We start from the raw sequence: 144,179 nt of genomic DNA, 5'->3' as shown, positions 1-144,179 counted from the left end.
GTGACCTCACACGTACATGTGTGGTCTTCTGTGCATTTACACACATACATGGGCTTCCCTGGAGGCTCAGATGGTAAAGAATCCAGCTGCAATGCGGGAGACCTGGGTTCAGTCCTTGGGTTGGGAAGATCCCCTGTAGAAGGGAACAGCTACCCGCTCCAGTATCCTGGCCTGGAGAATGCCATGGTCTGTGTAGTCCATGGGGTCGCAAAGAGACAGGACAGGTCTTAGAACCTGAGCACACAGATGTTCATTCATTCACTCATTCATTTATTTAGCAAACATTATTTCTGAAACCCTACTTCATGCCAACCACAGTACGAAGAGAGTAAATCCATTCTATACGCTTACTTAGATGGCAAGCAAGCAGGGGACTCATTCATCCACAAATAACCTTCACTAGAGCATAACGAGTCAGCTAATGTGCAAGTGAGCCAAGCTTCCTGTCATGGGCCAGCATGCTCCACCCACCTCTCTGAAGGAATGGGATTTGGACCAGGCTTTTAGGAATGCAGTGCCCTTCTGGCACTTGGCAGAAGGTGGAAGCCTGCCACCCTGGGCAGAGTGAGCAAATCAGGAGAGCACAGGCACATGAGGGGAGCGACAGGTCGGGTGAATGGACAGGGTCCTTGGAGTCAAGGTTGCAGAAGGCAGGTTGTGAAGAGCAAAAGCCCTGGATCTTCCCTGAGAACTTCCTGACTTCTCTCTTGAGAATAGTTTAAAATTCTAAGTCTGAAGACTTAGAGACTAGAGAGTCTTCTAGAATGCTGGATTGGAAAACATGAGAAACAATCAGGCTACATTTTGGTGGCGGGGAACCTGGTGGGGCTGCTGCTTCCTCCTTCTCCCCCTCCTCTTCCTCCTCTTTCCCCTACAAAATAGCAAGAATGCATCTTTTTGTAATAATTTTGCAAACAATGGTGCATAGAAGGCTTAGACATGGGGAAATTCGGGTGCCACTCTGCACTAGTTTTCTATTCAAAAACAAAATGCTGTTATCTCATAGATATAAAATGTTAATAAGTTGAGCCTCTGTGCCCACTGGGAACCACTCTTCGGCCAGCTCTGCTGTGGAGAGCTCTGGGGATCACTGAGTAGAATGTCAGGATTCAAGTGACCTCAAAGCCCTATTGTGACCAAGTGTCCCTTGGCGTGAATGGGATGCTCACACTCAGGCCTGTGACCACAGGAAAAGGCCCGGACCCTCCCACCCTAGACAATTGTGGAGGCTTTGCAAACTAGCATGGTCATGGACTTGTGTTCTCTTGAACAGAGGCTATGATCCCATGGGAAAGTAGGAAAATCTAATGTGAAATCTGGGTCTGGCATGGGTTGTGATATCCGAAAAGCCACTCTGAGGGACGATAACTGATGAATTCTGTTGACTCTGGTGAGCTGGTACTCAGGTCTTAGGTGCCAAAACCATGTTAGCATTCCAGTCAGGCTAGACCAATCAGAGTGGCAAAGCTATTTTGTGCATATAGACATAATATGGACCCCCACAATAATTAGACTCTGGGCCTGACATTTTTTATTGTAGTATAGTTACTTAATAAAATTGTGTTAGTTTCTGCTGTACAACAAAGTGAATTGGCCCCCACCGCCAAGTCCATACATCTGTTCTCTATGTCTACATCCCTTGCTGCCCTCCAAATAGATTCATCTGTACCATTCTTCTAGATTTCACTTATATGTGTTAATAGACGACATTTGTTTTTCTCTTTCTGCCTTACTTCACTAGGTATGACAGACTCTGGGTCCATCCATGTCTCTGTAAATGCCAATTCATTCCTTTCTATAGCTGAGTATTGAGTCCGACTTTTAAAGAAGTACTTCCTAGTACATAGTGTTAATTCTAAAGCTTTGTTGCCAACATAAGCACCCAACTCCTCCAGCTTTTAAAAGACCAGGGGAGCAGGCATCCAGAGCTGCAAATTCATAGCCATAAATATCTTTCTGAGGTCGTGTGTGCCCATCCCAGAACCACGTTCATGCATTTCAGAAAGAGATGTAAGAGATCAATAAATTGAATTTTGGCAAACCTAAGCTTCTTATACTTAACCTAATTTCTTCAAAATCTCCCAAATCTGTCTCAACTCTTCTCCGTCTATGATCTATGTCAGATTTCCCATCATTGATCCCTACCCTTTCCCCATCAGTCATCCACAAAAGTTGTTCCTTTCTATTTGTCCTATCTGTTTTTTTTTTTTTTTTAGTTGACCTCTTTTTATCTTACCTAAATCCTTATCTTTCCACCTCTGACTTTTTTTTCATATTAACTAGAACTCTTTCCCTAATAATCTCTAGAAAACACCAATAACTCCTCTTTTTTCACTTTTATTTTAGTAAATATATATCAAGTGCCTGCTTAATGTCAGTATTATGTGCAGTGACAAATATAAAGGCAGGTTGGGGCCCCTGTCATAAAGAGCTTACAATTTAAAGAAGGAATTGGTGCAACAGACAAGTATACCAGTTAAGACATGGTGGAACAACTGCTGAATCAAAGTTGCAATACTATCCTTTGGGAATCCTAAGGAAAATAGGGCTGACAGTGACTAGAAAGATGAGAGAGACCTTAGACCTTAGAGACCTAATGGGAAGAGTCCACTCATTGGAGAAGATGCTGATGCTGGAAAGATTGAGTGCAGAAGGAGAAGCGGGTGACAGAAGATGAGATGGTTAGAGAATCTGAGCAAACTCCAGGAGATGGTGAAGGACAGGGGAGCCTGGCATGCTGCAGTCCATGGAGTGACAGAGTCATTCATGACTTAGCGACTGAACAACAACAACAAAAGCCAGATCTTAGTTTATTAGACATCAGCATATGATGGTTCTTTCTGCCTCTCTTCTTGCACTATGGGCCAGAATTGAGAGCTGGCCACTAGAAGGTCTGTTCAACTCATTGGCTCTAAGACTCAGCTGTTATTGTCATGCAGCAATGACAGGAAAGCCTTGATCTCTAGGGACTAGATTTTCTGGACTGCCAGCTTGTATTCAAGAATGTTTTTTCCAAGAGCATGGCACTAAACTGTTTTAGGAAATGCTGATACAACTGTAGCAATTTTCCCCAATTTGTTCCTGACAAAGAATTCACTTTGAAATTAAGTTGGCTTCTTTTCATTTTTTTAAAAAATGCTGGTAAACACAATTAGCCTCATTAACCTCAGTTTCTGTTTCATAACTGAAAATTAGCCTACAATCACTGGTTTGCTGGAAAGCACAGTTATAATTAGTCTTTAACTGACTGATATGAAAAATCTGCCTCTTGTTTAATTTCTCTGACATCTCAGTGCATATGAAAACATGCCTGAACTCTCCCACACTGACACTGGGGAAAGGAGTAAAAATAAAACAAATATTTAAACCAGGGATCTCAGACTGAAACACAGAAAGCAATATTATTGCACATGGAAGTTGGAGATGAAGAGGCAACTTTGAGGAGGCAATGATAAGAAGGTAGACTCTATTAAGCCTATGCCCAACACTGCTTCTACGGTGGCCAAGACAGTGCTAGTGTGCAGGTGAATCTGTCATTCATAGGCAAAGTCAAAGTATTATTTACAAAAAAGTATTGGGGAAAAATTAATTGCTCCCTTATCACAGGTAAAGTATCATTATCTGAGCCCTTTAAATCCATTTACTGACCAGCTTTTCCATACCCTTTTTGTGGTAAAGAGAAGAAATCACATTTCATGATCAGTCTTGCCACTTGTTGCTTTTCCCACCTAGCACCTGAAGGCTAGACTTCCAGGTCTTATGATCAGACAGCTGGGATGAGGAATCTCATGGGGAAACTCTATGGCCAACATTCCTCCAGTGGCTGGTAACCCAAAGAAAGTGTCCAGTTCAGGAAGAATGAGGATGTTCATTTCCTTTTTCTCAACAGACCATCTGCTGAGATAAAGGGAAGGTCATATGAAATAGCTCAACCAGGTCTTCAGGTCTGGGGAGCCCAACCATGACGACATCCATTTGGTGGAACTCAATCAATCTGGATTTGACGTTGAGATGGCAAATCAAGCACACACACTGATGTGTGCCCTTCTGAATTGTTGGCTGTGGGGATGAAATGACAGAGATGACTAGTTCAGTGCTCAGAAATCCCTGGGGTTTGTGTTGGGGTGGGTGTGAAAGCCAGGTCCTTGGGTTGAAGCATGGCTGGCTCGGATAAAGCTCATGGTGTAGTGGTACCCAGAACAGTGAGCTGGGGATCTATGTGTGACAACCTTCTTTTTCTTTTATTGTGCTCAGTTTCCCCTTGGTGGGATGTGTAGCTTGAAGGTTGTAATCCCTAAGACCCACGTAGCTCTGGCACTCTAGGAGTGTATACTAAGCGAAGCCATAATCTCCAGCCTGAACAAACAACCACTGGACTTCTTAACATGGACATGATTCCTTTCTTTTCCCGTTTACCTCTTCCCCACACTACTTTGTTCTCTCAATCCCCACTAAAGATTCTGAATTCCAAGTTGTCTCTCTATAGACCTAAACAATGTCCCCTGACAAGCACGTGCTCAGAGGTTCTGCTGTGAAATGGAGTTGAGCCGTTCTGTCTCAGGGGCCAGACTGCAAGTGAGAAATCTTATCATTCAAACTGCAGTCCTCCTGTGTCACTCCTTGCATCTCTTATTAAGCCCCATCATACTGAAATAAAAGAGTCAGTAAGTCAGGACATAATCCAGGGCAGTAAACTAGCTTTTTTTAGGCACCTAAGGAATCTGATGCAAATAAGGCAATGAGAGAGGAAATTAATATTATTTTCTCTGTGCTCATTGGAGAAAGTGGCGTGTGACACTTGACTCGGTAGCAATATCTCTGAAACATTTCCCTGATTCTCTTCAGAGCTGTTTATGCAAGAGGCTCCGTCTATGCAATAACCAGGTTGGAAATGATCATGTGGTCAGGCAAGAGAACTGGATTTAATGACTGGGAGTTCCCTGATAGAAGTGTCTGAGTTGAGCATTCTATTTGAAGGATTCCTAAGGAGAGACCATTTAGGAACCCCTGTTTTCCAAAGAATGATACTGAGACTTCTCCTCGTGGAGGCACGTTTTCATTTAGCTGTCCCTACCCTATTCCGTCTTCTCTGGCCTCATAGCCATAGGCTTTATCCATTTCATTTTTCTGTTCAACTCAAACAAGCATCACATACCCTACTGAAAGAGAAAAAAGTTTGAAGCTGGTTATATTGACAAGAAGCTCAAGAATAGGGACGTCTTTCTTCCTCTTTCTTCCTCTGGCATTCATTTCTTGCATGTTTCTTTTGGGTAATTAAACACACAGAGGTCACCTAGCATCCTGGCAATTACAGGAAGTGGGAGGAGGGAACATAAAGTAAAAGCAAACAATCAATGTGAGGAAGTCAACACTGTGTTTTTGTTTTTCTTCCAGAGTGTCTCTAGAAAGGGATTAGCTATTTATTGATCATTCATATGCCACTTACCTCCCCAAAGACTTTTGAGGCAATCCAATGTGAGAGCATCTCAGCAACACCTGCCTGCTCCTAAGCTGGGTTTCTTGGCAAAATAACAAGCCATTACAAAAATGTGACTCGAGTGCTTCTGAGTTTCAGTGAAACAAAAAATGTGTCTCAGCAAAAACATCTGTATTCACTTGTTTCAGCTCCCTGTTGTACCATCCAGTCATGTTATCTTCACTTTAAGACAGTATTTGCTTCCTTGCTCTGCTCAGATGCATGTGTTAAAACAGGTGCAGCTACGACATTTGACTCTTCCCACGTCTTATACCTTCTTTGCCTCAGCCCATTGAGGAATGTAAACTCTATTCCACGGCCCCAGCATGTAAGGAACCTTATGTCAGAATGAAACGTCTTTCAATAGGGCTGCTTGTCTAGAGAACAACCACCCTTCTAGATCCATTCTTGGAGCTGATAATATGATTGAGTCATTTTGAAACTCTGAGACTTTTTCTTTGAGCTATTGCCATTCTGAGAATATATCTCGGACTTTCTTGCTCCATGGTTTTATTCATGCTATTCTTTTGGCGTGAAATCCTCCCTGTTTACACTGCCTGTCACAATTCTCCTCGTTCTTCATGGCTTTGTTAAAGATGACTGCCTCGTGAAGCCTCTGGTATCAGTTATGAATTGGCACAATGTAGCTGAGTAACAAATAACAAAACTGGGGGAGCAGACTGCAGTAAACATTGATTTGTCCTCACAAGTCTATATATAGGTCAGCAGCGTGGTTCTTACGGTCTCAGTTGGGTTCACCTACATATCCGCAGACAGCTCTGTGATGGTGCAAAGTTCTGCTCATCTTGGCTGGACTCTCTTACATGTAAGGGGATTGGCTGGCTGTGAGGTGGCCTAGGATGGTCTTAGCCAGGACGACTGTTCCTTCCTCCTACATGGTCTCTCATACTACAATGTGTTAGCTTGGACATGGTCTCACGGTGGTGATGCAGTTCTGGGAGAAACAGGCAGTGTACAAGACCTCTTGAGGCTTAAACTCAGAACCAGCATGTCATTCCTTCTGCTCTTTTCTATTGGCCAAAGAAAATCACCAGTACAACTCAGTTTCAAGAGCATTAAACTCGATACAAACCCTTATAGTAGGAACTGCAAGATCACATTTTATCAGACATGGATAGGAAGAATGAAGAATTGGGAAATTTTTGCAGTTAGTCGACCACAACTTTTTTGATTGTCTAGTCTGAAGTGGTTTTGCTTGTGATTTAATTTACTGTTTTGATACAACTTTTAAAATAGAATATAACTTGGCACTTGCTTTATTTCCTCTTATGATTATATCTCCTCAAAGACAGAGGCCACGTCTCCTTTTTTCTCTGGATCTCAAGATGCTTAATTCAGTGACTTGTCACGTATGGATGTGAGAGTTGGACTATAAAGAAAGCTGAGCACTGAAGAATTGATGCTTTTGAACTGTGATGTTGGAGAAGACTCTTGAGAGTCCCTTGGACTGCAAGGAGATCCAACCACTCCATCTTAAAGGAAATCAATGCTGAATATTCATTGAAAGGATTGATGCTTAAGCTGAAACCCCCAATACTTTGGCCACCTGATGGGAAGAACTGACTCACTGGAAAAGACCCTGATGCTGGGAAAGACTGAAGGCAGAAGAAGGGATAGTTGGATGGCATCACCAACTTGATAGACATGAGTTTGAGTGAGCTCCGGGAGTTGGTGATGGACAGGGAAGCCTGACATGGTGCTGTTCATGGGGTTGCAAAGAGTTGGACACGACTGAGTGACTGAACTTACCCTTTAAAGCATTATGCAGATTTAGATACAGTGTACAAATAAGGCAAAATAGGAAACATAAATAAGCACACAGAATTTAAAATCTGGGATGACCTCAAAAGTTAATTCCATCATCCTGTCCTGTAGTAGTATGTAAAGTGAAAAGTGAAAGTGAAGTCACTCAGTCGTGTCCGACTCTTTGCGACCCCATGGACTGTAGCCCGCCAGGCTCCTCTGCCCATGGGATTTTCCAGGCAATAGTACTGGAGTGGATTGCCATTTCCTTCTCCAGGGGATCTTCCTGACCCAGGGATTGAACCCTGGTCTCCTGCATTGTAGACAGGCGCTTTACCATCTGAGCCACCAGGGAAGTCCAGGAAGTAGTATGTGAGCTGCTCCAAATGGAAAGCCAGTAAAACAATTGTCTCAAAATGCAGAGAAGTTCCTCCCTCAATGAATGCCCATTGCAAACAATGGCCCATCTGTGTACCCTAACAGCCCAGCAGCTTTAACTTTCCCATTTCTTAGTAGACCAAGTCCTAGCCTTTTTTTTTGTCTTGGCCTCCACAGTCTGCCTTTCTCTTCTCACTATGATTCAGTTATACCTTTCCACTAGTGACGATGACTTCTGCTTAGCCTTCTCAGTAGGGAAGAGAGCCGGAGTGCAGAGAACAGCGCTTTGTGCATCCTAAGCGCTCAGTTTTGCTTGTTGAACACATAGATGTAGATTTCTTCTGCCTGTGTGTCTCCAGCTCCCACCTAATTGAGGGTTTTCTGGCTTCTCTGATGTTTTTCTTCTTTCTTCCGTAAACATTGCTCCCAAGGGACTTCTCTAGCAGTTCAGTGGTTAAGACTTCTTCTTCCAGTGTGGCAGGCGCAGGTTCAACCCCTGATCAGGGATCTAAGATCCCACTGCGTTGCAGCCAAAAACCAAAACATAAAGCAAACAGTGTTGTAACAAATTCAGTAAAGATTTATAAAATGGTCTTTATATAAATAAAAATGATCCACATTAAAAGCAAACAAACAAACAAAAAACATTGCTCCTGAGGGAGTAAGACCACCACAGGCCATCAGCTGAAACTGAGTTCCCATATGCTCAGAATCTTTCACTCAGGTTTTTGGCTAGAGTTTTATTTTAGGAAGACAAAGCCAATCTAGTGGGACAAGAGGGGAGAGGGACGAGTTCTTCTCTGAAGAAAAAGAGAAGATTGATTTTTTATTGATTCATTAGCCTCAAAAGCACTTCACTCTGCAGAACGGAATTCAAGTAATATTTCAGGTTTTCGAAGAAAGTTCTTCCCACATGACTTTCCTTGTCACCATTTACTTGGATTCTGTGTTTGTAGAACTCGGTATTTAAAAAGGTTTTTTATAATCAGTCTATGTCCTTGTCGCTCTCTTGGTTTAGTTAAATTCCTAGCCACATGACTTGAGAAAACAGTCTCTCTTTCCTTTCACTCAAAGAAGAGTTTTAGAGAAGACTTTAATTTAGTTCAGTTGCTGAGTCATATCCAACTCTTTGTGACCCCATGGACTGCAGCACACCAGGCCTCCCTGTCCATCACCAACTCCCAGAGCTTGCTCAAACTTCATGCCCATCGAGTCAGTGATACCATCCAACCATCTCATTCTCTGTCATCCCCTCCTCCTCCTGCCTTCAGTCTTTCCCAGCATCAGGGTCTTTTCCAATGAGTCAGTTCTTCCCATCAGGTGGCCAAAGTATTGGGAGTTTCAGCTTCAGCATCAGTCCTTTCAATGAATATTCAGCACTGATTTCCTTTAGGATGGACTGGTTGGACGTCCTTGCAGTCCAAGGGACTCTCAAGAGTCTTCTCCAACATCACAGTTCAAAAGCATCAATTCTTCGGCATTCAGCTTTCTTTATAGTCCAACTCTCACATCCATATATGACTACTGGAAAAACTGTAGTTTTGACTAGATGGACGTTTGTTGACAAAGTAATGCCTCTGCTTTTTAATGTGCTCTCTAGTTTTGTCATAGCTTTTCTTCCAAGGAGCAAGCGTCTTTTAATTTCATGACTGCAGTCACTATCTGCAGTGATCTTAAATATAAAAAATCTCAAAAATAAAGTCTGTCACTATTTCCATTGTTTCCCCATCTATTTGCCATGAAGTGATGGGACCAGATGCCATGATCTTAGTTTTCTGAATGTTGAGTTTTAAGCCAACTTTTTCACTCTCCTCTTTCACTTTCATTAAGAGCCTCTGTAGTCCTTCTTCCCTTTCTGCAATGGTTAATTTTATATGTCAACTTGACTGGACTATTGGGTGCCCATATATTTAGCTAAAAATTATTTCAAGGTGTGTCAGAAAGTGTTTCCAAATGGGATCAGCACTCAATCTGTAGACCGAGTAAAGCAGATTGTTCTTGTTAGTGTGGACATAACCCAATCCTTTAAGGGCCTGAACAGAGAAAAAAAAGTGAAAGAAGGGAGACTACTCTCTTTCTCTGCCTGACTGCTTGAGCTGAGCACTGCTCTTCTGTCCTTAGACTGGGTCTTACATTTTTGGTGCTCCTGGTTCTCAGAACTTTGGAGTCAGACTGGAATTTCTACCACCTGCTTTCCTATATGTATAGCTTGCAGAAAGCAGACTGTGAGACGGTCTAGCCTCCACAGTTGTGTGAGCCAATTTCTTATAATAAATTTCTTCCTATATAGTCAGTTGGTTCCATTTCTTGGAGAACTCTAATACAGTCCCTTATCATGATATGACTATGGCTTTGTGACTTTAGGACAACCAGATGTCTGGTCCCTTCTGGCTGTTTATTCTCAACTGCCAACATTTCTCCATCAACAGAGGTCAACAGAAGTCATTAAATTGATAACTCTACCTGCCGTCTTACCTTTCAGGATGGCCTACTACTCTCTATGACTTTCAAGATTCTTTCCGTTCTGTAAAATTCAGTCTTTCCTATAAGACAAGGACAGTTTTCAACATCTCCTTTTAAAACAGGAAAAAATTTCTCTCTCTCCAAAATCATTTATTCTCTTTTCCATAGTCAGGGTCTATTTGAATTTTTATATAGTCCTCTTAAGACTAGCTAGAAATGGTTACTAAACCCACTATTTAGGGTGATATATTACTGGCTAGAATCTTTGCAAGGGTTTGTTTCTTTGAAAATAAAATGTAAAAGGCAACCTAAACCTAATTTTTATTAGAATATAATCACTTTACAATGTTGTATTAGTTTCTGCTGTACAGTGAAATGAATCAACTATAAGTAATGGCACCCCACTCCAGTACTCTTGCCTGGCAAATCCCATGGATGGAGAAGCCTGGTAGGCTGCAGTCCATGGGGTCACTAGAGTCGGACACGACTGAGGGACTTCACTTTCACTTTTCACTTTCATGCATTGGAGAAGGAAATGGCAACCCACTCCAGTGTTCTTGCCTGGAGAATCCCAGGGACCGGGAAGCCCGGTGGGCTGCCGTCTATGGCGTAGGACATAGTTGGACACGACTGAAGCGACTTAGCAGCAGCAGCAGCAACATACATATATCCTCTCTCTCTTGGACCTCCCTCCTACCCACTCTTACATCCCAACCATCTGGGTCATCACAAAGAGCTATATACAATTATTTATTCCTAATAATTTCCCAGAGATTTTACCTAATGATACAGACCTCTCTGTTTTTCTTTATTTGCCTTTAAGAGAAACATTTATTCCTTGGATAGTTAACGTAACATTTATTGAGCAACTTCTAGGTGACTGGCAATTGCATTAGGTACTCAGCCTCCAAAGATGAATGCTCTCAGGCTGTGCAAGGGACATCTATATGTCTTCCTGCTGGTCACTTCAGAAGCCTGGGGTCGTTACTAGGAATCCTGGGTCAGCCTTTCCCTCTTCCCTCCTGTTGTCTCTGATTCCATAATGATGTTCTGAGCACTGGATATTCATCTAGTTACTAAGGTATTGAACAGGTTTCTTTCTTGCTATTAGGGTGTGATTTTAAAGGGAAGTCTCCCTTTTTTTTCTCTCTGCCACTTTTGAATACTAGGCTGTGATCGTTCCCAACTTTATACTTCATCACGATCCTCGTAGTATAATCTTTATACCATCAACTATGTATGCTCCCTTACTTTTTTCTGACTGTGCTTTCCTTCCCTCGTTCACTGCTCACCACTCCTGCCTTTCTCATCAGGGTCTGCTGTCTGCTCAGTTGCCTAGGACCCAACCCCTTCCCTGGTGGCTCAGATGGTAAAGCATCTGCCTATAATGCAGAAGATCTGGGTTCAATCCCTGGGTCGGGAAGATTTCCTGGAGAAGGAAATGGCAACCCTCTCCAGTATTCTTGCCAGGAAAATCCCATGGATGGAGGAGTCTGGTAGGCTACAGTCCATGGGGTCACAAAGAGTCGGACACTACTGAGTGACTTCACTTTCACTTTTCTTTCAGTGCCTCTGAGCTTGTTACCTCTGGGCCCTCACTCTCATCCTCCTCTTGCCTGTGCTCCCCAAATTACTCTTCTCTTACTTGACTGTACAAAGCAGAATTTCCAGAAACAGGAAAGCCTCTTTACCCATCCCATCTCATTAACAGTCCCTGTGACCCACTCACTGCAATGTAGCAACGGAGGAACACAAGAGGCTGATTTGGTTGGACAAGACTGAGAAATATTGGCGATGCCTCCCTGATGGCTCAGATGGAAAAGAATCTGCCTGCAATGCAGGAGACCCGAGTTCAATCCCTGGATCAGGAAGATCCCCTGGAGGAGGAAATGGCAACTCAATCCAGTATTCTTGCCTGGGAAATCCCGTGGACAGAGGAGCCTGGCAGGCGACAGTCCGTAGGGTCACAAAGAGTCAAACATGGCTGAGCGACTAACACACATACACCAGCCTCTGCCAGGCACAGTGTCCCCTGTTGGTTCCCTGCTCCCAACTCTCTCTTTACAAGCTTCTGGGAACCTATTGTGCCAGGCAAAGAGATTCGTGAAATATTTTGTTGTAACAGTTCCAATCTTATAGAAAAGTCATAAGAGTAGTAGAGAAACCTCCTATATACTTATGACCCAGAATCGCATTCAAGATTTGCTAAATGTCTCTGCAACATCCCTTATAGAGAAGGTCTACACAGGATCAACCATTAAGACTATTGTCAGTCTCTCAATCATTTCAACCTGGACAAGTTCCTTAGCCTTCTCTAATCTCCATGATCTTGACATTTTTGAAGACTGTAAACAAATCATTTTTAGAAATTCCTCAATTTAGGGTTTCTGATGCTTCCTCTAGACTGTTGTTATTATTTAGTTGCTCAGTCGTATCTGACTCTTTTACGACCCCATGGACTGTGGCCTGCCAGGCTCCTCTGTCCATGGAATTTCCCAGGCAATCTGGGGGAAAACAAAACAAAACAAAACACAACTGGAGTGGATCACCATTTCCTTGTCCAGGGGATCCTCCCAACCCAGGGATTGAAATGTGTCTCCTGCATTGCAGGTGGATTCTTTAGGAACACTGAGCTACCTGGGAAGCCCTTCCTCATGCTTAGGCCCCAGTTATTTATTTTGTGGAAGGAGTATCACAGATATTGGAGTTATGTACGGTATATCCTATCTAGGGTCACATGATGTCTATTTGTCCTGTGACTGGTGTTAATTTTGATCGTATGATTGCAATGATGTCTGCCAGGTTTCTCCATTGTAAAGTAACTTGTTTTTCTTTCTAATTAATAAATGTACTGTGGGTGATATTTTGACAATATTCAATTGTCTTTGAGAATAGATTGGACAATGAGATAGCCATTTTACTTTTGTGAAAAAGTAATTTCTGTTTTGAGCAAAATATAAGTTGAATTGTACAAACATCCCTCAAATCTCAATGACTTTGCACATTGCAAGTTTAGTTCATGTTCATGCGACATGGCCAAAGCTGGTGAAAAAGATGGGGATCTCAGAGATCCAGATTTATGGAGGCTTCATTTTTAAATGTGTCCCCAGGATATTCATAGATTTCCTATTCCCAGGAAGAGACGATGACTAATTGTACCCTGGCTTTTAAAGTTTCTACCAGGAAGTGAAACACATCATTCTTGCTCATATTTCTTTGGCAAAGGAAATCACATGACCATACTTCCCAGGAGGTGAAGACGTGAACTGCTACCATGTTTCTTGAAAGAGGAAAGTATGAAGCAGTCACAGAGGACACCCCCACCACCAATGTCCTTGGATAAGGGGTATCAAAGTCACTGCTCTGACTTTGGCTCTGTCTTTTGCCTGATCTTATGTTGTTTCTATTATCTGCATGGCAGGAAAACCTAGCTCATGTAGTTGTTATCAAAAAATAATAAAAGTCCTTTACAAACATAATACTATAGGAAACACAAGCACATCATTACCTACCATTTCTAATGGTAATGTCTGCAAATGGCAGATAATCTTCCTGGGAGCTTTGTAACTCAGTGGATTCCATTATTTCAGGTGATGATGAAACATTCTTTTTTTTTTATTATTATAAAAGTAAAAGGTGCTTAGTAATAGATGCTCAATATTTTCCTATATTTTTACTTAAACTTTAAATACTTTCATATAATTACAATTTCTTTTAAATATTCTTTTTGAAGCCCATTTACTCTTTCCTAATTAATTACACATTTATCGATTCCTGGGCATTTAGGTGGTTTTCACATACACAGTATTCACGGTTACTTAACTCTGCTGAGGAGAAGGGAATTCTTTGCTTTCCCTATGTGTGTGTGTGTGTGAGTGACCCTGCATCTCTTAAGTCTCCTGCTTTGGCAGGCAGGTTCTTTACCCCTAGCACCACCTGGAAACCTATGTATTCATATTTACTGGAAATACTTCTAAATCCTAGTTCATATTGGCCAAAGCTTAATTTTGAAAGAATAAAGAGCTTCTCTTGCTCTACTTCTATTATTGCTTCTACAGAAAACCATGCACAGCTGCCAATCTCCAGGCTTTTTCTACTCTAATATGCGAATTCTTTGTAGAATGATTGCTATGAAACACCTCCTTCTGCTTACTGCTGTGGTATAGCTTACTGCTATACATTTTCTGATCTTTTTGATGAAAAGAAAGTCATCTGTGAGACTCTTTCTTATGACTTGGAGGTCTTGGTTCCATGACCATTTCCTCAGTCAAATCATCAAGCAGACCATTTGGCCATAGCAGCTGTGGATGGAATGTGTCACTTACCATCTCACTAGGATTTTGCCATTTATTGTTTGATTCTTATTCCAAGTGATCTCACTAGGCAAGATGGGCCCTGGGTCTCTTCATGAATCACTTACTGTCTTGGTTTCTATTCGGCTCCCATTGTTCATAATCTAGATGTCTATCCTCCAGCCTTACGAGGTCCTTCAACCTTCTATTCAGTGTCCTTTTGTATCTTTACGAGGAAGTTGCCTCTTGATCTCCCCAATAATTGGAATATCACAGAGCCTCTGTTTTTATGCTAATTTGTCAGAACGGTGGGTTTCCCATTTTAAGTCTTTATTTTTTAACTCTCATATCACCCATCTCTGCATTTTTGCTAATAGTAGCCACAGTGGGAAGTCAGGTCAGGCTCTGTTTTCAGTCATGGTCACTGACTCTCCAATTTGGGTCACCAAGTGTTCCTTAAAACATGGCATCTTTGCAATGTCCCTGGGATCAAGCTCTTCCCCAAGAGTTTACACCTTGCCATTTGTTTTTACATGTCAATTGCAATGGTGTACTGGAGGAAATCACAAAATAGCTAGTGACAATGGATTGTTAAATATTCAGAAATTTTGTAACCCAGTTGTTAAACCATTGGTAGCTTGAAAGTTGGGCTTCCTTGGTGGCTCTGACAGTAAAAAATCTGCCTGCAATGCAGAAGACCTGGGTTTGATCCCTGGGTATTGAAGATTCTCTGGAGAAGGGATTGGCTGCCCACTTCAGTATCCTTGCCTGGAGAATTCCATGGACAGAGGAGCCTGGTGGGCTACTGCCCATGGGGTCACAAAGAGTCAGACACAACTGAGCCACTAGCGCACACACAGCTTGAAAGTTAGTCCTTGTCGTAGTGTTTATACCATGGAGATTGTCAAATACTATAAACCAGGGCTTCCCTTGCCGAGAAAGCCAGTTTACCAGCACATCACTACATTTGGGTGAATAAAATAAAAATAATGAAAATAAAAATTTTTGTGAACGTAGATAATCAGGAAATGTTTATTCTTGAGAACACTTAGAAAATGTTCTTTTAACAGTTTCAATCAAAAAGTCACCCAAACACATAGAGGTTTTCTGGAGGAAACAAAAATGCTAAATATAAAGGAAAATAGTCAATAACCTAGACTACCAAAATTTTAAATTTCTTATTAAAAACTACTGTTAAGAAAAGGAAAAGATATGCCACAGATTACAGAACATATTCATGATATGGCAAAGAGCTTGTATATAGAATATATAAAAACTTCTACAAATAACTGAATTAAAAAAGACAAACAACTCAACAATGAAATGGGGAAAATATTTGAGTAGATACTTCTCAAAAAAAGATATGCAAATAGCCAATAATCACATGAAGAAAGGCTCAGTATCATTATCAGCAGGGAAATGAATTGCCATTTCACATTTACTAGAATAGCTGAAATCAAAGAATGTGTCTAGAATGTGGAACAACCAGAGCTCTCATACTCTGTTGCTGGAAATGAAAAATGTTGCAGTCATCTTGGAAGACTATTTGGCAGTTCTATATAGTGTTAAACACACATCTACCTTTTGATCTTGCCATTCTACTGCTACCCGAGAGAAATTAAAACATACCCACAGATAAGGCTTACACAAGAACTTTTATAGTAGCTTTATTCACAACAGCCCCCACTGGAAACTACCCAAATGTCCATCAACAGGAGGAGGAATACACAAATTGTGGAACGCTTATATAATGAAGTACAACTCAACAATAAAAATGAACAAATCACTTATGCATGCAGAGACTTGCTCAGCAAAAGAAGCAAACAATGAAAGACTATGTAGAGTATCCTTCTATGTATATGACATTTAAAAACTGATGCAACTAACGTTTGAAATCAGAACAGTAGTTATCTTTCAGGGCATAGAGGTAGTTAGAAGTCACTGGAGAAGGACGGAAGGCAACTTTCTGGAATGATGGAGATAGTCTATGTCTTGATTAGGGAAATGGTTAAAATGCTTATGGGCTTCTCAGGTGGCGCTAGTGGTAAAGAACCACCTGTCAATGCAGGAGACGTTAAGAGATGTCTGGGTCAGGAAGGTCCCCTGGAGGAGGGCATGATGACCTACTCCAGCATTTTTGTCTGCAGAATCACATGGACAGAGGAGCCTGGCTGGTCTATAGTCCATAGTGTTGCACAGAGTCGGACACGAGTGAAACGACTTAGCACACATGTATAGGTATATACATTTATAAAACTCATTATCTGTATGTAAATTCAACACAGGTGTATACATTATAAACCATTATCTGTGTGTAAATTCCACTCAATAGCAATAGATAAAAAGAACAGAAAAAAAAATCATCTCCCAAAATAGTAACTCAAACAAAGCAACCCAAATGAAACAATTTCATCAAGTCTCAGACAGTGAAGAAGCAATATTTTACCTGGTTTAATGATGGAAAATACATATCATCTGATGATACTACACAGAGTGTCAGACCTTAAGACAAAAAGAACAGAGAGCAGAAAGCAATCTAATCTTATACCATTACATATTTAGCATAATGGCACACTAAAGTTTTCTACCAATCATTTTATTTCAGCTTAATGGTACCTCAGGAGTAGTTAATTCCTGGCTTTAAAAAAATAGTAGTTTGGCCTGATTACTCATATTGATAGAAAGAATAAACCTAATAAATCATCACAGCCTCCTACACCCCTCGGCCGGCACTAGGTTGCTGACTGACAGTGGAGCCGCCTAGCTCGGCAGGCCCTGCACCCCCAGGCCTGCTAATTGCTGCAGAGCCAAGGAGATTTGAAGAAAAGATTAGAGGTGAGTTAGGGGGTTGAGGAAGTCTGCCTAAGAATTACAGGGATGGCGGAATTCTCCAGGCCAGAATATTGGAATGGGTAGCCTTTCCCTTCTCCAGGGGATCTTCCCAACCTAGGGATCTCCTGCATTGTAGGCAGATTCTTTACTGTCTGAGCCACCAGGGAAGCCCAGAAAACAGTATAACCCGGGTTAGATGGACAGGGAGGAGAGATACAGCTAAGTCGTGTGCTGCCTGCATGTCCTCTTGGCTGGCTCTGGAACCATTCTTTCCCTTCTTATTTTTCATGTCTGACTTTAATTTCTCTATTTTATGGGCACCGAGATTAGATGAACTAGTGTCTGCCTCTGGCACTCAGGATCTTTCCTCCAGGCCAGCAGGACCCATGTATATGAACCAAGTCCGGGACCAACAGCTCGGGGCCCCTGAGATGCCACCACTCAGCAGCCCATGAGGAGCCCACTCTTTTGCATTAAATATTTTGTAGCTACTCTATGGGGCTTCCCTGGTGGCTCAGTGGTAGAGTCTTCCTGCCAATGCAGGAGACATGGGTTCAATCCCTAGGTCAGGAAGATCCCCTGGAGAAGGAAATGACTACCCACTCCAGTATTCTTGCCTGGAAAATTCCATGGACAGAGGAGCCTGGTGGGCCACAGTCCATGGGGTCACAAAGAGTCAGACACGACTTAGTGACTAAACAACAACAACAATAAGCTACTCTCTCACTTTCACGCCAGCTCTCCTCCCCCATTCTATGTGAGGGGCTTGGTGGAGGAATCAGGATTCTCCTTCGCTGCTGCATTTAGCCTCCTTGACTGCTTCCTGACCACAGCTTTCTGAATCCTGGTTTCCAAAGCAGGTTTGGAAGAAGCTTGGCCAATGTTTTTCATGTAAAGCAAGAAAATGTCATGGAGAAGGAAATGGCAACCCACTCCAGTATTCTTGCCTGGGAAATCCCATGCACAGAGGAGCCTGGGGGGCTCCAGCCCATGGGGTTGCAAAGAGTTGGACGCAAGGTAACGACTAAAGAACAACAAATGATATAAGAAGAGTTTGTCGAATGTTGCTAAGTGGTGGGCTGATATTGGTACTGGGCTTCCTAGGTAGCTCAATGGTAAAGAACCCGCTTGCCAATGCAGGAGATGTGGGTTTGATCCCTGGGTCAGGAAGATTCCCTGGAGGAGGGATTATGGCAACCCATTCCAGTATTCATGGACAGAGGAGCCTGATGGGCTACAGCCCATGGGGTCACAAAAAGTCAGACATGGCTGAGTGACTGAGCACAAGAAAATATTGAAGCTGGCTGCTCTTAGCTCAAGCTTTCACTGCCCTTGTTTACGCTGTGGCACACTGGTCCTCCACAAGGCTTGTGACGCACAGGTAGGGCTGGGACAGGGAATGGGGTCACTGTGGCTGCCTGGCTTGGCCGGCCTGCAGACTTACAGGCTGAGGCCAACCATAAACCAACCTGGATTAGCATTTTCAAACAGGCTTAACAAACAGAATAACTGTTTGTGATAGGAGAGAACAGTACTGATAGGAGCAGACTGCCTCGAGATGTTCTTCCACGCCTCTGTCTCTCATTCCTGAACCCTATTACAACGTTTACAAAAACAAATGCCAGGCATGAGCGTGGGCCTGTGAATTCCCAGGTTGACTAGCCTACTCTCTTTCTTTCTTCCACCGTAAGGAATTAAGAAACTGGAGCTGAAAATGAGAATGTTCACTAACATTTTCTACACCAGTGCACCAGAAGAGACAGCAATGATTCTTCCTCCACTTTTATTTTTCCCTAAATAAATAGTGCCAAGAACTGCAGACCTCCAGCTCAGCTTGGGGCAGCTTTAAAAGCCCACCACCAGATCCCCACCAAGATAAGTGGCCCCCATGCCAAGCTGCCCACTGTCAGATAGGAGAGATGACTGGGGCTGATGAGAGGAAAAGAGGAGAGATGCTTTTACAAAAATAACATAATTTGGCTCCCTGAGAAAAAGGAAAGGCAAAATGCAGGTGGTGTTCCGTCTTCTCTCCCTTGCTTGCATCCCTGAGTGGAAGCATTAATAGGCTTAGTGCTTATTAAGGTGAAATCAAAAAGAGAGAAAGACAGAGGAACTGCATGAACAAAATTACTAGAGATTCAAAGTTTGAGAGTTTCCAGCTGGCTCATTTATTTCGAGACGGAAATTTAGGAAGTACTAGAGCCCCTTTCTGCCTTCATTTAGCTTTAAAAGGAAGAAGAAAAGCAAGAAATACATAGCTAATATATAAAGTGTGATCCAAAATGATGGAAACTATCCCCATCTTTTCACATCAACAAGTATTTATTAAATGTTTATTGTATGCCCAGCACCATGCTTGAAATGGGAACCATTAAAAAGATTTAATCAATGGAATATTACTCAGTCATAAAAAAGAATGAAATAATGCCATTTGAAGCAATTTGGATGGACCTAAAGATTGTCATACTAAGAGAAGAAGGTCAGAAAAGGAAAAATGTTGTATGATCTTGCTTATATGTAAAAATCTAAAAAAAAAATCATACAAATGAGCTTATTTACAAAGCAGAAATAGACTCACAGACATAAAAAACAAACTTATGGTTTCCAAAGGGGCAAGGGGGAGTGAGGGCTATATTAAGAGTCTGGGATTAAATATATAGACCACTATATATAACACAGATCATTAACAAGGACCTCCTGTATAGCCCACGAACTATATTCAATATCTTTTCCTGTAATGGAAAAGAAACTAAACATATATAACTGAATCACTTTGCTGTACATCTAAAGCTAACGTAACATTGTAAATCAACTATATTTCAATAAAAAATAAAAAAAAAGACAACTATAGATTCTGTACTTAACCTCTTTATAACTTAATCTCTGTAAAAATGAACCAGAGCTCCTTGTGAAAGAAGGGGTTCTGCTTTCTGGACTGCTGAGACAGTCTGGGAGGTGTTACAGGGATCAAATGCTAGCAACGGTTAAAATGTACTGTTGTGAGTCATTGCTGGATCTCTGCAATGGAGCAGTGGTGATTGTACGATCAAGTTGACTCACTCTAATTTTGGAGTTGTGTTTTCCCAACATCCTATATCTGAATTGTTTGCACCGCACTGACATCACTTATTTGAAACACTGACCAAATTTTTTTCCCACATTCAACCTTAATTTCTTCATATGTGTTGTTATAGAATCATCTGGTTCTAAGTCACTCGGAGGCTCAGGGAACTTAAAAGCTAAGTCACTCAGAGGCTCAGGGAACTTAAAAGCTAGTTTGTGTTTGTTTCAAGTCCTTCTGGTTCAGGACTCCCTGTCTGTCAGTCAAGGGTATCTGCTTAGTATGGCTATGTGTCGTGTCTCTGAAGATGCCTTGATGGGAAAAAAAAAAAAAAAAAATCCTGGATAGACTCACCAGCATAGTAGTCAGTCTTTTTGTTTTATGTTTAACAAATACAAAGATTTTAGAAATAGTGTGCATTTTAATTCAAGTTCAGAGCAGGCTGATGTTGAAAAATCTCTGGAATTCTTCTCTTTGAGAAGGAATCTGGCTATGTGATACTACAAGCAGCTGTAGGTAGCCATGTTCTCTACGTTGTCTTTTGTGTGTGTGTGTTGGGGTTGGAAGGCTGGAATGCAAATGAAACTAGATGTTTTTGCAGAAATTAAGCAATTACTATTCGCTGATATAATATCAATTCATAAGTGACCCCTTAACAGCATCAAAGCACATCACTCAGAAATTAAAAAAATAACCACCTCACTGAGCAAGAAGATGTATTTATTTTGGTGAAGCATCTGAGAGTTCTGTGATCCTTTCAGCTAAGCCAGACTGCCGAAGACAGGGCCCACGTGCCCGTCAGCCCGAGGAGGGACCCAGAAACCTCCATCCTCTGCAGTTCATGGGTTCTGACAGCAAAGTGAATCACTTCTGGGGAAGACAATGACTTGTTTACTTTTCACTGAATTGAAGATTGAAGATATTTCATAATAGGATCTGGGAAAATTTGCCAGATGTTTCATTCCACTGTGTTCTTCTGGCAGGTCTACAAGATATAATGCTGAGAAAGGCTAATAAATCAAGATAGGTATGAAAAGCTTAGGGACAAAATTCATAAAATCTTGAACTGCAGGAGGCCACCTTTCCTCTAGCTGCTCAAATATGAAATTTCCTTATTTTTTGATGCTTTCAGGTGAGCTAATAAAGACTATAGATCTCACTTTTGCTCATTTCTCCACCCCTTTTCCTCTTTCCCTCCTTCCTTTCTGGTCCAATTTTGCCCATCTAAGAATGTCTAAATCTAGAATAGGAAATGTGTGTTATCTAAACTACTCAAAAAGGGTGATCGCATGAATATTAATATATAAACCACAGCTTGGGATGCAGCTTCACTTGAGGTCTTGTTCACTTGGCCGGAGGAAAGTTACACATGAACAAAGCTTGGGATGCTTCAAAATAACAAATTCATTTTGCCAGGGACAAGCACTGAATGGAAAGTTTTTGGCTTATTTTCCTTTTCTTCCTCCCCAGACTTTTGAGGTGCTAGCGAACTGTGGTATTAAGTAATGGAACATTGGTGCAGACTTTATATTAATGATCTATTACTTTGGACCACTGTCTGTGTTGCAGTGACTGTAATCCCAGTTGTTACAGTTATCTACTGCTGAATAACACCACCCTAAAATGCAGTGGCTTAAAACAATAAACAGAGTATCTCACAATTTCTGCTGGTCAGGAGTTTGGGAGTTGCTTAGCTGGTGGTCTGGCTTGGGATCTCCTGTGAGGCGACAGTCAGGATGTTGAGTGGGGCTGCAAACAGTCAAGGTCTGATTGGAGCTGCTTCCAAGATGGTGCACTCACATGGCTGCTGGCTGGAGGCCTTGGTTCTTTACTCTGTGGAATTTTCCACAGGCTGCCTGAGAGTCCCCATGCCATGGCAGCTGCCCACGACTGCCACCATCACCCTACCCCGCCCTGGAATGAAAGCTTCAAGTGAGAGGGTGAAAGAGAACAAGCATGAGGCCACAGACTCTATAATCTGGACTCCAAAATCACACACCATGTGCTTCACTTTATTTGTTAGAAACAAATAACATAGTCCAGCCCACACTTAAGGGGAATTAGTCCTCATTTCTAAAAGGGTGAAGTAGAAAAGAATTTGTGGTCTTATCTTAAAATCACTTCACTGGTGGAGTTCAGTTCAGTTCAGTCGCTCAGTTGTGTCCGACTCTTTGCAACCCCATGAATTGCAGCATGCCAGGCATCCCTGTTTTTAACCAACTCCCGGAGTTCACACAAACTCATGTCCATCGAGTTGGTGATGCCATCCAACCATCTCATCCTTTGTCATCCCCTTCTCCTCCTGCCCCCAATCCCTCCTAGCATCAGAGTCTTTTCCAATGAGTCAACTCTTTGCATCAGGTGGCCAAAGCATTGGAGTTTCAGCTTCAGCATCAGTCCTTCCAAAGAACACCCAGGACTGATCTCCTTTAGAAAGGACTGGTTGGATCTCCTTGCAGTCCAAGGGACTCTCAAGAGTCTTCTCCAACACCACAGTTCAAAAGCATCAATTCTTCAGTGCTCAGCTTTCTTCACAGTCCAACTTTCACATCCATACATGACCACTGGAAAAACCATAGCAATTTCTAGTTTGTGCAACTAATAGGGAGATGTCAATAAATAGCGTGCATTAAAATGAAGACGAAAAGGATAAAGGAAAGTGTAATTCTATTCCTGTCACTCTTTTTTAAAATTAATTTTTATTGGAGTATAGTTACATTACAGTGTTGTGTTAGTTTCTTGCTATATAGTAAAGTGAATCAGTTATACATATATCCCCTCTTTTCCAGATTTCCTTCCCATTTAGGTCAGCACAGAGTATTGAGCAGAGATCCCTGTGTTATACAGTAGGTTCTCATTAGTTACCTATTTTATACATGTGTGCTCAGTCCCGTCTAACTCATTGTGACCCCGTGGACTGTAGCCCACCAGGCTCCTCTGTCCATGGGATTCTCCAGGCATGAATACTAGAGTCGGTTGCCATTCCCTTTTCCAGGGGATCTTCCCAACCCAGAGATCAAACCCCTGTCTCCTGTATCTCCTGAATTGGCAGGAAGATTCTTTACCACTGAGCCATCAGAGAAGCCTCATTTTAGTGCCAACAAAGTCTAGTCAAAGCTACGGTTTTTCCAGTAGTCATGTATGAATGTGAGTTGGACTATAAAGAAAGCTGACCACTTAAGAATTGATGCTTTTGAACTGTGATATTGGAGAAAATTCTCAAGAGTCCCTTGGACTGCAAGGAGCTCCAACCAGTCCATCCTAAAGGAGATCAGTCTTGGGTGTTCATTGGAAGGACTGATGCTGAAGCTGAAACTCCAATACTTTGGCCACCTGATGGGAAGAACTGACTCATTTGAAAAGACCCTGATGCTGGGAAAGATTGAAGGCAGAAGAAGACAGAGGATGAGATGGTTGGATGGCATCACCGACTCGATGGACATGAGTTTGAGTAAGCTCCGGGAGTTGGTGATGCACAGGGAAGCCTGGTGTGCTGCAGTCCATGGGGTTGCAAAGAGTCGGACACGACTGAGGGACTGAACTGAACTGTGTATATGTCAGTCCCAGTCTCCCAGTTCATCCCACCCCCTCTTCCTCCCTTGGTAACCGTAAGTTTCTTCTCTACATATTCACTCTTTATCCTGCTCTACTCACTTCCATCCTAAGCCCATCCCCATTCCTTAAGCCATTCTGATAATGTTCACGGCTTTAGCGAACTTCTCCCTGACTCCAGCTGTTGGTCTCACAGTTATTGAGATCTTATGACATTCTCAACTTCTTATGTAATAGGACTCAACAAGGCCAAGCCCCAGGTACACTTGAGGCCTTGAGTTGTAAGAGAGCTGAGAATATATGAATTCAGAGGACAAGGTAATGTGATATATAAGGAGGAGAGAAATTCTTGCCATTTGTGATCCTCTTTTACCTTATGTCTCCTAGTGTCCTCCGAGGCATTGCTAAGGCTTCCCAGAGGATTCTCTTTGTCCCTTCCAATGACAAGAGCAGGCAGTCTCCCCTCTGTGGAGCCAGTGTATCTGCTTTCTCACTCATCACTCCCACTGTATCTCTTCTGAGCTCCCTGGGTGCAAGGCTTCCAGGCTCTGCTGAGGAATAATCATGATACTAAATCACTCTTTGCCCATTATTATCCAGACTCTGCCCATGGACATCTTTACATCCCACCAGGAAGTCTGTTCTGATCAGCAATTTGCTGACGTCTTTTCATACTTACAACAGGCAAGAAAAGTGGCTTCAGGGACCAGCCACTCACACAGTGCAGTCAGTCCTAATGGCCTTATCACTCGGCTACCTGCTCCTCCTTCCCACAGGGAACACCAGTTAGTGTGTGTGAGCCAGAGAGTCTGGCTGAACCATCCTATTACTGTTTTATATAAAGCACTTACTGAATTCCTAGAGGGAAGAAGAGTCTCCAAGGGGGACTTGTCTCATTAAACTGCTGCTTGCTTTCCAAGCAGCCAGAGAAGAACTGAAAGGTGGTGAGCAGAGAGGCAAGACCTTCAGGGGGCTCAGTGGTACTAATGCGCTAAGCTGCGGGCACATTTGGCAGCGTAAAGGGGAGCAATCTCAGAAGGCAAAATGAGAAATATGCTCTTCTCCTTTGTCCCCTTTAATGAGGCTGAAGAAGAAACAAAGACGAATTATCGAGTGATAAAAATACACCCAGTATCAAAGTTTCTAGGTTCTTGAACCTAAAAACTCTTTAGGATTTGTTCTTTCCTTTTTTCTGTTCTTTCTCTTTTCAAATAAAGAAAATTCTTCTTCTGTCTCTGCTCTATGGAATTCTCTACTTAGCCCCAGATAGATAAAATGACTTCTGAAATGTACTCTCTTAAAAGCCTAGAGAAGAAAGAACACAAATTTCTTTAAAAGGCTTCTGGCCACGGTGTCTTTCAACTCTGGTTTACAGAAACCATTCACAGGAACCCTCTGGAAAATGGTTCTTTGCTGAGACAGCACCACAGAAAACAAGCCAACTCCCAGGGTGACAGGATGCTGTCCGTAGAGAACTTGGGGACTGCATTTGCAAAGCTTTCCAGAGCAGACGGATGCATCTGGAGGCAATGCACAGTGGGTGTCAGACTGTTAGGTACTTCAGTCTACTGGCAAGGCCAAGTCTGCAGGAAGAGAAGGGAGCCCTCTGCACCGTGGAGAACAGTGGGGTGCAGTGATTTCTGAATATTATCCTGCCTCAGAATAGTGCTGGCAAGCTCCTACATCTTGCCTCCATCGAAGCTGCTCGGCACAGGGAGGGGAGGTCTAATTCTCCTTTCTTCTAATAAGAGTGGTTAAGTGAACATTTATATGAGGCAGTCAGAGGAAAGTGTGTGCGTGCGCCAGTCTCCCCTGTTCATAGGATTCTCCAGGCAAGAATAGTGGAATGGGTTGCCTTGCCCTCCTCCAGGGGGTCTTCCCGACCCAAGGATCGAACCAGTGTCTCTTAAGTCTCCTGGATTGGCAGGTGGGTTCTTTACCACTAACACCACCAGGGAAGCCCATGTGGTAGTACCACCTTCCAATATCTGAGAACTCCTGGATACCTATGACCTCAGAAAGGGCAGGCTGCCCTTGAAACAAAAGGCTTTGCTGACCTTCCTTTCCCAGGATGTAATTTCTTCCTTTGGCAATGTTGTGTAGAACCATAGTAATTAGGGCTGAAAAGCTGTAGTTTTTAGGGCTGAAAGCAAATATTCTAATACTCCCTATTTAAGACATTTGGTAGAACTCTTTTGCCTCACCCACTTTGAAATGAGCTGTGCCCATCTGACCTGCCTAGCTCACTAAAATATGGGTAGAAATAATTGTACTATCTCCTATGAGGCTTTAAGAGTTACTACATAATTCACTACCTCTTCTTTTATCTCCCAAGGTGACTGGCAATGGCCAGATGATGGTGGCTTCCAAAGTGGGGATGACTTGAAGCAGAGCCCCTGCCAACAATTGATGGACACGTGGAGAGAATGAGAAGTAAGGGTTTACTGTAATAAGCTAGTAAGATAATTGCCTGGTTGTTAGTGTAGCACCCTGGACTCCCCCAATCCTTTCTCAGAAGAGGGGAGCTTCTAGCTGCCAATGGAAGGAGTCTATGTTGGTAGTTCATAGAGAACTCTATAGATGAGGGTTTGAAAAATCTCCTTCTCACTTCCAGTCCAGGAAAATACATATTATCCAGGACACAGGAAAAAACTAAGTTTCTATAAAAATTTAGCTGTATGTGATTTTACTGTGGAAGAATAGAAAATTAACCAATTTGTTTCAATGCTTTGTTAAAGTTTATGGTGAAATGAATCTTCCTTTCTTCCTAGGCCGATGTGAAACCTACAGCCCTTATAATTTCTGTATATATGCTACTCCTGGGCTTCCCTGATAGCTCAGTTGGTAAAGAATATGCCTGCAATGAAGGAGACCCCCGTTTGATTCCTGGGTTGCAAAGATCTCCTGGAGAAGGGAAAGGCTACGCACTGCAGTTTTGTGGCCTGGAGAAGCCCGTTGACTATATAGTCCATGGGGTCGCAAAGAGTCAGACACGATTGAATGACTTTCACTTTCACTTCATGCTATTTCCACTTTTTATCTGAATACATTTCATCCCTTGAACAAGATTGAGCTGCAAGATCAGGAGCTAATCATGCTTTACCAGTGATGAAATTTTCCACGTTCTTGTCTAGATCACACTTATTTTCTTAATGAACCCTTCCACCTGTCCTCTGCAGGAGATATTTTGGCAAAGATCGACTTTAGGATCCTTAGGAGTAGACAGAGGATTTCAGACAGTGGCCTGTCACAATTTTATTCTCATCCAGTGAAACAGTAGGAAGTACCGTGTGTGAGGGGAGTCTGTGTAATACGGATCTGTACGCAAGAGCTATGATTATGATGGCTTTAAAAACAGGGAAAACCCTTGGATATACATGAAATTGTCCACCTGGGTTTCGTAGAGCAGAGCTTAAGGCAGAGTTTAAATGCTAAGGCTTCAATACGGGGATACAGGTCCAGCCACAGACAGTGAGGCAAGTGAAGCAGACAAAGCAAGCAAGTCAAAGGCAGGGGCTTCTGAAGCAGCCACAGCTCCACAAGAAAGCACAACTGCTGCCCCCAGGGCTCTGCAGAGGGGCTGCCCTGGTGGCCCAGTGGTTAAGAATCTGCCTGTCAATGCAGAGAACATGGACAGGTTCAATTCCTGGTCTGGGAAGATACCACATGCCATGGAGCAACTAAACCCGGGCGCTGCAACCTCTGAGTCTGTGCTCTATAGAGTCTGCGCTTGTGACAAGAGAAGTCACCACAATGAGGAGTCTGTACAGCACAACGAAGAACCAGAGTAGCTAATAATAAACTTAAAAAAACATTTTTAAGGGCTCTGGAGATGCTGTGAGGAGCCACTGCACCTCAGAACAGTCTGTTGAGGAGAGAACGGGAGCAGCGTTTTCCTGTCAGTTTCTTTCTGCCTCCTGCCTCTTACTGGTCAGGGGTTGTCTTTCTGGGTATCAATCCATCCCTCAGCCCCCAAACGCATACCACCAGTTGGTGTCACTCAGCCCTGCTGGGAGATGGCCAGTTCCCAGCATCGTGCCTCAGAATGTGGAAGACCTTCCAGGAGCCTTCGTAGAACTTACAAGGTCTGTGTATGAGGCCTGGGCTGCTGCCAGTGGTGATAGGAAACAGGATGGCAGCAGCCAGAGCTCTCCAAGGAGCAAAATCCAAGACTCGGCGGGTATGTGGGGCAGAGCCAACTGAGGAGATACATCAACTGAGTCCATCATTGGTACCTCATATTTAACTGAAAGCAGTATGATATGTCTATGCGGAGACCATGATTAGAGTCCTCCAAATTCTATTCAGTTCAGTTAAGTTCAGTTCAGTCGCTCAGTCATATCCGACTCTTTGCGACCCCATGGACTGCAGCACGCCAGGCCTCCCTGTCCGTCACCAACTCCCGGAGTTTACTCAAACTCATGTCGGTTTAGTCAGTGATGCCATCCAACCATTTCATCCTCTGTTGTCCCCTTCTCTCACTTTCAATCTTTCCCAGCATTAGGACCTTTTCCAATAAGTCAGTTCCTCGCATTAGGTGGCGGAAGTATTGGAGTTTCAGCTTCAACATCTATCCTTCCAATGAATATTCAGGACTGATTTCCTTTATGATGGACTGGTGAAATTTGATTATATGCAGGCAATTGAATCCTTGCAATTATAGATAATTGTCAACATGTTTTGGAGGGCTGTGGACCTTCTCAAGAGAAAGCAACTTGGATAAGGTTTAACATTAAGATACTACAAGCTGTGTCAGAACCAGTATACCTCGAATGTCCGGTTGGCTGGAAATCATGAAGCCCATTTGGCCTACTGGAAACTGAGAAGGTGAGACCTGAGTCAGTTCTGCAAGAGTGGTTGGTAAATCCTCAGTGACAAAATTTTCAAAGACAAAGGACCAGAGATGACACTCATCATATTGCAACCAAGTGAGGCTTGCCAACACATAAGCATGCACATTACTAAAATAAACACATACAACCAAGACAATAGGTTACTGGGCACTGAAATTATTTGAATAGTAGTTATGCCTACTTGACACCAGGAATCAACCAAATATCCAAAATGTGGGTATCATATACATCAATGTGTATGACTTCTCAGAGTGCTTTCCAACACGCAAAATTATCTGGAAGTAAAGGTCTGTATGGTTAAGTGTATTTGGAACTGTACGTGCATTGCCTTGCCTTGGAACACTTAAGGAGCAGAAAGGCTCCAAGGTGTCTTACTCTAAAGCAGCCTGCTTAAGCTAGGCTTTCCCATACTTAACTTCATCACAGACCACTCCTTTTTGCATAACAATTATCCACCTTTCAAGGAACTGTGAGCTCCTTTGAGAACACTTGGGCAAACTCTAAGCTCTTAAGAAAGGCAGTGTGATTTGGTAGTAATTCAGGTGACTCAGAGCCTGAGAACTGGACCCTAGGACTGTTTTAGATACTAATGCCCTGTGACAAGAAAATCAGGTCATATAACCACACCCTTCCTTATTTTCCTTGCTCTCCAAATAGAAGATTGTTACAAATAACATGTAGTAACAAGGCAGGATGTTACAAAGTCAGTAAGGACAGATGAAGAAATGAATGTGAAAGCATTATGGAAAATCCAAAGGAAAGAGAAAACCAGTGAACTCCCTACTTTTTTTTTTTTTTTTCCTGGCCATGCCGCATGCCATGGAGGATCTTAGTTCCCTGATCAGGGATTGAACCAGCACCCCTGCAATGGAAGTGCTGAGTCTTAACCACTGGACTTGAGGGAAGTCCCTTGAACTCTCTTAAAGTGAATGCTATGGTCTATGACGGACTCGATAAGAGCCCTCCTTTTTTACAAATGAGTCCTGTGTTGATCCAAGCAGGTTTCGCCTTTTCCAATAGGCTCTCATGTAGTTTTGTTAATACACAGCCAAGAAGAGAAGATGTTGAATGGTTGCCAGAGTGAAATGAGGGAGTCCTGCTGCTAGTTTGTCCCCAAAAAGTAGATGCTTAGACCATGGGCTTCCCAGGCAGCTCAGACAGTAAATAATCTGCCTGCAATGCAGGAGACCTAAGTATGATCCCTGGGTCAGGAAGATCCCCTGAAGAAGAAAATGGCAAGTCACTCCAATATTCTTGCCTAGGAAATCCCATGGACAGAGGAGCCTGGCAGGCTACAGTCCATGGGATTGAAAAGAGTCAGACATGATTGAGCAACTAACACTTTCTTTCACTTTAGACCATGTTATTCAAACCAATTATTTGAAAGCACTGAGTGCTGAATAAATATCACTAAATACATGTGTGGATTCTCTGCTTGGGACCTAGGAAAGAATAACTGAGTTTAAGGTCGACCCCATCCACATATCTCTTCCTGCATGTGTATATCTTCCTGTATGTTCCTTCCAGATAGAAACAGAAAGAAGAGTGTGTGAATCATAAACCCCTGGAGAAGCAGAACAGGAAGGGGCGTTTGGGCTCATGTTTTCCTCTCTCCACTTGATAGAGAAGTAAATTGAGACCCGAGAGCCAAACCAACTGACCTCTGGTCAAGATGACTGTTGGGAGTGGAGCTGGACTCAGTTCCATTTATCCCAAGCCAGTCCTCCACTATAACACCACGAGCCTCATTTCCTCCTCCCCAGGGATCTGAAAATGTTACTATTGGAGACCCACTAGCCCATTAAATATAAATGAACCACAGAGTGCATTTGTTAGGATGGTATAAAGCCTCCAAAGAGCAGCCGTGCAGCAAAGCAGTCTAGCTACCATTTAGACTGGCTTTTCTAGAAAAGAGTTCTATGGAAAGTCCCAGGAGAGATGGGCTGAATCAGGTCAAGTTCCTTAGAAGCACAGCCTGACACAGTGTAGGGCAGGCAGAGAAGCTTAGTGAGGGTGTGCTTTGGTAAGGCCCTGCCTTGGTCTGATCTATGGGAGAAGGTTCTGGAGCACATGCCATGCAGAACAATTGTCCCCTTTTAGGCAAGGAGGTCAGCTTTCTATATGCCTGTGTATATCAGGCGCTGGCTGTAGGCCTCCAGGGAGTGTATTTTCTTGGGCAAGACAGCTCCGGTCCTCTGAGGGTGGGTCTCCGGAGAAGAGGGCAGCTATGAGTCATTAACACAGCAAGTGGGATCAGGGCATCAGCTGGTTAAAGGGGGCTGGCCCAGCCCCCATAGCATCTACCACAAGAGCAGAGGGTGAGTGCATGAAAGAGAAGAAAGTTACAAAGTGGGCAGAGAGAAAAAAAGCAGGTCTGTTGTCATTATCCGGGACATGGGCCTTTGCTCAGACCCTTCAAGGCTGAACAGAACAGGCAACCAAGTGAAACCATCAGAGGAGTACGTTTGTCTTGATTTCTTTCTCTGGTGATTGTCAGAAAGCGAAGTCCCTCCCAAGCCTCACATTTCCTTTGAGGGTTCTCCTGCATTTCATTTGTAATAATCCAGGCAGAGTCGACAAGAAGGACAGGTGTGATGCTATCTCTTGATGCCTTGGCAGCCGTCCCTGACCCTCGTGCTTCCCGGAGAAGCCATCCAGAGCTGCCAGTCTGCAGAGAGACAGGGCAACAATGGCTGGTACTCTTGGAATGAAAATGGGGAGTGGTACACTCCTACTTTGACAGATTGAAAGTATTTTTCTCATGTTGCATCTCGGTTCTCTTTGGTATGTGAGCTTGTGGTTCCAGGCCAAATGAATCTGTGGACATGGCAATATTTATTTGCGCAAACACATGTCGAAAGTTCTCTGGAAAACAAACTTATTAAGAAAATAGTTAAAAAAAAAAAAAAGAAAATAGTTTTTGTTTTGGTGAGCTTCAGCCATGATGCTGTATCATAGAATTTTATTGTTGTGAAAGGCTAAAGCCTAAAGGATAAGTTTTTCCCAACTTATTCATTTTTAAAAACTTTTTATTTTATATTGGGGTATAGCCGATTAACAAACAAGTTGTGACAGTTTCAGGTGAGCAGCAAAGGGACTCAGCTTTTACATATGCATGGACCCATTCTCCTATAAACCCCCTTCGCATCCAGGCTGCCACATAACATTGAGCAGAGTTCCATGTGCTGAATGTAGGTCTGGATGTAAGTATGTACTGTATGTAAGTCCTTGTTGGTTATCCATTTTAAATATAGCAGTGTCAATCCCCTAACTATCCCTTCCTCCCATCCTTCCCTCTGGCAACAATAAGCTCCTTCTTGAAGTCTGTGGGTCTGTTTCTGTTTTGCAAGTAAGCTCATTTGTATCGTTTCTTTTTAGATTCCATATATAAGAGTTATCATATGATATTTTTCCTTCTCTGTCTGACTTATTTCGCTCAGTATGACACTCTCTAGGTCCATCCACGTTGCTGCAAATGGCATTATTTCATTCTTTTTAATGGCTGAGTGATATTCATATATATATATCTCACATCTTTATTCATTCCTCTGTCAGTGAACAAACTTAGGTTGCTCCCAAGTCTTGGCTACTGTAAACAATGCTGCTATGAATATTAAGGTGCATGTACTCTTTCAGATCATATGTTTCTCCAGATATATGCCCAGAAGTGGTGTTGCAGGGTCATATGCAATCAATAGTCAACTATTTTTAGCTTTTTAAGGAACATTCATACTGTTCTCCACAGTGGCTGTATAAGTTTACATTCCCATCAACAGTGAAGGAGGGTTCCCTTCTCTCCACACCCTCTCCAGCACTTACTGTTTGTAGAATTTTTCATGATAGCCATGCTGGCTGGTATGAGGTGATATCTCATTGTAGTTTTGATTTGCATGTTGCTAATAGTTAGCAATACAACTTACTCATTTTTAAATGGAGGAAACTGAGGCCCAGAGAAATAATTTAATCAAGAGCATAGAGTTAGAGGGAGGCAGAGGTTGGGATGGTTGGATAGCATCACTGACTCAATGGACCTGAACTTGGGCAGACTTCTGGCGATGGGGAGGGACAGGGAGGCCTGGCGCAGTACAGTCTTTGGGGCAGCAAAGAGCAACTAAACAATAACAATGTAGAACTGGTTCACGGCAGAAACTGTAAGTAGCGTTAAAAAAAAAAAAACAACAGACAACAGTAATAACCAGTGAGACTTCTATTGGGCACCAGAAGGCAAAGCTTGTGCTGGGAGCCAATAGATCAAGTCAACTAGGACTCAGCCACTGCCTTCAGGAAGGCACAGTGCACTAAACACTTCACAGCAGATGCTCCATTCGAGGTCTTCAGGGGACCCGGGGGGATCCTGGGAGTCAGATATCATGAGCTTGCCCTGGAGAATTTAGGGGAAGTCCTTGTAGGTGAGGAGATATTTATTCTGGGGTTTAGATGCTGACCAGATTTTGAAATTCAGGAAAGGGAGAAAGAAGAAGGGTAAGGAAGACACTTCCACAAAATGCGCAGCTTAGATGAAGGCAGAGAGACAGGAAGGAACGGCATTTTTCAGGGGAAGGCATGGATAACTCTGAATAGCTACATAGGAGTGCTGGAAGGGACTCTGGAGAAGACATGGAGTGGGAGCCACAGGTTTAGAAGTTAAGCCTGGAAGGAGAGGTGGGAAGAGAACAAAGACTGAACTCCCAAAGCAGACTTGCCCTGTGAGCAGTGATTTGATGAGCAAATATTAAGTCCTCTTAATCACAAAAGTCTCTTTCTGACCCTATCCAGCACCCTTTTTACCCATGAGGCTTGAAAGTCACTGTTTAGGGTGTATTTCTTTGGGTATTAAATGTCTTTGGGTATGTCTTTGCCTTAAGTATGCCCTATTAAAATGTCATTCCCCAAAGTGAGATAAGAATAATCCATCAGGTAATACTTCTAGAAATTTGTTGACAACTAAATGACAGCTAGCTGCAAACAAGACCTGGAGGAGAGAAAACAGAAGTGGCACGTGCTGGGAGGGAGCTGGGTGCTGGAGAGGGGAAGACACTGAGAAGGGAGGATTCAAAACTATGCCTGTGGCTGGCACTGCCTGAGAAAGGAATGCACAAGCCAGATATGGGATCAAGTGAACTTTATCTGGTCTTGAGGCTGATAGGTGGTGCCCAAAACCCAAGTTCTGAAAAGAAAGTAACATGTATAGACAGGAAAGTCTCCCTCCAGTCAGTGACTTAGGGAATGAGAGTGTAGCTTTTAATATGTCCACCTGATATGATCTTGTTTTGAAGGGGAAAAGTGGGAGTTCTGGCTCACAGAAGACTCCAGTTTCCCTTCTGCTTACAGGAAAACATGAATGTGACTCCACATTTAGATATTCTTAGACTCTATTAGAAATCTGCAAATTGGTACAGGCTTTACATTAAACTTGCTTCAATCATCTCCAGGATATATGTTGCACTTATCTCCATATTAGAATGATATTGCCTCAGTTCAGTTGCTCAGTCATATTGCTTGCCCATTCTATAATAACAAAAATGTCACATAGCTACTAAGTGACAGAGCAGAGCTCTGAAATCATTTCTGTTATTAAACCATGAGAAGGGCATGGCAACCCACTCCAATATTCTTGCCTGGAGAATCCTATGGACAGAGGAGCCTGGCAGGCTACAGTCCATAGCGTCGCAAAGAGTCAGACATGACTGAAAGGACTTAGTAGCAGCAGCATTACAAATATATAGATGGTGTTCATGAATAATATTAATGCTAATATTTATATAATGTTTACTAAATGTCAGACATTTTCTAAGGCTTTTATTAACTCATTTAATTTTTATAAAAGCTGTATAAACTAGGTCTCTATTTCATGGGCATTAAGATAGAACACTTGTGTTCCCCCACCCAAATTTATATATGAAAGCTCTACCTGCAACCCCTCCCTAGAGTGGCCATATCTAGAGATGAAGCCTCTAAGGGAGTTCTTAAGGTTAAATGAGATTGTTAGGGTGAGGCCCTGATCTAATAAGATTAGTACCCATTAAGAAGAGACCCCAGAAAGCTCACTGTCTCCCTCTCTCTCCCTCTCTTTTTCTCTCTCTCTCCAGCTCTCTGTTTTTCTCACTCTGCCTGGTGAGCATGCAGTGAGAAGACAGTCATGTGCAAGCCAGAAAGAGGGTGCTTATGAGAACCCAAACTTGCTGGCACCCTGATCTCAGACTTGCAGTCTCCAGAACTATAAATTTCTCTTGTTCTAGCCACCTAGTCTATGGTCTTTTGTTATGGCAGCCTAAACAGACTAACACAATAGGTGAGGAAAGCAAGGAACTTAGAAGATAGGCGACACAGCTTAGATTGGAAACCTGCAGTCTCAAATGTTCTCAACTGCTGTTCTTCCCTAGTGGCTCAGCGGTAAAGAGCCTGACTGCAATGCAGGAGACCCAGGACACGTGGGTCTGATCCCTGGGTTGGGAAGATCCCCTGGAGGAGGGCATGGCAGCCCTCTTCAGTATTCCTTTTTCTTTTAAATAAATTAATTTATTGATTTTAATTGGAGGCCAATTACTTTACATATTGTAGTGGTTTTTGCTATACATTCACATGAATCAGCCACCAGTGTACACGTGTCCCCCATCCTGTAACCCCGTCCTACCTCCCTCCCCATCCCATCCCTCAGGGTCATCCCTGTGCACCAGCCCTGAGCGCCCTGTCTCATGCATCAAACCTGGACTGGCGATCTATTTCACATTAGGTAATATACATGTTTTAAAGTCATTCTTTCCAATCATCCCACCCTTGCCTTCTCCCACAGAGTCCAAAAATCTGTTCTTTACATCTGTGTCTCTTCTGCTGTCTCGCATATAGGGTCATTGTTACCATCTTTCTAAATTCCATATACATGCATTATTATGCTGTATCGGTATTTTTCTTTCTGACTTACTTCACTCTGTATATTAGGCTCCAGTTTCATCCACCTCATTAGAACTGATTCAAATGCATTCTTTTTAATAGCTGAGTAATATTCCATTGTGTATATCTACCACAGCTTTCTTATCCGTTCGTCTGCCAATGGACATCTAGATCTCTTCAGTATTCTTGCCAGGAAACTCCCTTGGACAGAGGAGCTTAGTGGGCTGCAGCCCAGGGGGTCACAAAGAGTCAGAGGTGACTGAAGCAACTAGGCATGCTATGCTACAGAGTCTCTCATATGTGATACAAAACAAATGGAATCTTAAAATATTCAGAGATATAATAAAATCAACTGTGTCAGCAGCAAAACTGATACAAAGTGATCTACAACAAAGTAACTCATGATAAAATTTTGAAAAAAGAAACTCATTGCATCCAGATCAGATCAGATCAGTTGCTCATTAGTGTCCGACTCTTTGCGACCCCATGAATTGCAGCATGCCAGGCCTCCCTGTCCATCACCAACTCCCGGAGTTCACTCAGACTCACATCCATCAAGTCAGTGATGCCATCCAGCCATCTCATCCTCTGTCATCCCCTTCTCCTCTTGCCCCTAATCCCTCCCAGCATCAGAGCCTTTTCCAATGAGTCAACTCTTCGCGTGAGGTGGCCAAAGTACTGGAGTTTCAGCTTTAGCATCATTCCTTCCAAAGAAATCCCAGGGCTGATCTCCTTCAGAATGGACGGGTTGGATCTCCTTGCAGTCCAAGGGACTCTCAAGAGTCTTCTCCAACACCACAGTTCAAAAGCATCAATTCTTTTCGGTGCTCAGCTTTCTTCCCAGTCCAACTCTCACATCCATACATGACTACTGGAAAAGCATAGCCTTGACTAGACGGACCTTTGTTGGCAAAGGAATGTCTCTGCTTTTGAATACGCTATCTGGGTTGGTCATAACTTTCCTTCCAAGGAGTAAGCGTCTTTCAATTTCATGGCTGCAGTCACCATCTGCAGTGATTTTGGAGCCCAGAAAAATAAAGTCTGACACTGTTTCCACTGTTTCCCCATCTATTTCCCATGAAGTGATGGGACCGGATGCCATGATCTTCATTTTCTGAATGTTGAGCTTTAAGCCAACTTTTTCACTCTCCACTTTCACTTTCATCAAGAGGCTTTTGAGTTCCTCTTCACTTTCTTCCATAAGGGTGGTGTTATCTGCATATCTGAGGTTACTGATATTTCTCCCGGCAATCTTGATTCTAGCTTGTGTTTCTTCCAGTTCAGCATTTCTCATGATGTACTCTGCATATAAGTTAAATAATCAGGGTGACAATATACAGCCTTAATGTACTCCTTTTCCTACTTGGAACCAGTCTGTTGTTTCATGTCCAGTTCTAACTGTTGCTTCCTGACCTGCATACAAATTTCTCAAGAGGCAGATCAGGTGGTCTGGTATTCCCATCTCTTTCAGAATTTTCCACAGAGATGGCATCCAAGCAAATCATAATTACAAGAAAAAATATTTAAGTGAACTTAACTTCTCCATTCACAACATTTAGTGATAAATTACAATTGACCACACATGCAAAAAATTCACATGAAAAATAATTTGACTTGTATCTTTATGTTTATCTTAATTTACACTTTTGGTTCAAATATGTTCATATATTATATGAAACTACATTTTATGTTTAATTCTTCATCTCACGCTATTAGTATAACACAATTTATATAAAGGTATCAATTATATAAACATAATATGTGATTTGGCTTAATTATAAAAGTAAGTCCACAATGCTTTGTAAGTTATATATTTTATTACTCATTTAAACATCAAAACACATCAGTAGGAGCAAAAATAATTATATTCTATTTTCTACGATATTTCCCAACTTTTAGCCATATTAATAACTACAGTTTTACGTAGTTTCCAATTCATTATTAGTGTAGTAGTGTTAGTGGCTCAGTCGTGTCCGACTTTGCGATCCCATGGAATGTAGCCCGCCAGGCTCCTCCATCCATGGGATTCTCCAGGCAAGGATGTTGGAGTGGATTGCCATTCTGTTTTCCAGAAATTCGTTATTATGAAGGTATATTTGTCAGGATAGGAAGTTAGAGAGAATTTCATTTAACAGTTCAGTTCAGTCGCTCAGTCGTGTCCAACTCTCTGCAACCCCGTGAACCGCAGCACACCTCCCTGTCCATGACCAACTCCTGGAGTTCACTCAAACTCTTGTCCATTGAGTCGGTGATGCCATCCAGCCATCTCATCATCTGTCGTCCCCTTCTCCTCCTGCCCTCAATCTTTCCCAGTGTCAGAGTCTTTTCAATGAGTCAGCTCTTCGCATCAGGGGCCCAAAGTATTGGAGTTGCAACTTCAAAATCAGTCCTACCAATGAACACCCAGGAGTGATCTCCTTTAGGATGGATTGGCTGGATCTCCTTGCAGTCCAAGGGACTTGCAAGAGTCTTCTCCAACAGCACAGTTCAAAAGCATCAATTCTTCTGTGCTCAGCTTTCTTTATAGTCCAACTCTCACATCCATATATGACCACTGGAAAAACCATATTCTTGACTAGATGGACCTTTGTTGGCAAAGTACTGTCTCTGCTTTTCAATATGCTATCTAGGTTGGTCATAACTTTCCTTCCAAGGAGTAAGCGTCTTTTAATTTCATGGTTCAGTCACCATCTGCAGTGATTTTGGAGCTCAGAAAAATAAAGTCAGCCACTGTTTCCACTGTTTCCCCATCTATTTGCCATGAAGTGATGGGACCGGATGCCATGATCTTCATTTTCTGAATGTTGAGCTTTAAGCCAACTTTTTCACTCTCCTCTTCCACTTTCATCAAGAGACTCTTCAGTTCCTATTTGGTTTCTGCCGTAAGGGTGGTGTCATCTGCATATCTGAGGTTATTGATATTTCTCCTGGCAATCTTGATTCCAGCTTGTGCTTCTTCCAGCCCAGTGTTTCTCATGATGTACTCTGCATATAAGTTAAACAAGCAGGGTGACAATATACAGCCTTGACATACTCCTTTTCCTATTTGGAATCAGTTAGCATGTGTAACAAATATTTAGGAATAGGGTAAGTGAGTTTTTGTTTTATTCTTGCCACAGACCTCACAAATGGTAGGGCAAGACTGAATAGCATAATAATAACAATCATAATAACAATCATGAGATGGAGAGAAAGAGTAGGATGCTAATTTCCTTACAGTTTATAATAAAACATTAATAAACATTGTTTAAAGTCAGAATAGGAAGTCTTTTTCCTTTTAAATGATTTTCAGCCTCTTAATGTTATACATAATCTTTACTTCCAAATTTTAGGCACCTTTTAGAAATGTTAAAAATTTTATCTAAAGATAAGTTATGTTTTGTTTTATTTGGTTATTTATCATGGTTATTTGGCCACCTGATGTGAAGAGCCAACATGTTGGAAAAGACCCTGATGCTGGTAAAGATTGAAGGCAGGAGGAGACGGGGGTGACAGAGGATAACATGGTTGGAGGGCATCACCAACTCAATGGACATGAGTTTGAGCAAGCTCCAGGAGCTGGTGATGGACAGGGAAGCCTGGCCTGCTGCAGTCCATGAGGTTGCAAAGAATTGGATACAATTTTCAACTACACAACAACAATCCTGCTAACATTTATGTAAATTAAGCTTAAAATAGTTAATAAAAATTAGCTTGTATAGTAACTTCACTTTTGTGAAACTTATCTCCCAACCTCCTTTCTTCTATTTGTCAATGAATTTCTGGAATGATGTTCCCCAAAGTTCCCTGATACCCCTGTTAGAGACTATTTCTGTTGGGGCACCTTAACTTGATTTTCTTACTTAATGTTTTTTACTTTGTATTGCTTCTGTTTGTTTGTTTTTCTACCACTGACTGCTATCTTTTTTTCCCAAAATAAATATACGTGTATATATGTGTTTAGAGAAAACAAAGACAATCAGATTTGCTTCACCTACCAGGGCATAGTAATTACTTAGTGATTTGCTGAATTAGGGTTCGCTGGCTTGATGAGATCAGCCTATGTCATCTCATTTAGATTCTGCTTGAGGTAATGTGCATCATCCTTGCTGATTTGCACTGCACCAAATGCTGCCCACACCGAATCTTTGCATGATATACAGTAATTCCTTTTGACAGGGTAACCACTACTATGACAGGTGGGCCAAACTAGGGGAAAACTGTAATCAAATTAAGGAAGTAGTAACTAGACAATTAGGTTTACCCCACCACCAAATGCCAGCACTGATCTCTTCAGGACAACTAGAGGGCATTTGGTTGGGAATGGCATGACATCTGGTCCCATCACTTCATGGGAAATAGATGGGGAAACAGTGTCAGACTGTATTTTTCTGGGCTCCAAAATCACTGCAGATGGTTACTGCAGCCATGAAATTAAAAGACGTTTACTCCTTGGAAGGAAAGTTATGACCAACCTAGATAGCATATTCAAAAGCAGAGACATTCCTTTTTCAACAAAGGTCCGTCTAGTCAAGGCTATGGTTTTTCCTGTGGTCATGTATGGATGTGAGAGTTGGACTGTGAAGAAAGTTGAGCGCCAAAGAATTGATGCTTTTAAACTGTGGTGTTGGAGAAGACTCTTGAGAGTCCCTTGGACTGCAAGGAGATCCAACCCGTCCATTCTGAAGGAGATCAGCCCTGGGATTTCTTTGGAAGGAATGATGCTAAAGCTGAAACTCCAGTACTTTGGCCACCTCATGCGAAGAGTTGACTGGAAAAGACTCTGATGCTGGGAGGGATTGGGGGCGACAGAGGATGAGATGGCTGGATGGCATCACCGACTCAATGGATGTGAGTCTGAGTTGGTGATGGACAGGGAGGCCTGGTGTGATGCGATTCATGGGGTCGCAAAGAGTCAGACACGACTGAGCGACTGAACTGAACTGAAGACCACTTAGTCCTGCAGTGTGAATATGGGTCTTCTTGAGTTCTTGTTCATAAGCTGTTTAATCCTTACTGGTGGCATTTAGTCCTGAGTTTTACCATATTTTGAAAAATGAACATTTCAGTCCATGTCTCAGAACCCAAAGGTTTAGCCCCAGGACCTAGGATGTAACTACAAATTGGCTTTTTTGTTTAGCCTGATGACCTCATGCATTAGTGTATTAACCACATGTTTAAATTTTAGTGTCATGGGTTAATGTTTAATTATCTGGCACAAAGATACAGTTGCATACTCTGGAATATCATGTTCGGATGATCTTTCCTACCCTCCAATTCCGCCTCCTCCTCCATCTCCCTTCTGTGTTCTCAACCAGTGAGGCAGTTCAGTAAGCTGCAGAGTGAGGATGTGATTTTATAGATATCTCATAAAGATCCTGCTCAAGCAGGCTGGCCACAAGGCACTAGTAATCCCTTTATATTCAGAAACCTCACCCCTTTCCTTGATCAGCAGGAAGCACTTGACTCCTACATTCCCCAGAAAACTGCTGCTCCCCACCCCTCCCCCAGTGTGTGCTCTTGAGCAACTCTGAGACCCTAAGCTAAGTTAAAGTGCCTGAGATGAAAATTCACTCTAGAGATGACAGGATTCCAGAGGTCATTGTCATGGAACAGCTCCTCTGAGAGTGAGAGAAAGGTCTCAGAAGAGACATTTTATTTATTGTTTTGAAGAACATTTTACTTTTAATAAAATATTAATTATTTTATTTTATTGAAGTATAGTTGATTTACAATATTGTGTTAATTTCTGCTGAGGAGTAAAGTGCTTCCGTTACAAACATATATACATTCCTTTTCACATTCCTTTCCATTATGGTTTATCACAGGATATTGATATAGTTCCCTGTGCTATACAGTTGGACCTTGTTATTTATCCATCCTATATATAATAGTTTGCATCTGCTTCTGTTGTTAAGAATCCTGAACAATTCTGAAGGAGGTCGTGTTGGTGGGAATTCTTTATAATGTCTTCTGAAGTTGGAAAGAAAAAAAAATCAGAGTGTAATTGTGGGGTCTAATGGCTTTTTTTTATAACGTGGGTCTTTGTTTTCATTGTTGCTTAGTCACTACGTCACGTCTGACTCTTTTGTGACTCCATGGACTATAGCCCGCCAGGCTGCTCTGTCCATGGGATTTCTCAGACAAGAATGCTGGACTGGCTTGCCATTTCCTTCTCCAGGGGATCTTCCTGACCCAGGGATCGAACCCATGTCCTGTATTGGCAGGTAGATTCTCTACCACGGAGTCACCTGGGAAGCCCAAGTGGATATTTAGGAACCAATTAAGGTTTGCCTGCTACAGCATTTTGTGAAACAAATCAATATCTCATTTATTAAAAATTAAGCACCTATAAGCTTCTGATACATGGGTGAAAAAGCAGGGAAGCAATGTAGCTAAGAAGGCTTGGTGGACTGGAAAAAAAAATAAACAACATACACTGATGATTCTGAATATACCACAAAGTTTGGGGTGTTGTCACATTGAACCGCATGGCATCAGCATAATCAAGTTTGCTTATTTTTATTTTATGAGTTGTAGACCACACTTAGGTTTGATTTGTATTCTGTTTCTTCTAAATCACAGGCTCTACCCTGAAAGCAGGAAAGAAAAGAAGCCACTCACAGAGACTGGAGAGAATTAGCAGATTATCTCTGACATAGAATAGGAAACAGAAAATATGACAGAATGGAAACTTCCTGATTGACCTTCCCGTTTGTGGACTTTGAGTGAGTTTCTCCACCCAAGAAGTCCTCCGCCACTGCCAAAAAAATAAACAAAACCCAGTTCCTCTTCCCCTCCCTATCCTGTAAGAACAACAACCCTCTTGCATTCCACAAATGCTCCAGGCCACCCATTCACCTGTATCACTGATGGGCTCATCACATCAGTATCTTTAGACACAGTCTCTCAAACTTGCCTGGCCATTTGAATCACCTGGAGAATTAAAAAAAAAAAAAAAAAACAAAAAAATACTGATGCCTTGGTACTACCTACCCCTAAAAAGAATTCTGATGTAATTGGTATGGGATGCAGGTTGGTCACTGGGATTCTTAAAGCACCCCCTGCCAATGTGATTTTGATACACAGCCACGTTGGAGAAATACTGCCATAAGTGAGCAGTTCTCAAAGTGTGGTCCTCGGAACAGCAGCATTGGGATCCCTTGGGAGCTTGTTAGAAAAGCAAACTCTGTGACCTCACCACAGTCAGACTGATCCAGAAACTGGGAGAGAGACCAGCAACTTGTGTTTTAACCAGATCTGTAGGAGATTCTGATGCCTGCTAAAGTTTGAGAACAATTGCCTTAAGTAAAACAATTTTTTCAGAAACCCACAAACTATGTTGACACCATTTGTATAGCAACATGAACATCTCCCAAATTGTCTTTTTCAGGAAGCGGCAAGATAGGATGGAAAAACTGTAGGCTTTGGAGTCTGGCCAGACCTGGGTTTGTGTCTCAACCTCATTCTTTGTGAGCTATGTGAGCTTATATAAACATGCAATTTAACCTCTCTGAGCTGTAGTCTACTCAATTCTGAAACAGTGGAAATTTTATCTAACCCATAATGTTGTTTGAGAATTAAATAGGATAATAGTATCTAGAACTGACTCATAGAATACTTTAATTAGATCTGAATTCCCTGCCCTTCCTCCCTTCCATCCTGAAGTTCAACAAGCAGTAGGAAAAAGTGATGAAATCTTCCAGAGTTGGGAGTCTTCAGTTTCTCACCGGTTCCTAAATATTCTTTCCTATCCTCTGCTAACAACATCATTTATTTTCACCTGTACCAGCAGCACAGCGCGGGACTTCACCACAAGTCAGGTCTCATGAACCGGGCTTCAGCTGCTAGCACAATGAAGGCAGGTCTGCCTGTGGCCTCACTGGTTGCCGAGGGGCCAAAAGTAAGGCTGTCACTCAAACCCAGGCAGACCCTCCCTTCCTCAGAGATCTGAGGGTATAGATATTAATTCTCAAAGGCTCTCTGAGTCCTTAGAAGTATCAATAGTTCCCTGTTTGACTCAGGCAAATTGCTCAGTTTATTCCAGTAATTCCCCTGTTCTGAATGGTTTTGAGAATTCGTATTTAAAGAGAAGGGACTTAATTTCTCATTGCTTGCCCCAGGGCTTCCCAGGTGGCTCTGTGATAAAGAATCTGCCTGCCAATGTAGGAGATGTAGGATCGATCCCTGGGTCTGGAAGATCCCCTGGAGGAGGGCATGGCAACCCATCCCAGTATTCTTGCCTAGAAAACCCCATGGACAGAGGAGCCTGCAGGGCTACAGTACATGGGGTCACAACGAGTCAGACACAACTGAGCATGCACACAGGCAGGCCCCAGGAAAAGATACCTAAGTGCGTTCAGGACAACCAGGTCCATGCAATGTAACTGTTGATAAGAGCAGTATCAACAATTAATATCTGAATAGTTCATTTATTCTTTAACCTCATATTCTAATTGCAGTTCATTCTCGCAAGTCAGTGAGAGAGGCATAATTTTTCTTGCCATTTTACAGAAGAAAAAACAGAAACTCAGAGAGGGTAAGAGATTTGTCCAAGGTCATGCAAATGGCAAACAGGGAGCTATCTTACTAAACCACCCCTTTCCATGTTATTTAATTACTTCAAATTACTGTGATTGGACTGCAAGGAGATCCAACCAGTCCATTCTGAAGGAGATCAGCCCTGGGATTTCTTTGGAAGGAATGATGCGAAAGCCGAAACTCCAGTACTTTGGCCACCTCATGCGAAGAGTTGACTCATTGGAAAAGACTCTGATGCTGGGAGGGATTCAGGGCAGGAAGAAAAGAGGACGACAGAGGGTGAGATGGCTGGATGGCATCACTGACTTGATGGATGTGAGTCTGGGTGAACTCCGGGAGTTTGTGATGGACAGGGAGGCCTGGCATGCTGCGATTCATGAGGTCGCAAAGAGTCAGACACGACTGAGCGACTGAACTGAACTGAACTGAACTGAATTACTGTGATGCTATAATAATGATAATAAATAATAACAACAATATAAAAACACAGGGCACCTGAGACATGTGTAGGCTTGATAACTAGAAGATGCATGCCCTAAGATTTATGTACTGCTGGATCCAGAAGAACTATTGGTAAGTCTCTACCCTCCACTGTCCACTCCCTCCACTATCAGTTCCCTTGCTTTTTTTGGGGGGGTGGGATGCAGACCATTTTTAAAGTTTTTATTGAATTTATTATGATATTCTTTCTGTTTTATGTTTTGGTTTCTTGGCCAGGAGGCATATGGGATCTTACCTCCTAGATCAGGGATCAAACCTGAGTCTCTGGCATTGGAAGGCAAAGTCCCAACAACTGGACCACCAGGGAAGTCCCATAGGATTTTAGGGGCGTTTTGTTTTTTTTTGGTCACACCACATGGCTTGTGGAATCTTAGTTCTCCACCAGGGATGGAACCCAGGACCTTGGCATTGAGAGCTTGGAGTTCTAACCCCTGGACCACAGGGAATCCGCCCTCCCATCCCCTTATCAATCCCAATATTTTTAGTCCCTAGAATAATGAGATCCATTTCATGGGAATATCTAATTATGTTTTCCAATTTTAAAAGTGCCTGCTTAAAAACAGAAACTGCACTGAAATTACCAGGTGCCCTAGAGCCACGCTTGTTGTAGGAGCAGCATCAGCGTGCTCAGGAGGAGTGCAGGTTTCAGGGCTCACCCCACACCTCTGGAAGCAGAGCTCATGTTGAACCAGACCAACCGGCAATTTGTCCTCAGCCTGTAGCTCTGAGCCAGCTCCTGGCAATGTCAGCCCCTCTGGTCTGTGAACTCTTCTTCTGTGGCTGGGTCCTAGCGCTCGTGTCTTTTCTACCCCTCACGCTAGCACTCTCAGCCTTGAGTCTCAGTGCTGTGGCGGAGTAGATAATGCTGTTTTCCATCCTATGACCTACACACCCTCCTGCCAGGGCCTTCCACCTGAGCATAACTGGGAGCACAGGAGAGGCTTATTAAGTCCCTCCAGGCAGCAGCCTTGCTGAGAGGAACCTGGGGTTTACAGCTGCTAAAGGGGGTGCACTGTTTCACAGTGGGAGTCCCTCAGCCCACCTGCACATGGTGGTGGAAATCCTACCTATGAAGCTGGTCCAGGTGTTTCTCTACACCCACGGCTGGAATAAGTCCAGTGGCTCTTACGTCATTCAGAACGATGGTTCTAAGTCCACATCAGGAGAATAAGGCATATATTATGGAAGGTTTTGTAGAATGTTCTCACCATACACACACAAAATGGTAATTATGTGAGGTGATACAAGTATTAACTAACCTTACTCTGGTAATCATTTCACAATATATACATGTATCAAGTCATCGCCTTAGACTTACACTGTTATATGTCAATTACATCTCAATAAAGGTGGAAAATTTGTAACGATTTAGGGATGGTCTATGTGTTGAATTTCTATCTGCACAATGATGTGTGATCTTTCATTGCAATATGTTCCTTGGTTTTTATTTTTACTTCAGAAGCTAGATTAAGTTTTCATCATGCTATCTGAGAGATTTAGTCTCAGAAAAAGAGGTAATTAAAGTGATTATTAATATTTTTCTTTCCTGTAAAATGTATATACATGTAGTTACACATATACATTGTATAAGGCTGCACACATATTTGCAGTATCTCAATGTGTCTTCTCTTGAAACATTTAATCATATCATTTTAAAGATGACTTTTAAGAAATTTTTTCTCTTCTCAGTGCTATAGTTGACCTCAAATAGTAGATCTAAATAGTACAAATTGCTTTTACCTTTATGAAAAAAATCATCTTAAAAAGGAGAAAAGTAGGAAAAGAAAAAAAATAAACATAGCATTGCTTTAAACACATTAGAATCCATGACTACTATTAAAAGTTTCACCTCATTAAAGGACATTAAGTTATGCTACAATTCAAATTGAAGTTTGAATGAGATCATTGAATAGCTTCTCTTTAATAATTTCTTCCCTTCTCACTAGTCCCATTCATGGTGAAATATATTATTCACATTTCTGAGAAGTAAACTAAAGGAAGGAACTAGCACAAGACGATTACAAATGATGCTTCTATGAAGATGTCCTTGCCTCTCAAGTTTCAGGCTTACTGTTCAAGCACTTAGAACCCAAGGGGAAAAAGGACTGGGCTGTTCAGCCCCAGTTTCCAGCCTGAAGCCGGACTGTTCTGTGGATGCCCCGAGGACCTCTACAAACGCCTGTAACTGGAGCTCAGGAGTACCTGCGATTTACCTCTCCCCACTGGGACTGAAATACAAACTGTAAGCGGAGAACTAAGGTAGATGGAGTGGAATGAAGATTATTTTACATGTCTTCCATCGTTTTCACCTTTCCTTTTGCTAAGTCTGCTGTCAGTAGTTAGTGGATGTTTTATTTTAACTCTGTTTCTTCATTAAAAAAAAAAAAAAATCCTACCTGTATAACACACCCACCTCAGGCTTCACCACTCAGTAAGGACAGACTGAGTTTTAATACCCAAATCTTAATGGCTCCAAGCCCCTTGCATACTTAACTGCCCACCCCACTCCACTCCAACCCTAGGGTAATTGGTCTTGCGGCTCATCACTACTGCTTTCTAAACTTCTACTCTGTATTTCATGGGTGCTCTGTATCCCTGCCTTGGTGTTTCTGGGGAGGGACTATTCTGATGCTAGAATACAGCTGCTGTGTCTGTGGCTGTCCTGCAGGAATTGAAAATCAACTGTGCCTCAGGTCAGGGAGAGTGGAACACTACCTCCTGACCGGGTGCCAGTGATCCTTGTCACTGCTCCCGCAGAGTCAGAAGCTGAGGGTGGGGCCAGGAAAACTGAGGGTGGGAAACAGGATTTCCTGCAGAAAGCTTGTGCCTCAAAATACCACAGCAATTAGTGTTCCAGCTCTTTCCTCCTCCAGGTGTGGGGGGTGTGAGCCTAGATCTGCAGCCCCCAGGCCAGCAGAGACACAGTTCTGATGGGGGAACTCAGCTTGCCTCCCTACAGTACTGAGTATTGCCTTACCTGACTAAGGTCAACGTGGGTGCCAGACATGCTCAGGGCAACACTTTGGAAGTCAACAAGGGAGAGAATGACTTCATTTTTAGTTTGTAAGAGAGTAAGGTACCCACAGCAAGATTACATGAGCAGCCCTTAAGTACTTAGAAAATATGCTTTTAATGTGTAAACACACACAGAGAGATAATGTAATTGGATATGACAAATTGAGATGGGGGCAAATTCTTTGACAGGCTTCCTAAGGAGAGGTGGGGCTGTTTGTCCTCCCCCGACTGCTCCCCGTGGCTCTGGCTGGCCTGTGCTTAACAAGGAGAATGAGGACTGTGGAAGTGAATCTATGCTGGATCTGGCCCTGGCTTTTAAAAGAACTGGGAGCCTCTGCCTTGACCTCCCGGAGCCCGGCCCCATTACCTAAGAAATCCGAGCACCTTGCTTGAGAAGCCTGGTGCAGAGGCCCTGGGACTTCACGGAAAGGGAAATGGCCCAGCCATGCCTGCCAAGGCCCCAGCCACGTGGCCAAAGCCTCTGGCTCCTCCAGGTGAAGCCAGTCACCAGCTGAATGCCATGAAGTGACCCCGTTCAACTCGACATATGGCAGAGAAGTCAACCAATTCCTGGCCTATGTAAAACAGTCATTGCTTTTAAGCTGGGGGATAATCTCTTACATAGCAGTAGATTCCTGGGTTCCCAGATAAGGACAAATTCTCCAGGATCATCTGAGCTGTGATCAGATCTCCACTCCCTTTCAAGATACTCTGCCCTGTTCCGTGTCTGTCCCTCCTCACCAGACTCCCTTCCACTGGCTGCAGACCTTCTGGGGCCCTCAGATACACCATCATCATGACACCAACCAGGGTTCACCAGACAAGTTCCACCTTTTCTCCTACGAGTCACAACCACTATGTGTAAAGAGAGACCCTCAAAGTATTGGAGACCCAACTACTGTCCAGATAGGATACCCACTTATAGTAAGAAAGTAGTCACGAAAGTGTAGTTGCTCAGTCATGTCCGATTCTTTGAGACCCCATGGACTGTAGCCCACCAGGTTCCTCTGTCCATGGGATTTCCCAGGCAAGAATACTGGAGTGGATAGCCATTTCCTTCTCCAAGGGATCTTCCCGACCCAGGGATTGAACCTGAGTCTCTTGCGTTGCAGGCAGATTCTTTATAGTCTGAGCCACAAGGGAAGCTCCCTAGTCGCCATGGTTGCTATTTCAAATTTTTTTCTTTTTTTAAGGAAGATGAACATAAAACATGAGGAAATATTTACAAAAGTAAATATTTACAATTCTTTTTCTTCCTAGTTTTTGAGTAGAAAGAAATATTCAAAGTCAGAAAGGTCATGAAAAATCCGGATGCTTGAACCTTTTCCTATTTGTACCTGGTAATCACTATGTTGTTTTCTCTTCCCCAAACATCAAGTCCTGAGGCTTGTGCTACATTTCAGGATATAAATCCAAATGTTCCCGATTATTATTCTGTTAGAGCCATTTCCCCCTCATTTTCTCTTGCCCTTCGCCTGCTAAAATTAGCTTTCCTAGCTGGAATCTGTAGCTCGCTCAGTATGTTGCTTTAACTCTGAGTCAAATGCCAAGAACACCTTTGCAGTCTGGTTCCCAGGGTGTCGGCACTGATGTGCGGTGCCAGGGCATCAGTGTGGTGTTCAGTGATGCGTGGTTCTTTCTATTCTAAGGGGCTACATTTGGCTGTTTATAGAGCAGCAAAGCACAGCCTAGGCTTTACCTGATGACAGAATGAATGTGGGGCAGATGCTTCTAGATTCTGATGGTCACACTCAGGGATCAGCTGAGTTTGCAGGCGGTTTACAGCACCAGTAATTTATTGGATCCTGAACCCCTACATGGCCTTTTCATTCAATTTGGCCAAAAAGAGACCTCCTCTTAGCTGGCTAAAAGCAAGGAGGGTTCAGGAATTTGATGTGCCAAAGTTACCCTGTTCCATTTGTCAAGGCATCTTTCTTTGCTGATCCTCTCATGTCAAGTTGTAGGATATTTGTGAAAAGCCCCAAAAGAAATCAAGTCTGAGAAAGAAATGAATGGTTTAATTAGGACTTGTTGCTTCAAGTTATAGGAAAACTAGGGTGACTGTATGATTTATTATCCACACTTTGAGAGTGAAAGGAGGCACTGCTAATAATTAGTCCAGGACAACATGTATCAACTCAGACTGTCCTGGGCAAATGGGCCACCTTCCTATCCTTAAAATACCTCAACTTGAGTTGTCTTGAGCAATGCAAGGTATTCACTGGCCACATAACAAGAACTGCAGAGGTTGGTGGACTTTGAAGTAGCCCAACCAGTTTCTTCTGATGTCTCCACTCTTCCTTCTGGATGGCAGCTTTATCTTGAAGCTGGTTCTTCAGTGGTCATAGGATGAGTTCTGGAGCGACTGGGGCTCCAGGCTGTTGTTTTCACAAGCAGCAACAGGGAGAGCACTTCTGGTCCTAGGCTTACAAGCGAGGATTTTGCGGTTTAGAAACTTGGGTCATGTGCCCACCACTTATAAATGATGTGGCCCAGGAAATGGAATTCCTTGATTGGTTTCCAGCAACAGAGGTCCACCATTGGGGCTGTGAGTGGGTCACTTTTTCTTAGTACTGGGATCGTTTGGGGATGAGTGGCTTTTTTGCTTTTCATTAAGATTTGGGTGATTTGGGGTCTTCTTTGGTGGCCCATTGGTTAAGATCCGTGCTCTCAATGCAGGGGGCCTGGGTTCGATCCCTGGTCAGGGAACTAGATCCTGTATGCCACAACTAAGCATTCTGCAAGCGGCAATGAAGATCCTGTGTGCCCCAGCTAAGACCCAGAGCAGTCAAATAAACAATTGAAAAAAATCTGGGTGATTTTAAGGAAAGAAAAGGGGATGCATACTGGAATACAGCAGTAAGCGTCAGTTGTGTTGGAAACAAACCTGAAATTTAATAAAGTGACATTTTATGCTGTGGGTAGTTAAGAGGGAGACGTCCTAGACATAAACCCAGATTTTAGCGCTTACTAGCCATGTGACCTTGGACAAGTCATTTAACTTAAATCTCATTTCCCCAATTCAGAAAACGAGATAATAATGGTATCTGACTTCTATGGTTGTTACAGGATTAAATGTGATAATATAAGCAATGTGCTAGTGACATTGTCAGGCACATAGTAAGTGCTTAATAAAGATTAGCTTCTGCTGTAATGGTCATTTAAGTGACTCTTCAGAGGGATGTTCATGGGTATTTGTAAAGAAATGCTAATACATCAACAAAAGAGAAGTCCACTTACTTGGCTGAGAAAGAAATAATGAAGGTGAAAATAGGAGCTGGAGGAAGCACCAGAGTGAGGACGGCATACGGGAGAGGGAAAGCACGGCCCCAAATAAGAAGAGGAATAAAATCGGGTTTCAGAGACTTTTCAGTGGTTCCCATCCAAGGTCAATCTGTCATCCTTAAACATTATAACAGACTCTTATAAAAGCCTTTTCCAATGCTTCATGGTCAAGAAATTCTCCCTTATATTCAAGATAAATCCCTCTGGTTGTCTCATAAGCCCATTTTATGTCTTCACACAGGATAAAACATGGGTAAAGGTTTAACAGACATGGAAGGCTAAGATGGAGCTTTAGAGATGCTGTAGAGAAAAGTGACAAGGCTTAGTGACATCCATTTTTTAGTGACAGGGAGAAAGGGTAGTGTCAGATGCATGCCTGTGATAGTGGGCATGAAAGACGAGGGAGACAATGGTATCTGTGATGACGAGCGAGCAGGGTGAGGTTGGTCTGCTAGATAAGGAGTTGGATTTATAAATATATGGTTGTGGTATTACCAGGGCTTTGATAGTGAAATCAAAATGGTGCCAGAATAGTAAAAAAGACATTTTCTTTTTCTCTCTGTACCTTGCTAGATAAATAGGTGGTTAAAAAAGAGAGGAGAAGGAAAATATCAACAATAAGAACTTTTAGCAATCTGTACACATCCTGGCAAGGCTTATAAATTAGAAAATCATCAAAGGTGGGTATTATCAAGTCCTACTTTTTGGTGTGGGAGGATGGAGGGGGTTGGTGGCTTTTCTTTGCTTCTTGGGGACTTCAGTAACAAAAGTGGTACTTTTTTGCACCTGTCAATGACGATCAAGTGAAACATCTGCCTTATAAATTCAGTTTCCGGTCGTTTTAGGTATTGTTTCTCTATGGACTTTCTGGGATATGAGTCATTTGTATTTAAGAATAAGTTATAGTTTCTTATGAATGGTTTCAATGAAAGCCCAACCTAAGTTATCCAAATTTTGGCTATTAATGTAATTGCATTAAATGTAATTTCTCCAAAAATTAAGTAAATTTTCAGTATAAAAATTATCTGAGGTTTTATAAGTTCTTAATTTAGTTTGCTATTTACATAGCATCTGGTCATTATTTTCCATCAAAAATAATAAAGAATAAGGACCTTCCCCCAAAATTTGTACTTTGACTTGGAAGTAGAACCATATAGCCATATAATTGTAGACAATTTAAATCCCAGAGAGAATTTTGTCCCATGAAGAGGAAAGAATATAAAAAGAATTTGTATTTTTTCTTCTGTTATGCTCTCCCAGCATGCTTTGCTTGTGCCACAAACTAGGAAATTTTCTTATATACCTATCTTAATCTCCAATTTCAAACTGAGGGTAAACAATGTGCTCTTTTACAAACAGTAGTTGCTCAAAAAATGATTGCAAATGAAGGATGAATGATTCTATCATACTTGAGAAAATCATTTCAGAGTCATGCAATTTTTAAGGAGATGCATTGAAATATTTTATGTATTGTACAAACTTATGGACACAGTAAAGTTGCATTTTATATCTTAAAATAAATCTGGTCCTAATTTATTAATATGTTTAAGAATTTAATTCTTAACCACTTGACCTACTACTGTCCAATAGTCTCAATTATTTAACAACTTAAACTGACACTTAATAAGTATGTAAATGGAAAGCATCCTAACGTGATGCAGGTATCTTCCTAAGTGCCAATTATATGCCTCAACATTCCCTTCAATTTGGATGTGTTAGTAAGAATCTAATTATACTGGTTTATAGCTGATGGAATTACAGAAGAAGATTTCTCTCCTACATACTTATTAGACCTCAATAAGTGTTCCTTTGCAATCTGTTGCTATTCAATTACCAAGTAATAACTGTCTTAATGAATCTAATTGAAATGCTTATTTCAGACTCCTATAACACACAAAGAAGGAGGCTTCATGGAGTGCTTGCCCTGGATGGGGCCTGACTTGTTTATTCAGAAAGAAGTGACTTCCTTGGGAAGAGGTTCACAAGGCAAAAGCTTTAGTAGAGTTTCAAGGACATTCACTTCTCCATCGTTCACTATCATAAAACTTAAAGCCCTCCTTTAAACCTTGCTACTCAAGCCCATGCCTACATGAACAGTCACAAAATTTTCAGCTTGCATTTTCACTTCTGAAGTGTTGGTTTAGCTTTTTTCAATGAAATCAGAATAATAATAAAAATGTAAATGCTGCTGCTGCTGCTGCTGCTAAGTCACTTCAGTCATGTCTGACTCTGTACGACCCCATAGATGGCAGTCCACCAGGCACCGCCGTCCTTGGGATTCTCCAGGCAAGAACACTGGAGTGGGTTGCCATTTCCTTCTCCAATGCATGAAAGTGAAAAGTGAAAGTGAAGTCGCTCAGTCGTGTCCGACTCTTAGTGACCCCATGGACCACAGCCCACCAGGCTCCTCTGTCCATGGGATTTTCCAGGCAAGAGTACTGGAGTGGGGTGCCAGTGCCTTCTCCAAAAAATGTAAATACCAATAGCTAATACCCTATGTATAGGGTACTCCTAGTGCCAGGGCTGCCTAAACACTTAACATATAGGAACTCATTTAATCTCCACTAACTCCCTAAAAGGTATATACATTGTTATTGTGCCCATTTAACAAATGAGGAAATCCAGGATGGTTTATTTTTTGCAGAAGGGCAAATTTGCACAGCTTGTTGTTCAGTCGCTAAGTTATGCCCTACCCTTTGCAACCCCATGGACTGCAGCATGCCAGGCTTTCCTGCCCTTCACTATCTCCTGGAGTTTGCTCAGATTCATGTCCATTGGGTCAGTGATGCTATCTAACCATCTCATCCTCTGTTGTCCCCTTTTCCTCTTGCCTTCAGTCTTTCCCAGCATAGGCTAATAAATGCCAGTGATCGTGAAACAACCCCAGGTCAACTGGCTCCACTGCACAAACTCACAAAAGCAAAACTTGAAATAAATGTTAGAGCTTAGTTGATGTAACCTCTTGTTACTCAGGGAATTGAGGGTTCAGGCTCATGAGGCAAAGAGTCTATACCTGACCTCCATCCCTTGCACTCCAACCTAAACTATGTTGCGTTGTTTAAAAACAACAAAGTAGTTGCAAAACAAAAATAACAACAAAACCTCTTGGGTTAAATATTCTCCCTCCATCTTGCTGTAATTTTTGTTTGGATCAGCAACTGGGCTTTAAAACATTTATCTCAGGGTGATGATAGAATTTGTTTGAAAGAATGTAAGAGCACAGCCCAAAACATAGCATGGTGTTTATTTTCCTTAAAGAAGAAACTTATATTTATTGATCCAAAGAGGAATGGGAGGTTGATTCAGGGAATTGCACATCACTGATAATTCACAATTCCTATGCAAGTCTGTGAGGCTTCCCCATTGAAACCACCCTTGTAGAACTGGCTTGGCCACAGAGCTGCTGACACATGTGTGCTATGCCCAGAGACTCACTTAAGGTCAAGTTAATCTCAGCAGGATGTGGTCCTTCTCAGGACCTGTCCTCATAATCACAGTGATGGGCAGCTGTCCCACAACGGGGTCCAGCTCTGGGACACACACTGCATGGATTTTCTTCTCCAAAAACGACAGTGTGTTCAGGACTCATCACAGTGATCGCCAGGATTTCTGTTGGGACATCTCTATAGAATTCACAAAGATTTTAGATACACACACAAAAACTGTTTGGTAAGAATAAGAGCAACACTTTATATAAATTATCTAGGTTTGCTGAAGCAGCATCTTACATGCAGTTTTTGTCCTTCATCCGTGGTCCATCTCAGTGGTGATTGGCATCGTTGCTACAGTTATGAACAGCCAGAAACAGGACTTCTCAGGCCTGCTCCTGACCCACCTTGTCATCTATGCAGCGCTCTTCTATTTTAGTCTGTGATGTTTTCCTCCAGATATCCATGCTTGTCCATTCTGATTCCAGGGGCTTGTTTTAATCAGGAAGTGTGTAGGGAACAAGTGTCCTCATATTTACACAGTGAACATAGCACCAAAATTACAAACACTTATATAGCAACAACTTCGTTTCTAGGGAAAGAAAATAGCACAATAGGAGTGAGACATTTACCCTCTTGAGGAAGCCCTGAGTTCCTCGAACCAGCCAATGGAATCACTTTTGATTTCCATTAATGTGCCAAGCATGGTCTAGGTTCCCTGGCTCAAGGTCTTACAACCTATAGATTTTGGAAAGCTCACAGGACTGCCCTTACAATGATGTCCATGGGAAATTCACAGTGGGCAACAGGGAACACAATGGAGAAATGAGAGTTGAACTGAATCCTGTCTTTCTGAACAGAAAAAGCTCAGAACAGGGCTTCATATAGACCTTTAGTAGACAGGGACCAGTTCTGTGCAGAGAGAGTGGTTTATGAAACAAAATTAAAGAATTGCCAAGAAGTTAAGTACAAAACTGATTTTTTCTTTCAAAACTGATTTTTCAGGCAAATGACTGCTTTATATATAGAAGCATATGAATTTGAAATTTTTCATTTGAAATTTTAAAATATTTTAAATGTGAAATTGAGTAGGTGTGTACTATAGTAACAAGCAGTAAATTTAGGAGCGTATGTGGAAAACAATTTTTTTTCCACAAGGGAATAGATTGTATAGTATTTACAGAACATGCGCTACAATCTGTATTCTTATTGTTTTTTTCGAGATTGCGGGCTGTTTGGTTTTGAACTCTTACAAAGATTATTTATTTATTAAATGTGACAATTTTTACTTTCTTGTTGCGTTAGGGTACATGGTGTCAACCATCTTTGGACTGTTCACACTATTTTGTGAGTTACCAGAGGACCCCAATCTTAAATGCAATCTAGGGAGTGACTGATCAGGTTTGCATACGCTGTTTCTGGGCTGCTCCTTTATATGTGGTCCCCAAGCAGCTTGCCCTGGAGAACTTCAATGTGTCTTTTCCCATTGTCCCTCTGGGTCTCTCCCTTCCTCTCTGTGTCTCTCTGTAACACCCTCTGTATCTTTCTCTTCTTTTGCTTCTTCTTGGCTCTTTAATTTCCTTCATAAAAATGTCAGAATTAATTTGAGAGACTCCCTGCTTTTGGGCCAAAGAGCTGGAAGGGATAGAATTTAATGATCTAAACTCTGGATTTGAAGATCCTGATGCAAACAGAAAGGAAATCCCAGGCTACTAGGAGAGACACAGAGTGTAAAGGGAGCCTGGGCTGAAGGAAGCGACTTTTTCTCACTCATTCAGCACATACTTACTGAGTATCATATCTATTCCAAGGTAAAAGCCATGAATGAAAGGAAGTCTTGCCTTTATGGAGCATACATTCTGGCTGGATAAGACAAGTATACAAAGTGCCAACAATTAACAGAATATATGATAGTGAAGAGTATTATGAAGGGGATGAAAAATACCATTAGGGCTTGGGAGGAAGGGGTTATTTCAAGTAGGTGAGGCTGCTTGTGAGCTTCCCAGGTGTTACTAGTGGTAAAGAATCTGCCCACCAATGCAGGGGATGTAAGAGAGGCAGGTTTAATCCCTAGGTTGAGAAGATTCCCTAGAGTAGGAAATGACACCCCATTCTAGTATTCTTGCCTAAAAAAATTCCATGGACAGAGAAGCCTGGTGGGCTACAGTCAATGGGGCCCCAAAGAGTTGGACATGACTGAGTGAGCACAAGGCTTCACGTAAGAAGGTAAGACTTGAATGGAGACCTTACAGGCTATGCAGCTTTAGATAAATTACTTAACCTTCCTGAATCTCTCAAGGATAAAATTAAAGTATTCAACTCTTAGTTTATTGTAAGGACAGAGGAGAGGACATATATATATATATATATATGTTCAATAGATAGTACCTGTTACTGTCATTGACAAAATCTGCATCAATTAGGGCCCTAGAAATAAATTAACAATACATTCAAATTAGGATTATTGGAGTTGAGTTTAATAGAAGAAGAATTCATAAAATTCTTTTGTAGGGAAATGAGTGTAATATCTGGCATCTAATAATAACAGATAGCTTTTCTCATCTCTTGACCCAAGAAAGAGAACAGAGTGCAATTACTGGCACTTGGAGGCAGAGAGAGACACGTGGGGCAGGCAACCAGGCTAAGCGCAAACCTTCAGTTTCCTGGCTTTGAGACATTTGAGGGTGTATTATGCCCTTGTGGCTCAGCTGGTAAAGAATTTGCCTTCAATGCGGGAGACCTGGTTTTGATCCCTGGGTTGGGAAGATCCCCTGGAGAAGGGAAAGGCTACTCACTCCAGTATTCTGGCCTAGAGAATTCCATGGACTGTATAATCCATGGGATTGCAAGAAGTTGGATGTGACGGAACAACTTTCACTTCACTAAATGCAGGGCTGGGTTATCACGCTGTCCTGGATTTCAAAGATGCACTGGATATGGAGCCTGCCATCAACAGGCTTCCAGTCAAAAGTGGGAAATGACCCGTACACATGCAGTTCGGTTGCAGCATAGAAAGCAAGAAGGGCCATAAAGGAGGTTCAGAGAATGACTAAAGGGTCCTCGGGTCAGATTACTTCCAGCCAATGCTGCTGCTGCTGCTGCGTCGCTTCAGTCGTGTCTGACTCTAGCCAATAGATCAGGGGAAATTCCACGGAGGAGGTGGCTGTATCTGCACTGGACCTTAAAGGAGGCCCAAGTTTCACACATGCACTGATGCTGTGCTGGGAAAACCCTGCGTGTGCAGAAACTAGGAAGTTTAGCTCAGCTGGAGCCTCTGGCACGTGAAAGGGATATAGATTTTGTCATGCCTGTGAATCTGTCCTCCTGATGTTCTTTCTTCTTTCAAGCTATGCTTCCCCTTCCCTCTCTCACTGACTTTCTCATTTTGCTCTTGTCCTCCTTTATAAGAGAAGAATTTGGGTGGAAGGGCAAATGGGAGTGAAGAGGGGTTTTATGAGGTAACCAAAAGGGATGCTCAGCCTGGAGTTCCCAGCCTCTAACAGCCTATTACAGAGATTACATGACAGGGTGGGAACTGATGGGGAAGAACAGCATTGAAACATGTACATTACCACATATAAAATAGATGGACCAGTGAGAATTCAAAGCATTAAGCAGGGCACCCAAAGCTGATGCTCTGGGACAACCTAGAGGGATAAGGTGGGGAGGAGTTGGGAGCGGGATTCAGGATGGGGGGATACATGTATTCCTATGGCTGATTCATATCGATGTATGGTGAAAACCACCACAATATTGTAAAGTAATTATAGTCCAATTAAAATACATTAATTCATTTTAAATAAAAGAAACAAAATAACCCCAGAGCAAAGGTTGTTTACTTTATCCTTTAAACCCCTTTCTCCTGCTTCTCTCCTCATCTTCCAAGAACCAAAAACAGAAAACATGGGAAATAGAAGGGAGATAGATTTTAGAGAATGTTAGCATGGCCTTTGTCCTGAAGTCTGCCACCTCCAGTTTCTGTGAAAACCTGTTGCATTTCACACCCTCACCATATGCACCCCCAGCCTTGTATTTGACTCAGGTACTTCTCCTAGGCTGCAGGGCAGCGGTACTTTCCAATGTGCTGTACAATTCCTCAGACTAGAGGCTCTTCTGCACAGGACTGCACTGCTTAGGGAAACATGGATAAACTGTTCTGGACCCTTATGTGTTGGTTTTCTGTTTCTTCATTCACCATGGAAGCCCACTTACACTGGAAAATTTAAGCTCAGAGCATCCCCACTGGTTTCTTTAGGTGCTTTCATACTGCTCAGCGGTGGACACTCAATAAACGTCCATTCAACGGATGAATGTTTGCAAAAAGGTACCTGGGTTGGAAAGCTATCATAATTATCACACTGTGTGCATTCTACTTGCCATTTACAATTTTTTTCCTGGCCCCAAGTAAGCCTTGAATCCACTGACAGGGAGTGGGGGAGAGAAGACAATACTTTGTTCACATTTGAATCTCTGGCAACTGGAAGATGATATATGGTCCATAATGATGCTCAATGAATTTTTGTTTGACTAAATGAATAAATTACTGAATGAACAGTACTGGCTTCTAGGACTCCCTGACAGTCCAGTGGTTAAGACTCAGCGCTTCCACTGTGGGCGCCACAGGTTTGATTGCTGATCAGGGAAGTTCCCCAGGCCGAATGGTGTGGCCAAAAAGGAAAAGAGACGGGGGAAAAAAAAAATGTCTAAACAATACTGGCATGTAAGCATGACTTAGGGAAATGATTGGAGAAAATGAAGACCCATCATTGAAGACATATGGGAAAGGGCTTGTATACAACAATAAGAAAGTTGGGCTTTATTACTTATTCTTTTTGTTAAGGTAATGACTGAAGCTTTTTGAGCAATCAGGGAGTAATTTAGTGATCAAAGTTGTTTTAGAAAGATCATACTAATGGTCACATAGAAGACCTGTGCAAAGTCTGATATATAACTAAGCTTTTGTTGCTTTCAAAAAGTGAGTCCCACTCTTGGGAGTCTATGCCTTGAAACGAGCTAGAATAGCCTCTTCGAGAGAGAGACAGGGAGAGAGAGAGATCCTGTTACAACAGAGGTCCACTCATTCCAGACATCCCGGCTGAGGTCCAAGGTATGTGAGGCCATCAGAGACCAGCCAGCATCACAACCAGCTCCACCAGCTGATGGACTCAGATTCATGAGAAAGCCCAGCCAACATCGTGTGGAGCAGAGGCAAGTCCTGATTGAGTCCTCCCCGAACTGCCAACCTCTACAGTGGTGGAACATAATCATTGCTGTCAGCCATTAAATGTGAGATGTTGTGGCAGACAGAATTTTAAAGACGGTCTCCCCAAGATTTTCACTCTCTTCTTATTCAATCACATGTAGTATATAGGTACTGTTGTGAAGGGATTTTGCAAATCTAAAGAAAGCCCCAAGCCAGGAACTTCCTTGGTTGTCCATTGGTTAGGAATCTGCCTGCCCATGTAGGGGACACGAGTTCGATCCCTGGTCTGGGAGGATCCCCCGTGCCGAGGAGCAGCTAAGCCCATGTGCCACAACAAATGAAGCCTGCATACCTGGAGCCTGTGCTTCACAAGAGAAGTCACTATAACGAGAAGCCCACTCACAGCAACGAAGGGTAGGCCCTGCTCACTACAACTACAGAAAGCCTGCACACAGCAGTGAAGATCCAGCGCAGCCAAAAGCAATAAGTAAATAAAATGTAAATTAGAAAAAGAGAGATTGTATCTTAAAAATTAAAAAGCCCCAAGTCAGTTGACCCTGTGGTAGGAACCTGATGCGATCATCTGAAGTGCTCAAGTGCACTTTAAATGCAGTGAGTTTTCTCTGGTTTTTCTTAAAGATAGAGGAGGCCACATAACAGGGAATGTCTGTGGCTCCAACTGACAGCTGGCACGGGAGCTGGGACCCCTGTTGTACAATCAAAACTGAATTCTGCCAACAGCCTGAAAAAGCAGGAAGTAGGTTCTTTCCCCGGGCCTCCAGGTAAGAGCTTAACTCCGCGGAGACCTTACTTACAGCCTGTAAGACTCTGAGCAGAGAACCCAGTCCAGCGTGCCCGCAACACTAACCTACAACATCCCATGCTGATAAGCTTCTGCGTGTACGCTCAGTCACTCAGTCATGTCTGACTCTTTGCAATTCTGTGGATTGCAACCTGCCATACTCCTCTGTCCGTGGGTTTTTCAGATGAGAATACTGGAACAGGTTGCCGTTTCCTCCTCCAGGACATCTTCCCAACCCAGGGGTTGAACCCACATCTCCTATGTCTCCTGCATTGGCAGGCAAATTCTTTTACCACTGAGCCACTGGGAGGCCCTAATAATCATCTTGTTTGTGCTAATTTGCTATGCAGCAATAGAAGATTAATACAAGTTTATTTTAGATGACGAATACACATACCAACATTTTCATGACACACAAGAAACACATACCATAGCGCAGGGAATTTTAATTCTGGCTGAACATCAGAATCTTGTGGAGCACACTCTAAATATATCCATGCCTGGGCCCGCCCCAGAGATGCTGAAACTTAATTGATTTAATTGTTCTGGGATGTGGCCCAGGTATTGGTATTTTTGAAAACTCCCCAGGTAATTCTATTATGCAGCCAAAATTGAAAGCCACTAATATAAAACAAATTATGTACGGGCAAAGAGACGGATGAGAGAAATGTCCATCCCATCACCCCTCTGTTGTGAGACAGTTGCCTCGAGCATGTTGGTAACTCTGTCAGGTAGGGTGTTTCAACTGGAAGAAACAACATCCCATCAGCAATGGGGCAACAAGAACAGTAGTCTCTCCTTTAATGGGAAATCCAGAGATGAGGGGTTTCATAGCTGGTGAGTTCAGTGGCTCTGCATAACTGTTTTGCTCTGCCATCTTCAGCACGTGGGCTTTTCTCCCAGTTACTTCATGGTACTAATATGGCAGTTCCTGATTTGTACACCACGTATCACTGGCCACATCCAAAGGAAGCAAATTCTCCTCATGTATTCCCTTCTAGAGGGAAAGAAAACTTCCCCAAAGCCTTCCCAGACTTTTGCTCAATTCTGTTGGCAAGAATTGGGTTACATTTCCAGGTACTCACTGTCCGAGAGACTGGAAAAGAAGTACCCAGCATGTTCAGCCTTTGTAGTGGGAAGTGGACTCTCCTAGCAAAACCTCAGTAGGGAAAGGTGTGTAGAAGGTTACTGGGTAGATGACCAACCACCTTGATTCTTTCATGCACCTCCTTATGCTCATCTAAAGATACATATTCATGTACCTGTATATACAGGTGCATGCATAAATAGAATTACATCATAGATGGTCTTTACTGTGGTCATTCTTCCTCTCACATTCTACTATTGTTATTATAATAGTTTTAACTATTTTATTTCAGCCTAACATCAAATGTTGACACCTGATGTTTATCCTTTAGTAATTCCCTCAATGCCTAATATAAGTCATCAAAGAATGCATATAATTATGTGTGGGAACGTGGTTGTTATTCTTTATACATCAAAAGAGGATAGTATTATGGCAACTCTGTAAGGTATATACAGAGATTTTTTTTTTAATTGATCTTTAAATATTGCCTACTGTTGCTGCTGCTAAGTCACTTCAGTCGTGTCCGACTCTGTGAGACCCCATAGACGGCAGCCCACCAGGCTCCCCCGTCCCTGGGATTCTCCAGGCAAGAACACTGGAGTGGGTTGCCATTTCCTTCTCCAATGCATGAAAGTGAAAAGTGAAAGTGAAGTCGCTCAGTCGTGTCTGACTCTCAGCGACCCCACGGACTGTAGCCTACCAGGCTCCTCCATCCATGGGATTTTCCAGGCAAGAGTACTGGAGTGGGGTGCCATTGCCTTCTCCAAATATTGCCTGTTACTGCCCAAATTTTCTGTTTTCCCTCCATTCTCTCCTTCAACTTCTATCAAAGAGTCCAGTTAAAACTGAGTACAGGGACTTCCCTGACCGTCCAGTGGTTAAGATTCCGTGCTTCCAATACAAGGAGTGACCATTAGATTCCTGATCAGGGAAGTAAGATCCCGCATGTTCTGTGGCGTGGTCAAATAAATAAGAAAAATAACTGTTGACTACTTTAAAAAAAAGTGAGTATAGATTTTTTGCCTTTCATGCTTTGTTGTCTGGGATGTCAGGACAACATAGTTATGAAGTAAAGTATTTTCTAACTAATCCTCTATCTTTCAACTAGTTGCTTGTGCTTAGAAAAGTTGTCTGGTCTCCTGATACTCCCATTTAGCTGTTAAGGTCCTTCAGTCCCTTTCTACTTTCCCAATGAAAGCCAGTAATTAATTTTGTCCCTTCTAAGCTGCTGGAAGATCCATTTTCTCCTAGGGGATGATGTTTTGAATTTCCAAAGATGCCATATTTCCTCATGACGTTTGCTACCCGAATGGTAGAAGTCCCCTGTTGCAGGCTAGTGAGAAATCCATTCTTTCCAGATTCCCTTCCTTCTTTTCCCATGTGTATTCCAACATGAAAGGGAATTTCTTCACAAAACCCTAAAATACAACCATTTTGTTGAGGAGTTTTGTACTGTTTTGTTATGTCACTGTCTGTTTTTAGCAGTGATGGCGTCTTCTGTTATCTTTGATCAGATGTGAACAAAACCAAACAGTTGTCAAACAAATTTTTATATATATATATATAATAAACCTGGATCCCTTCTGTATTTTTTCTAAACAATTCCCTAAATATAATGATGTCTGAGTAAAGGAGAGAAGAAAAAAAGCAAAACATCTGATCCCTGGAAAAGGCATAAAACCATTTAAAAAAGATTGCAACAGAATTGACTCCTAGACACCTTCAGTTTCTCGCACTGGACAATAACTTTGTGAGACTAGCACCTGATCAGATTCTAATAAAGGCCCAGAGCAGCCGGGATCTCAAAAAGTTTCAACCAATGTATTTTTAGTGAGCCCAGGCCACCCATTTTAGGTACTGGAGATTTAGAAATTAAAATGATTCATTTGAGGTGATTTCATATGTAAAGATGAGAGAAATATTCTTCCTCTACAGATATTTCTTCATTGCCTGGCAGTAAGTGACCAATCTAAAACTAAAAGACGCAAGTCCAGTTATGTGATTAATTTAAAATTTTCAACAATGGGGGTAATTTTCTCTTCAGTGGTTTCTCTCCCCCTCGTGCATTTGCCAAAGAATGCTCAAACTACTGCACAACTGCACTCATCTCACACGCTAGTAAAGTAATGTTTAAATTCTCCAAGCCAGGCTTCAACAGTACGTGAACCATCAACTTCCAGATGTTCAAGCTGGTTTTAGAAAAGGCAGAGGAACCTGAGATCAAATTGCCAACATCCGCTGGATCATGGAAAAAGCAAGAGAGTTCCAGAAAAACATCTACTTCTGCTTTATTGACTATGCCAAAGCCTTTGACTGTGTGGATCACAATAAACTGTGGAAAATTCTTCAAGAGATGGGAATACCAGACCACCTGACCTGCCTCTTGAGAAACCTGTTTGCAGGTCAGGAAGCAACAGTTAGAACTGGACATGGAACAACAGACTGGTTCCAAATAGGAAAAGGAGTATGTCAAGTATATTGTCACCCTGCTTATTTAACTTATATGCAGAGTACATCATGAGACATGCCTGGCTGGAGGAAGCACAAGCTGGAATATAGATTGCTGGGAGAAATATCAATAACCTCAGATATGCAGATGACACCAGCCTTATGGCAGAAAGCAAAGAAGAACTAAAGAGCCTCTTGATCAAAGTGAAAGAGGAGTATGGGAAATGTTGGCTTAAAGCTCAACATTCAGAAAATGAAGATCATGGCATCCGGTCCCATCACTTCATGGGAAATAGATGGGGAGACAGTGGATACAGTGTCAGACTTTATTTTTCTGGGCTCCAAAATCACTGCAGATGGTGATTGCAGCCATGAAATTAAAAGACAGTTACTCATTGGAAGGAAAGTTATGACCAACCTAGACAGCATATTAAAAAGCAGTGATATTACTTTGTCCACAAAGGTCCATCTAGTCAAGACTATGATATTTCAAGTGATCATGTATGGATGTGAGAGTTGGACTGTGAAGAAAGCTGAGCGCTGAAGAATTGATGCCTTTGAACTGTGGTGTTGGAGAAGACTCTTGAGAGTCCCTTGGACTGCAAGGAGATCCAACCAGTCCATCCTAAAGGAGATCAGTCCTGGGTATTCACTGGTAGGACTGATTTTGAAGTTGCAACTCCAATATTTTGGCCACCTGATATGAAGTGCTGACTCATTGGAAAAGACCCTGATGCTAGGAGGGATTGAGGGCAGGAGGAGAAGGGGATGACAGAGGATGAGATGGTTGGATGGCATCACCGACTCAAAGGACATGGGTTTGGGTGGACTCCGGGAGTTGGTGATGGACAGGTGTGCTGCGGTTCATGGGGTCGCAAAGAGTTGGACACTGAGTGACTGAACTGAACTGTGCATTTTAGGCTTATTTTCAGAGAACAAGAACTTCACAGTGAATTCGCTTGGTTGCTGACACACTCGATATAAGTTAGACCATCAGAAATACCAATGAAAAAATATGATACATACAGCTTAAATGCCAATATAGAGGTTGAATTCTATTTTAGCTGGCTACATTGGTTAAAATTATCCCCCAAAGTTTTTTTAATCCCTTTAAGGTGGTCCATGCTTTAATAGAGAGGAGAGGCAAAGTCAGTTTCTTCAAAGGGAGAACTTGTTGAGAAAATTCACTTTAAAAAAGGGAGGGATTCAGTGGGAGGGGTGAGGGGGGAATCACAGGGAATTTTGGAAAGGGATGTAGCTTTCTGGACAGCCCTAATTGGCATGCTGTCTCAGAGGAGAGGGTTTTGCTGTACTAATTATTTTGTATTTTCACAGGTTGTCATCACGGTAACAATCTGATTGTCCTCAGAGCTACCTCTCCTCTGTTCATGCGCGTCCTAGCTTTCTGTTGTTCTGGAATCCAGGGAGGAGAAGACAAAGGGGAAAATGGGCCTTTCCAGGTTTCGGTGTTCATGCCCTTGGAGAAGACGGAGGCTGCGGCAGCTTCTCCTTTCTGAGGTGCTGCTCTGGACTCGCAGCATCTGCTCCTGCCCCGGCTCAGCTGCTGCCTAGGCCTCTCTGCCTGGGCCCCAGGTCTTCCCTTGGAAGCCTCTGTTCTGCCTTTTGGGATTTTCAGTTTTCATATTCCATCACGTCAGTCTTAGGATCTCCAGCTAAAATCGAAATACACTGTTTAGACACCTTAGAAACCAAAGCATACGGAGGACGATCATCATGGTGACGTCTCCCTCTCAGCTAAATCCAAGCTTCATGGAGTTGGTTTCCAGCAGTAGACAGAAGTCACCTTTTCTTGAGACCAGATAACTAATCAAAATCAGGGGCGGTCTCCTGGATTTTTTTTTTTCCTTTTTAAAGTGAACTTGTGTGTGTGCATGTGTGCCCAGTCACTCATTCATGTCAATCTTTGCAACCCTATGGACTGTAGCCTGCCAGGCTCCTCTGTCCATGGAATTTTCCCAGGCAAGAATACTGGAGTGGGTTGCCATTTCCTTCTCTAGGGGATCTTCCCCTCCAACGGATCTAAACTGCATCTCCTACATTGGCTGGCAGGTGGATACTTTACCACTGAACCACAGGAAAGCCTAAAGCAAACTTAGCAAAATATATGTTTGAATGAAGTACATTTCAAAATATGTTAGTTTTAATGATTACAACCACTTTTTAGTATTTTGTGTATTTCTTTCCAGACTCCTTTTTATAGTTGTATTCAAAATAATTTGAATTCCATTGCTTTCTTCAGTTAAATATTTTACTATTTTCATTAAATAAATGTATGATAGTTATGTAAATTAATCCAACATCAAGAGTTCAACAGTTTCCACCTTTCTTGAGACATGTTGCATGGGTAATTGGAAATGATAGATTAGTAAGTAAGTCCTGGTATTCAGATGGGCTTATGTGGGGGACAGCCTTCACTTGGGCAGTCTGACCAGGCTGTCGTCAAGTCAGGTTGAATTTTAAGGTTCAATTTAAACTTTGAGTTGCCGCAGGTTTGTAACTGACCAGGAAACATCCAGGTTGCCCAGACCAGCGAATGGTCTTGTCTCTCAACCTGAAATGTCCTTGAATTTTGGAACCTATCTCAAACTCCAAACACCTGCTAACACCTGAGGTTTTCAAGTTAGCAAAAGTACCCCAAAGTTCCATTTCTTTTTTTACACTTTCTAAAACTCTCCAATCCTTTGGCATGCTCCATTCAGAATGTTAAAGAACCCTCTAATCCCCTAGATGGGGAACCTGATTTGAAAATGTGAAGTGGTATATACCTTTCTGCTTACTATCATTAACATTTGCAAATGTCTGGCCAGACCCTGCCACCTGAATTAGAATAAAACCCCCAAGACAGTCCTCAAATTTGATGCTTTGATAGACATTTTCTATGGGCTTATTGCAGACCTCACAGAAGGCTAGGTAGCTCATATCAACAGAATACATTCTCCTTCAAGATGAAGTCTGACTCCTCTAGCTCCACCAACCATAGGGAAAAGTGAAAAAATATAACTGTGTTTAACTCCCAATCTACAACCCCAGCTCAATGTAAAAGAAATTCCAAAATAAGAAATAAAGTGAATTCTCTCCAAAGACTCTCTGACAGTCCACAGATGTAGGTCTGGCATGATGCCCAGAAACTTAGATGGGTACAATTTGGTCACATCAGGTTAATTTCTTTTAACATCTCTAAATATATCCTCTTTGGTTGCTTTCAGCCTACAGTACTGCATCAACTTAATTCATGGATTTTTTTTTCAAAGTAATTGATTTGACATGTTTATTATGACGGCCAAGCATGTGACTGATTGACTAAATGTTTCATTTTTCACTCCGTGTTTGGCACATACCCCCGGACACTGTAATTATCCTACCCTTTTTGTCTCTCCTCATTATATGTGAAATGCAGAGAGAGGCCACCCTTTCTGATTGAAAACTGATATTCTCTTTCAGCCCTTTCATGGAGTGCGCTGCTTTGCACACAGGGCCTGAGTGTGAAAATACATGAGTTAGCCCTGATTTGTAAATTGGCTGTCATCTATGTTTCCATAGTTGTCACAGGCCCGCTGATCTCAATTTCTGTATCTTGAAAATGGGAATGACAAATGTTATCCTTTTCCAACATACAGCATTACTGTTTTGTTGTTGTTTTAGTTGCTAAATCATGTCAGACTCTTTTGCGACCCCATGGACTGTAGCCCGTCAGGCTTCTCTGTCCGTGGGATTTCCCAGAAAAGAATACTGGAGTGGGTTGCCATTTCCTTCTCTAGGGGATCTTTCCAACCCAAGGATCAAACTCATGTCTCCTGCTTTGCAGGTGGATTCTTTACCACCAAGCCACCCTATTGGAAAGCACAGATATAGTATCTCCATCAGTATAGAAAGTTCTGCTGGACTGGGCTGTCTGACACTGACAAATCTTCCCTCTCACAGCTTCTCTAACTGGCCTTAAGTCAGTCTTTACAGTAACATCAGGTGAATCCATCTCACACAAATGAACAGCAGTCCAAAGTAACAGTGTGTATGTAACAAATGACATATTATCATACTCCTCTTCTCCCACACCCAGCACTAGCGGTTAAAATTAGCCAAAGTACATGCAGCAGAGAGATTTATCAATCAATAATCAATACCTAATTTTAAAAAGAATTATATCATGGGACAGAGTCTAGAAATATTCTGTTTTCCTTAATATGTGAGTCCCTATAGATTCATGGTCTGGATATCCAGGATTTGAGTGCCCTCCCCCATCCTCTTATCCCCTGATTCCTCTGTGAATTAAAGATTGATTTTATTATCTGCCCAGTTTCTCCTTGTTTATGGCTTCACATCTATTGGATAAAGAATGCAATGTTAGCAGATATTTAAGTGTTTTGCATGTTATATATGCAAAAAAGGTAAGCATCAAATATAAACACAAGCTGATTGACTTAAGATGCATTGTTTTCATGCCTTATTTTATTGCCAATCTCACATATCTCACATCTAACATGGAATAGGCCTCTCACAGTCATAAAAGGCCTACAAACCAAGCTATTGAAAGAGTAATATTTAACCACAGCATTCATAAAATAGCTAATGGTATTATAGAGTTGACAGATACCATAGAACTGTCAGAGAAATGGATGTTGAACCATCTCCTTTCAAAAATAAGAAAACAAATCAAGAGAGGGAACCTTCCTATACTGTTGGTGGGAATGTAAATTGGTACAGCCACTGTGGAGAACAGTATGGAGGTTCTTTAAAAAATTAAAAATAGAGCTACTATATTTTGCAATCCCACTTCTGGGTGTATATCCAGAGGAAAAAATGGCCACAAAAGATAAACGCACTCCAGTGCTCATTGTGGCACTGTCTACAATGGCCAAGATATGGAAACAACCTAAATGTCCGTTGATAAAGGAATGGACAAAGAAGATGTACATATATACGACGAAATAGTGCTCAGCCATTAAAAAGAATGAGACAATGCCATTTTCAGCAAGATGGATGGATCTAGAGATTGTCATACTGAGTAAAGTTGTCAGACAGAGAAAGAGAAATATTGCATATCTCTTATACGTAGAATCTAAAAAAATGATACAAATAAATTTATTTACAATGTAGAAACAGACTCACAGACTTATAGAATGAACTTATGGTTGCCAATGGGGAAGGGTGGAGGAAGGGATAGGTAGGGAGTTTGGGATGGACATGTATTCATTGTTAATATTTAAAATAGATAACCAACAAGGCCTACTGTATAGCACAGGGAACTCTGCTCAGTATTATGTAACAATCTAAATGGGAAGATAATTTGAATAAGACTAGATCCATGTATATGTATAACTGAATCACTTTGCTATACACTGGAAACTAACACAACATCGTTAATCAACACACTCCAATAAAAAATAAAAGTTCAAGAAAAGAGAGGTGCAGCGCTGCAGTGACTTGATGAACAGTGGAGTCAGGATTTGAATCCAGCTCCCAGACCTGGACCCTGAGCTATTTTTGGACACCTTGTTCTTTGCCCTCCCGTAACAAGGAGAATGAAGAAGAGCTAGGAGGGCAGGAGAAGAAAGCTGGCTTCTCTCAGCAGGAAGGTGAGTCCTCCTGGTACCTGGCCAGCACCTCGGTGATCCTTGCATGGGAGACAACATTTCTTCTTAGCCTGAACCAGCATTTCATTTGTCCTATTTCCCAGAGTAACCTAAATGCCAACCAATGGGATTTCTGGCACCACCACCATTCTGGTATGTCTTGGTTAATTTATTTATTTCTTTACAAAGCCTTCCTTATGAAAAGCTCCAAGTTCTCTAACCCCATTTCTTTCAAATGGCATCTAAGCATTTACCTTGAGGATTCATAGATATGATTTAAAGGGTCTGTAAATCTCCTGAAAAAAAAAAAAAAAAAGAAATTCAGTTCTCAGTCCATACCATTTATTAAGTTATCAAAGATGTCTACGATTGAAAAAGGCTAGAATCTGCCATAAAGGGAAAAGAGAAAGATGCACTTTAGAACAAAAAAATCGCTGTACCCAGGAAAACTGGTATAATGGCCAGGCAGTATGATAAACACCAACTTAATAGAGATAGACAATGGAAATGAAAGAGAATATAATGCTCAAAAAGCCAAGGAGAAACAAGGCTGAAGATACATTTCCCTTATTGTCTCTTCCTTCATTTATTTTTCCAAATCCAATGACAGCAGCTACTAACTCATGCATGCTAAGAGAACCAAATGGAATCATGATTTTACCTCCCATTTCAATACCTGAGGAACATATATCTTACTACAGTCTTATTCAACTGAAATGATGGAACTGAGAAACATCCTGTACCAAACAGCAATCAATATTCACAGGAACCTGATTTACCAGTTATAATTTTAGACTAAAATGATATTAAAAATTTCATGTGAGAATACAAATCACAAATTTTAAAAATGCCTGTTGAACTCTTTGACATAAATCACAGCTATATCCTCTTTGACCAGATTCCTAGAGCAATGGAAATGAAAACAGAAATAAACAAGTGGGACCTAATTAAACTTAAAAGCTTTTGCATAGCATAAGAAACTATAAACAAGATGAAAAATCAACCCTCAGAATGAGAGAAAACAATTGCAAATGAAACAACTGACAAAGGATTAATCTCCAAAATATACAAACAGCTCATGCAGCTCAATACCAGAAAAACAAACAGTGCAATCAAAAAGTAGGTAGAAGACCTAAACAGACATTTCTCCAAAGATGACATATGGATGGCCAGAAAACACATGAAAAGATGCTCAACGTTACTCATTACTAGAGAAATGCAAGTCAAACCTACAATGAGATATCACCTCATACTAGTCAGAATGGCTATCATCAAAACATTTACAAACAATAAACTTTGGAGAGGGTGTCGAGAAAAAGGAACCCTCTTGTACTGTTGGTGGGAATGTAAACTGATATAACCACTATGGAGAACAGTATGCAGATAGACTCCTTAAAAATCTAGGAATAAAACTGTCATATGACCCAGCAATCCCACTACTGTGCTTATACCCTGAGAAAGCCATAACTGAAAAAAAACAGGTACCCCGATGTTCATTGCAGCAATATTTACAATAGTTAGGACATGGAAGAAACCGAGATGAATGAATAAAGAAGATGGAAGTTTGGTACGTATAACCATGGAATATTACTTAGCCATAAAAAGGAATGTACTTGAGTCAGTTCTAGTGAGGTGGATGAACCTAGAGCCTGTTATACAAAGTGAAGTTAAGTTAGAAAGAGAAAACCAAGTAACATACAGACACATACACATGGAACGTAGAAAAATGGTGCTGATGAACCTATCTGCAGGGCAGGAACAGAGATGCAGACATAGAGAACAGACTTTGGACACTGCAGGGGAAGGAGAGGGTGGGAATAACTAAGAGTAGCACTGGAACATTTACATCACCATACGTAAACCAGATAGCGAGTGGGAACTTGCTGTGTAAAACAGGGAGCTCAACTGGGTACTCTGTGGCAAGTTCTGATGGGGGGTGGGGAGAGGTTTCAGAGGGAGGGGATACATGTCTATTATGGCTGACTCACGTTGTTGTATGGCAGAAGCCAACACAATATTGTAAAGCAATTATCCTCCAATTAAAAATAAATTTTCTAAAAAAGTTAAAAAAAGAAAAGCCTGTTGAACTAACAATACGTTGAACAAGTTGAGCCACTGGGATGCTGGCCTGAAGAATTTGACTGTTAAATAATACAGTTCACCTGGTTTTCTGTATTGTACATTTTTCAGGGGCTCTGATGATCAGTATCAGCCTGCAAGAAGAGCAATGTGTAATAACCATGACTTGATGGCAAGTATTCTAGGTAAGAATATTTTGGTATATTTTAAAAGAAGCTCTCACTGGTGTTGACTGACTTAAAGATATTTAAAAATATGACACCTTATAAACCTCTTGCACATTTAGAGGCAGAATATAATGATTTGTATATTTTATTTTGACTTTACATGCGGTGTTAAAAACCCAAAGTACATATTATTTACACATCCACAATACAAGTTTACAAGATATCTATACATGTTAAAGTACTCTATAAAACAGTATAGAGCCACTTCACTTTAGGGTTACTTTTTATGCCGTACCATTAAAAAAGATACAATCTGTGTTTACCTTTGCACAAATGAATAAAGCATTTAAAGATTAAATTAACAGGATAGAGACTAGATTTTGTGTTAGAAATCTCAACATAAATACTGATAGAACTCACATTACAAACTACAAGGCAGCACAATGTCACAAAATGTTATCCGGGTTCACATACAGTTACTGTTCCATTTTCCGCACGCCAGGATTAATATTGGCAGGGTGAATTCAAACAGGTTTGTCGGCGGTGGACTGAGTAGTGTTTATCGTTGGTTGGTTTAATTTATTATCAATCTGTATTATTTTAGTTTCAAAGCTGAAGTGTTGCAAAAACAGAAGTTTTAGCTTTTGAGCTTCCAGAGACCTCAGGGAATCATGTTCTTTATAAAACAATATTCTCAAAAGAAAAGAATAACTGCATCCGTATTCTACATTCTGTATAAAAATGCTCTGGTCTTTTGCAACCCATCCTCCCCCAAGTAATAAGATATCATCACAGGAAATCAGTTGAACTTATTTGTCTGACTAAGTCAGGAGCATTCCTCTGCCTTGATACTTTCTAGATGAGGTTCAATAAACCGTGGTGTGCAGCATATTAACTGAAACAGTCGTCAGGGTTGCACATCATCAACTGTAAGTGGCTTCTGCAAAACTACGAATAAATGACTCTATATGGTTTCTGCAGGTGTCACATTACCCGGGAAACCTCATTTGACTTCACATTATCACTGATTCATCCTTAGTGAAAGCAGGAGTGGAATGTTTATCATGGCAAAGGATGTAATGCGGCTATCTGGATGGATTGCTTTACAGTTAATTGTTCTAGGTCGTTGTTATGATTTTTTTGAAAAGTCTTTTCAGGTGCTGGTTGAAAAACATGTACAACTGGCACTCAGTAAATGATGTGCTATACTGAAAACACTTGACGTATTCGAGTACTTCTATCATTCTCATGAATAAGGCACAAAATGCACAGATTCAGGTAAACTCACATGTAATATTTACAGTATACTGTCGTTACCTGCATGACTTAGGAGAAAGTTCTCACATCACACAACAAAGACAACATGATTGCACCACTGTTAGGTTCCCATAGACTGTTCCTGTTAAGCCAACTATGAGCCTCTCACATTCCCTTCTTTTGTCTTCTGTTTTGTATGTGTGTGTGGTTCTTTTTTTTTTTCCATCTTGGGGTTAGAGGGGAATTAAAACAAGAGGAATTTTACTACAGGGGAGAAACCAAACACAGTCAAAATAAAACCTTGTTAGTGTGTCCAAGGTTAACAGAGTCACTGGGGCTTGGATTCACAGTGGACTGGTGAATTTTACTACTGAAACTGGTGGATAAATTAAGGATACCTCTTAACGTCTCTATCTCCTTAAGCTGGCAAGACTGTAATTGAAGTTTCAGTGAATAGCAGCACAAAATTACTTAGTACTCTTACATTCTGGCACTGGGTAACATGGAAGTCGAGTTAATCATTTTGACTGTCAAAATCAGCCTTGGTTTTCTTTCTCAAAGCTGAACCCAATGGACTGCTGTGGGAAGAAATTATTGTCTCTTGTTCAGTCATGCGCGATGTAAACAACTCCATAGCACAAAAAGATGCAATGGGCACCGAAACAAATGCTAGTGGGGACAGAACACACACACACTCACACACACTCACACACACTCACACACACATGCACACACAACACAGTTCCTTGGTGGCACGGAAAAAAATGCCACACATGAAAAAGATGCTACAGTTTGGGTCAAAGACTGAATTTTTAGCAAATTGTTTGGTAATCTACAAGTTCGTTTCTTTGAGACATTACCATTTTTTTTTTTTTTTTTGACATTTGTGCAAGAGGCAAGGTGAATGCATACATATTAAAATGTTCACATTTAATGGGAAGACCACACAAAATGGCAGTCTAAGTTGAACCCATTTTCAAGTATTTGCTCACAGACAGATTCTTCTGAGCACTGGATCAGCTCTTTATACTGGTTACAGGTAGCCCCTCAGAGCCACACATCTCTTTAGCTTCAAACAAAAGAAATGGAATGACCAGCACCTTCCTTTGTTTTCAGGCAAGTACACAGAAGCCTTGCTGCAGTAGCTACATATGGCAAGTTCTGATGTTGCCAAAGTTAGGAAGAGTTTCTTTGGCCACTTGCTTCTCTTGAAATACAAGCGAGTCTCTTTTCTTAAGGTACCCTTACCATATCATCCTCTCAACAACATAGACAGGATAAAGCCACACAAGGAAGGGCACACTTGAGGCCTAGTAAGTGTATTTGTTCAGTGGTCTGACGGAGGTGGTTTGAGGAACAAATGAAGGCTTTGGCGGCACGTCAGGTTTTAAGGACGGTGTCCTCTTTAGTCCCGTCCGGGGAAGGGTGCCATTACTGGTGTAGCTGCTCTGTCTGGAGAGGGAAGGCTGTAGGTGAGCACTCACTGGTGTTCCCTGAATATAGTCCACCTTTGGCCCTGCAGGGGTGGGCACGTACCCTCCACGGTTCATACTAGGCTGTCTAGATAACAAAACACCATTTGGTGAACTTAAGTTTTTAGGCATAGCCGATATAGAGTGCCTCTGGGAGGAATTTTTATGGTAACCCCTCTGTCTTTCCAAAGAAGTCATCGGAACTCCAGGAGTGGTGGGAACATCCACTCGCTTGGTTGGGCTATTTCTGGGAAGAGTCGAGGGAGGAGAGTAGAGAGATGCCTCGCGGTTAGGGACCTTGGGCGGGACTTCAGACATAGGTCCCACGGGATCCAGCATTAGGGTCTGGTGGGCCATCTGGATGTCTCCCATGATGGCTTTGGGGTTACTGTTTGGGTCATTTAGATGCTTCAGGAGATCATTGAGGGTATTTCTGGAATCCACAGAACGCCGGTGATCTCTTTTACTGGATGACTTTGTAAGAGGGTGGTCAATGTTTTGAAGCTTCTTTTCAGCTTTGTGAGCATTGGAGTTTGAGAAAGAAGTGTTGTAGTCATGGGTAGCATTAGGAAGAACAATGGCGCTGGGGATATGCCCGTGACTTAGTGGGGAATGTGGTGGAGGACTAGAAGGAAAAAACTGGGGGGTTTCTTTCCTCGAAGCTCCATGGCCATGGGCCTTTTCTGAGTGGCTCTTCATGGCCTGCAGGGTCTTCTGGTGAAGCACAGGCGTAGACTCAGGAGTGGGGAGAGCAGCCAACTCAGGAGGTTGGCCTCGATGGTCCATGACCATGGATTTTGTATCTCCATTGGGTGGCAGCTCTTTCCGACTGGTCAGCAGGTTACTATATAATTTGGGAGAATCGATATTCTGTTGATATTCCTTGACGGGGCTGTCAAAGAGACCATTCAGCTTGGCAAAACTTCCACTGGAGTCTGTGCATGACTGGGCAGATTCTGCATCTTTATGGATCTTTCTGTTTTTCCGAACAAACATGTCACGGTAACAGTAGACTGCCACACCTGCAATGAACGCACCCAAGACAAAAGCTGCAAAGACACAGGTGATGAGGACATTCATGTGGACCATCTGGTTGGCCTCCCCAGACTGGACTTCCCACCGTACACCTGCAACAGACACACAGGAGAAGAGTCTGAGTGGGGAGCTCCTTTAAAACTGTATTAGCCAGCAAATGGCTGGCCTTGAAGCAACACTACCTTCACATGGTCCATATGCTTAGCTTGGAGAGTGAGGTGGACTCCCAAATCTCGTATTTGTTTCTTTAATCACAATAGGGTCCCCAGAGACACTTACAATTGCTACAAATAAAGGATAACTTTTCCATTGATCTGTATTATGTATTAGTCTTTTCCCTTCCAATCCCTCTTAAATAGCTGTTACAACATACAAAATTTTAAGCGCTTTCTATCTAAAAATTAGGGCTAGAAATTATATACTTTCTAACTGGCCCATTTTAAATTCATAATATGTTTTTCTTTCTCATGATTTTCTCTTAATTCATAAATCAGCATTAAAGGGCAGTTACTGGGATTAGGGAAATGTATGAATCTATATAAATACACATTTTGATAAAATAATTATGCTAAGACAATTATGCTCTTCTTAATTAGCGTGAAACTATATAATTTGTTCACAAACTAAAAGCATCTGCTTAGTCACTGTTAGCTACAAATACAACCTTTCCTGTTTGCTTTTTTTTTCATTCCATCTTGGAGTGAAGCACTCTTGAATTGTCTGCTATGAAAAAAATCCAGACAGTCTAAGGAAGTATACTATGTATTAGAGTTAAATGATATTATCCAATTGTTTTGAGATATTTTAGGAAATATTTAAATTAGACTAGAAGAAGAAGAATTAGTTTGTAATTATTGCTTTTTTTAAATGCAACCACAGACATTTAGAGATGTTAGTTTAAGAGGTATCCAAGTCTGTTACATGCTATAAACACAGCTATCCCAGAATAAGATAAGTCAGAGTGAATTGAAGATTCTGTTGCTCTAGGTTAGTAAGTACTAAGGCCTTCAAACATTAGTTGTTTTTAATCAATGTTGAGGGCAATGGAATTCAGTGGCAATGTGAAAGACAAAGAAAAGTAGAGAGAAATGGAATCATGAAAGAAAATAAAAGAGGAAGAATGGTTATAAAATTGTTTACAATGAAAACATAAAAATCCAAAATCAACAGACATAAATCATAAATGACAATGCACTGCCATAAAAACTGATTGGAAACCTGATACCACAGTTTAGTAAGCACTAAAGAACAGATTTTTTTTTCCCCCCAGAGTCATAGATCTTTAATAAGGTAATTCAACAGGCAGCTATTTGATAACTGCTTCTATTATGGGACGAAAATGATAGTTCCGGACAAGCGCTCTGTTATGTTTTATTGTGTGTGGTATTCGAACAACTTGGTGCCTGGCATATATCAATACTTCTCAGATCACATTGTAAACTGGAGCTAAACAAAAGACTGGGAAAGGCTCCTAAATAAAACAGCCAGTATCAGGATATTTGCAATTAATGAGTTTTGTTTTGGGATGTTGCCCGGGTGGCCCTCGGCATTTTCTGATATCCAGCAGGGTCCAGCTTCTTGAGACAGAAGCCAACATGGGTTAGATTGTCTGAGTGGCTGTTTCATCCACTCTTTCAGCTTTCCACCTCTGTCGCTGTTAAGGAACGCACTCCACATAACCACAGAAAACCGGAGCGACCGCGGCCAGTGGAGGCGGTGATAATAGCAGAGGTGGCTCCATCTGGGTTCACTTCCATCCACTCCTCAGAGATATTAGGAATCAGGTTTCCACTCAGTGAGAGATGAATTCCCTGGTGAGGCCTTACCCTTTGGGATACCTGATAAAGGATCAGTAAAATCAGAAGTGTTTGGGTCATCTTGAACTACAAATTTCCGGGAGCTGGTCAGTTTAGGTCTCCAGGTATCAATCACTTTAGGTGTAATTTCTGGGATACTTGCCATTGTGGTAACAGAAGATGAAGATACCTCCATGTCTGTGGTGGCAAACAGATTTTTATTAACGTGGGTAATGTCAGCCCATTGTTTCTGACTGGACTGTTGTAATTTCAAGTAAAGTTTAAGCAAATTTTATGAGAAAGCCTGTTCGAGGATTTCATCAAAACACATCTAAGGAGATTACACCAAATCCCTTTCTTGCAAGGGAAAAAGAAAAACTAAAAATTAATCATAAAGACACATTAAGCAGATTTCAAATTTGAAGACACTCAAAATACTCCTACTGAAACCTCTGGGGTGATTAATGACACTCATGGAAAAGGTAATATGAATCCCACAGACTGTGATTTCCTCATCTTTTTGTGGGACAGCATCCTTTCATTTCTTTTTGTGTATTTTTAAAAAATAATTTTGATTGATGGTTGGAAGCTGTATATCTTTCACTGGGGAACCTAGAGTGTAACTTCGTCAGAAAGCACCTGGTTGGTTCTGCATAAACACTCGATCTTGGACTTGACAAGCAGGCTGTCCTGCTTTAGCATAGACCTCCGGCCCATCTGTAGATTCCTGAGCGCACTGAGGGGTCACTGTCCATGGGGAAGCACTGAAGCTTTCTAGAATGCGCGCGGAGTTTTTTTCCCAAAGAGTAAGAGGCAACTCATGCATAAGAAATGGCATTTATGAGCTGATTAAGGGTGTCCTGATACATAGGATCTACCATTCTTTTCTCCCCTCTGAGGAATGAAACAGCTAGTGAATTTTAGAACCAGCGACAGGATCGGGAGTAACTTAACCTCTTAGCGCGTCTATTACTGAGTTCTGCCAAGCAGATTTTCCATCAAAATGGAAGTGTATGATTTTAGGCGAAAACTCCGGAGACCCAAATTCAGACTGGTACAACGGTCACAGATGAAGACTCCAGAACAGATGAAGACAAGGCGGGGGCGGGGAGGCACAGGGAACCCAGTGGACATCTTAATACATCAGAAACCAGCTTCATTCGATGGGGACCTTCTTCACACCACTGAGATCACAGCATTCAAAGGTTCCAGGGATTACCACAAACCATTCCAAAAAAGATCTCTAAAATTGATAAATACACATTTTGGGGAAATGTGTATTTGTTTACTAGGTCTTAGGAAAGGTGAGGAGAGAAGGGGGAAATAATGAAGTTCTGCCATCCATTAAAAATAGATGGCTGCAGGGAACATTCACGATGCGCAGGGGTGAGAGAAGAAAGCTCAGGTGGACGGGCGTGCAGCTGGAATGCAGCCTATGTTAATCCATTGGATTTTTCTTAAGGATGTGCGCCTTGGTCAATGATGGACTATTAACATGCTACACAAGGTGAAGTGCTGAGTAAGAAAAAGTCTTTGGGACCATCGGGGGTTATGAGTCAAAGCACAAAAATGACGGGCTGCCAAACTGCGCAAAAGGAGGGGAGAAGGGGCTGAAAATGCTGAACTGAAGGAAAGAAAAGGTTTGTTAATTCAAAAAAATGAAAAAAAACTAACCAGATGTTGGACCGCCAAATATTTTGTAATCTGGTGTAGTTGAAGTAGGCAAAATTTCTAAAAGAATTAAAGGAACAAGTAATCAGTAAGAAGTAACCAAAAGAAAGCAAAAATTTACGAATTCCATTAACTCAAAAAGTCAAAAGAAAGGACTATAAATTAAAAAATGAACCTACTGGTTAGACTACCTTTCTCTAGATTTCCTATGGAATTGTAAATGGCGAAGGTAAAAAAAAAAAAGTAAGATTCTTCTCTAACTTATCCCCATGATCAAACAGCTCAGCTTTTGCGAAGTTCAAGTTAAATGCTAGGTGGCATGTGTACTGAGTCATTATATAAGGCTGATTGTAAAACAATGTTCACGTGCAAATGTGATCCAAAAGAAGCGCCAGGAGGGAAAGGAAGATTCGGTCTTACCGTGGCAGTCCCCTAGATGGGCCGTGTTGCCATATTCTGTGTCTTGTTCAAATCCTCCAGCGCTGTGGTTATGGAAAGCAAACAAGTCTTCAGTTAACAGCCTTCATAGGAACACAAGTGAGAACCAGAGCAGAACCAAGAACACAGACAGATTAGTAAGAATGAGCAGAGAGAGAAAAATGGACATTTCAACATAGCTTGCTAAGATGAATACTTGTATTCAACATTTAGTAACTAGAGTGTTTAAGAGAGCAGAAGAGAATTGTTTTCTTTCTTGCCATCTATCCTTTTCCCTTAAGTATTATACTGTCTACAATCTCCTTTTCCTGTCATAGCTCCAGATTTTCTGTTTTTCTTTCTCCCATACAACAACAACAACAACAAAAACAGAAAAAAGGAAAGAAAGAAAGAAAAGAAAAAAGAAAAGTAGTGTTATTGGAATTTTTCTAAAATCCCTAGTTTTAGAGGCCCTGGAGAAGACAGAAGCACATCTGGAGAAGATCTCAGTTAATGTGACAAAGTGTACTTACAGCATCGCTGGGCTCACTCGACCACAGGCCCCTTGGCTTAACCAGCCACAGTATGGATCTCGAGATGCAATACAAGACCTATATGCAACCAGACAGAAGGTAACCTGAATTTTCTCATTATCAAAGGTCATGATCCTGAAAGACCCAGGGTAAGGAAAGAAACATCAGCTTACTTTTTACATGATCCATAACGCTCACAGCGACTGAGGGGGATGCGGATAACACAGCTAGAGAACGCCACATATAAAGCATGATGGTCTTTATCCAACTGTAATGAGATGACCTTTCTGTCCTCCTCATTTTCAGCATTGCACCTATATTGTGGGAGACATTTTCAAGGTAGATGTTTAGTAAGTCAAGAGCTATAGGAACTAGGCGAGGCAAGTGGGGTTTGGTTTTTGCAATTACTGAGAGCTGGGGAGGTGTTAAGGAATACTCTCAGTAGCAAACTAGGCAAGTACACAGTTTAGGATGTGATAATTATGTGATTCATCTTCTACTGCTTTGCATGGTTAGTTAAATTTCAGGCTGGACAAAGGGTTTTTTAAAGACTGGCTTCCTGTTCTGATGATAGAAGGGAATTGCACTTGTGAAGAGCATGTTAGGCTATAGGGAAGAAAAAGGATAATGTTCTAATGCATTTTAATCTTCCTGTGCTAACTATTTCTAGATCTCTCCTTAGTCTTCTTTGCTCCATTACTCTCATCTATCTCGTTTGTTTTAATGGTTCATATAATTTTTTATATCAGTGGTTGCAAGAATTATGGGGTGGGTGTGTGTGTGTGTGTGTGTGTGTGTGTGTCTATCTGCAACCAGCTGTAGCATAGTTCTGGATGCAGCATCCTGAAATAGATCTGTAAGGTAAGAGGGGTGGGGTAAAATATTCTCATTTTCCATAGGTGACAAGGGCTGAATTATTTTTAAATGTATCACTGTCCACCCTCCAAACCCTGAGACTCAGGCAAACACCAAATCTGGGTTTTTATTTCAGTGAGAAAAACAAACAAACCACAATACTAATAAGCCAAACCACTACTAATTTGAGGCTTCCCTGGTGGCTCAATAAGTAAAGAATCCACCGGCAATGCAGGAGACCTGGGTTCTATCCCTGGGTTGCAAAGACCCTCTGGAGAAGGAAATGGCAACACACTCCAGTACTCTTGCCTGGGGACTTCCATGGACAGAGGAGCCTGGGGGGCTACTGTCAATAGGGTCACAAGAGTGGGACATAATTTAGCGACTAACCACCACCATTTCTGCTGCTGCTAAGTCGCTTCAGTCGTGTCCGACTCTGCGAGCCCTACCAGGCTCCTCCGTCCATGGCATCTTCCAGGCAAGAGTACTGGAGTGGGGTGCCATTGCCTTCTCCATTTCTACCACTGCTAATATAGAGGGCTGAAAGGAAATGACTAGATGAAACAGACGCTGAAGTCTCAAAAAGCGTTCTGGTATAATACACCTACTTTGCATGGTTGTATGCTTCAATCTCTTCCAGTAATACGCTGTCATTCAAAGAGAAAGGGCTGGTCTTCGCCAAAACTTTAAGCACCACGCCAGCTTCTGAGCCAACAAAGATGACTGTGTAGTTCTGGTGGGGTCCGGCAGAATGGTCGACGGCGATGGCCGTCAGTCTGTACCTGCCAGAGGAGGTGAATCAGGTTAGACAGGGGGCCAACAGGAAGGGGGACTACTGAACGGGAGCGGGCCTGCGTGTCTGCCCAGTCTTACCTGATCCGAGTCTTTGTGAACCAGGGTTCGTCGGCAATGGGTGGGACGGCCGAGTCCATCAGGGGGTGGGATTTGATGAATGACAGGGTTTCATCCGGGAAATCGATGGAGGTTTTATATGCTTCCGCAAGACCGTGCTTTGCACAACAGCCAGGCCTGAAAGGAAAATAGTGTGTTTTCCCCTCCTCACAATTTGTATCTAGGGAAAAGGTGTCTATTCTGGAAGAAAACGTTAAGAGAGGAAGGAGAGTGAGCCAAACTCTCTGAGTAACATTATTTCCATGAACTCTGTGGGCTCTCCACATGCAGGCTCTCAGTCATAGTCACTGAGTTTCTATCTGCGGCGCTGCACAGGGACACCCTTCCTGGAGAGGGAGTGGGGCCCAGCTGCTCTCTGAGGATGCATGCTTCCAGTGACCAGAGGGCTTTGTTCCAGGGCTTTGTCACTGGAAGCATGAGGAAAGGACAGAAATCCTTTCCATCTTTATTGTTTTCCTACCTTGGCTTTGGTACTTTGTCTTCAGGGACCGCTGTCCAAACAGAATCTGGAGTTTTCTGTTCTTTAAACCGTCCTTTGAATACTTTTTCAATGTCATCCATGCTAAACGCACAGACTGCGGAACCAGGAATGCTGAAAAAGAGGAACAGCATCAGGGGACGGCGGACCTGTTCTGGGTTCCCACAAACAAGACACAGAGCGCCTTCTGAAGCGCTGAGGGTCGGTTCTCACCTGTTGAGCTGTGTGGTGAACACCCCTACCACTGTGGGAATGCCATTGATTTGTATTATGTCTGTAATAGACTGCAGAACATCAAAGTAGAAAAAGGAATCTCCAGGGACAGAACAGTTAAGCCGAGCCTTCAGAAACGAAGTCCAGTGCTTCTCCAGGACGCGCTGGGAGCCACCCATGTCGTTTTTACATATGCGGGCCACACGTGAATAGACAGCCTGCCCAGGGGACAAAAGCAAGGCGACAGGATCATGAGCATGGAGGGAGAACAGGAGCAAAAAGCTGCCAGATAAGGGAGGGACAAAAAATGATAAAGGATACACGTGGTTGAGAAGACTCCAGCAGCCTTCCCTCTAGGCATCTGTAGAGTAAGAATGTAAATTGTATTTACCTGTGAGAAAAACAAAAAAGGAGGGCCATTTTCCTGTTCTACCAAACAAGCTCCCTAAGAAGTGAGCCACTGGGCTGCCTGGCTGGATGGAAACCATTCCCATACTTCATTCCCCACTTAGCTTCTCATATTGTTAATGAAACGCACCGTCCTTAAACCTGGCATAGAAGGAGATGCAATATTTTAGAATCTTACGGACTTGGACTGAAGTACTCGTCAATGAACAGGGGCCCTTCCTTTCCATCCTGCCTTTTGACACTAAGAAAGAACAGCTATCAATAGATTTCTAAAGAGTTAAAGAAGCATCCATAGCTCAAGGGTGCCTGCAGCACATTCTCTGTAGTAACAGGAAAAAATAAATAAAACCTTCTCAAGGCTGCTGTTCCCACTCTGGCCATTGTTCAGTTATTTCCCAGCAACTATTCTCTTGCTAAGCAACACAACTCTCTGCACTTGGCCCTGAATGCACTGAGTGCTGGAAAACATGCAAAGACCTACCAAGGTGGGCTCAATTCCATGCAATGCGAGTGCACAGGCATATACTTGCCTTGCCTAAGTTGTTATGTTCTACAGCAATTTCTCGAAAGAAGAAATAGACGTAGTTTCCGTATTCTATGGCATGCAGAAAGTGAGGCTCTGAAAGAGAAAGTGAGAACAAACTGGTTCCTGAAGGGTAATTCAATTAGCATCATAGCCCGACTGCTAGGTATGACTGACAGACATCACACTGCTACTTTCAAGCCAAGAACTTTGATATGCCACCAAGTTTCAGGAGTCCCATTATGAGTATGTTGAAGCTTTAGGGAACCCAGAGTCTTTAATGTTAGCTAATGGACTAGAAAAAGCCTACAGGGAACTGAACTTCAGCAAAGGTCTTTGTTTCAACAGATTTATTCATTAACCTATTTAGCTAGTAAAGGAAACTTTTTATGTTGAAAATTAAAAATCTTGATTTCTAGACTCCAAAGAACAAAATAACTCTGAAGATATGAACTAACAGTTCCCAGGGTTAAACTTTCCAGGATAATTAGAAGGAAGTGGGCAAGGAGTAGTGCGTGCATTTAGTTAGGCAAATGGTATACAGAATGGTGATTTTTTTTTTTTTTTTGAGGTCACCTAAGATAGAAATCTACTTTTTAGACATAGCTACTGGTCTCCTCATTTCCCACTAATGCAGCCAACCAAGGCAGCTTGTACTGGGCTCTAAATTAACAATATAAAGTCATGCACTGAACTTTCCAATGCCAGGGCTCCTGTTCCCATGTACCCATCCTGCCACCCCTGGCAATACTGCTCTTCAAAGGTACCTTTGATCCATTTGGAATCATATTTTATTGTACGAAGAGCAGATCCATCACCCATGCTTCGATAAATAACAGCATCACTGGCCAAGAAGTCAGCCACTGTGGCAGAATACAGCTTCCCATCTGAAACCAAGGTTATAATTTAAATAAAAATAGCCACAGTTAAAATAAGTGTATTATCATATGTGTGTGCTAAGTCATTTCAGTTGTGTCCAGCTCTTTGCAACCTTATGAACTGCAGCCTGCCAGGCTTCTCTGTCCATGGGATTCTCCAGGCAAGAATCCTGGAATGGGTTGCCATGCTTTCCTCAGGGGATCTTCTCAACCCAGGGATCGAATCCACATCTATGTTTCTTGCACTGGCCGGCTGGTTCTTTACTACCAGCGCCACCTGGGAAGCCCATGTTTTCCCATGTAGTCTGTTATATCCTTTGGAGTGTTTTCACTGACATCATTGCTATATATACAAATAAATCTAAAACCTGATGCTCATAATCAACTTGTGACAGGTTGACCTGTATTATCTAAGTTTATAGATGAGAACTTGGAGCACCAAGAAGGTAAGCAACTTATTCAAAAAAGGCTTCCCTGGTGGCTCAGATGGTTAAAGAATGTGCCTGCAATGCAGGAGATCCAGACTCGATCCCTGGGTTGGGAAGATTCCCCTGGAAAAGGGAACGGCTCCAGTATTCTTGTCTGGAGAATTCCACGGACAGAGGAGCCTGGCAGGCTACAGTCCATGGGGTAGCAAAAAGTCGGACATGACAGAGCGACTGACACTTTCACTTTCAGCTTATTCAGGGTCACTGGCCTAACAACAGAGCCAAGTGTCCGAATACTTATAATATGCTCACTTATAATTCCTCTTTTTTGAAAATCTGTTCATAGCTTTTAGTCTTTGAAACACTCATGTCAAGGTAGCTATTCTAGTTATGAGCTTTTTTCCTTCCTTTAAATTCCTCTTGCATCTTCAATGTCATTAATCATTTATATTCATTACACTAAAGAATCTTACCAGCAAAAAGGGCAACATTAGTTTGTCTGGCATCAAATGGGCATCTTGCCAGGCCACTAATTTCTTCTCCATCATACTCTAAGGTATTCAGCTACAAAAGAAAAATAAATAGCTGGTGTCACATCTGTTCAATGTACATGTTTGAAGGCAATACTGCTTTATTTGTACTGAAATTCTATGGGAAAAATTCTGTCTTTATTCTTTCATAGTGTTAGAGATAAGACACATTACTAGATTTATAGAAGAAAGGATTCGACTCTAACACCATACCAGTAGAGGAAGAAGAATTGATTAAAAACAGCACATTGTATAAAATATACTTACCTTATAGTATCTACACATGGGATTAAACGCATTGGTGCCACAAACAAAAACCATCTCATCGTTTCTTGGAACAAATACTTTAATAAAGTTGTGGCATTCATCCTAAAGAAAGTAACAACGACACTACCATTAGACATTCCATGTGCCTACATCGTGGGCTCAAGCCACCATACAGACTCAATCTAGTGATCATATATTTCTTTTACTTACTTTATGCTTGCCTTTCATAGCACAGTTTTCTCGATCCTGTTGTCTTGACCGCCATGTCAGTTTCTGTATCAATCGAGCAAAACCAAAGTTCAATATTTTAAATATTGAGGGGAGAGGGACATTACCCAAGTTCTAAGGGAATGCAAATAAATTTGCCAACTACAGTTGCTCACCTTGTTTGGTATTACTTCTGTTTTGGGGATTTCATTTAAGTTTACTGTATAAACTTGATCCCTGTTGGAAACAAGGCAGTAAGTCATATCATGTGAATACATAAAAATGTTAAGCTGCTTCTTATTTTATTTTTACAGAGCTGCTTTTATTGTGTTTTAGAGATCATTTGGATTTTCTCTGTCTCCAACAAAGTCAACAAAGAGTACTTTTTCATTAGTGAGATGCTTTTATATATCACTGTGGTTAGGGAATGAAGAAAGTCCTTTTCTTCAGGCATGGGTCAAATGACTACTCAGTATTAGCATAGACATACTTTCAATATTTACTTGAATAATTCCAAGTTAAAAAAAGACTAAAGAAAAAAAATTTTTTTTTCTCCTGCTTTAGGAATAAAGAATGGTGTCTGATTTCTTGACTGCACTAATAAAACAGGACTGCTGAAGGCTTTTGCTGTATTTTGTTCCTGGTACACAACGCTGACTCTTCTCAAGTGAGTATTTTTGGCTACTTGCAATTTTTGATCACAATCACATATTAGTTTTTCATGAACTAGACACATTAATGCAAGCACCACAAGAGAAAAGAATTTTAATCTAATAAACCAACGAGGGGAAAATTACCTGCCAGCAATATAAAGTGTGTCTCGAATTTTCAACATCAGCTGAAAGTCCAGCCTGTGCTGTGATTCATTGCCTGAAGGACGTCCTCTAAAAACCGGATATTGCCTTGAATCTGCAAGTAAAAACGGGCTAAACCATCAGTCAGGATTACGGAGCTGAAGAATCGATATACAGCATTGATTAGCTGTATATACTAGTTGTAGAAGGGTTTTAACTAAATTCTTTTCTTAAGGTCTTGAATATGAATGAATAAGAGATGGTGAGTATCACCAAATGGTCTTTTTCTTTTTAACTGAAAACATATAACCTATATATAGGTTGCTTTAGAAAAGTGCCTAACTAAATTGTCCCATTTTCTTCAGACACTAGGAAATGATTATGGATAAATGAGGATGTAAAACATTTTAAAGACATAAAATCCTCTTTCTAAAAATGAATATGCTTAGAAAATTAAAACCAAAACAACCCTTCCTTCTTAGAAAAGAGTATTCTTTAGATTACTTACAGTGATAGTCAACAGTATTAAGGGGTTCATCATCTTCAGGAAAGCTGACCGCCCTCAACTGGGAAATCAGTAGCAGCAGCATGTAGGCACAGAGCAGGAAGAACCTCATGGTTGGGCCAACGTGAAGGCAGAGCAGCCCCTCCTCAGAGAGTCCACTTAGCTACCTGGAAAACAGAACGAGTGTGGAAAGATCTCTGCTGTGATCAAAGAGCTTTGCCATTTGTAATCAGTTCAGTTTCCGTCATGAGCTCTCTCCAGCGTCCCCCTCCCATCAGAAAGATGGCAGTGGTGGAGGAGACACCTCTGAAAACACAGGCCAAAGGCGGCATTCTGCCAAGTTTGATTAAAGCATCTGGTGAGCATACTGAATTTTTAGGCCCATTTGCAAGAGTTTTTGAGGTAACTACGTATGTCATCACAGCAAAATCACCAGAACCACAAACAGAAATGCTGGCTGCTGACTTGGCAAGAAGATGGGCAAAGTTGGGATTAGAATTTTAATTAAATGCCAATCTGCCTCCCTTCCCCCATCCCTGAAATAAATCCAGTACAGCTTGTCTCTGCCCTCCCCATCCCCCCAAAATGCCCAAGCTGCCTCGAGAGTATCCAAGGAGCTGATGGGCCTGTAGCCCCTCTCAGCCCCTAAAGGCACTGCCAAATTCCCAGCATTATTCAAGCTACCCCCTAAATTCTTAAGTAGAACAGTTCCCTAAGCTTAGAAAGAACAGCATGAAAGCAATGACATGAGTGACCTTGAATCAGGGTGAAAGAGAATGAAAAGAAATGAAATGATTTCACGATCAATCAATCAGGCAAAGCAGAGCAGGGATGACCAGCACAGCTGACACCAGGCCACTGGGGAAGTCTATATTTTTACATGAAAGCATTTGGACACAAACCAATACCCTAAGTATGCCTGTCCTCTTAGCTTTATTAAGCTTTAGAGCCATATGGGGCCTTAGGGACCACCTAGTCCAACCCCCTCATTTTTCAGATAAGAAAACTAAGGCCTGAAAAATTAAGGGACTCACTGAATTTCATGGAACTATTTAGGGCAAGATCAGAGAGTCCAGACTGACATCACCTGAGTCTCTATCCAGATGTTTTTCATCAAATTAGATAATGAAATTAAATGGGTTTTTCTCCTTAGAGAATAGAGCATTACAAAAATAATCTTTGGGGGGTAATGAATATACTCATTACCTTTACTGAAGTGCTATTTCATAGGTGTAGGTTTATGCTAAATTTTATCAAGTTGTACAGTTATATATATGCAGTGTATTGCATGTCAGTATACGAACAAAGCTTATAGCATTTTTTGTACATTATTAGCTGTAATTTTTTAAAATCTTTAAATATTATTAATTAATTACGAAAATAAACTAAGGCCCTGCTGGGACAATGGATATTTTTGTGAAATGGTAAAAGCTCTGCTTCGTAACAGTATCACCCCTTCCTTGACCAAAACTGTCACTTACTGCTATTATACTGTTAGGCTCAGTCTTTTATATCTAAAAACTTTAGCAGGGATCATAAGAATCACTTCAAATTCTTGGGGAGTTCAACCACTCAACTAATACTTACTATATACCTCTTTCATCATCATCTTCTTTTTTTTTTGCTGTGCCACACAGCATGCGGGATCTTAGTTCCCCAACCAGGGATTGAATCCACACCCCGGCTAGAGTCTTAACAACTGGACTGCCAGGGAAATCCCTTTAATTTTTTTTTGCTTCATCTTCTTAATGTCAAAAACACAGATGCACACACATGCATTCTTTGTAACACTTTCAATATTTATCTTTTTAACCGAAGTAGAAGCCATGTATATATATGCAACATTTGGAATCCTCGTTTTACAAAAGGAGAGAAAAATATTGCAATACAATTTTACTCAATGTACAACTAGTCCAGTAGTAAGTTAACACATTTAAAATGTCCTGAAAATAGTCTGGTGGAATGGAACCTGCAGCATCATCATCTTGTACTTGAGTTGAAAGACTGTAGAACTTGGTCGTGATGGGATTTGGGTTTGAATGGAACTCCACCACCTACTGGCTTATCAACCTGGGAAAGGTTCTTCAATCTCTCTTAGCATTAGCTTATTTATAAGATGTGAATAATACTACCTTCTCCATTGGGTGAAAAAGAACTAAGTGCCTGACACCTACAGATTCTGAGCAAAGTTAATCCTCCTCTCTCTTCTCCTGTAGGACACCATGCATATGACCAAATTGACCTTAACAACATGGGCAGAGTCTGGGAAAAACGCATCCTAAAATATTAAAGCTATTTGGTCACTTGTTTTCCCAAAGGTTTAAAATGCTAAAGTTGTTTTTAGAATAAATTTTACAACTTGAGCCTATTTATCAAATATAGAAAAGAAAGTAAAAAGCAATCACTAATAATCCTACCATCCCAACCCAACAACTATGATGATCTGGTTCTAGTTTTCTTGCCACATGCATATATTTTTCAATCTTCACAGAAGAGAACCTCTTTCAATTACTACTTCTCCTTAAGTGGCATCTCCCTATCTTGCTTTTCCACAGTATTTTGTCAATTTTAAAGACTCTAAAGAAGACATGCTCCAAAATCACTGCAGACAATGATTGTAGCCATGAAATTAAAACATTTATTTGTTCCTTGGAAGGAAACCTATGACAAATATAGACAGAGTATTAAAAAGCAGAGACATCACTTTGTCAACAAAGGTCCATATAGTCAAAGCTATGGTTTTTCCAGTAGTCATTAAGGATGTGCGAGTTGGACCATAAAGGCTGAGAACCCAAGAATTGATGTTTTGGAACTGTAGTGCTAGGGAAGACTCTTGAGAGTCCCTTGGGCTGCAAGGAGATCAAATCAGTCAATCCTAAAGGAAATCAACCCTGAATATTCATTTTAAGGACTGATGCTAAAGCTGAAGCTCCAATACTTTGGCCACCTGATGAGAAGAGCTGATTCACTGGAAACGACCCTGATGCTGGGAAAGACTGAAGGCAAAAGGAGAAGAGGACAGCAGAGGATGAGATAGTTAGATAGTATCACTGACTCAATGGACAAGAGTTTGAACAAACTATGGGAGATAGTGAAGGACAGGGAAGCCTGGCATGCTGCAGTCCATGGGGTTACAAAGAGTTGGACACGACTGTGTGACTGAACAACAATATACATTTATATATACATGTGTGCGTGTGTGCTCAGTCATGTCTGATTCTTTGTGACCCCTTGGACTGTAGCCTGCCAAGGTCCTCTATCCATGGGATTTTCCAGGCAAGAACACGACAGTGGGCTGCCATTTCTACCTCCAGGAGGTCCTTCCAACCCAGGGATCAAATGCACATCTCCTACGTCTCCTGCTGCACTGGCAGATTCTTTCCCACTGTGCCACCTGGGGCACTGTGTGTACTCAGCTATAAAAATGAAACAATGCCATTTGCAGCAAAATGAATGGACCTAGAGATTACATACTAAGTGAAGTAAGCCATAGAGAAAAACAAGTATGATATTGCTTATATGCGGAATATATAAAAATGATACAAACGAACTTATTTAGAAAACAGAAATAGACCCACAGACAGAGAAAACAAACTTATGGTTACCAAAAGGGAAAGGAGGGTAGGGATAAGTTAAGAGTTTGGGATTAACATACACACACTAATATATATGAAATAGATAAAACAGATAAGCAATAAGAACTTACTATATAGCACAGGAAATTATACTCAATATTTTGTAATAACCTATGAGGGAAAATAGTCTGAAAAGGAATATATATATGTGTGTGTCTATAACTGAAACACTTTGCTGTATACCTGAAACTAACACAACACTATAAATCAACTATACTCCAAAAAAAAAAAGAGACCCTGGACATATAAAAATATAAAAATATGAACTGTTGCCCTAGGAATTAAGTTCTGCTAGGACATCAATACCACACTGGATGTTTCTGCTGGGTATCAGATGGAAAAATGAGAAACACTAATGAATCCTAAAGAAACATAGAAACATTTGCCTGAACACAAGATAATTCTGTGAATCTTTGTCCACTGGGACAGGTAACTGAACAGTTCCCATCATGTGGGCAGAGCTTCCATGCCCCAGACAGCAAGGCAGGGAGGGGCACTCACCAGGAAGAGTGTCTTTTACAGCTGTAATTCCAGCATTGAGATGAGGATGGAATCACTGCTGACTCACTGGCAAGCACCGAGCTGCTGGCTGAGCCATCATTTCCTATAACTCATTCAACTGACACTGCAGAAAGCAATTTCTCGCTATACCCCGTTCTCCACCAATCTCATCTTCCAAAAATAAAACCCCACTGCTAATTACTTCCTGTCCCTGCCTAAAGCTGTATTTAAAAAACTACTTTCAGATTTGCCATAGAAATTATAATTGGAAATATTTAATGTGAAATACATATCAAAGCAAAGCTGAGTAGGGAAGGAAAGAATTTGGAAATACCTGAGAAAAATGGACCAACAAGGAGATTTATTTGTATGTAAACCATTTAGACTACTTTGTTCTCACCTTATTTAAGGAAATATTTAATCTCAGGGTTCCAGGGCTAGTGAGACTATCAAACCAATTATGTGGAAGGCAAGACATGAGGCAGGATGAGATGTTGGTAAAGAACATAGACTTTGAGGTTAGAAAGATCTGAGTTTTGTTTTACTTTTTTTAGAGTTTATTTACTTGGCTGCGCAGGGTCTTTGTTTTACCATGTGGGATCTTCAGTCTTTGCTGCAGCATGCAGCATCTTCCAGCTGCAGCACATGAACAAGTAGTTGTGGTGTGTAGGATTTCGTTCCCTGACCAGGGATCAAACACTGGGCCCCCTGCATTGCAAATTCGGAGTCTTAGCCACTGAACCACCAAAGAAGTCCCAGAAAGATCTGAGTTTAAACTTGCTTGTGCCATTTACTTCCTGGCTCTGAGACCTTATTTAAGGAGACTTAACCTCTTTAAGCCTCAGTTTCTTCAAGTGTAAAATATGAATAATTACCTTTACTAACCTCACAGGTTCTTCTGAGATAATCTATACAAAACAACTAACACAGAATCTGGTCCATAGTAAATCTCTAGTAAATTTTAGTGAATATTATCATGACTATTATTGTTACATCTTATGGGGCAAAAGGAAAAAGTGTTTACTCTTTAATTTTGTATAACTACCTACAACTGTCTTATGTACATCATCATAACAATAATAGAGGTATTGGAGAAGGCAATGGCACCCCACTCCAGTACTCTTGCCTGGAAAACCCATGGACGGAGGAGCCTGGTGGGCTGCAGTCCATGGGGTCGCGAAGAGTCGGACACGACTGAGAGACTTCACTTTCACTTTTCACTTTCATGCATTAGAGAAGGAAATGGCAACCCACTCCAGTGTTCTTGCCTGGAGAATCCCAGGGATGGGAGAGCCTGGTGGGCTCCATCTACGGGGTCGCACAAAGTCGGACACGACTGAAGCGATTTAGCAGTAGAAGATAAGGTACAGCTTCACAGGCACAGACGCCTCCAAGGAGGAGGGGGGGAACCACATTTCTAATGTGTACGTTTATAGTAAAGTACCTACTTACATGAGGTCATTCCTTTCAGTGAGAGAGCAGGGGTACTTGAGTAAGTACAGCTTGGATTTTCTTACATGGGGTTCCCCTTACACTCCTGATTTTAAGCTTAAATATAAAGATAAAAGCTCTTTAAAGGAGTTCAGAGTTGCCAAGATAGCCAGGGTTTGAAATGACAGGATTTAGGAGAAAAGGGAAGTACAAGGAAATGAGCCCCACACTCAGCAGTTGAGTTCACATTATGGGGTTTGCTAGTTCTTAAATTATATAAAGGTGTGAATGTAGTTATAATGAAATGCCAGATTTTTGGCAGTCTCAATTTAGGACCCACCAACAAGGCGGGGGGACAGGGGTCCTAGAAATATTCAAAGCCTTTCATTTGGACCTCTGAAAATTATAGTATAGATCTTTAGAGACTGATCAAGCCTTATAAAAACTCACTAAGTCTAGACTGGATGAATGTAAATTCCTCTCCCTCTAGCTATTTACAGAAAAGATAATCACCCAGAGGCTATAATTTTTTACACAAAGTGCTCATTCCAAAAGAAATGACAAGACATTTCAAGAACTAAGAGAGAAAAAAGACAACAGAAAATAGGACTCAGGTACTAGAATTCTCAGATATAGTTTTAAAAGCTATGTTTATTTTGTCCAAAAAAAAAAAAAAAAAGATGACAAGATGAAGAATTTCACCAGCTCCCTAGAATCTACTGAAAAAGAATTATTAAACAGAAATTCTCCATCTAAAAAGCACAGAATTACAGCTTTCTGATAGATGTCTTTAGCAACATATTTCTTACAGCTGAAGAAAAGATTAGTGAACTGGAGATGCATTAATAGAAATTATCAGACAGAAACACAGACAGCAAAAAAGTTGGAAAAAACAGACCAATGAGTAAGAGATACATAAGATCTTGTGAAAAGATGTTACATACGGGAATCCCTGAGAGTGAGGAGAGAAAAATGAATAGAATCAATATGTGACAAGATAATGGCCGCAAAGTTGATGAAAGACAATATGACACCTATTTAAAGGAGTTCTGAGAACTTATAAACACAAAGAAAAAACACACGCATATCCATCATAGTCAAGATGCTAAAAATAAACATTTTAAAAATGTTAAAAGCTAAGATATTTTACTCTCAAGAAGCAAGAATACTGACAGCTGACTTATCAATAGAAATGATGGAATCCAGTAGACCACAGAATGACATTTTTAAGTGCTGAAGGAAAATACGTTTCCAGCCTAAAATCTTATAATCAGTGAAAATGTGCTTCAAAAATGAAGCGAGATAAGATGTTTATGACAAGCAAAAACCGAGAGATTTATTGTGTAACAGACACAAAATAAAAGAAATACTGAAAGGAAGTTCTTTAAGTACTTAACCTTAAATTTTTCTTCGAAATTTATAAGGTTGGTTAATACAGGTTCTTTTACGGTTAAACCATAGTGGCCATATTTGGAATTAATGAATCCCAGACAGAGAAACTGATCTATAGTCTATCTCCCATAAAACTATATTAATTCAAAGGAAATGAGAATTCAGAAATAGAGCAGGCCTACTTAATTTTCTCCCCAGTCCAAAGAATTAAAAAAAAAAAAAAAAAAAAAACAAAAAAACCCCACGCTGATTTTAGATCCCTGGCTCTCTTCTGGAAATGCTCCTTCTCAAACAGGAGCTGCTTAGACTCATACTCCCCCAACCTGAGGATCTGAAAGGGGAGTTGCTTCTTTCCAGTTTCCCAGTGCCTTTGGGAAACCTTGGGAAGACCCACACAAATCAATCTGGAGACCTTGAGCTCCTAGCCTTTTACAAAAAAATTTTTGCTTATTGAGGTTCTTTCCCTCCTCCTTTCTTTTAGCTAATAACTTTCCAGTCACTTTCTCTAAGAAAAACATTTCAAAGACTTTAGTAGTCCTGGTCCATGGTTCCACTCTCAGACTTGCTATTAGTTATAGATTCTTCATCCCCCAGATCACAAAGTCAAGCATTACATGCTTTGATCCCAAACTTTTGTCCTTCTAGCTTGCTTATCTGACTGCTTTCACCATGACAACACTTTCTTCTCATCAGGGCCTTGAGGCCACTTTCTTCTCATCCATTATCCATCCCCAGTCTTGACACTTTATCCATCTTACATGTGATATTCAGTAGTCAATCACTTCAACAACACTTTTGCCTGGACTCTAAACTCCCTCATCCTTTGTTTCTGTGTCAGAGGTTCTCACAAAGTTTCTACTGTGGATGAACTCAGCCTTCTGCACCTGTTCCAGAGCAGCTGAGCAATTAAGTCAACCACAGTTTATGGTAATTTGGTAAGTACTAATGTCATAGTTATAAAACTGTGGGGTCCACTATTTTTCTACTAGATTTGCCCACATCCCGAATCAGTAAGTTTAAACTTTCCCCTTTCTCCTCAAGGCCCTTATCTCTTCTCCCTCCTCACTCTATAAATTCTTCCCTCCTACCTGGAAGCTACTTCACCTAGAAAATAAAGCCTTAAGATAAGAACATCCTTATTCCTTCCCCCTTCCTATTACCAAGAATATCAACCTATATGATTCTTCCTCTAGTTTTCCTCCTTTTCTCTTGCTTTAAGAGGATTTCACTCCCCAACTCCTCTCCATGTGCCTTAAATCCAATCCCTGCTGTTTTCCCTGGAACAGAAAAAACAAACAAACAAACATGGATTATGTTTTTCTCTACTGGCATATTCTATAATTTTTTATTGCATAAAAACTATCCATCAGCACTTAAATTTGCTCAAACCGCTCTCATCTCAAAAAAAAGAAGGTGAAAAAGCTCCATGACCTCAGATCTCTCTCCAGCCGCAACTTACCTCTTTCCTTCCATTCACGGACACTGACAAAAGATTCTTCATTCTCATTGTCATCATCTCTGCACCCTCCACTCTGCTTTCTCCTTCCTCTGTTCTAGCTCCTCTCTCCATAGTTCCTTTCTAAAAACACTGATGACCTCCAGGTAGCTCAACACAATGGATGGTTTCTAGCTCTATGTCATGGGATCCCTCAGTAACCTAAAACACAGATGATGGTCCACAGCTTTTTCAAGCCCTGGGGATCCTTCCCTTCCCTTCTACCACATTCTTCTGACCTTTTTACCTACTTTCTGGCTACCCCTTGTTTGTTTCCCATTCATTCTGTAGATGAAGTGAGATGAGGTTTTCAGAATATAAATCCCATCACAGAATTTCATAATCCTCCAGGAACTTCTTATTACTCCTAGGACAAAGTCCAAATCTCTGCCATGAGGCTTTTCCTGATCTGAGTCCTGGCTCCCTCTCCAGCCTTATCTCAAGCCTCTCTCCCTCTTTGCTTGTGTTTCTACCACCTGACCCCGGAATGTGTCAGGTGCTACCTAAATGCCACCAAGTCTTTGCTCCTCTCCCCCTCTGGATGGCCTTTCCTGCCTCCCATCCTTGACCTAATTAAGTCCTCCTAATTTTTTCAGAGCTTGGGGAAGAGTTTTCCCAGTCCCTTGGGGCAAGCATGTCTCACAGTTGTCAACATTGACACAACTGTGAATAAAGTGTAAAGGAAGCAAGAAACAAAAGAACTAATCGTGTGCCCTGAATACCACGAGCTCTGGTAAATCTCTCAGGGCAAGATTAGCATTTTGGATTTCTGTCTGATTTAGATTTATTTAATACTGTTAAACAAAACAACAACAACGAGAGCAGCAAACCCAGGGAGGACAGGCACCCCGGGTTCTGTTCCCAAATAGCATTTATTCTTTTATTTGAGAGTGCTGTGAACAGCAGGAGAGAACAGGGGTGGACCCGAGCCTGCAGCATAAGGGGTACCATTCATTCCACAGTCTGTGAAATTCCAGGGGGCACTGTCCACATGGCAGTCGATGAGAAAGACGGCCCGCGGAGTTACAGGAGTTATGTCTATGGCTTGACAGCCTCACATGACAAAACGGAAAAGGAGCAATGGGTTTAAGAAGACTGAAAAAGAGCGAAGAGAAGAAAGTTAATTGCTATTCCTTGGAGTCTACCAACACACAGAGGGTTGTAATTGAAGGTCAATTACAAAAGAGAAGTTTATGTTTATAGAGCATTCACATTTCTAGATTCTAGGCAGTTCATTCTGTGTAGGGCTATGGATTTTAATCGGTGCTCAACATCAGTATTTAATGAGAATGGTATGGCAGCCAGGCTGACAGCATAACCTCTGGAGTATAAGAAGATGAGAAGAAGGGATGATGACACGGATTTCAGAAGACCTCTAAGCAGAGTTAGGGGTTCTCTGGGTCCTTCTGAGCAGCGTAGGTAGCTTCTTACATCCAGGCTCATTTAGTGATTCTTGACTGATAGAGTCTCTCGGGAGAGCATTAGCTCTCTCACTTAAGAAATTCTCAATTGACATTCCACCCCATAGCCACCCACTCCTCTTCTGCACAAGGGCTTTGGGACCATGCACCAGGTATGAATAAAGGTCTTCCCTGACCCTGGGGCATGAAGAGCCGTCTGAAAGCCCCCTGACTTTGAGAGATGGTTCCTCCCTGTACTGTTATGTTAATGACACTTTATAATTAACAACTTACAACACTGCCCCCTGGCATGCTGAGGAAAAGGCAAAGCAGCTCTCTGACACCGCCCCCCACCCCCAACACAGATGAAGCCCTGCAGACACGTCAGAATCTAGAAGGAAGTGCCTTCTGATGGAGCAGGGAAGAGTCGGTCTGGAGGACTGGAAGCTTGGGACTGGAAGGCGCATCAGGGCTGCTTCTCCCATGGACACCAGCAGGGGGGGCGGAAAGGGACCAGGCACCAGGTCACTTCACTTTTGGGGCTTGAGTTTCTTCATGTAATAAAAGGTAGGTACATTCGAAGTGTAGGAGCACTTTTTCTGTCTGTGAGCTCCTTCTGGGGTTGGAGGGCAGATTCTAACTTTCCTGCCTGCTCAGTTAAACATCCTGGTGACTTTTTCTCAGTCTGTGAGCTCCTTCTGGGGTTGGAGGGCAGATTCTAACTTTCCTGGCTGCTCAGTTAAACATCCTGGTGTAACACCCACTGCTCCACATGGCCTTTCCGTCACATACCAGCATTTCAAGTGACTCCAGCGCAAACTGGGTCCCCCTGATCCTAAGGCTGCCTCCGTTACCTCCCCGTCTCTCACCCCCTCTCCAGTCAAACTTCTATGATAAGAAGTCTGAGCTCACTGTCTCCCTTTTCTTACTTTTTATTAAAATTTTAATCCCCCCCCAGTCTAACTTCAACTCTTGCCCATCAGCTACCATATGGTCAAATCCAAGTCAATTCTCATTTTAAATCTTCTTTCATCTCCCTGAAATAGTCAGTCATGTTGGTCCCTCCATCAGATCTTGAAACTGGACCTCTGGATTTCCTAGTTAACTCCTCACTTCTCTAGCTACTCCATTTCAGCAACCTTCCCAAACTTGTCCAAACGTGCCCACCCTTAGATGTGGTTCTTCATGACTCCAACTGGCTCTTTGGAGATTCACCCACATCACACCCACCTTCTTCACTACCACCAGTTAACTGATGAATTCTCAACTCCATGTGCCCAGCAGAGACCATACTCCTCAGCTCCAGATCCAGTTGTGCAACTCTCCTGCTAGATATTTTGGCTTATAAAATATAGGCAACTTAAACTTGGAAGGTGTAAGCCTGAAATTCAGGTACTGTGCCTTGACTTATACTCTTGTTAAATTCCCTACAGAGGGCAGGCTCTGAGCTTCAAATGCTTGGGTTCAGATTCATACATTATCACTTATCAGCAATGTGACCCTGGGTGTGCTACTTTACCTCTCCAAGTCTCAAGTTTTCATGCCTAAAATGAAGATAATTTAGCACTAACATTACAATGATTCAATGAAATAATCTACTCAAAGCACAAAGCTAAATCTTTTGTACTTGGTATAGATCCAACAATTACAACTATTATTGTTGAAATTACTGTTACAACAATTGTTGTTGTTATTTGTATTTCAACATCCTACTTGGTCACTGAAGCCTTAAACCTGGGAGTCACCCTACATCTCCCCTGCCCCACCATCCCATTTTCAACCTGTCAGTACATCCTATTGATTCTCTCTTTTCAACATTCTAGAATCCACTCTGGACTGGTTTCTGCCCTTCTAGACTTCTAGTTGAGTCTCCACAAAGCCACCAGAATAATCTTCTCAAAGTACAAATAGCATCATGTTAATTCTTTGTCTAAAAACTATTTTATGGCTCCTGAAGGCCTACATAATAAAGTCCAAATTCATTTCCAAGATGTACAAGGTCCTCCACAATCTGATTCTTGCTAGCCTCTCTGTTTAAGCTTTAGATGCTTCCCAACCTTGATCCTAAAGTAGTGTCTTCTATACACACTGTTCTCCCTCAAAAGCTCTTCCTGGAAATTGTCTACTTACCAGCTCAAAATGTCCCTGGCCTTTGCCACTTTCCCATTCTTCCCATACTCCAAATCCCTCTCTCCCCAGGCTCCTCTGTTTCCCTCAGGATGACTAATCATATGATACTGTGTAAATACTTCTAACACAGAACTTATCACTCATCATAATGTTACTTATTTCCACATTTTCCCTACTAAACCAGGACTGCTTGAGAAAGAGTACATTGTACTCATCCTGTTTATCCTTTGCATCAGGCACAGAGCCTGGCATGTAAGGAAGTCCTCAATGAGTATGTAACGGATAGAAGAAAAAATAGACAAAGGCTGCACATGTGATTGACTTAGCCGTGATGGCACAGGTGCCTTGGCTTGAATGCTTTGCCACCATTGCCACAAACACCAAGTCTTGTGTCTACTACTTTCCTCTGACAGCACTGGTACATAAGCCTTAACAGCCCCGGGCACTTCTAGGTGCTCCAAAACCAACAGGTTCTTACTAATGGCAACAGATGCCTCTTTTCACACCTTCGCATCATTAACAAACTGCTCTTTAATCCAGGAGGGATGGGCAACACAGGCCAAGACAAGTGATTTCTGTTACCGCCCTCCTACCCCCACACTGAAATTCCTCCTCATTTTACAGTCTTCTAGTACAAGAAAAGGAAAGCAGAGCTATTCCTGAGATTAAAGAGCAGGGCATACAGAGGCAGAAAAGGAAGTCTATTTGACTCCCCACTACCCAACAAGCAAAAATAAAATAAAAACCAGCCTGCCTAATGGCTGCCTGATGCTAGAGACTCTGCAACGGGAAATTCTTTTCTTTGGCTGACAGCCTTTTTTCCAGGTATAAAGTATGTAGAGCTAGAGAGTAACATAAGCCAGAAATCAGTATGAATACATTTATAAGATCTTTCCTTGGGGCTAGATTCTGATAGAAGAGAAAGGTGGCAGCAGACACCGCAGAAGGCAGGAAAGGGCACCCTGTGGGGTATGGAAGCCTGTTGTGTTCTTTATTAATGCCTTGCTTTTATAATCAATGTCTTCCTAAAAGCTGGGTCAGTTTTGTTTATTTTAATTATATTCTACATGCATGAGGAAAGCTGGCTATTTAAAGAAGTTTTCTGAAAATTAAAGCAGCTCTTATGTAAGATTTTCCCTTTAAGCCTAGGTTTTCTTAAAGCAAAGCATAACAATATCTCCATCAGTAATGCTTCTGGTTAAATATTAATAATTCAAAAAGGAATAGCACTTAAAAGGAATTGAGCAGGAAGGGACAGAAAACAGGATCTAACCTGTCTCTGCCAAATTCTAAGCAAATCTGATCAGGAATCCCAGAATTCAACCTCTGATCAGAACCATGGCTCTGGGGAGCATAATTCCAGTGACAACTTGCCTGCAAGATCTTGCCTGTCCATCCTAACTCAAATTGGGTAACATTTTTAAAGCTAAACCACTCCAGAAACAATCTTCATTTAAAGTGAAAATAACACAAGAAACGAATGAGAGGATGAGCCCCAATCTAAGCAGAGACTATCTGCTAACCAGGCAGACGACAAAACACATCAACTTCTTAAGAGATCAGGATGAGAACTAGCTTTGTGAAAATACAAAACACAGGAATCATCTACAATTGAAAAGAGAGAGAAAGCAGAAGGTTGCTGTGGCCGAAATGAACACAATTGTGTGTCCTTTCTTCAAGGAGGACCACAAGGCTTCTAAGGCTGACTAGTGGCAAGAGACATGAAAAGCTTTTCCTTTATTATCTCCTCCAAATGTGTGGTCCCAGCCCGACTTGGCTGTTCCCCTTTGGCCTCCACGAAAGGAACCATTCTAGACAAAGGAAGGGCTCAGGGTTCCAAGGGATGACTGAGATGCCAAGGGACTCAGCCTGTCTTCAGAACATTGGCTTCTTCTAGCAGCTGACCTGCTGAGGCTGCCGTATGGCCTGAGCCATGACATTCAGTTCAGTATAATAGGGTCTGGGCCCGTGCCTGGTTCTTCCCTCCAGGCTGAGATGACAGAAGTAGAGCATGTTTGCTCTGATTCTACTGGCATGTCTGATGCTGCCTCTATGGAGACATAGCTTTCAGTTTCCTCCACAGTGCCTCTTTCTTTTTTTGTTTTTTTTAGGATTTTCAAAGGACGTGAAAAATACCCAGGCAAGGAAGGATTGAGGATGGGTTACTGCTCCTATTCCTAGGAAAGAATGAAAAGATAAATTAAGGGACTTAAGGTCCAGGAGTCGTGAAACTAGTGTAGAACCCAGATGTCACTGAAGTCTAGTGATCTACATTGCTCAGCCCTGCCCATGGCAGGGATTCACTCTAACATGAAGAAGCTCAGGTCTTCCTGTTTCATCTTCTTCAAGGCCCCTCACCAGAGGTTCCTAGGTGATGTCATGACTTAAAACAGTTGCTGAAGGGTTTATAGAAGGGTTAAACTTAACAACCAAGAGAAAGAAAAGTGCACTTTAAACTTATTTGTAAAGCCCAAAATTCCTGATCCAAGCACTATGGCTTCCAGATGCCTTTGTATCTGCCCTCCTATTTGAAAACACAGTTAACAGCTGCTTGTCTATGAGAAATGTAGAGAATGATTATTAACTGTTCAGAAGGATCTAAAGCATAGCACTACTATTATCTGTATTCCATTCAAGAACTGTGACTTGTTTTTAAAAATCCACTTCCTGGGTGAAAAGTACACGGTTCTCTGCTACTGTTGCAATTTCCTGTTAGTTTATAATCGGTTCAGAACAACTTCTAAAAAATGTTCTTTTGTTCTACTGATGCAAATTAAGTCTTCAGTGAGGGTTCAGCCAGCAGTCCTGGACTAATAAATGGCCCAAGTGAATTTTATGGCCAGAGAAATCTCTGTGAGGGCTCAGTCAGGGCCAGAGTCAGTTTACCTGGGAGTCACCTGGAGCCCTTTGTCTGGGCTCTGAATCTATGAGCTTTAGAAACCTCTGTATTCACAGAAGCAAAATGGGAGTCTATGTAAATTGATGCCAATTTTTGATTTTTACCAAATCGATTCAACACCCAGAGGGTATGAGCAGTCAGGTCCTTCCTCCTCTAGGCTGGAGCCTGAGTGAGTGCTGAGCAGTGCAGTATGAACTTGCGAACATGACTCTGGAGCCAGAATGCCTAGGGAGGAGATCCAGCTTTGCCACTTAATTAGCCTCGGGCATCGGACAGACTGAGGGACTTCACTTTCACTTTCATGCACTGGAGAAGGAAATGGCAACCCACTCCAGTGTTCTTGCCTGGAGAATCCCAGGGATGGGGGAGCCTGGTGGGCTGCCGTCTATGCGGTCGCACAGTCGGACACGACTGAAGCGACTTAGCAGCAGCAGCAGCAGCAAGCTGCTTAACTGCTCTGTGCTTGTCTCCCTGTGAAGTGGGGAGAATTAGCAGCTCCTCTCAGGGAAAGATGCTGTGAGGACTGGGTGAGGTGCCTAAAGAGGTGAGGTGCCCTGAGCTCCTTTGATCCTGTTCTGTGGTCAGGTGAGTACCAGGAAGGTGCAAGGCTAACCGCACAACCTTGAGGAAGGGCTGTGTGGTTCAAGCTATTGCTGGAGAGAATTATGCCTCAAGTGTTATATGACCTTTATTTACATTTATTCTCACCTCTCCTTATGACTCACCTGAGGGGATGTTAATCTCACCCCAAACATCAAACATATCAAACACACCTGGAGATAACAGGGGCTTGAGAAATCTAGATTCTCCTCTAGGAGCCCAGAGGCCCCACCTCCTCTGGCTTCAGTTTCCTCATCTATAAACAAGGGGTTGGGCTAGAACATCAATGATCCCTAAGGTCCTTCTAAGTCATTAGATTTTATTGATTCTGACTTAGGTGCCTGAGTTGAAAAGGGCTCTTCACCAAAAGGAACAGAATTCCCAATTCACACTTGTAGATTTTTCCTATAGCATTGGCGTTGCCTAGGATACAAAACGCACATGCTCCCTCTGAACCCTGAGACAGGAGAGCTGTGATCGCTGCCTCTGATCTGTAACACCAAACCACAAACGGGCTCTGTAGTACAAACCGACAGATGCGTTCAACACAGAACGCGTCTCCACACAGGCTGACGTGTGTGGATCTGGCATTCTGACTCCAAGCCAGATGGAAAGGCAGAGGGTGCATTTTTCCCCCTCACACTCACGTGGTCTGGGAAATATTGCCTTTAGATGCTGATCTCTAGCTTCTGGACCCAGGGGTGAGGGCCCTCCCTCTGGTCAAAAAGATCATTTTCAATGTCTTTTTTAAATTGAGGGACATGCTTGTGGGAAGTTCAGGTCACATACGCCAGGAACCACTAAGTTTCTTAGCCCTTCTCTGCGTTCCTAGAGGTACTTGGTAGCTGATCTGCTGGAGGTATTTCACGAACTTCTTCTGTGTATATAGGCAGGGATCAGGAACTCCCAGCTCTCAGTGGCAGTCATCCCAGACCAGAGACCATGGGCCATGGGCTGTTCGCTTTTATAGCATCCTGCACTTTTTAAAGCAGATATACCTTATCTATTTTGGTCCTTAAAGGTTTAAGACAGAAATTATTATCTCCACTGAACAACATGTCAGCTTCATGAGGACAGAAGTTACATCTGTTCTGTTCTCTGCTTTATCTTTACAACCACAACCACTGTGTTGTATGGTACACAGTATCTACTTACAGAATGTTTGCTGAGTGAGTGAATCAATCTTTATTGTAGAGACCAGGAGATTAAGAACTGCTGCAGGTCAGGCTTCTAGATCATCTGTCTCCAGGCTCATTGCTCTATCACCTCAGTGGCTAATGTCAGAGAGGCTCAAAGTGGATTTGCATAGAAAGAGAAAACCCAGGTTCCACAGTGACATTCAGTGAATTTACAAGTTGTTGTTCAGTCACTGAACAGAGTTCTCCTGACTCTGCAACGCCATGGACTACGGCACGCCAGGCTTCCCTGTCCTTCATTATCTCCTGGGCTTTGCTCAAATTCATGTCCACTGAGTAGGTGATGCCATCCAACCATCTCATCCTCTGCCACCCCCTTCTCCTTTTGCCTTCAATCTTTCCTAGCATCAGGGTCTTTTCCAATGAACTGGCTCTTCGCATCAGGTCGTTAACATATTGGAGTTTCAGTTTCAGCATCAGTCCTTCCAATGAATATTCAAGGTTGATTTCTTTTAGGATTGACTGGCTTGATCTCCTTGCTGTCCAAGGAGCTTACGACTATGAAGACCCAAAAGGTCCAGAGGTCAGCATTTGGATCTCACTCCTCTTAGAGGACACCTCTTTTAGTACCCCATTTCTGGGTGTATGAATTCACTGAATTCTAAAAACAACACTGTTTCTCCTGTCTGTTGGCCTTGCGCATGCTGTGCCTATCACCTCGGGCGCCCTTCTTGTCCTCCCTTTTGCTTCATGGGGTCAGTCTCTAATCAGAGATCACTTCCCACCAGGCTCTCCCCTCTTTTCCTCCACCTGTTGCCCAAACCTGGGCTTGCCTTTTATCAGAGCACATAGCATACAATATGCTATGTACATGATAATAAATATAGATAAATGTATCTATATAAATATAGAATATAGAAAATAAAAATAGAATAAATAAACTTCCTTATTTTCTCAATATTCTCTCCCCCCACCCAGCCTCACACTGAATTCCTTGAGTGCGAAGACTATGTCCTTTACATCCATAAATATATTCTTAAAAAGTGGTGGGTACATCGTTGTTTTGTTTTTAATTGGGGTATGATTGCTTTACAATGTTGTGTTAGTTTCTGCTGTACAACAGTGAATCCGCCACCTGTATACATATGTCCCCTCCCTCTTGTACCTCCCTCCCACTCCCCCACCACCCCTCTAGGTCATCGCAGAGCACTGAGCTGAGCTCCCTGGGCTATACAGCAGCTTTCCACTAGCTATCTGTTTCACACATGGTATTGTATACTGTCAATATCACTCTCCCAATTGGTCCCATCCTCCCCTTTCCTCACTACGGCCAAGTCTGCATCTCTAGTCCTGCCCTGCAAATAGGCTCATCAGTACCATATAGGTTTTTTTTAATGTTTATTGATTAGATGAGTTGATAGATGCAACTCTGTATCTTTTGAAGAAAAAAAGAAAACTTACAAAATCTGGGAAGAGCACCTTTCCCACTCATGGTGAACTGCTAGCAATAGGTTACCCCCCGTCACCAAGTAACAGATACACAGCAACACTGAATGATGTTACAGTATGTGGGGAAGGTGGTCTCTTAGATCTGACCACAGTAAGACTGGGACTTCCACTGATCTTACTATTGCTGGGATAGATACACAGGACTTTCAATAATGTTCCAGCAATATTCTCTGACCTATTTCCTTTAATGAGTAATACCTTGGACCTGGGGCCCACAGTTCTACCGCTGTCCCAGGCAGCATCCTGGGGAGGTATAGAAAAATAATTGATGCTTTATTCATCCAAACAGGCTGAACACTGTTGAAATTAGCCTGCTTACCTTTGGAGGGAAAAGTGTGGCTGGCGTTCCTTTTTACCATCCACGCTTATCACAAACTAACAGCTCCTTGATAAAAAGGAAAGATTAAAAATTCAGGGGAGATGGAGGGTTGGAGGTCTTTTGTATAAAGGATACAGGGACAAAAGTGGGCTTACAAGGAGATTTAGCAGAGACCTGGTAAGTGGTACTTGGAGAAGAAAGTCAGGAGGGACCTCATAATTTCCTCCAAAGTTGTGTCTACACCAAGCTGGGGGACGGAGAGCTGCCTCTGTCATGCTTTACATGCTAAGGTCCCAGACAGCCCTCAGGGTGGCAGGAAATCAAGGAGCAGCAACCACCAACAGGCATGACCCACAAGCCAAGGGAGGTGGGGGCATTCCTTTCAGAGGTGCCCTAGTCCAAAGTTCCCAGGCCCTAAGCTCTGTCTTGAGTGATCCTTTACGCCTTCTCTGCTTACTGTGTCTTTTGCAGCATCCAGCCTGCCCAAGGGAGAAGAAATGGAGGCCAGAGGAGCAGAGGGATCCCAGGGCAAGGTTACCACTCACACGTGTCAGATTCTTCAGCCTCCCACGCTCTTAGGCCGGCCCAGTGCTTCTATGGAGGTGAGATAAGGAAGCATCACTGCTGACTAACTCACCATGGTTTTTTAAAGGGACAAGTGAGAAAGTGAGCGTAAAAATACTCTGTAGATTGTAAAGGTGCTATACGTGTGAAGTAGTAGTGTTATTATCAGTGCTTTATTTAGTTCCAGTCTGCAACAGCACGGTACACTGACATTGCTTCTGCTTTGGTTCAGATGAGTATTATTAACCTTCCTGTTTCCCTGACTTCCCTGGTGGCTCAGATGGTAAAGTGTCTCCCTATGATGCAGGAGACCCAGGTTCGATTCCTGGGTGGGGAAGATCCCCTGGAGAAGGAAATGGCAACCCACTCCAGTACTCTCGCCTGGAAAATCCCATGGACGGAGGAGCCTGGTGGGCTACAGTCCATGGAGTCGCAAAGAGTCAGACACGACTGAGCGACTTCCCCTTCCCTTTCCCTTCCTTCCTTCCCTGGATGCAGCTACTCTGCAAGTTGAGGGCCCTGATGGGCTGCCGACTCTCGTCTCCTGCTGTTCTCTGGACCAGGGACCGTTTCCATGACTTCTCTGATGGCAAGTTCCTACTCATTCCTTAGGACTTTTCACCAGTTTGAACCCTTTTCTGTTTCTTTTTGCAACATTCCATCCATTTTGACTGTGGGTTGACCATGGTAGGAGGTTGCACTGACCATCTACGAGTTTGTCTTTCTAATGAGAGTGAGTTCCTGGAAGGCAGGATCTGAGACTTCTTAGTGGAAATAAGTTCACGGGCCACTACATGAAATATTTCCCATGCCCACTTCTCTAAGAGAGCAGGGCTTGCCTAGTAACATACTCCTCTTTTATTTTCATGGGACATACCTGGAGTTCCGAGTAACGTGCACATGTTAGAAACTGGAAAAGTGGAGAAGATTCTGAGCACAACAAGCCATGGTTGAATGCTAAGGAAATACTAGGCACTGTGCTAATAAACACTCCTTAGGAAGCTGGTGCTATTTTCCCAAATTTTTAGATAAGAAAATAAAAAGGTAATCTGCCTCAGGTCACAAAACTAAATAGCAGGGCTTAAGTCAGTTGGACTCCAATGTCTGTGGTCTTAATCACGACACCAGAAAAATATAATGCAGAAGAAATGGAAAGGAGAAGAGAAAGGGGCCTTTTTAATTTATTAAGAAAAGCATAGTCATATTTTTAGCTTGCTTTTATTACTGTTATTTGAAGATGTAAACAGCATTCATGTCTTCTTCTAGTCTAATGACCTAGCAGGTAACTGCAGCAGACAAATAAATAAATACAAGATTTTATGAAACAACAAAATAATAAGAGGACTTTCATGCAGGAAGTGAGCAAAGATCCTGTCTCCCTAAGCCTTGGGAGTTGGTTTCCACCTCTTCTTCCTACCTCCCCTTTTGAAGTGGCCGGGGCCTCTTCCTTACCATCTCTGACCCAGCATCAGAGTCTTCAAGCTGCTTCTGGTGTGTGTGTGGGGTGGGGGGCGAGGTGACAGGGCAGGGGTGCAATGGGGACCCACCTCCAAAATCAGGGAACCTTCTTGTTCAGGTGCTCCTCCCGTGTGGACACAAACTGAGGGTGGAAAGCCCACCAGGTCCCTCTGCTCCTGGGTCTCCAGGGTTAAAGAAAGCTTTCCTTGAGAATCCCTTCCTGGAAATGTCCAGCAGGCCGGGCAGCATGGATGTGGCAGGGAGCACGTAAGAAGGAAAGTCTGCGCCTCTGAAGGCTCGTCTACTTCTTTTCTTTTCTATCATCACTGACCAGTAAGAGAACAGCAGAGAGGAAACTCTTATCCATACTCCATCTCAACCCTGAGAAACGGCTGGAAAAAGGGGGTCAATATGAAGCCCACAGAAGGAGCCATGAGTCAACAGCCCATCTTCTCACTGTGCCTGAGAATAAACACCCTCATACAATTCACTGAGGAAATGGGGTTTAAGGATATTCTGGTTCTACCACCCATTAGCTATGTGACCTTGGAAAACCTACTTTGCCTTGTACCTGTAAAAAATAGAGAACAAGTAGACTATCTTAAAGGACTGTTTAAAGGTTACAGGCTTAATATTCAGAAAACCTTGAAAAGTGTGCAGGCAAATAAGTGGTCTTAGCTATTACGGTTATTGCTGTTAGTATCGTTATTGACATAACTCTGTTTCTGTGTTCCCTGCCCTGTGATAATCTAATCTTTCCTGAAGACCACCTCTGGTGATTTCAGTGTCTTCTATGTTCTAAATTCTCTCTTGGAATCTGCCAGCACATCAGATGCTAAACATTTTACTGGTGTAAATGCACCAAATATACTTAAAGTTGTTATTTTTTTTTTTTGAGATGCATCACATATTCAGGCCCACTTCTAATATCTGTCTTAGAAGAAAAGAGCCATGACACAGATGATTAAAAGCCCCGAGACCTGGCTTCCTAGGGAAGGCTGGGGAATGGAAGGAATGCTGCTTGTGGAAAAGTCAGTGAAGAGACACAACTCAATGACTGAATTCCCTGCTGTGGGAAAGGTGAGTTAAACAATTGGAGAACTCATTCCTGGAGTATTCTAGAAAGCAAGGGTAGAGATCAATGCTATAATACCTCCCAGACTATGACGTTTCAAATATTTAGATTCTTAGCCTCTCAAAAACATGGTCCCCAGATATCATCTACCATTCCCATTTAGAAGTGGGTATACAGATCCCTCCTTTGAGTCTAGGATATGACTTGCCTGAATAGAGAAGAATATGGTGCAACTGATGTTCTGTCACCTGTGGGTCCAGAAGGTAATGAGGGGCAGCTTCCAATTTCTGTTTCTTCAGATACTTTTTCAACCCAGCCACCATAGTATGGGGCTTCCCAGGTGGCACTAGTGGTAAAAAAAAATCTGCCCTCCAAAGCAGGAGACACAAAAGACTCAGGTTCCATCCCTGGGTTGGGACCATCCCCTGGAGTAGGAAATGGTATCCCACTTCAGTATTCTTGCCTGGAAAATTCCATGACAGAGTCTGGTGGACTACAGTCCATGGGGCCGCAGAGTTGGACACGGCTGAACACACACACACACACACACACCCCCATAGTATGAGAGAGCCCATTCTGTTTAAAATCAGGCCTTCATGAAGAGGCCCATGTAGAGAGAGACTAGACTGTGGGTTAGTCTCTGAGACTAAGGCTCAGCCCTAGTTGATCTCCCAGCTTATAGGCAACCACGTGGGCTTCCCACATGAGTGGGCCAATTGTGAAATGGATCCTCCAGCTCATAATTGAGTCACCCTACTTGATTTAAAGTGGAGCAGTGCTGAGTTATGCTCAAATTGCAGATTTTTGAGTCAGATGAATGATTGCAATTATTTTAAACACTCAGTTTTGCAATGGTCTCTAATGAAGCTAGATAATTGATATACTGCATGTTTTGGGGAGAATTCTTTCCTAGATCCTTTAAGGTACTCGCTGGGGCCTGAAATACTGCTTTGTTTTGCTTTCTCCTCTTGGTCCAGCTGAAGACTGAAATTAGCTGTCAGAGCTGAGTATATGGTAGAGACACAGGAAGCTGCTGGTCAGAATGTAGATGCTAACACAATTCCCAGCCTTCAGACTGTCTAGGTGTCAGCAGGACTAAACTTGTTCCTAAAAGGTCTTGTCTCAGTTTCTAAAAAAACATCAGGCTTCTTGTTAATAATCAGGAATGCAAATTAAATCAACAAGGTACCTTTTACAAAAGGCAAATACATGTCTTTTTTCTGAAGGATAATAATGTTAATTGGAATTAATTGATATATTACACATGGCAGGGTAAAAAAAATTACAACATTTAGAAAACAGTTTGTCAGCGTGTACACACATGCTCCCATCCATGATGCTAACAATACGAACCCTGATTCAGTGATTTTTACTTCTTATACTTTATCCTAAGCAAAAGATCTAAAGAAGAACAAGGAAGATGCTTATTTAACATGGAGAAGTAGTAAAAATAAAAGTACATTATACCAGGCTCATGGAATATCATGCGACCACTAAGATGATAATAATGAAGACCAGTAATCCTTAGTTTATGATGTGATACCAAATGGGGAAATCAGAGTGTAAAATTATATGTTCATTAATTACAACTCTATAAAAACAGATATACATATTGACAAATGTTAAAAGGGAATAAAGGCAAAATGAGCTATTTTAGGATTTTTCCCTTTTAAGAATAATACTTTTAACACTATAAAAGGAGAGATTGAGCGATGATCCATTAAAAATATAAAATCACTCTCCAACCCAAATAAGCTAAACATTTTCCTGATGAAGGCAATTATTGACCTGTTGACCAAAGCCAAGAACAAATACTTGGATCCTATGGAATCTGTCTCTTAAAACATTATTTTAGATGATAATGTCTTAGAAAATAAGTCCTCTATAATTTTATATATCATTTTTACACTCTGGGCATCTAATAAAAGAAAACGGAGGTAATTCAGAGATTTCAGTTAAGTTAGCATATCATAATTTTGGCTTTGCTTCCCACCCTGCGCCACTGCGCCCCCCTCCCCCACTTTTAACCTTCAGTTTTTTCTTTCCTAGGTTTCCAAAATATAAAGTGCTAAAATAAAACCAGCAACAACAGTTTCTACTTTTAAAGTGAACTTTAATCTGATTTTCACAAAGATACATCCCAATTCAAAATCACTGCTGTTCTCCTGGTGCTAGTAAGATGGTGTTTGTCTTTTGCATTAAAAATTAAGAATTCTAGTCACATAGGAGAAAGAAAACCTGGTTTAGACTTCTCAGTGATCAAATGCATGCCAGTAAAAGCAAAAGAATAACTGGTTGCAATTGTGTCCTTGGATATTTAAAGCCAAACCCATTTTCACCCTGGTTGTTTAAACATTGGCTTTAAGGTCTCCTTTCTCTATCCTAAAAACACGCACAGGAAAATGCAGAAGAAAGACCTGGCTCACTCAAATTTCAAACATCCTCTTACAGCCCGGTGAGCGGAGTGGCAAGAAGTAAGGATGACTTCTCTGCCAGCCTTCTTGCTGGGGTCATCAGCCTACTTCACCATGAGCCACATAAGGGCCATTCTAAGCATTAAACATACTTTTATTTGTGTGTGTAGCCAAACATTAAATATACATTTTCCTAAGCTAATGTCCAAGCAGAGCAGTTTATAATTTACTTTAAAAGATAAATGGCTGCAGGAACACTGAATCCATTTCAGAATTTGGTCGCATTGAGCCATTTTTCTTAGTCATAAAATAAATTCCATAGTACAGAAAGATAATCCCATAATTCTGCTTCTAGGTATTAGAGCAACAACAAGTCAGACATCAGCTCTGTCTGTAGCCCTTTTTGAATCAGCCCACTCAACACTAATATAAATGTAAACACATCAGTCAGCCAGTCATTAGGGGCTCAAGAAAAGTCTTGGGAGCTAAAGTATAAACTCCCACTTGGTTCCAAGGCTCCTAAGTTAAGCATCTTATTGCACATACACAATAAAACAGGCAGAAGTCAAGATGTTCTCTACCAAGATAAACTAAAATTAAATGAGGTTAAATTAAATTAAAATAAATGAATAAACAACTCCTAAACTGAGTAACTTTTAGGAGGCCAAAAGAGATGATACTTCCAGCTCTCAAAAGTCGAAAAGATTACTATTCTTTCTCTCATATACACACCTTAAATCGAGTTGTTTAAAAGAATCTACATTAACACCTCTTGTTCAGTGTCAAAGTAAAAATTGCTTAATATTTAAGCGATGAAGTCTGTAGCATCAAGACTTTGATTTTAATTGGCTCGTGGTACTGTGGCTTACACTGGAGATATTTGTGGGCTTTCACATTACAGAACAGCCTCCCATCTCTGTATTTAAACAGGCCAACAACATGTTTGTAAAGTGGAAAAGGTCCACTTAAATGATGTAAATGTTTAGGTGGGTGATGAGAGATACTTGGAGCACCAAATTCTCTTGTGATCTAAAATCTGCTCAAGTGGAAGGTGGCTCCAGGCAGAAATGAAGATCTATCTAAAAATGATAATTGCTACATCTCAATTAAAGTTGTTTTTCTTTGATAGTCTTTATTTAATATGTATTTACTTATCAAGTTGGTACCTCAACTTGATAAAAAACCTGAGTATACCTGAAATCCATGCTTCCCATTCAACAGCTATAAGTTTTAATACAGAATTTGCAAGTGTTCTGAAGTGTCATAATGACTGAACCAGAAAAATTATGGTTCTCACACAGAGTAAATGCAGATTCATTGGTGGTGCCTCTTTCTTGAACCTTAGAGAGACTGGGTCGCCACAGAACTAGATATTTGGGCCACCATGAGTAGAGGGGCACCTTTTTTGAAAGTTAAAACTAAGTTTAAGACTACTCAGAAATTGGGTCATTTGTAGAGACACGGATGGCCCTGGGCTTCCCAGGTGGCACTAGCGGTAAAGAACCTGCCTGCCAACGCAGGAGGCGCATTAGAGACACGTGTGTGATCCCTGGGTTGGGAAGACCCCCTGGAGGAGCCACAGCAACCCACTTCAGTATTCTTGCCTGGAGAATCCCATCAAGAGAGGAGCCTGGTGAGCTATAGTTCATGTGGTCACAAAGAGTCAGACACCACCAAAGTGACTTAGCACACACACATGGAAGGACTTAGAGACTGTCATCAGAGTGAAGTGAGTCAGAAAGAGAAAAACAAACATCGTACATTAATGCATATATGTGGAATCTGAGAAAAACTGGTAGAGACGATCTTAGGTACAAAGCAGAAATAGAGACACAGGCTTAGAGAACAAATGTGTGGATACCAAGGGGGAAAGGGGAGGGTGGGATGAATTGGGAGGCTGGGATGGACATACATACACTATTGATACTACGTATAAAATAGATGACTAATGAGGACCTGCTGCATAGCTCAGGGAACTCTACTCAGTGCTCTGCGTGACCTAAATGGGAAGGAAATAAAAAAAGAGGGGACATAGTATGCATATAGCTGGTTCACTTTCCTGTACAGTAGAAACTAATACAACATTGTAAAGCAACTATGCTCCAATAAAAATGTTAAAGAAAAGACTACACAGAATAGACCCAGAAGCAGCATTCACTTGGCACCACACTGTGGGGTCTGTTTTGACTGGTCAGTGGCCCATGCCAGTGGGCTGGCTAAATAGTTTATCACCTTGTAATATACAAAACTGGGGCAGTATATTAGAGAACTCTCAAGGATGCCAATATTTGTATATTAGAGTTTTAAAGTCTCAGATATAGATTTTTTTTCTAAGCGTGGCAAAAGTCCTGGAGTGAGTTACATCTCCTCTGGGATATCAGCATAAAATCTATAGAGAGGAAAGAACAGATCCAAATGAAATGAGCAGAATAATTCCAGTGCTGAATCAATTTGATTCTATGTTATAAAATCACCATACAGCATGTAGGCCTAGTCTAGAGGTCAAAAGTTTTAGCTATACAGCTCAACTTCTCAAGAAGAGTCCTGACTTCTACTTTTTTTTTGATCTCATATAATCCCCATACCATAATTTTGACAGTCTAGTCCCCCCAGTTATAACCCAAACTCAGGCCTGACATCATTTGACACTCAAGTCTTATACTCTCTTGTAGTGTGCAGATTACTAGCAGTGGCCCTGAACACCACGTCTATTCTGCCTCAACTTACAACTGAGAGAACCCAGGGAAATTATGTGTCTTGCCTGAGTGTGCAGAGCCAGAAAACATGCCTCTTTCCAACTCATGTCTATCTACTCAGATGCTACAGAATAAATGACATTGGTAAAAAGGAGCAATCAGGCAAGGCTACATGATAAGCAGGGACCAGTGCAAAATGAAAACGGGGGCTCCTTATTCAAAAATTATTAAGAATTTCAAGATGGCTAGAGCAGCACATTCTAGGCATGGGGCCAAGTGTGACTGCACAAGTAACACATCCATGAAACTGATCCTGGCTGCAGTTATGTCAGCACTTACTAAACTGTGACTCTTTGAAGGCCAAGGGGAAGAACATCTCTTTGAACACTGAATAAGCTCAAAAATGATCTATCACGTGGATAAGTGAATGAATGTGTAGGTGAATGATGAAAGAATGCAGCTAGAAAATTACACTTCAGACCCAGGGACAGGTTGAGTTAATACAGTAAGTCACCCTGAGAACTTGGTCCATTATTTAAGTGACACAATTCATAATCTGAAAATACTTCACAACACACAAAATTTCCTAGCTCCAGCATAAGTAAGTTGCCAGTACCATGTCCAAAATGTGAGCAGCGAGCTTTACATGTGGTAGTGTTACAATACTTTTATGTGCTCAAGAAATGCCAGTTTCTTAGCAGAACTGCTCTTATGTTCTTTTTCTCTTTGTGTTTAGAAGTAGCTATCCAGATATATTTTACAGAGCCTATCCATGTGCAGAACTACAAAATACTTCAGATGTGAGTATTTCATATATTGCCAAGCATCCCTGATTTGAAAACAGTAGTAATAATAACAACACAACAATTTGTTGAGTTTTATTATGTCAGATACAATGCTCAGTGCTTTGCATATATTTCTCCTGAAGAAAGACCTCAAAACATCAAACCGTGAATGAAGGAGATATATTATCCTGATTTTCCAGTGAGGAAAACAAGGTTCCAAGAGGTCGAGTGGCACATCAGACAGAATTTGCCTTTAGGACCGTTTGGACTCCTGAAGACTAATAGTTCTTTGGAAGGTTGGCTATACACAAAACAGCAGAGCAAGGGCTACGGCCTGCCTTTAAGGAATGAGACTTTTATCTGATAAGGCCTGAGTGAAGTTTCACTTTGGTGAGCAAAAATGCAGTCATAAAATCCTGAAAGTAGCAATTTCTGATATTGAAAATCTAGGTGGTTAATTTTATAGCTTATTGCAAATTTGGATAAAGACAGGTAAAGGAGAAGCCTCCTCACCTATCTTTTATGGGGCTTTAGGATCTGATTCACTGCATTACTGTAACAGGAAAAGAGGCTGAACTCTATACTCAGAGTGAAGGAAGACTTCGCCAGGCTGAGATTTCCACTCAGGTAATCTGCAATATATTTCATTAAGGGACAGAAAGGCAAAAATGTGGGTAACATTCATGATGACAGACTCACATTTGTCTCAGAACTGAAGAGAAGAGAGTTAATGTTTCTGTCTCTACCTCTCCAGATAGAAGTGGCTTCATAATTATGGCTTGTATTTATTATGATGTTTCAAAGTGTAAACCTGGCAGGGGTATCTTACGTCTCACTTAAAACAAGCCATAGGGAAGAAAAAAAAGGAAAAAAAATATGAGAGCAAATTCATTTGATATATCCTGTCCACTTTTTTGTAGCATTGCCCACCAATGTCATAGTTTTTACATTTTTAAACTGCCTAATTAAATGAAAGTGCTGTTCCAGGGATGCAAAATTTTTTCATAATGGCAGAAAAATATTTCTGGCCAAATGCCAAAGTTTTCTAGCTTGTAAGCCCTCATGAACATGTTTATGTAATGTTACACGGGGTGTATACAACATGCATATATAACAACGTATAAATACAAATTCTGTTGTTGTTTAGTTGAAAATAGTTTGTAACAAAATGCTGATTTTGTACATGTTTTCAAGAATAAACCGGTCTCCTCCATGTAAGCTGATCGTAGTGGTCCCATTCTCTGCCCAAGACTGCCGACTCTTTGGAAAATACCCTGATGCTGGGAAAGATTTAGGGCAGGAGGAGAAGGGGACGACAGAGGATGAGATGGTAGATGGCATCACCAACTCAATGGACATGAATTTGAGCAAACTCCGGGAGATGGTGAAGGACAGGGAAGCCTGGCGTGCTGCAGCCCATGGGGTTGCAAAGAGTCGGTCACAACTTAGTCACTGTACAGCAACAACAAAGAAAATGGAAAGAACTGGCAAAAGTAATCATTACCAAGTTTACTTATCCACTGAGTTACTTATTTGCCTTCTCACAGGTCAGATAATTCAAGCTCTGTTCTGAGACATCGCGCCAGATGGCATCTGCACTAAATACTCGTCATCCTATACAGAGATCATTAATGAGGATGGCTTCCAGGTGGTGCTAGTGATAAAGAACGTGGCTGCCAGTGCAGGAGATGTAAGAGACTTGGGTTCGATCCCTGGGTAGAGATCACCTGCAGGAGGGCATGGTAACCCACTCCAGCGTTCTTGCCTGGAGAATCCCATGGACAGAGAAGCCTGATGGATTTCTAGTCCATGGGGTCGCAAAGAGTCAGACACAACTGAAGCGACTTAGCATGCACGTATGAGTGTTTTAAGGGAGATAAATGTCTCAGTTCAGGTCAGTTCAGTCGCTCAGTCGTGTCCGACTCTTTGCGACCCCATGAAGCGCAGCACGCCAGGCCTCCCTGTCCATCACCGACTCCCGAAGTTCACTCAGACTCATGTCCATCAAGTCAGTGATGCCATCCAGCCATTTCATCCTCTGTCATCCCCTTCTCCTCCTGCCCCCAATCCCTCCCAGCATCAGAGTCTTTTCCAATGAGTCAACTCTTTGCATGAGGTGGCCGAAGTTCTGGAGTTTCAGCTGTAGCATCATTCCTTCCAAAGAAATCGCAGGGTTGATCTCCTTCAGAATGGACTGGTTGGATCTCCTTGCAGTACAAGGGACTAAATGTCTCAAAAAAATTTAAATCAAAGATGGCAAATTTGCTGTATTGAGACTACCATGCACTTTCTATATTTCGCATAGAAGACTCTGCAAATCAGTCAAGGCATCCTTTTTCTCCCTGACCTTAGATGTAGCCCCACACATTTCTACAACACCAGATGCAAGAGCCTTCTACCAATCAGGCTTGGCCTCTCTACTTTGAAACTCATTTTCCCTGCCTGTCCTATGTGTTCCATGGGGAATGGCTCTTCAGGGATGTAACTGAAAATTACAGGGAAATTGTGCCATGGTAGCGTATCAACCCCTGAGAGCTGAATGAGGTGCAATTACTGCTAACTGAAAATATTATCTATATATTTCTGAAAATTGAGTATAAAAACTATATTAGCAGCAATGAAGTTTTAAGTGATCTTGAAAGAAAAGGGCAAAGTGTTATAAAATGTAAATGGCAATAATAAATTTGAGAAGTGGGGCTATTTGTGTGTGTGTGTGTCTTTGTACAGATGGTTATATGCACATTCATGAGGTGGGTTCATATTTTTTGAAATCACCAGTAGATGTGATACTATGTGGCAATTAAAATACAAAGATAAATATAACATTAAGGAATGCTACTACTAGAAAGAAACTTGGAAATCATTTAGATTCTCTTTGATGCCCATCCCACCCTCACTTTGTTCTAATGAGAGCACTAGGGGCACAGAAGGCCAGGGCTTTGTCCAGAGATAGCTGGTTGGCTAATAGTGATGCCAGGCCAGGTTTCCAGATTCCCAGCTCTGTCCTCTCCTTTTTAAACTGCTCTGATGGCCTTTTCAGTGACGGGACCATGTTTTGAACTTTAAAATTACATTAAGCCTCACAAATTAGCTATTAAGTGTGTGGCAGAGAAGAAGAGAGGACAAGGAAAGAGTGAGGGAGAGATCTCTGATAACTTCCCACACTTCCTATCAAACACAGCATCTGATTTCCTGATTGACCTCTGAGGACATGAAAGCCTCATAAATTGGAGATGGTCTTGGCTGTGAGTGGGCGGGGTGACTGTCACCTGAGGAACCATATCCGACTGGCCAAGAGACACTGTCAGAGCCGGCAAAGGAGAGCCTGGTTATCTCCATCACCTTTGATCAGCCATCCTTTGCTGAACCAGTAACTTCATTAAAACACTTTGTATAGTCCTCCAATGGAGAAGGCAATGGCACCCCACTCCAGTACTCCTGCCTGGAAAATCCCATGGGTGGAGGAGCCTGGTAGGCTGCCGTCCATGGGGTCTCAAAGAGTCGGACACAACTGAGTGACTTCACTTTCACTTTTCACTTTCACATATTGGAGAAGGAAATGGCAACCCACTCCAGTGTTCTTGCCTGGAGAATCCCAGGGACGGGGGAGCCTGGTGGGCTGCCGTCTATGGGGTCACACAGAGTCGGACACGACTGAAGTGACTTAGCAGCAGCAGCATAGTCCTCCAAAATGGTCCCCCATTCCTTCTTTGTTTAGTCACCCCATGAAAGACAGCTGGATTTAGGAACCCTTCAATTCAGTTATTCAGGTAAATAATATTCACCCTCCTAAGAAAAAAGTGAATGACTGCATATAGAATGCCTAGGACAAAGTAGGACATGAAGACCAGTAAGGTTAATATTTTTATTGTTACTATTATAATGATTTAAAAGCCCCAACTGATATTATAAAAGTAACATGGCCCTCCTCACTACTTACATTCTATGATTTTATTTATTTCACTGAATGAATCAAGATTTTATTGTGAGTGGTTTGACATCACGGGGTTTGGAGTCAGACAGGTTTGGGCATGAATTCTGACTCTGCCACTGTGTGCTCCTAGCAGGTACATAATTGTAGTGGACAGAATAACGTTCCCATTCATCTCCAAAGATGTCCATGCCCAATCCTGAGAATCTGTGAATATACTGTAATATATGGAAAGAGGAACTTTGCATATGTGATTAAGTAAGGGATCTTAAAACAGGTGGATTTATCCTGGATTACATGGGTGGACCCAATGTAATCACAAGGGTCCTTAAAAGGTGGAAGAGGAAGGCAGAAGAATCCAAGGAGTCACGACTATGGAAGCAGAAGTCAGAGTTATAGGATGGCTAACTTTGAGTTTGGAGAAAGGGGCCACAGCAAAGAAAACCAGGTAGCCTACTAAAAAGCTGGAAAAGGGAAGGAAATGGATTTTTCCCTTGAGCCTCTGGAAAGAACACAGCCTTGCTGACACCTCAACTTTGGCTCAGTGAAGCCCATTTGGGATTTCAAACCTCCAGAATTGTCAGGTCAAATCCCTGTTGTTTAGACATCTAAGTTTGTAGTAATTTGTTACAACAGCAACAGGAAACTAACTGATGCTCCTGGAGCATCCGTGCCCTTATCTAAAAAATGGGAGTAAAAAAAATATGTGCCCCAAAGGGCTGACGTGAGGATTAAATAAGAGAATGTAAATAAAACTCTTTAGTGCTTGGCAGAAACGAAGAACTCAATAAATGTTCACTGTCATTATGTATGATATCATTACATAGAGATGAGATGGCTATATTATGATTGTGATAAATGGTGATTCCATAAAGTATAATTCATTGTATCATAATGATCCCTTGCATTTGAGTGGCACTTTGGTTTTTATGAAGCCCTTTTATCAACACTGTCTTGTGTGATGCTCATTTTAACTGCGAGTCCACAGATGAGTCCAGAGATGAGGAGCCAGAGCCCACTATTGGCCAAAGGGGGACAGTCCAGCACAAGCAAGCTGCCTTTTTCGAGGGGTCACACTCAGAGAGCCCACTATTGGCTAAAGTTGGGAGTCTGAGTCATTCCAGACACAGCAAGCTGCCGATTTCATCATGTGGTTTATAGAAATATACACAGAGGGTATGGAGAATCTTAAAATGAAACAAAAATGATAAGGCCGAATGATGATGGGGTTGTTCATCCCACACAAGGCCATTTCCCACGTGGTCTCATCCAGCGCATTTTTGCCCACACCTCCTGCCCCAGCTCTTGCAAGCGCAGCCTGCGGCCTGTCTCAAATGCATCTAGTCAATTGTGCAAAGCACAAGGGAAAAGATTTCATCCTGACCGCAGCAGGCAATCACCTGATGCCCTGAAGCATGAAGTTTGATTACCCTTATCTCAGTTTATCATTAAATCAAAGACTGTTGCTACGAATACTGGACCAGGACTCCATTTATGAAATGATATACACCAGTCAGCAGAAGTGAGTGAGTGCCCTTTTTCTCTCTTAATTTCTGCTCACCGGGAGGATCCTTTGCAAACTAAGAAAAAAAAAGTCTCTTCAGCTTTGAGCAGATTTTTTTACTCTTTTCACTCTTTCATGAGCTGGCCGGGTTGCCTTTGGCTCATATGTATTCTCCCTGTGTTGTGGGCAAGAGGTTTGCGACCTACTACCCAGTGCCCTGCCAACACTAGTCTTGATGTCTAGCACCTTGCTTGGATGGGAATCTGAATGTTACAAGATGCTGGGCAAACTGCAGGTGCTCTGAGGTTTGAGAAACTCTGGCTACATCAGAGCATCATTTCCCAATTTGTGGTCAAGGTACCATAGAATGTGAGTCACTTGAGTTTGCTGAAAATGCTAACACTGGGACCTCATGCCAGACCCAACAACACAGACCCACTGGTGCTGGGGCCCTGGGAATCTGCATGTAGCCCTAGGTGATTCTGATCAATTTTAAAGTTTGAGGACCACTGATAAAGATCAAAGATGTGGGTGATGACAGCAATGGGCCTGATTTTCCATGATGTTATTCAGGCTTTAATTGGCCTAGAGGGCAAACAGCATAGAACACATGCCAATCACCTACATTTTGTCCTTCAGCCCAACCATCCGTGGAGCCAGATTTCTGACATCATGGATCTGAAATGGCTGCTATCTGGGTCAGGGCTAGGCAACTAGGCATCAAGGTCTGGGTACATCTCAAGGGCCTTGGAGCTCCCCTGCCACATTCCCCTCTCCAGTCTGGCTGAATGTGTGGCAAGCGTACTGTGTGGGGGTGGAGGAGAGCTGGTTGTAAAACTGGCTTCAAGGTCTATATATCAGTCAAAGAGATATGACAGAACCACATGTGAAAAGACTGCATAGTATAAGGGCTGAAAGCATGGGCCTTGGAGCCAGACTGCATTTACTTTTACTTAACAGACACTGAGATAAATATAGTACGCACTACAGGCCAAGTAGTGCCGTTCAAATATTAATTCATTTACGTCTCACAAACACCCTCCCAGGTGGCTACCACTCACCATCGTCCACCTTTCATGTCATGAAACTAAGGCTCAGAGAGGTTAAGTAATTTGCACAAAATCGCACAGTTTATTGATCACATAGCCAGGACTCACACCCCAGTAAGCTGGTGCCAGAGTTCATGTCCTTAACCACTGTACTAAGTTGCTTCTCACGGGCCCAAGTCCCCTGGTTCTAGTACTCATTAGTTGTCTGACCCTGGTAAAATTACTTAATCTCCCATCCCTGTTTTCTCCTGTGCAACAGGAATAATAACAGTAGCACCCACCTCAAAGAATTCTGACCAGAAGATTTAATATATTCACTTAAAAGAGTATCAAGCGCACAGTAAGCACTTAATAAACGCTGAGTTAGCTACTCATCCATCCTCCACTCTCAGGGTAGCATGAGGATTAAATCAGATAATATACGTAAAGTACCAGGCACAGTGCCATAGCACCCGGTAAGCATACGGTGAGGGCTAGCTGTTATTATTAGGCAAGTTGAGCCAGGACGGTTTATTTTAGGTTTTGTCTGGAAGGCAACTGTGTTCTATGCAAGGGGAGGCGGCACGCCCTTCACTTCAGAAAGTAATTGGGTAGGAGCCAGACTAATTATTAAATCCAACAGGTTCTCTGCTTTAGGTCACTGGAATATTCCTGAAAAGTCCCTAATACTGAATTCGTATATGCTTAACCCTTTTCCCCCACTGACCTCTTATCATTTCTGATTGATCTTTCATTGGCAGTGATTCTTCAGACTAAGAATCTGCTCTCAGACTGTCATGTAATCGTTAACTTATAAAAGACTTAAATATACCAAGGAAAATTGAACCACTGGAGCATTTCTTGGCCAAGAAATTGGCTTAATCATCCCTTAATGTAATTGTTTTCATTTTACTTTTCCTTTAGTATGTGTTCTTGTGCTTATACTTCTGAGAACTTCTGGTATTTCCTCTCAGAAAGCTTATGTTGTTTAGACGCTCAGCCGTGTCCAACTCTTTGCAGCCCTGTGGACTATAGCCTGCCATCCTCTATCCATGCAATTTCCCAGACAAAACACTGGAATGGGTGGCCATTCCCTTCTCCAAGTGATCTTCCCAACCCAGGGGACGACAGAACCCATGTCTCCGGCATCGTTAGGTGAATTCTTTACCACTGAGCCACCAGGGAAGCCCAGAAAGCTTATCACCTCCACTGTTTAATGTAACTGTGGATTGATTACAATTTATGGTAACTCAAGGGGTTAATAACGGCGTGGGAATCCTCATACCCAAACAGCCCCACATAGAGGAGGGATGGGCATGGGGGGAAGCAGGGAGAAGGTAAGAGAGTTGGGAAGGCAGGATGGGGGGAGCCACTAATGGGGGGTGAGTTATCCTCAAAGCTCAGACTCAGGAAGGGATGCTAGACCCCAGGGTCCCTCAAGGATGGGTCTTCCAAGGGAAGTATTACATCAGTAACTGCACATTGTTTGCTGCTGCTGTTTCACTTGTTCTATCAGGAGAAGGTTGCCAGAGTTCCAACCCCATTGCTTGCACAGTTCAGCAGGCATGATAGATTATAACTACGATTGAATAAGAAGTTAAGACGCAATTAACATGTTTACTACAATATTTGCAACATGTATACTATGTGTCACACACTCTGCTAAGTTACAGGGCTGAATAAAACAGTCTAAGCTCCTGGGGCCTGCAGTCGAAGGAGCACCTGGAGTCCAACTCATGCTTTTCTCACAATTTCAACAAGTTGCTGCTCTCTCTCTTCCACTTCCTGTCTCCACATCCTCCCCAAACCCCTATCTACATGTGCAACCTGTTCTTTGTTAAGAGTCTACACCTAGTCTTTTCAAGTTAAAGCAAAAAGCTGAAGCCCATGATGCAGCAACCTTCTAGTCTGAGTCTTATAAACCCCTCTGTGGGGGCAACCGGCTTGCAGGGTAATATGAGGCAAACCACGTGATCCTTTGCCATGCCCTGTGTAACACTGAACCAGTTGGCAATTGATGTGGGGGTTTTAGCTCTGATCACGAAGCAAACTCCTGAATCATCCCAAGATTGATCCCATCCATTCTGATGGCTTAAGCTGCAAGGCCATCTGCTGATCGGCTCAGTACAGTAGACCAGAGACACTCAGTAAATATTTGTGGATTTGCATGGCAAACTGCTTCTTCACACCTGAAACGCAAGTCTAGGTCAGGACTCAGAAGAGGACAAGTGAGCTAGACCCCCCACCCCCACCCCTGGGCCTTTGCCTAAGCTGTTCTCTATGCCTGGAATGCCCTCCCTCTCAGCACCTCGCCTACTGCGCCTCAGTGTCCACCTGTCCAAATCCTACCTAGTTCAAGGACCAGCTCAAATATCAGCGCTCCACAAAGCCTTCCCTGACCACCCTAGCCAGAAATAACTTCTCACTGCTCTCAATTTCCATAGATCCGTGTGTGTTCTGGCACTTAAGACACTGGCCATTTTATTTTGGCTGTGTGTTTACCTTGTCTTCAATACACCACTCAGTAAGAGCCTTGAGCTCTGGATCCATGTCAGTTCCTCTTTGAACTGTTTCCCCACCCTGGCACCTCCTTGTACGGAGTAGACACTTGGTAAAAATTAGCTGTATGAACAAATGGTTACCCCAGCAATGACAAAAACAGAAGCAACTGCAACATTCTTTATCCCTCCTTTTTCTATCTCTCCTCCTTCTTCTTCAATAGCTTTTAAAAATACATTTACTTGATCTACCAATTACCCAGGGGAGGTTTGGGGACTTAGTGATATATGTAGACAACTCTGCAGACCAAAAAGTGTTTCCAGAGACCCTTCTAATGACAAAGGAGGCCCTGACCAATGTAGGTGCTGGGGGAGTCTGCGTCCCTGGTCTACTGACAGCTGGCTCCTGGGAATGGAAGTGTTATTTTCTCAAAGAGCTTCATCTGCTCTGGTTCATATGTGCCAGTTCCTCGCCTGAGTAGAAACTCCTGACTTTATTTTTGAATACAGACTCCAATAATAGGCTAAGTAATTGCAGATCTTCCCAAGGATTTTTTATACATGTACCAACATATTGGACTTTTTAAAACCCGTATTGCCTTTCCATAAATAAATGTTGAAAACCTTAAATTTCAGCACTATAGGTAGTGGTAATGTGTATTTGTTTTTTTTCCCTCCTATAGGAATCCTGAATCAAAAAGATCAACCAAAAGTACTGACGCATGGGTGATGATTTCTCAAACAACATATCTGATTACTCACAGAGGTAAAAGGATTCTCCCTCAGCTATAAGGAAGAAAAGTGTATATTATAGTATAATATGCAGTCAAATTTCAGTAATACACTTTTCATCATCATGCCACTAAAGCTTGAACAGCTGCAGCTCTCACTGTCTTTGCTGATGGGGCCCATAAATACTCCTGGGAAATGGGACAAAGATACATAATGGATCTTCACCTGCCAAGATCAGGGAAATGAATGTCAATCGCACTCTGATGCAGAAGCACTTTTTGGTAGAGTGATGAATATTGCCATTTGTCCTGTGCCATGCAATTTTGGACAGGAAAACCTAACAGGGAAAAAATGGTGGGAGAAGATGCTACCCTAGGACACTTGGAAAGAAGGGTATATCATAATTATTTGCCTAACAGGAATTAAAATGAAGAAGAGTGTGTCAATACAGTTTCGTTCAGAGAAAGGCCAAAAGTTAAGAGCATACATATTCTGCACGTATCATTTCAATCAATGCAAAGATTTCCCTCAAAATAGAACTCTTTTACTGAAAAAGAATGTCAGAAGAATCAAGGAGTCGGAAAATTGCCTGGGGGTCCGGATTCCTGAAAACAACTCAGTGCAGTGATGGCACGGTGGGCTGAGATGTCAGGCAGACCTGAGTTCAAATCCTTACTCCACTACTTCTCTGCTCTATGATCTCAGGACAATGACCTGACTTCTCAGGTGCTTGAGTTTCTTTTTCTGCTTTTTTGATAAAGCAGTGATAATAACAGAACCCGCCTTAACCATCCCAGCTGTCTGAGTGTTACAGGACATAATTAAGATAAAGATCTTAGCGTAGTACCTAGAAATTAGTAAGCAGACTAATGATAAGTGATCGTTGTCAAGGTCGCTGCTTTCTCCTCTTTCTTCTCCACCATCATCGTCACATCATCCCAGGTATCTTGTAGCTGATTTCATTAGTAAACATTAGAAAAAGAGGTGAGAAGACTAGCTTCCACCAAATTATGAGACCCTCTCCCCCTCCTATCAATTCAGTCGCTCAGTTGTGTCTGACTCTTTGCGACCCCATGAACTGCAGCACGCCAGGCCTCCCTGTCCATTGCCAACTCCCTGAGTTTACTCAAACTCATGTCCATTGAGTCGATGATGTCATCCAACCATCTCATCCTTTGTCGTCCCCTTCTCCTCCTGCCTGCAATCTTTCCCAGCATCAGGGTCTTTTCCCCTTCCTATATCAAACTCCAAAAGCAGTACTTATAAAATCTTTTTCTTTTAAAAGCTTGGCAACATAACCTTACAAACATGTCCACCTAATTCATGCCATTCTCCCTTTAATAAGCAATGGCTACTGTAACAGGTATCTTAACTGAATAAAAGGAAGAGAAAAAAAAAGTTATAGAATGCACTGTGTTCCATTAGGCTTGGGTCTCAGATAATTAGGTCCATTACATGTTCTTTGTGATAAAAGATAAAACAATGATGTGTTCACTTCTTCAAACAACCAGACAGGGTCTTTTTCTGTTTCAGTCATTCGGGATCACCAGCTAAAGGCATTTCATTCTTTTCTTCCCCTTTTCGGTAGACTGAGTTTTAAAGGTCTAGGATGAGTGATGACTGAATGACTCTTTCTAATTCTGTAATTCTGGTGATTTAATTGTATCAAGTCTGAAGAGGCTTTCCTGTGAGTCCTGTAAGGTTGAGGCAAGCCTCCTCTTAAGTGGAACAGGCCACGGGCAAGCCAGCAGGGTCTTTCTGCAGGTCCCCCCGCCTCAACCGCCCCTAAAGTGGGTGAGGGGCACAGCACAGGTTGGCAAACAATGGAAACTTCCTGTTCTGGGTGTTAACTTTAGTTACCACAGCCAGACAATGCTGCCAGTGGTGTGGAAGAAAAAATTGCTATAGCCAGCTGTGTTGTTCACAGTCGGATGGATTCTGTGTAGCTCCAAATGGTGATGGAGCCAGCAGCCTGTTGTAGCCAAGGACAGAATGATGGATGATCTACATACTGTGTCCAAGTAGAGAGAATGGCAGAAGTTCACTTCAGGGTTGTTAAAATGCTAATCTGGGTGAGTTAACAAAAGCTTAATAGAAAAGAAAAGTTTGAGAAATAGGTATACCTCATGTGGTACCTATGTGGAGCACTGATTTGATTGCTCTTGGTTACATAAACAGTTGCTTTTCAAAGTAAGAACATTTCCTTGTTTTCCTGTTGGGATGAATGGAAGCAGAATCACTTATCAGCTGCACTGCCATGCTGTCAGGTCTGAGGAGAAAAAGTCAGCCTGACAATAGCCACCGTAACTGAAAAGGTTACGATATGCTTAATATAGTTATATGATTTCCATTCTCACCACGTGTCATGGGAATAAATCAAAACACACTTTTTTCCCCCAACTGGAAGTTGGCAGCTGTTCACAAAATAAGCTGCAACCTAAGACACTGGCTTTGGTAGATTTTAATGCTAAGTCTCCATTCACAGGAGCTACTGACAGCGAGATCTCCAGCTCCATTGACAGTTCCAACATGTGAATTACACTACTAGTACATTGCATTATTACTGTTGAAGGCAGGAAGATTGGCCCCTTGCAAATATCTGGTATGGACAATCTTGCCTTAAAACCTTTAGGATGAAATAACATGCTTCAGAAAAAGATGCAGATTTACATTTCTTGCCAAATGATCCAGTTTTGCCATTCTCTGTTTCTTTAGATTCTTACTAAGTTTAACGTAGAGAAACACGTCTGCCTCATGTGATGTTGGAACACTGGCTAGCATAGCTCCTTGCAAACGACAGGGACTCTATAAATGCTGACTGCCTTGCATACCCCAAGTGCCTCTTGCTTCCTCTAGGAATGAATCTAGAATGGGCAAGCTTAAAGTCTATTAATTGAAATAAAAGGTAATATTTTATCTTGCAATATGCTAAGGAAAGCGTTCACCTCCTACTCCTACACCAATAATGGTTAGGCATTTAGCCAGGCTCTTAACTCTGCATAAAATGCATCAGAAGGGTGAAAAATGACCCTATTTCAGATGCATTTTTCACTCTTTGTAACTTAGTGAAACTCAAATGCAAGAACAATGACTAAGCTAATTACCAAGGTTTATTATGATGGAGCAGCAAGAAGTGAAGAACTTCTCCAGTTTCCATTAAGTCCTTAACAATTATGGGTATCTTCGCGAATCCAAGCTCTGATTCCTGCTTACTTTGCTTGTGTGCTTTAAAGAAACAGAAATCACCACACAGGATTCAGGGGCCTACTTACCCCAGAACAGGTACTGGACAGATCCTTCCTGTTTAGCAAGCAGCGAGTGAACTGACGTCCACTGGGTTTCTAAGTAAGTAACCCCCACTCTACAGTTAACGTCACAACCATCTTTCAAATCCATCAAATGAGGGGAGACAAGGCCAGATGGTGCTATTAGAGGACTTCAAAATAAATAAGTAACTAATAAATAAATAAAAGAGGACAAGGGCAGAATGCCCACAAATCTAAATCAAAGTCAAGTTAACAAGCTGTTTGGTGAAGGAGAAGCCACAATAATCCTGGCACATTGTCCTGAATCACAGAAATGTTTCTCAAAAAAAAAAAGTTCACCTATGTAGCATCCCTCATAGAAACAAAGACAGGTAACAACTAGAATCCAGTCCGAACTAGGTGCTGGCTGTTAAAATCTCACCAAATATACCACTGGAAAAAAACAGTCTGCTAAACAACACATTTGGAAATCTCAGGGATTTTTTGACTTAACTGTCTTTCTAAGGGAGCAATCCAGGGACCTAAATCAAAGCAGACACCAACTATAAAATACAAAACTCAAGTTATGGCTGGGCTACAGTTTATTTACTTAAAGATGTTCAAGTTCATGGTAACATAGGCTTACATCTCAGAACTGACTTAGCAATTTCTATTTATCTGAGCCAGGGTAAATGTCTGTATAGTACTCACCATCCTGACAGAATATGCCTGTCACTTACTACATTAAACATGACTACACACAACTTAATTTCTTGAGTTAGATACCAAAGAGAGGGAGGGGATTTTTCAACCACATGAATAAGCCAGCATCAAAACCTATTGTTAAACCACCAAAAGAACAGTAAAATCCTCACCTTGAGCTGTCTGGGATAAGATTTCTCAATTCTACAAGAAAGAAACCTTGAAAAATTTCTCCAAACAAGTATCTGTCCAATTCTGGGCAGGGAGGGGAGACCAAAGCAGATTAGAAAAATGTTAAACCTTTCCCTCGGACTTCAGCCTTGAATAAAAGAATCCACTTTACTGGCCCAAATATCAAGTAGAAGGAAGGATAATCCTTAAAAAGCAACATTTTACTGCAGATTTAAATTCTTAGGATCCAGAAGTTCTTGGGAAAACTGTCCCAGTCATTTCTTCTCCCAAGTAACTGGAAACACTACGGTTATTTTTAAGGGAAAGCAGTCGTCCATAGCAATGGACATAACGGCCAATGACTGTTTACAAAGTCTGTATGTCTATAATAATCCTTCTGTGTGAATCTCCCAGGTGAACGCGGTGAGAGGTTGGGATGCTGGAACTTCGGTTGGTTAGTGACTGGTCACCTCGGAACGGAGAGTATTACTCTGTTTCTCTAACACTGCTACCTCACTCCTCTCTAGCTCCTTGGCATTTAGCTCTTCTCAAGTTCGGGATTTAAAGAATCACCTGACAGCAATGGTCCCAAGAGTCTATACGGCAAAAAATTTCCAAACCCAGTTCTCATCCACACCTTCAAGTCCTTATGACCTTTATTTCAATCCAAGAGTTATACATGATAGAGGAAGCTTTAAGCCCTTCCAAATTACCCAAGGCAGCTGCAGTATCAGTTTCTGCAGACTAGGAACAAACACCACCGCTGTCAAGACGGGAAATAAAAGTTTCCCTACCTTCTCCTCACCATCCCCCTTGCCAGCGGCTGCCGACGCGCGCGGCGGCTCCCTCCCGGCTGCGGATGCCTCTAGCCGCCGGAGAAGGGGCTCATGCAAAATTGACTCTTCCTTATTTGTTTCCATCCATAATTGATGGGTAGATGAGAACGTAACACATCTCAGCGCTGGGCTCTTGCCGCCTGGCGGAGACCCTGTCCAAGACGCTTCCGTAAATCATTTCCAGCGGGAGAACAAAGCACGGAAAGTTGCGGGGGAGAGTGGCTGGGAAGAGAAACCCGGGCGCCGGGTGGGAGGCGGGGGTGGGCGGTGGGCAGCACCGGGCCCCGGAGCCCGCCTCAGTGTGCTCGGCCAGCAGGGGGAGAGGGAGGGTGGGAAGTGGCCGCCCTCGGGGCAGAAGCCTGGGGGCTGGGGAGGGGCCGAGTCCCCCGAGCCCCCGCCCCTCGGCACTACCGGTGGGCCGTCCGACCCCGAGGCGCACCGACAGGTAGCTGGCGTCGGCCAAGAGCTGCCCGGGTGTCGGCGGCTGCGCTGCGCCCCTTTTCCTGGCGCGGACGAGTGCTAGCCCGTCCACTGCTTGCCTGGCCCGGCGATGCCGGAGTCTGCTCCGGGGCTGCCGGGCGGGCGGAAGCGGCCGGCGGAGCCCGCAGCCGGCTCCTTTAGCCTCGGCTCGGCGGTGGCGAGAGCTGGAGACGTGGTGCCCGGCACCTAAGCAGCTCGGGTTCCCCCTAAGGTGTGGGGGAGCGCGGAGCTGGTGCTGCCTGGCAAGAAACTTTTGCTAGCTCCTTCCTTCTCCTCCGTTTTTTTTTTTTTTTTTTTTTGGGGCACAATGTTGAAGGGCCCCTCCCCCCAAGCCTCCAGCAATGCCAGTTTTGACGCGTCCACCAAACCTCTCCAGCCTTTTGCGCGTCCCTTGCATGGCAGGCGGAGAGCTGCTTGGAAAAGAAATCAACTCTCCAGTGCCAACGCACACACATCCGCACACGTACACACACACACATTAGAAGCGATTCAGGCTCTAAGGATCTGGGTCCGATCCCCACCAGGCGCCTAGGGCATTAGCAAATTTTTATAGGGCTGTCTTACCTCATGGGGGGAGGCTTGGTTTAAAAAAATAATAAAAGCTTGTTACGCTCAAGGAGAAATGAAAATAAAAAATTGAAATATATATATATATCCCTGTGTCTCTAGGTTTTGGTTTCTTCGGTATAATCCTGAAACTCGCCGCCACCAGTCCTTGCAGCAGCAGCAGCGACAGCAGCAGCCGGACCAAGCGGGAGCAAAACAAATCGAGGCACGGCAAATGGTGTAATTCGATCCATCTCCAAGTCAATCCATCAGGCGAGCCGGAGTCTCGTTCCCTCCCCGCACTCGGCAGCTCGCGGCGCGGGGCCCACCCCCGGGCGCGGACAGCAGGAGGCGCGGGCGGCCCGGCGCGCTCGCTTGTCCGAGCGCCGCGGCCAGCGCCGCCTGGAGGCCCCCAGCCCGGCGCCGCGGCCAGGCTGACCCCTCGGTGGCCTCCGCGTCCCTCCTCCCCGGCGCTCGGTTGCGCGTCCTCCCTCTCGCCACCTCTCAAGAGCTGCTCCTTCCAGCAACTCCCAGCGCCTCAGTCATCCGGCTCGCGGCGGCTGCTGCAGCCTGCGAAGCAGCCTTTTCGCTTTCCCCCCTCTTTCCCTCTTTTTTCTCTCTCTGAAAGATTTTTCAGAGCTTTCCTCCAGACATCTAGAGGACAAATCATTGCAGCCCAGAGGAGCTGCAGGCACAGTTGTTCCGTAAAGTTATGCCTTACTTTCTGATCTAAGATTTATTTTTTTACGCACATCCTTACAAGCCCGCCCCCATATTACCGTTGTCGCCCCCCCAACTTCTCTTTATAACCACTAAGCAAAACAGCTGGGGAGAAGCAATCAAACATTGTTTTATCTTTACAAAATACAGAAATTGCCTACTAAAAATCCCATTTCTACTTTGAATGAAAGCCATTCAGTACAGTATAATTTTGTAGGCTAATGAGCCGGTTTTACAGGCAAGTGTTTCGTGTAATATGTTGTGGGAGAAATGAAAATGTCCTTGAAGTGACATCATTTAAAATTGACTGTCACAAAGGAAAGGAAAAAAGTCACACATTTAAAAACGAGAGGATTTTAATTCAAACTTCATATCCAAGAACGGGCTTAGTTTTATTAAAATTTCCAGTTGAATTATGACTCACTGAGGGTTCTAAATGGCTGGAATGAACCATGATGCCCTCATGTAAAGAAAAAGATGAAAGCTTTCCCGCCAAACTTTTACTTTTCATTTGAGCATGGTTAATTACCGTGAAAGAGAGAAGGGGGCAAAGTATTTTCCTTTCTTCAATGGTTCCTGCTTCTCCCAAGCACAGTTACCTGTTTACAGTTAGAAAAAAAATACCCGGTTCTGAGTTATTTATGAAACTTCCAGGACAGCCTTGAAAAGGAACTCAAAAAAGACACCCCAAGGAACTGCTGCAGGACTCATCCGGAGAACTGTTTCCTTACTAGTTAACACTTTGTTACCAAAAGGAAGAAAGAGGGTGCATCCGGAGTCTTTTAAAATATAAGCTCTCTTCCTGCTGTTCTTCCCATTCCAAGTAAAGGGTAGGGGGCGGAAAGAACAGCTTTGGCAACACAGCTTTGTGATTTTTCTGTTGTTGTTAAGGCTTTTGTTGGCTGGCTGGCTGGTGTTTTCGGGTTGTGCTGGGCTCTGACATCATTGCAAGTTACTTGGCAGTCAGGGCCCTTCCCCAGCCAACTTCTGACCCAGAAAACTCTGCATCTTTCACTCATACCCAGTCATTCTGTCCTTTCTCCATCAAGAGAGCAAGCCCCGCTGCAGGCAGAGGGCTCTGTGCATTGAATGAATATGCAAAGGAGTGACCAGTGGCTTGACGAATCATATCGCCACCCACCTAGAGGCAGAAAGCTTATGAGTTGTCCTCTGTCTGCAGTAGCAGCCAAGGAAAAAAAAAAAAAAAAGTTGAATTCTCCAGATTTGTGAATTCTTTGTTGAAATTCTGCGATGGCCAGCTTTAAAGAGTACCACCCCAGAGAGTGCCATTTACCTTAGACTGAGTTTTAAATTCAAGAATGAAAACACCTTTTAGGTTGCAGAAGAATATGCTGATAGATCATTTCGAGCCAAGGGTTAGACATGTTTTCAGTCTAAGTAGCAGTGTACACCTCAAAGCCAATCCCCATGTTTGGTCCAGTACGGAAAGAGAGAGACAAAAGTGGACAGTTTAGTGACACCGAAAGAATGGTAAAGAACACTTTTACTGAGTGTTACTTTTACCAAGTAAAAGTGCAGACTTAGGTGAGTTATTCAGGCTCTATATTCAAGGTGTAATTTGTAAGAAAAAGAACTTTTCAACAACTAGAAGATTAAAGGCTATAACATTCATATGCCCACCACTCAACTTCAACACATTTTAACATTTTATGTGTTTGTTTCAGATGTATTTTAGAAATAACACATTATAGTGGAAATCTAAAAAAAAAGAAAAGGATCAAAATATTACTTTTGGTCAGATAAAAATATTATTCTTAAAGATTAGTCATTTCTCTGGTTCCCAGGGTCTTGAATGTCAAGAAAATGACACTCTTTTTTTCATTTGGGTTTTAGTGGAGAGAAATCTAAGGGAACTGCTCACTCTGTGCAGTTTATTAGCATTTGTCCTTTCAGTTGATTTTACACACTTAACCTTTTAGCCCTGTTTACTTCTCCAGTCAGACTGGACTTTCTCTGCTCACTACAGTATGCTTTAGGCTCTAGCTGCTGTTGCGTGCTCAGTCCTGTCTGACTCTTTGCCACCACATGAATTGTAGCCCCCCAGGCTCCTCTGTCCATGAAATTTTCCAGGCAACAATACTGGAATGGGTTGTGACTTCTTACTCCAGGGGATCTTCCCAAATCAGGGCTTAAACCCTAGTCTCTATCTCCTGCATTGGCAGGTGGATTCTTTATCACTGTGCCACCTGGGAATCCCTTAGGCTCTAGCATAGCCCTGCTGTGTAAAGTTCCCCGCTGTCACACTGTCTCTTGTCTCCATGTCTTCACTTTTGTCTGCTTCTTGGGGTACTCTTTCTCCATCACTTCAGGTACTTTAGTTTATGCTTTTCTTGACTTTTAATCATTTAATAATTTCACTTAGGTGTCCGAATTTCCCTTATCCCACTAGCCCCCAAGATGGATATAAGCATCTCTCTTCTGTATTCTCCTAGCAAGTTCACTTCTCTAATTTACCAAATGGAAGGGAAAATAATTGCTCAGGATGTCTTCCTTACTGGGTGCTTCTTAACTGCGAAGATCTTGTCTTATTTACCCGGATAACCCCAGTGCCTAGCACAGTGCCTGGCATTTAGTGGACACTCAACAAGTACTTGTTAAATAGATCTGGCAAGGGAAGCCACAAATTTCCCAACTACTCTTTTATGTGCTGAACCAGAGAATACAGTCTTCACAGTAGGGATTGATTCATTGGTATCCCCAGGGCAAGCACAGTATCTATGCAAGGGTGTTTGTTGAATGAGTGAAGAATGAATGAATCAAGAAAGAAAGAAGGAAGATATTTGGCTCTTTTAACACCTAGAAAAAATACTTAAAATGGTCTGTGTTTTAGATAGTTAAGGATTTTGCTTTTGTGTTATCTGTATACATCTCCCAGCAGTGATGTGATAAGTAATAACTTCTTTTACAATCTATTTTTTTGTCTGTTTGCTTTAGGAAAAGTTCAAAATTTTGTTTCTATGTTTCATTTCTAATACAGCTTTAACAATAAAATTCATCTGAAAATTATAGAAAATCAGTGTGTAACTGTAAAAGTTTATCAATCATCAGAGAATACCACTCCTTAACTATTGCAGCTATTAAATAAAACATTAGTGCTTACTGTGTATCAGTCTCTTTTAAGCATTTTAAAAATATTAATGTGCACAACAATTCTATGAGTTAAGTATTATTATTATCTACATTTTGTAGAAGAAGAAACTGAGGCTTAAAGGGTTTAAGTGACTTGCCTAAGGCCACGCTGGTAGTAATTGTGTAAGAGAAACCTAACCTCTTACTTAGTTATAATAGTGGTTAATACTGAGGTCACAGTTAACAGCAGTGGTAAATAGTGAATTCTTTGAAAACATTAGACAGTTCAGTTCAGTTCAGTCGATCAGTCGTGTCCGACTCTTTGCAATCCCATGAACCGCAGCACGCCAGGCCTCCCTGTCCATCACCAACTCCCGGAGTTCACTCACACTCACTTCCATCGAGTCGATGATGCCATCCAGCCATCTCATCCTCTATCGTCCCCTTCTCCTCCTCCCCCAATCTCTCCCAGCATCAGAGCCTTTTCCAATGAATCAACTCTTCGCACGAGGTGGCCAAAGTACTGGAGTTTCAGTTTTAGCATCATTCCTTCCAAAGAACACCCACGGCTGATCTCCTTTAGAATGGACTGGTTGGATCTCCTTGCAGTCCAAGGGACTCTCAAGAGTCTTCTCCAACACCACAGTTCAAAAGCATCAATTCTTTTCGGTGCTCAGCTTTCTTCCCAGTCCAACTCTCACATCCATACATGACTACTGGAAAAGCCATAGCCTTGACTAGACGGACCTTTGTTGGCAAAGTAATGTTTCTGCTTTTGAATATGCTATCTAGGTTGGTCATAACTTTCCTTCCAAGGAGTAAGCGTCTTTCAATTTCACGGCTGCAGTCACCATCTGCAGTGATTTTGGAGCCCCCCAAAATAAAGTCTGACATTGTTTCTACTCTTTCCCCATCTATTTCCCATGAAGTGATGGGACCAGATGCCACAACCTGGATTCAAATCCAGACTCCCGCTGCTCCTGGGATAATTTATTTAACTACACTGTTCATCAGTCTTCTTACCTGTGAAACAGGAGTCATAACAATACTTCAAATGGATTTTATGAAAACTGAGTGTGATAATGCATGTAAAGTGTTTAGTATCTTACCTGGAACACTGCAAGCACTGAATAAATATTAGCCAATGTTATTATACATGCCCTGTAGGCAGAGCAACCTTGGAATCCTACAGAATTGGATTAGAAACTTAATCCAACCTCACACTAAATGTGAGACTTAGGGTAAAAGCACGTGGTATACAATAGGTTTGCAATAAATTTTTGTTCCATTCCATTGCTTTAATTTCCTCATCTATGTGTGTGTGTGTGTATATTATATATATATAAATTCAGATATACCACTTACTATCCAGTTGATATGAAATAACATTTTGCATGAATTTTCATGAATCATAGTTTAGAATGTAGAATTTCATGTTTCAAAATAAAAAGCTAGAGGTACTGAAATTTCAAAGGTAGCTATAGCTTCTGTGATTACTTTAATTTGGAATGCACATATAGTATTCCTTGCGTTCGCACATTATAGAAAGTGCTTTTGTGCCAAGGGATTGCTTTCAAAACTAATCTAAGCTCTCCATGACATGATAAATCATTAATAATATAGACCCAAATCTCAGCATCTGCATAGGCACAGCTGGTCTCCTGTGTCAACAGTCTGCATATGAAAGTGACTCTGCCAAGATATTTCACTTTAATGAAAAATATTTATCATGATAAATCTTAAACCTCAAGATTTTACTGACATAATTCACTTCTATTATTATGTACTATGATAGCATACCACCACAGTTCTGCTTATGTTTGGAATGATAAAAATATGCTTTTTTAGTCATTGTGATTACTCCATCTTAGCATGACTAATTTTGCTGTGCACTCCAAAGGAAGGGGAATGCACCATGCATTTATGGAAATAATAAATCAGTTACTTAGCTAGTTTTGCTAATGACTCCTCAGGTGCCACTGTGTGGAAGGACACTGAGTTCTCAAGACAAATAAGAAGAATCAGGCTTTTCTTTTTCCATCAAGGATGAACAGCAAACAACCTTTAATAATACTAGCACTTTTGAAAACAGGCAAGACGCAGGATGCTATCAACACTTTATCGAAAATCTTTTGAACAAACAGAAGCAAAATAAACTTTGTGAAGGAAAGGTCAAATAAAGAGGTGTTAACTCAGTTTGAGTTGCTTAATTTTATTTATACATACATTGAGGAGGAAAGCTTAGGATACGGGGAGGTCAGCTTATGAGACTCTGTGTAAGTTCCTGACAGCCTTCTCTCCACAAATCTACAGTAACCAAGCCTCTGACCTTGAAGAATTGGGACCAAATAATACCTAATAAATGTTAGAATGTCTTAACCAAGGACAAAGACAACAAAAATAATCAAAAGTGGCAGAGAATTAGAAAATTTCATGTTTCAAAAATATATAACTTTTTACTTTGTTTTTAAAAATAGACCTCCTTTCCTATTATTATTATTATCATTGCTTAAGTCAATGTTAAAATTCCAGTCAACAAAGGGAGAAGAAACTGTGACTAGCCATAATAGTATCACTTAATTCTGACACAGCTCTTGGAGACAGGCATGGTTTAGGAACAAAGAAACCCATCCTTGTTTAAGTTAACCATCTTGTCAGGATTTTTAGCCCCAGTAGATGATGGAGCCTAGAGTCTAACAAGGTCTGTTTGGCTCTCAAGCCTAATTTTCTTTCAAGGACACTATGCTCTGAAAAATAGAGCATAAGTTTAAAAAAAAACATGTCTTGATTTATAAAGGAAATAAAAACATTAAAAAAATCCTCAACTAGATACTCAGAGTAAGGTTAAAATGTGTGCTTCAGTTTCTAATCCTTTACTAGTTTTTGTTTGTCACCTATAAACTAGTGTCAGGGACCCTTTGATGGGGTTTAAAACATAGCTTAAACCTCTATACATTATATGTATTCTATTACCCGTGAAATTCCCCTGGATTGCTTGTAAATAAAGAGAAAACAGACCTGTTTAGCAGCATGTGAATTTATATTAAAATCAACCTTACTGGTTAGGTTACAAATGTTTCAGTTAGTGGTTAAGGCTATATCATCAAAGCTTTGACAAAAGCATCATCATCATGACCCTCTAAGTACGAGAACTTTTCCACGTTGGAGCCACAGAGCCAAGGTATTGCCAGCAGCCACTACTGCCACCTATTGGTTGAAAAAAAGGAATAGGATTCTGGGTAATTCCTGTCTTTCAAAATAAAGGCACACAGTACATTTTTTCCTTTCTTTGTTTCTTTTCGCTTTCTCAGATAGGATGCTTACTATGAGGGGCATTTTGTTAATATTGAATCTATTAAAGTCATTTAAAAATTACACTGCTGATATGCAGGGGAGTGAGCATAGTATGTGTACAGAGGATCAGAAGAAGTTGACATTGTGGGAGAAAAATCAATAGCAAACACTGTCAGTGCTCCACTGTAATTAGAGGAGTTGTCTCAAATCCCCAGTGCCCTATTAGACCGTGATGCAGTGGCAAGGCCCAGCAGCACACAGGAGATATATCTGGGTAACAAGTGTTTAAATCCGGGTCTGGGATATGGTGTGCATTGAGTCAGCAATGGCACAAACTAGGTGACAGGAGGAGAAGGCAATGGCACCCCACTCCAGTACTGTTGCCTGGAAAATCCCATGGACGGAGGGGCCTGGTAGGCTGCAGTCCATGGGGTCGCTAAGAGTAAGACACGACTGAGCGACTTCACTTTCACTTTTCACTTTCATGCACTGGAGAAGGAAATGGCAACCCACTCCAGTGTTCTTGCCTGGAAAATCCCAGGGATGGGGGAGCCTGGTGGGCTACCGTTTCTGGGGTTGCACAGAGTCAGACACGACTGAAGCAACTTAGCAGGTGACAGGAGGTAGTGCTTGCTCCACCAGCCCCAGCTACAGGCGCTTCATTTATGGTCTAGAATGAGGTTAGGAGAAACCTTCAGCTTATCTAGCCTTTGCTTGGTTCCACGGGGTATTCTGCACTCATGTTCTTGTCCCCAGATCTCTCTGGTCTTCGAATCTAGAACCTATCACATGTTGACAGTCAGCAAGTAAAAACAAGGCCTATTTCATTTTTTTAACAGAATTTCTTACCAGGGAGACCCTAGTAGCCAAGTTAGATTTAAACATTATCTGATTCAGTTGACTATGGGCCAGGATGGACTCCTGCATGGCCGTCTTCTAAAAGTGTGAATTGTGATGGATGCTGAACAATTGCTTCAAATGTATTATTAAGGAAAGCTTTAAAAAGGAGTCTCACAGAGTTTTCAATTGTCTGAATTTGTATTTCAATTACAAAGCTAAAATAAGAAACTATTGGCTAAGAGCCTTTCTGGAAAATCTAGAGAGGTCCAGTAGTGCTGTTTTTAATAGTGAGATTTTTAATAGTATCACACATCATTAAGTAAGAATATCTCCATGTTATACTGGTAGTTACATTCAACAGTTGACTCTTCAAATATTATTGCATCTGAATCCATGCATACACATGCTGTGCATGGTGTGTGTGTTTGTATGTGTAGTTTTCCTCCAAGAGTCCCTATTTAAAGGCTTTGTGAGTTCCTTTATTATATTAAAATTTGGGGAATTGTGCTCATAATCTATCCCAATATGTTCTGAATCTCTGGGTCATAATTACAGGATAAACAGAGTCATTTCTCACCACAAATTTTAATTAAGAATTCCAGTTATGCAATTATTTGCTAATGAATAATAACTGCTCATTATCAAAGCATACCATTAAATATGTTTACTCAAAATTATGTTTTATAAAGATAGCTTCCATAGGTCAGTTTCACATTTTTAAGTCATCCACCTAATGCTAAAATAAGAGGAAATGTTTGTCTCTTATTTTATTGAGATAGGTGAGGATTAAGGAAAAAAGATAGTCTATAATTGCTGTAAATAAATTAATTTCATAATAAAGTCTAATTAGTCATGATCTCACCTCTTCATAAATATCAAGATACTGAATTCTGAGATTTATCTTTGTTTAGATCAGTTGGTGATGATACCCAATTGTCCATTCATTGGCTAGGATTTTACCTAGAAAAGGGGTCAGTGGAGGAAATCATTTACCGCACATTTATTTATTGTGCTTTTGAAAAAAATTACCCCAATCTGGGTTACTGATTCATTAAATTTGCTCTTGGTTCTCAAGTGAAAGGAGAACAATCAGTTTGTTTGCTTTTGATTTATTTGCCAACTTTTACGTTGATGAACAAAAAATACAAACAAATGAACAAATAAGAAATCCATTTTGATAACAGGTAGGTGTGCAGCCTATTGAAGGCAGATATTTTAGAAATTTCAGACAAAGTTAACACTTCCAAGTTAAACCGCTAGGAACATACAAAGCCTGAGTTAGACTATCTGCAGAAACGTTTCACCTAAGAGACAGTAAGTTCCAAGGAGAACAGAAATCAGATCAGGGCATCACAAAATCCAATCAAGGTGACAAGGAGATATTTTCCGGAGAAGAACATAAGTGAAGTGGAAGAGGGTAGGATCATCCACTCATTCATCCTTGCAAGCATTCATTTTACCATTTGTTATTAATAGCAGCAATCTGCTTTGTGTAAAGCTCTGTGCAGAGATAAATGAGAAATAACTTGCATTTAGACAGCAACTTCAAGTTTGAAAAGCAGTTTTATCAGTCAGAGTCCTGGCAGGGAACAGATGGCACATTCGACTTGGGTAATTTTAGGAGCCTTTAATAAAGAAATTATTTGCAAAGGTGCAGGGAACCCACAAGGGAGAGTTACTCTGGGGCCTGACTACCCCGAGGACCTGAGCAGCCAGAGAAGGGAGCAATTAGCAGAACCTGGAAACACAGTGGTGATGTGGAGGGGAACCCCTTGCTTAGAGGTCAACTTCTAGAGGCAAGGAGTAGAGGAAGAGGACAGAGAGTGAATCTGGTGGAACCAATGGAAATGCACTACTTAATTTTAGTTTGAGCCTTCAAGAACACTAAGTGGTAGGGATCTTAATTTTGCAAATGAAAAAAACTCAAACAAGGAGATCCATTTATCACAACTTACACAGTACAGCCAGACCTTGAACCTGAGTCTTCTGAATCTAAGTTGGTGCTTATCACAGGGTCTCCGTATCCCCTGCCCTTTGGACTTCCTTATTATACTTATTTCACCATATCACATTACTGACCTGTTTTATCACTTACTAGACTGAGCTTCTGGAGAGAGAGAAGTAGCTCTTTGTATCATTATTGTCTAGAACAGTGATGGGGACTGGAAGCCTGGATGCATTTGGTGAATGGAATGAGTGACAGAGTGTGCATCCTAGCTGGAGAAACAAAATATGCAAGAGGCTAACATCATATGTGGCAGCACGCTGGAGATGCTACATCCAGAAGCAGAGAAAGAGTACTGTAGACAGAAAAAGAAGGCTCGAATAACAGTGTGGTTGTGAAAGACTTAATGATGTGGGATCATATGAGCTGAGCCCAGCACTCTGAGAGACAGGTGTCAAAGGGAGAGGATTATGGCCAAAGTACTGTGGACCTCGAAGACAGCAAAAGTGGAAGTGGGTGGTAGGGGGCATGGTGGAGTTGGGGCATGACTGCTGTTTCTGGAGGCAAAGAAGGAGATGTGAAGGAAAGCGCAGGATAGGATCATTGTATGGTATTTCTGAATTGGCACTTGCTGGAATTTGAAAATTTTACTCAGAGAGTTTAGAAATCATAGGGTTTTGAGGAAAAGGTCATCCTAATCTAGGCTGTACTTTTGCGAGTCAGCTCTCAAGAGAGAAGCACAGCTTGGAGAAACAGGAGGCATCAGAGAAGTCAGGATGCGATTAGGGGTCATGACAGAAGACAACTTCAGTGGTGGAGTCGATAGAAAAGTAGGATTATGTATATGAGTGATGCAGCAGAGTGGGCTGATCTTTGAATGTCAGAGGTGGAGATGTGGGAGATTTTTCCAAGTTTCTCTGTCTTCCTGAATTTAAGAAAAGTTGAAATATTATAAGTGACGGGGATGTAGGAAGTGGAACAGGTTTGCAGGGGGAATAATTAAGTTTAGTTTTGGCTAAGTGGAGCTTAAAGTGCTGGTATGGTGTCCCTGAGGGGATATCCAACAGAAAATTGGAAACTGTTCTTATAATTACAGTTAGTGGACAAGGGAACTCCTACCTTCCAGAGAAACACCAAAATCTAAATGAGCTAAATACTTACAGAGAGTAAGAGGGAATCACCGAATGACTGAAAGCAAAGTGCTAGCTGCCCTGTGTGTCCAGCTGTCTGTGACCCCATGGACTGTAGCCTGCCAGGCTCCTCTGACTATTGGACTTCTTCAGACAGGAGTACTGGACTGGGTAGTCATTGGTTTCTCCAGATCTTCCCGACCCAGGGATCAAACGCAGACTCCTGCATTGCAGGCAGATTCTTTACCATCTGAGCCACCAGGGCAGCCCCTGGCTAACGAATATACTCTGAAGTCACATGTCCTCAGACGCACTGAGGTGAGAAACGTTTACCCTTCCCACCTCTGGACTGTTTCCTCCAACACAGAAACCACACAGTGGAGAATTATGGGGTTATTCCCACTTCTCATTCATGTCTTGCAAACATAGGAAAAATAGATGTGGCAATTCATCATATTTTACCTAGTACCTTTTTGAGCTGACGGTTTGGTGGTATCTTTTCAGCCTGATACTTTTATAAAAAATGCTGATGGATACTTTAAAAACTTTCTGTGAAACTATCCAAAATCATTGTGTTAGGTTTGCTACGGGAACTTCTTTCTTAGTGTCCTTTCTCATCTAATTCTTAGATGAGGAAAAATGTCCACAAATTAGTTTACTTAAACCATCATCACTCCATGTAAAATTAGGCATCTGTAGGCTCTGATTATCAATACTTGCTGCTAAACTCTAAATGAACTTAGAGGAATACAATTCAGTAGTTTCTTCTCTAAATTATCTTGGACAACATGAACATCACCATTTTACTTGATTTGAAATGTTAACATGAAATATAATAGAGAGTGGATCATTTCAGAGTAAGAAATCACATCCTGACAGTTAGGTGATGAAATGCTATAACGATAAAGATTAGATCACTTCCAATTCTCCTTACAAAAGTTCTAGATAAAATAGAATATGACTTTAATTCTTCAAGGACAGTTTTCCTTCTTATTTAGAAAAAGAAAGTTTATGAAAAGTGAATGTGGTAGCCATGATTATTGTCATATTATGTAATGATCACAGTGAGCTTTGAAGTAACAGTATTTTCAAGAAAATTTATACTGTCAAACTTAGAGGATTAGAAAAACAGCCACTTTATTTTTTTCTTATAGTGATTAGTTTTTCATTTATATTATGTAGGTCACTTAAAAATACAGTGTTTTCCTAACATTTAGGGAAGAGAAAGAGGAAGAGAAAAAGGAGAGATGGGCAGAAAAGTAGAGCAAAAGAGTGAAAGAAAAGGAAGACAAATAAAGAATCTAATTAAATTTAATGACACATTTCCAAGAAAAAGTCTTTAGCAACATCTGCAGTTTCAATTTCCAAAATGTAGGTACTTACATAGGCAGGAACTTACTTGTTTTCTTTTTGTTTTATTATTTGCCATTAACAGAAGAAGAAATAAAATAGATATAAGTATTTGTTAATTTCATGCAAACTATTTCAAATTACACAGAATGTCATAGAATGTATGCTTAATTACATAAGCAACCTTTGCATTAAAAACATCACTTTATTGCCCTCTATAAACATTTTATGAATCCATTTAGTTTATGGTTAAATTAAGAGGAAACGAAAGGCAGGGATAAACTACAAAGGATTCTTTCCGTATCGTTTAAACTGACTTCATTAAAACTGTAGTTTAGAGTGATGTATATCTGATCAACACAAGAGTAGAGACGGGACAAAGCTACACTTATATCAGTCAAATGTTGAAAAAGTAGTGTTTGGCTTTTGATGAATATTTAATATGCCAGAGAGCTCTCAAGATTCCACTTTAGCTGTGAGATCTGGGGCAATTTTCACCAGGGACTGAATTGCTGATCTGGCCTCCTGAGCTCCCTCTACCACTTTCTGCCTCTGATATGCCTTAAGTTGGAGAAAGGCAGAAAAACACAACATCCTGTTGCCCAAAAAGTCTCTTCTTATGTGTGCTCCGTCAAAGGAGAGGACTGGAAAAAGGACTCTGGAACTGAGGCAACTCCCACTTTGCGGAAGCAGGTTCCGCTTGGTTTGAGGAGCATGGCTACCATGCAAAGGTTTCTGACTCCTCGCTAATGGCCTTAAGCCTTCAGGGCTTGATGGAAAAAACCAATGTCTTTTCATACTGCAGCAGAGCATCTGGTCCTGATTGGAGTACCTCCTCCCTTGCCTTTTGATCAGCACAAGTCAATGTGGGACAAGGACATAGGACTTTCACAGAAGACTGGCCTTAGGGAGTCCTACAATTCAGAGGGATTGGGAAAAGCAAAGATTGGGAAGCCTGGTGTGATTAACAAGTGATTGTCTGGTTTAAGTGGGAAATGGGGACTTTGCTGGGGGGAGGGAGGTTAAAAAAACAGGGAAGAATGAATTCTAAAACCCTCTGCCAAAGATTATGGAAATCATTAAACCATATATTACTTTATTCAATTATTTTACTACAGTGATTGCAAAGAGCACAGATTTTGTTTTTTTGCTTAGCTTTAGTATCCCAACAATTCCAGGTTTCAGTTTCCTCTTCTGTAATGTTGGTATAATATGTAACATGAGTAGGAGTAAGGAGTAGAGTACTTTGTGAGAATGCATGTAAGTTTTATAGAGTAAAACTGTAAAACTATATATTAAGGTTCAGTTCAGTTCAGTTCAGTCGCTCAGTCGTGTCTGACTCTTTGTGACCCCATGAATCGCAGCACGCCGGCCCTCCCTGTCCATCAACAACTCCCGGAGTTCACCCAGACTCACGTCCATTGAGTCAGTGATGCCATCCAGCCATCTCATCCTCTGGCGTCCCCTTCTCCTCTTGCCCCCAATCCCTCCCAGCATCAGTCTTTTCCAATGAGTCAACTCTTCGCACGAGGCCAAAGTATTGGAGTTTCAGCTTTAGCATCATTCCCTCCAAAGAAATTCCAGGGCTGATCTCCTTCAGAATGGACTGGTTGGATCTCCTTGCAGTTAAGGATTAGGTTATTAAGGTTAGGCATTACTAAAGTCCAAAGACCACCATGGCGGTCATATAGCTCATAGGGTGTTTTGATAAATGTTATGCACCACCCTTCTCTCTTTTCCTTCTCCATCAGTGACCTGTTTCTACAGTGTCTTTCTCTCCTCTCTCATGGACACCATTGCTTTAGTGATCCACTGTTATGTTGTGTCCCAT

At 41.9% G+C, this 144,179-nt stretch overlaps 1 protein-coding gene and 1 non-coding gene across 11 annotated transcripts; one reads left to right on the top strand and one right to left on the bottom strand.

Annotated features, from left to right (window-relative positions):
- Positions 1-71,815: 71,815 nt before the first annotated feature.
- On the bottom strand, positions 71,816-130,423 carry SEMA6D (semaphorin 6D). 10 transcript variants are annotated; one of them, XM_070377851.1, is made up of 19 exons: positions 129,998-130,423; positions 86,871-87,034; positions 86,366-86,477; positions 85,745-85,805; positions 85,572-85,634; positions 85,362-85,463; positions 85,038-85,128; positions 84,026-84,145; positions 83,266-83,354; positions 82,328-82,545; positions 82,097-82,228; positions 81,598-81,753; positions 81,333-81,506; positions 80,043-80,183; positions 79,870-79,947; positions 79,340-79,440; positions 78,923-78,979; positions 77,291-77,446; positions 71,816-75,544 (listed from the first exon to the last, which is right to left on the bottom strand). In XM_070377851.1, exons 2-19 carry the CDS (start codon positions 86,977-86,979, stop codon positions 74,256-74,258), a joined length of 3,249 nt encoding a protein of 1,082 aa, XP_070233952.1. In that variant the 5' UTR covers positions 86,980-87,034; positions 129,998-130,423; the 3' UTR covers positions 71,816-74,255. The 10 variants fall into 10 exon arrangements, with proteins under 10 accessions (XP_070233952.1, XP_070233950.1, XP_005892193.2 ...); XM_070377849.1 differs by having other exon boundaries at positions 77,279-77,446; positions 129,998-130,422; XM_005892131.3 differs by having other exon boundaries at positions 77,279-77,446; positions 79,340-79,401; positions 129,998-130,420.
- TRNAH-AUG (transfer RNA histidin (anticodon AUG)) lies at positions 106,144-106,215 on the top strand. Its single transcript has one exon. It is a non-coding gene; the product is annotated as a tRNA-His (tRNA).
- Positions 130,424-144,179: the final 13,756 nt, after the last annotated feature.

Source organism: Bos mutus, chromosome 10, assembly GCF_027580195.1.
Source record: "Bos mutus isolate GX-2022 chromosome 10, NWIPB_WYAK_1.1, whole genome shotgun sequence".
NCBI lineage: Eukaryota > Metazoa > Chordata > Mammalia > Artiodactyla > Bovidae > Bos > Bos mutus.
Note: the sequence above shows the minus strand (reverse complement) of the source record. Positions and strands in the feature narration are given on the sequence as shown.

Bases quoted from the DNA above. Each gene is read 5' to 3' on its own strand.
- SEMA6D (XM_070377849.1), bottom strand. From the start codon at position 86,979: ATGAGGTTCTTCCTGCTCTGTGCCTACATGCTGCTGCTACTGATTTCC. The intron at 86,478-86,870 runs GTAAGTAATCTA...TTTTACTTGCAG, and splicing joins TAATACTGTTGACTATCACT to ATTCAAGGCAATATCCGGTT. The intron at 84,146-85,037 runs GTAAGATTCTTT...CCTTGGTTTCAG, and splicing joins TAATGTTGCCCTTTTTGCTG to ATGGGAAGCTGTATTCTGCC.